Source organism: Sparus aurata, chromosome 21, assembly GCF_900880675.1.
Source record: "Sparus aurata chromosome 21, fSpaAur1.1, whole genome shotgun sequence".
Classification (NCBI taxonomy): domain Eukaryota; kingdom Metazoa; phylum Chordata; class Actinopteri; order Spariformes; family Sparidae; genus Sparus; species Sparus aurata.
The window spans coordinates 16265705-16392147 of NC_044207.1; the positions used below are offsets into that span (position 1 = coordinate 16265705).

Below are 126443 nucleotides of genomic sequence, written 5' to 3' on the forward strand. Positions count from 1 at the left end.
GCTTAACATATTGTTTTATTCTAGTCCTTTTTTCATTGCAAAGCTGGACTGACAGCTACAATCATCCACACTGTTGTTCAGCAGACATTAATGTTTATACTGTAATAATGATAAATAGGAGCTTCCTGTGGTTGTTCATATAAAGACCAGAGTAATTATGTTTCTCATTTGGGTGATGGCTAATGTCTCACAAAGTAGAAGTGTGTGTTAAGTACAACTTCTGAGTCATTTCTGTATTCCACATTGAACTTTTCTAAATTGGTCTGGGTTTATTTCCTGCACCTTGTATTTGTTCATTTCAACAGCTGACAGGAAATACATTTCAACCTATGAAACACAGTCCCAGTGAACGAGAATAGGCTGTTAACACCACATCACGGCAGTGGTGGAAGAAGTATTTGGTCATTTATTTTAGTGAAAGCATAAATACTGCAATGGGAAAGTACTCCACTACAAGTAAAAGTCCTGTATTCCAAACCTAATCAAAAGTACTATATCTTCGGATGCTGTACGATGTATGTTGCATTGTACTGCTGTAGATGTTAAAGGGATGAGCTCATTTGAACTACTTTAAATACCGTAGTTTCAGCGATGCTTCATATTCTGTCATCATATGTTTGTAGCATTGCTGTCCATTGAAAACAACATATCTCTAAAATGTAAAACTTTCATGTGCTGCCCTGTTTTCAGTGACGTATTTTACACTTATCCAATTTTAGAATTGTTTATTTGTCTTAAGAAGTACGAGGATGTTCTCAACTCATAAAGACACACTTAATCCTTCAGTTTATCGCAAACATTAAAAATTTAAGAACCACAAAATTCAACCAATGGTAACCAAAGCCGTCACGCAAATGTGCGCTAATGGAATAAGGGATACTAATTCTCTCAAGACATCTGAGGCATATCATGTTGTGTCAGCTGAAACCTAGTAAACCCTCTGCTTATCTAATTCCACTGATTTCTCTATTTAAAAGCAATTACTCACACTCTTCTGTCACCACTATTAACTATTCACCCTCGCCCCCACTTGATTTTCTACTGCATTTATGTGCATGCTGGGTTGTCTTTTTTTATGAATCAGTTCCTGCTGCATGTGGTTTAGTGTGTTGCTTTATATTTCATACTGTTATGTTGTATTTCTCCTGTAGGGACTGTCCCCCGAGGTAGTGGTAGAGTTTGTTTATATTTTCAGTCAAATTTCGTATGACGCTCACAGAATCCAACTGATATTAAAACTGCTAAAGCTCAAGAAGCAATACGATATAGTTTACAGAGCAGCATGTACTCCAGGTGATACGAGGTGTGAAAGCTGTTAAATAATTCAGAATAACTCAAACACATTAAATGTCTTGCTTCTTCACTTTAAAGCCCCAAGAAACTCAGTTTCATACTGAATCCTTAAATATTTCAGGGCTAAATAAGGAAGTTAGGGGGAAAAATATGAAAGATACAAGTTTAAAACTGAACACAAACTCCTCAATCTGTTGTTTAAATGACTTAGTGGCAGATTTATTCACTAAAACGTATGGATATTGTATTTAGCATATCTTTTCATCAAAAATAGAGTTAAACAGCTGGCATCAATGACAAATAATGTGCTACATTAAATGTGTCCACTGTGGCGCATCAGTGGTAAGTAAACCAGGCTGATGATTGTCTCAGTGTGCTGAAAGATAAGCATCTTGTGCTTATCAACCCTGATTTAAAATGATTTTAATTATGAGCACCTACTCACTGCAGGTACATGCTGTTTGATGCAGTCTTACGATTTAGCTTTCATTACATTAGCGGTCCAGTTTTGGGTCGCTGCTCTACGGGGCTGTTGGACAGGAAAGATGATGATGGCACACTCTCTGGTCGAGAGATGCTCCACATAAAAAATCGCTAATTGTTTGTCTGAGAGAGGTCTACAAGCACATAATAACTGAACAGGAGTGTTGCGCTAAAGCAAGCACACTAATAGAGAAGGAATACATGAGCGAACAAGAGTTTGGGTCAGTGAATCAAGAACACTAATGACAAGAAAAGAGAATTTTTGGCTGGTTGCAGCGTTTGTGGGTTGGCAGGGTCGTGGTTCATTGAGCTCTAGTCCGAGGAAGCCCTCCGTAGGTGGTGGTGCTGGAACATGTCGGATGTACAGTATTTGTTTAATCGCCGCTGGGCCAGGGACTTTCTGTTCAGTTTGTACTCTCTCTTCTCCTACCATTAGAGTCATGACTGTGAGGTGTCCTGAACTGGATTTGTTTCCTAGGTGCTGCTCAATGGCGGCTTCTAATACTTCATTTACTTAACAGTAATGAAGCCTAGAGGGCACTTCATCACATTTTCTCCAGTGGAAGGGCACCTTGGAGGGCACTATTCGTTTTCTCTACTGGAAGAGCACCATAAAGGGGAACCCTACGCATTCTTTAGACGGGAAGTATGCCATAGGGCACTTTATGACATTTTCTCCTCTGGAGGGGGACCTTTTGAAGGCACTTGATCATTTTCTTCTGCACAGGAAGGGAACTTCTGATAGCGTTACAATTCTTTTTTTTTTCCTCCACTGCAAGGGCTTCTTATGGGCCATTTTCTTATTTTTATTAGTTTTCTTTATACCTGTCATTCTGTACAAAACTTGCAGTAAAAGTACTTCCAGAATTTTAGAATCCAGATTCTCAGTGCCTAAAGAAGTGTCTCAGTAAATACATGGAGAAGTCTTTGACACCAGTGCACTCTAGGGATCAATATCTCAAGAGATCCATACTGTATTACCCAAGGCATGAAGTTGCTGTTGCTACTTCTCTGCCTTTAGGATGCTTGCATTGATCTGACCTGGAGGGGAGTTTCATCCTTGAGCCTATCAGAGATGGAGCTGTGGGCGGTCGGTAGTCTCATAGTGGATATCCAAAAAGTATTGCGTCCATATACTGTACGTTTTGTATATTCAAGCATACTTGTGTTTGCTGCATGTGCATATAGTGCAGGGACACTTAGCCCAACACTGATGGTTACCTTTGGGCATGCAGCAGTGCGTGGTTAAAAAAAAAGTCTCCAAGGTCATGACACACAGTGTGCAATCACACCTCTGTGCCACCTAAAAGGCTCCAGAATAAGTCAACATCAACACGAGTAAACAGACTGCAAAAGGTGTGAGTCTGTATTAAACAGCAAAATCCCGTGATCATTACTCCAATGTAGTGGGAGGATTTCACTGGTTTACATTAATTAGTGTGTTATAAGCCACTCACCTCTAGGCATAGTTTACAATATTTTGACCGTGGAAGATGTACTGTCAGACTAATGGCTACGTTAAGTTGCTTGGAAACAAATGTTTTATGTATCAAAACATTTAACTCCCTCATAAGACTCAGAGCAGACGCATGCTTTGGTTAAATCCGGCTACTTGAGAATTTGTTTGCTCCATAATTAACTTCTATTCTTGGATTTCAGTGCATCTACAAATGGTGTTTGAGAATCTCATTGTTCACAGAAATTCTTATCCAGTTCCCATCTTACCCTCTCTTCATTGTGCATAAATAATCCTATTTTTAGCACAAGTACATTCTGATAAGGCGTGAGATGATTTAACTTGTTAACACAGCGCAAAAGCTTGTTTGATTTGACTTGAACATTTCCGGCATCAAGTGAGAAGCATATGTCGTGTTTTCTTGTTGGGTTTTATTCACAGATATTTATTATATTATACTTATTATATTATCACATTATTATACTAGCACTTCACTGATCTCCTCCAGGGCATTTGTTAAGAGAATCATTTGTATTCACTGCAAAGCTGATGCATTCAAAATAGCAATAGATAAATACGAAAACAGTTTAGTTAAGGAATATCACATCAATTTGAAAGTTATTGTAATCTGCTCCCAGAAAAAAATGGTCATAACTTTATTTGAAGGGCTGTGTGTTAGACTGAAGTGACACCCGTCCTTGTGAATGTTGTTAGTCAGTGTCATTCTGTAAGTTATGTTGCTATTAATGCCAAGTTAACTTCATTTTATTTACCCAAAACAACATAACTTGTCATAAACAGGTTTGCCAGTGACATAACAGCCAATGCCAAAACCAACCACGTATGGCAGTCGCACTAAATAGTTTCTTGAAGTTTGATAATTAGGTATAATAATTGTTATTCCGTGTTTAAGACGAGTTAGTCTTGGTTCATGTCAAGCTCTCATGACAAAGGCAACCCAAACATTGTCAACATCTGACTACATGACAGTTAATAACATCGATCATAGGCGTGCATAGAGACTCCCTCATGCTCTTTCATGACAGGTGCCATGTCTGTCTGATGCAACATCCCTGCAAGTATATGAATGATATTTCTTGTTTTAGTTTTTTCCTCTTAGTGTATTTAAGTTTCGGAAGGATGCAGTAGATAGTTTTGGGTTAGGGTTAGCAATAAACATATCTCCAAACCACTGATTCATTCAGATGTGAAGGGCTATTAACTAAACTGAAATTTCTACAAAACATGACTCATTACGTTTGACATTACATCTCTATGGCTTTGCTTTTATATGGTGAGATGGAAGTAACGGTGTGTGGAGTTACAGCTCAGAGGGCCTCCAAGCCAGTGACCACAGTTCAGGACTTTGATTCAACATTTGTGTGACACTACGTGTATGTAACGGGACTTTGGGACATCTCCAGCATATTTGTGGTAACAAATAGAAGTATTTTACCAAAGCATAAGCACAGGGCTGTCACAAGGTAAAATTGAAAATGTAACCAAAATACCAAAAGCACTGCAAATCTTCTCTGCCTTTCTTTGTTGGTATTTTACTTGTGATGATATTCTTAGGTAATAAAATATATACAGTATATATATATATATATATATATATATATATATATATATATATATATATATATATATATATATATATATATATATATATATATATATATATATAGTTTTACCTACAGATAAACTGTAGTGGTGTTAAGAGCTGCATATGTACTGATGTGCTTAGACATGCCCTGTGTTATTTCTAACACAATTCTAATATACATTAATTTATTGTGTAACGGCTGCCAACAAAGTCCACCGTCAAAATTGGTACTAATGCTTTCAAGCCTTATTAGACAGTACGGCATTGTGACGCAGGCCAGTATGCTCTAATATTTTTCAACTGAATCCAGTCAAACCAAAGCCTGAAGCTTTTACGAGCTGTTGTCATCGAGTACAAAGTGATATTTATGGCTCAAAGATGCTGTCCTCTTCCTTATTGAAAGTTACCATAAGATATCTGTTAATGTGATAAAAGTTCTGACACTGATGGAAAACAAGTTAAAGGTAGTGCAGGGAATGTGGAGAAACCTTGGTCCCTTTGTCCTTTTGAGGACAATGAAATAAGTCTTTTTTTGGCAGGAAAACATTGTTGTCCTCAGTTCTATGGATTTAAAGTGACTCCACAATAAATCAAATCATGCAGTGCTTCTTCACATTCAAGGTATGTGTGTTTCTTTTTTAGTTTTTTGCGGAACTCGAAAACACGGAGGACACTGGCTTAATGAAAACAATACTTTTATTTTGGTTATGTATAACTTCTTATTTACACAAATGAATGTTTAATAAATTAATCTACTGCTGTCTGTATAAATGGATCTTTACCACTGATATAGCTAGAGAGGAGGGGGCATGGGATGTTGTGCAGATACAAAATACACAGATATACAGTTACAGTAAAAATGCTATTAGGATAGCCAACATTCATGCACATGAGCTGTTATCCAGGGCTTACAGAACGTACTGCACTGTATAAGGCATACAAACTGTTGATGAAGTTACAAAAATGCTAAGATCTCAAAGTACTAAGTAAAAGGCAAGCAGATGCTTAGTACTCGAAGACATTCCCATGGACCTGGATGACTGAGAATCTTCATAGACACAGAAAAGCCAAGTACAGTAACTACACAGGTGCATTATGGTTCACCACATTTCTCATTGTCTTGTACAAGGTCAAGTGCAAAAACTTTTTGAAAGGAAAAGTACAGAGACAAATTGAAAAGCTAAATGGAGGCAGTGAAGAGCAGGAATAAATTAGCAGATGATGATGAATAAGTGACGAGGAAAAGAATAGAAACAAAATGAACAATTAGTGAATACGGTCAAAATATGAATACATTACGGGGGCATGAATAAATGCAGCTCTGAATGAGAAAACCATTACAAATGTGAGGACTTCATCTCGGGAAAAGCTTTTTTTCTCCGAGAGAAGAAGGAGCTGCAGAAATTACTGGAGGTTCATTGTTCAGTGTTTCTAAAAGTTGCTTGGTAAAAGTGCCATTATTTAACGGAATGTGTTACCTGCAATCTGCTCTTAAAGCACCAAATTCGTTTTAACATTGTGCTGTCGTTCCTTTTTCTTTTACGGAGAAGGTGTCATGTTTCCATATGGACAGTATCTTAATTAAAACTCTTGTGAAAAGAGGGGAAATAATGATTGAATGTATATAACATGGCCAAAACTAATCAGATAAATTACTTTAATAAATGGTAACACTTAAGATTAAGGTAAAAATACTACCCATTAATTAGTTGCTTACTAGCATGCACATTAGTACCATACTGGCTTAAGGGTAGACTGATTATCGGCACTGCCTAAACATCAGCCAGGGTCGTGAGTAGAGTGGTGGAAACAATTACAGTGTGACACATCGCATGCCTGGTGACAGCTAGTGTGAATAAGGACAGCAGGGGGAGGAATTTACATTCATTTTAATGTGTAATATTGTTGTTTTGTCAAATTGTATTTGCCATCGTGGACAAAAACAAACACATACAGAGTGATTGGATAACACCTATTTTAGAGGCTATTTTGCATGAATATGAATACATGTGGACACAACATTTTAGGAATAGACTGTATTTGTTGAGTATCATTAAGGAAGAATGTGTGTTCTTGTGGCACTTCCACCTTTTAAGGCCCACACCGAGCAAATAATATTCAGACAGTTATTCATGTTCTTCCTCAGTTACTATCATAAAGCTTTAATTAAGACATTACTGAGGGAAAACTCTTTATGGCCTGTTGGTTGTAGAACATGATAACAGAGAATGAGCCAATATGCATGCTTATAAGCAACTAGTTAATGATTAATGTATTCCCTAATGAATAAGAAGTGTTACCAAATAAATAAATAAATAGATAGATAAATAAGTAAATACAATTCATGAGAACATTCAAGCGCAACGATCCATTTATCATGTTTTCGCAATTACCTTCACGTGTACAGTATGACCGTCTGCTTAAGAATCGTCCTCAGTTTTAATGATGTGGAAAAGTGTGACATTGAACAGCACCTGGTGGCCGTTGTTCCAGCCGTAGAGGGCGCGGTCCCTGGCGTTGTAGTCCAACATAGACATGTGGAAGTACTGGTTATGAAAGGGAATGTCTGTGTACTCGTACGTGGAGGTTTTCGTGGAGTAAGCATAGTACACCTTTGCGCCGGTCAGGTGGGAGTTGGTGATGTAGAGCGTCCCACAGATCATAAAAGACTCGCCGGCATTCCTCTTTGAGTATTCCGTGTTCCATGTGTTCAGGATCTGGAGCGTGTCGGGGTTCAGCTGGCTGACGACGATGTTCCCGGCGTTCTGGTTGGTGGCATACACCGCCCACAGGCCCAACTCGTCCGCCATCAGGTCGATGTCAGAGAAGCCCCCCCAGGTGTAGGGGTAAACGTTGTGGAAGCCGGCCGACTCCAGAGCCCTCTGGGTGACCACGCGGCCCGTCTCGAAGCTGTACCTCACTATGATGTTGCTCTGCATCTTGTTATAGTATAGAGAGCCGTTGTACACCACATGGTTGGTTCCAGCCCATTTGAAGGGCAGATTGTAGGTTCTCGATTCGACCCCTGCCACAAAGTCAGCGATGGATTTGAACTCTTTCACTATCTTGTTGTTGGTGTAGCTGTCCATGTACCACACCTGAGGAGAAATAAACACATGCCTGTGATGTTTAGTCACAAGAACCTCACCAGCTGTTAAACCAACATGTTTACTCATTCTGTGCTCTGAGATTTAAAAAAAATGCCCAGTACAACAAAACGTATGAGAAGACCTACATGATAATATATTCCTGAGAACAGTATCGAAAACATGACATTCAAAGGGGATGTAAAAACAACCAGTGGCCAGACATTTGTTCGAGGTCAAACTTTCACCGAAGGACTTTTGTTCTCCTTTTATTGGTACTGAAAAGGTCAAACCTTATAACAGAGCGGGCGACTTTAACTATCCTCAGGATCAAGAAGAGGCTTTTTGGATTTAATAATCACAGAAGACTGAGCGGGATGAAAAGTTGTCTGTTTTTATAGTTATTCAACTTTAAACCATGTAACAGAAATGGCAGCTAGTGCCAGAACTGGTATTCTTAAATGCTTCATATCCTGTTATGCAAGCCAATAAATAAGTATTGAAATTGTGTAAAAAAACAAAACAATACTACCAAAATAAAGAAATAAACAAACAGGAAACATTGATCCAACAGTCCATAAGTTTTTTGAACTTTGTACATTTTTCCACTGCGCCACCACATTTAACACCGCCCATAACAATACAGAAGCCTTTCGGTGGTAAAAAATAATGAATGCTCCAGCTTTTGTGGTTTTATTTTAGATCCATCAAACAGCAAATCTCCTGCAGCTATTTTGGTGCTACTGGCACAGGGTCAAATTTCATAGGGTTTGAAATAACTAAAAGAGAAAAAGGGGTTTAAGTATTTCTGAGTTTGTGTAGGTCCCGTATGGTACAAAGTAAGATGTCCTGTCTTTGATTATAAAGCAGGTGTGGGTGCAAGATAAACACTGTCAGACACTCAACCCTAGCAGGAATACACACATATTTAGAAACTGTGTCTTCAAACAAGTTGTCAGGACTTCTTTAAGGTTGTGATATCACTGCTATACAGTCACTGCCTTCAGCCACAGCCCCAGCATGGCTGTGGTAGCAAAAACACAGCAGAGCTGACCAATGAGAGTGGACTGGGCCTTTTTTAAAGACACAGGCACTTAAAGGGATATTCCGGTGTAAGTTAAATCCATGGTCTAACACACCGTGACACCGAGTAGTTTTAGCAACCTCAGAAAAGACCGCACGATAACAATACATTGCAGAATATGCCTCCGAGATGAAACCGCCATCAAAAAGCCACTCATAGCCACAAATAATGCTAGCTAGCTAGCTTTGCCAGATTTCTATTGTAAAGTGAACACAACTCACCACTCCAGCAGCTTCCTCTTGTGGGGAAGCCCGACGAGTGCAGTAGAGTTCCGCAGCTCAAGGATGAAAATGTATGATTATTACTCCATGGAAATGCAATCAAAGTTCATATGTGTCTTGATTACCAGTTTGTAACAGTTATTATCGAGAGCTGTCAGGGAAAAAACGGAATTGAGCATTTCTAACTTTAGGTATTTGGAGGAGACTGCGGTACTCTACTGCACTCGGTAATCGACTCGTCGGGCTTCCCCACAAGAGGAAGCTGCTGGAGTGGTGAGTTGTGTTCACTTTTCAGTAGAAATCCAGCTAAGACAGCAGATGTTTGATGCCACGAACTATGTGCTGGGACCCTATTTGTACTGTTGCTGATGTTTGGTGCTGTTCTGAGCATTATTTGTGGCTATGAGTGGCTTTTTGATGGCAGTTCTTGGAGGCATATACTGCAATGTATTGTTATCGTGCAGTCGTGCGAGTTTTCGACCGCTGCTCAACAGCTGCTATGAAAGGCAGTGTTTTGTGATTAGTAGGCTAGGTGTCTTTTTTGAACGTATTTTTATCAGTTCACATACAAGCAGTCGGCTGACAAAATGCAAGCTCCTGCTTCATGCTGATACACTGAATGACAGCTGATAACACAGCAAAGTGTCAGCATAAGGCAAAGGGAAAAAAGAGGATTGCTACTTAGACTTAAGATAGCACCCATGGATGTAGACAAAGGAGTTTTGAAAACAAAAAGTTTTGTATGTAAAGGCTATACCTAAAATAATGAAACTGCCTCATGTGCATCAGAATGTTCAGCAAGCAACATCAATCCCAGCAGTCAGGGGTACAAAATAAAGTCTTTAGTGTGTTGGATATTGACACCATCTATCCATCCGGAACTGTGGGAGAGGAGCAGTTGCATGTACCTCATTAAACCACTTGCTGTCGCTTCAAAGGCTCGAAACATACAGCAAAGCAAATTAGCTAGGCTCACCCTGTTGTTTTTGGGAGACGCCTGCGGGTCGGTCATCCAGGCTCCGAATCTGGTCCCTGAAGTTTTCACTGTTAGCGGCCCAGTGATCTTCATTAGCTTGCCACATGCTGCGAAACACATTACACAGCTCCGGTCACACACAGCACAGAGTCGACATGATAAAGCTAAAGCAAATGTTTTGATGGAAGGAAAAAAAACCCTCAAGAAATGGATACAGTTCAATATTTGGACTGTTCTGTTCTGACCACACGCTATTTTTGAAATACAGGAGGATAACTGAAGGAATTGCCACAATCAGAGCTGGGTTAACATTTATCCCACATGGTTTAATATTTGAAGTACTTGAGCTGCACTTAATTCATCTTGCCAGACACTTTAATTGTGCCAAATGACAGCAGGCTATCACTTGCACGCAAGCTTGCAAGTTCCCTATCAAGTATTTAACTGCTATTTTACCAAATCAATCAAAGCTCGCGCACAATGAATGCTCAAGTAATCATCTCCAAGCTCAGACGGATTTCCAGCCACATCCCATTAGCATTCGCATGTTAGCTATTTACGTTGACACTTTGACAGGCGCCTTCTGTGTTGATAACCTGGCAGTCGGCAAATTGGAGTTTAGCCATGCAAACCTTATAGGAGGCGAAGCTGCTCTGGAGGCAGAATTGATTTTTATTAGATGAGTTAAATCACAGTGGGTGGAGCAAAGAAAATTGTTCTTTGACTCTGCAAATAGAATTAAGCCACAACATAATTCCTGCCTCCTGAAGCAGTTCCACTCCGTCTTCCTGCTCTGTATCTAAAATGCCAATCTGCTGGTAGCTGCAACAATTGTGCCCATGATCCCTGTGCCGCTGCATAATCTAGGGTCACCATGCCCGGATCAGCTTTTTTCTGCCGGTGGACTTACTGAGCTTGTTCATACAGTTGTGGAGCCGATTTTCCAGGTTTAAGACCCTCTGCTGCAGCTCCTCGTAGTCGTAGGCTCCCATTTCTTCCTGGATGCCCATCAGCACCCCAGACAGGTTCCTGATCTCCTCTTTGAACTGGGAGATGAGCTTGGCGTCTGTCTTGTATTGCTCCAGGACGGGGATCAGAGGCTGCAGGGACTCCATTTTTCCTTTCAGCTCCTGGAAAACACAGAGAATACACTACTGCAAAGATGGCGGTCTTAACAAACCTCTAAATCTGGCAAGAAGAGATCAGTTTTTTTTCGAATATAGCTGTTTCTGGGTTTTTCCTCCATGGCACAAAGGTATATTGCAGCATATTACCTCCTCCCTTTGGCACTTAGTCTTCACCTGTGTAAGAAAATAATGATTCTAAGACTCAATAGAGATGGGCACGGTGGTGGAAGAAGCTTAGATTGTTTGCTTAAAGGTAAAGTTCACCCAAAAGTGAATGTTTTGAATGCAGAACTTTTACTTGAGATGGAGTATTTTCACAGTGCTATATTGCTACTTTTTATTTAAAGGAAAAAGTTCACCCAAAAAATGAAATTGTAGTCGAGTACAGATTTCTTGGGGTGACAGAATAAGCTGGGAAACTCACATAAATCATGTACAAGCCAAACTTGTTCTGAATCACAAATCTCTCCACTTTCTCTACTGTTCACTGGTTTTGACAAAATAAATCAATATATAAGCTATAATACATTACATAATCATTACAATTACAATACAATCACATATTTATTTTTTCATGTATTCATAAGTTATGATGAAATAAGGTAGCTTATGCTAAATTATTAGCTAAATTTTAATAGAGAGGGGCTGGAATTATATAAATTCAGACTCAGACTCCTTTTCGAACATGACCAGAATTGCCTGTTTCGTATGCACTATTCTTTTGTCGTTTTGTTTGTTTTCGGTCTGTTTCCTTGTTGCCGTTGAGCGTCACAGCAAAACAGCGTTGCAGCGTTCATTAAACTAAGCAGCCACTGTGAAAAAAGGTTGTAAATAGTGTCCTTTGGCTGGGAAGCTCCATAAATGTTTTGTGGACTATATAAACTTCACCCTACTTTACATCGACTACCTTTCTATTTTTTGGTCAACTTATTCTTTAAATCAAAGCAGCAATGTTGGTGACGATACTTCAAAAGTCCTTCATCCAAAACCTTCGACTGAGTTTGCAGAATCAGCAACATTTACTGTCAAATGTGTCAAAAGTGAAAGTACTCAATGTGCAGTAAAATTCTCCCTGTCAGTATTTTACCATCATACACGTTTTTGTAATATTATTACTTGTAATGTTATTGATGTGTGATGTGCATTTACTGCAATTAACATCATAATTGAGCTAATTTGAACTCATTTATACACTTCTCAGTCGTGCATCATGTTCCATAATATCATATTTGTTTTCTGTCTGGTAAGAACAATGGATCTCTTGGATTTCTTTTAAATAATGAAATGTAAGAATAAAATCTCAAATTAAATAAATCAAAATAACCAAATTTGGAGATTAATGGTTTTGATAGCGTAAGAATGATTGTGATCTTAAAAATAAATAGTGACTGAAGTTCCCAGATAAATGTAGTGCAGTCAAAAAAATGCAATATTAACCTGTACCTAAGTACAGTACTCCGATAAAGGTACTTAGTTACATTACACCACTGGATGGGCAGAAAGATGTCAAAAATCTAAATTCTGCTATAAATCATCTTCTTGTAATCTATGGTGGCCACTGTTCCTCTCTTGTATACAAAATGTAGATTCCTTCACATATGGCTGTGTTTATTTTGTTTTTCTTTTTAATATAGGAAAGATTGTCTGTGTAAAAGTCTTAGTGATGAGGAAGAGCAGAGCCGCTATAAAAGGAGGAGGGACACACTCTCATAAGACCCAAACTAATCCCACTGATGGATGATAATAGCAATGATTATTATAGTGATTGCTCTTGTTATTATTGTCGTGCAAAGTCAGTGTCATTATGTGGAAATCTCTCTTCTCCTCTGAGTTCTCCTCCATGAATAACAATACTGAGGATACCTGCCAGGGTATTACTTTGTGTCGTTCTGTTTACTGTGGATCCAATTCTAATGTCAGAATCTGTTTCTGTCAACCTAAAGAATCAGGTTGTCGACAAGAAGAGGCAGCCATAACTTCACATAACAGCTGAGATAATGGAAATGCTTCATGTAACTATCGGATCCCCTCACTCTTACTAGACTCCATGTCAGACAGTTCCGTCCTCGGCCGGGTGGCGATAGACCCGAATCAATCTCATCCTGGAGTGAAAGTTTATCAATTCAGATGCTTCTCAGGTATCTTTAGAGGGAGATAATTCCGCAGCCTTTTCCCTGTGAAGTTCCTTCCATAGTTCAACATCAAACAAAAAACTGTACCTGAAAGTTTTTGTTGACGAGCGTCTTCCTGTCCGATTCGATCTGTCGGAACTTTGACCGCAGCCCTTTGATCTGGCTCTCCATCCTCATGATGTACTGAAAGTCCCTCTGCGTCCGCAGGTTCAGCACCTCGATTGACTGCGACATGTTCTGCACCTTTTGAAAAGAATGAAACAGCGCAGCATTGATTTTTCCGTCCACCGACAGATTAAAATGTCCTCCGTGTTCAGCCGTTCGGTAGGCCCGCCATGCTCCAAACTTCCCCGGGAAACAAATCAACACTCTGACCTCCAATGTGATTGTCTTTTAACCATCCACGTGTGAGCTGAATAGAGCCCTGAATGGATTTGACACGGACAGGGGACTTATATTTTATCGGTTATTTGCTTTTTTTTTTTTTTAAATGTCACGAATTTGCTCGGTTTGAAGACACGTTTCAGAGTCCACGTTTGACACAGAAACATTACAGTGTCTCAACAAAAGCTCACTGGGTTTATGGGGCATGTGGACAAGAAGTAATGTGCTCCTTTCTCTCTCTCTCTTCTGTTTGGGCTCTAATTGTAACTAACCAACACTGGCGAGGCACATCGCTAGCAAAGTGGCATAACACTCACACATTGTGTTCTGCATACTTCTCTGGCTTGGGTAGAGGGATCCTGAAATGGCCTCATTGCAGCCCTGCGGCAGCTTAGTACATTAGTGTCAAAGGCCTCAATAACTGACAGAGAGCACCCTTTGGCATATAGCATTAAAATGTAGGCTAGAGAAAATGTTCCCTTATATGGCATACTAGTTGAGGAAAGGCACTCCAGCGCTGTTTTATTTGTTTGTTGAGAGTGCATTAAATCACTTCTGTCATGGGAGAAAAAAACCTATATTTCATGTGGAATTAGTAGTCATGTTTCTACTTTAACCCACAATGTTGGCTCTTTTTGTATCAGCTCAACTCAAAATGCAAACGAGATGCTGAAAGTCCTTGCAAGAGATGATAATCTGGTAATCGTCCACTTTTCAAGCAGAAACAAGATTCTTAATCAAATCCTTAAAGTGCTTGAAACCTTAACAACGGCCTTGAATGAGAAAAACAAGCAGCAACGCAGTTAATAATAACAGTTCTGTTGGGGTGACAAGGAGAGCATTCTCATCTTTTACCGGCAAACCTCTCCGCTGATGTCATCCATGTAACAAATGCAGAAGTGAAAAAAAACAGGGTCGTGGAACCCGGCTGGTGCAATCTCTCAAGGGATTTGGGCGACAAAGAAGCATGAATAATGATAGAAATCAATGATGTCTGTATAAATTTAGGTGTGCTTACAGTAAAAACGTGTGTGTTGAGGAGGGCATGTCCATGTGCTGTCACATAAACAGAAATGTGTACGCGTACCTTCTCCAGGAGCTGACGGAGCTGTCTGCCTTTGGCGTCCCTGGAGCACAGGTTCTGTTCAGGTGCCACCACTGTGCAGATGCAACGCCCATCTGCATCCTGAGCTGAGCTGTACACCTGCCACCCCTCCTTTGGCCGGATGGTCTGCATACAGAAACAACAGGCGCGGCGGTGAATAACACAGCTCACACACCTCCAGACAGACGCACTAAATAAATTCAGCTCTGATGATATCGCTGCCATGAAACTGCGGCACACAGCGGTTATGTCTTCCTATTTTTTCCCTCGCGGGTCGCCCATTCTTCTGCCTCATGCCCCCAATGCTTTGACACCAACCAATTCCACTGACTTATAAAAAAGTCTGGCCTTTTGAAAGTGCTTTTGCTGTAAGATATTCCTCCACATGGTCTCCAGTGAATTTTCTCCCCCACAATAAATAGCGTTTCCTGGCCTTGATGAATAACCCGAGTGCTGAAATTCCTCTGTTTCTCTTCGCCAACGCCTTAACTGAAAGTCCTGCTGGGAGACGCAGATAAACCTGATTTGTGGGAGCCTTTCCCGCTCTTTATTACATTCAATATGCTCCACAGCTCCTGAGTGTAAAGCTTAAAGAATATAAAGTTGTACATCATAAGCCAATGCGGCATATTTTAATGTAGGGCCTTGAACTAATGTCAGAGTGTACACTGTAAAAACTTGCTCCGCACTAAATGTTGATAAAATTGTCCTGAAGTGCCGGGAAAGTTGATAGCCATCAGACAGGCAAATAGCATCCGTATTTGAACAACAGTGGTGTTCACTGTCAGCACGGGAAATGAACACAAGCCTCCAGCCAAACACCGACCACCTCTGACTGCCAATGGTTAATCTGTCCGCACTACCAGCGTCTTTGGCCGGGGACCAGCCATTATTTGGATTGTGTTTTACATTCTAAAACTCAATCTGGCTGCAGAATAACACGTGAAACGTGAACTTTGGCGTACGCCAGCTTTTTAACGCTTGTCTATTTAAAAGTTAAGAGCGATCTGCTTTTAAAGTGCAGGCATCCTCTCCTTTTCTCCCATCCATCCTCCCTTGAACAGTTTGAAGTTTTGTTTTGAATCAGCCATGAAAGATCACATCCCCTCTGAGCAGGAGAGGACGTCACGCCAAGGAGGGAGCTCAGTGTTTGACTCACCATTTTGTACATACTGAGAGACTGCTTTTTAATCTCAAACCTGAACATACCAGTTTCTGCTGTGTTACTGCCGTAAAAAAGCCCTATCTTGAGATTGAAAAGGATGCTTAGACATTCACATTTCTGAATCTAATCACCGACTGTTTTGATAATTAATTAACTGATCCTAGTAATTTTTATTAGACTGATATATACACATTTTTTGTGATCATCCCTAACATATTGTTATGAAATGCTTGTAGCAATTATATGTAATGGAGGCAGGATGTCTTTAAGTTAAACAATACACTTTATCGTCAGAACAACATCAGTGCAAAGTAAATTTAATTGGAAAGGGGGCGCCATTTAGCTCAGTTGGTAGCGCAGGTGTCCCACGTACAGAGGTTTTGTCCTCGCTGCAGCGGACCTGGGTTCGACTCCCGGCCTGGGGCCCTTTGCTGCGTGTCACTCTCTCTCTCTCTCACCCTGTTTCCTGTCACCTCTTCCACTAATCTATCAATTAAGCCATAAAAGGCAAAAAAAAAACTTAAAAAAAAAAAAAAAATTTACTGAAAATGTTATAACTCTTAGAACCTGACCAATATATCTGTTGGCCGATATTATTAGATATATCGGGTTTGGGGTCAGGCCCTAATTTTTCAATCATTCAAGAAAAAAATTGGCAGATCAATCGTTAGTCGAGGCCCAAATTTAATTAGTGTTTGGCGATTCAGAATGTGTGTTACTTACGTCTAGGCCTGGGCGACATAACCTCAAAATAATACCACAATATTTTTAGGCCATATTGCGATACACGTTATCAACCTCGATATTTTGAAATCTCCTCAAAAGCTTTTCGTAAATGTTCGGACTGGGCGACAAAATCACAACATCGCAATATATTGGACCAAATAGGCCCCACTGTAATATCGATGTTGCAACCATATCGTAAGGAAGACTGTTGGCGCCTTCACAAGCTACTAACACAATGAGATTTGTGAAAAAATAATCATCAGTAACGTGGATATCATGAGTAAGTGCGCAAGTAGAACAGTCTATGTTCATAAAATGACATCAGTTTACTGTGATGCAGCCTTTAAAACCAGGAAAAGACAATACTTGTGCCATATCATGTGAGACATATATTTAAGAAGATACATAGTCTTATGTCACGATAACGATATATATGGTGTATACTGCCCAGCCCTACTTACGACTCTTACTTTTTTAGTTTTTGAACATCTTACACCCCTGCCAAATCAGCTCGTCTTATCTTGAAGTAAAAAAAAATAAAAAATAAAAATGTGCTGTGCTATCAATCTCCTGAGCTTTCATTCTTTCCTCCCAGCACAACTCTCTTATGTTGCCGTTATCAGATTGTCTGAAAATTGTTTCAGGTATTATCAAAGCTTGGCAGCCCCGATCTTTGTCCACTTGCTATTGGTTGCTGGTAAAGTTTGTGATCTTGAAATGAAAGCTGATTCTACTGATGCCCCCGACGCTCAGACAAAAGCCACAAAAGTAGCAGATGATGTCGATCCGATCTTAATTATGTGCCACCTCTGAACTTGGAACGCTGAAGAGCAGCAGGAGAAAAAAGTGCTTTTGCATTGAAATGTCTTGAGGTCATGTGTGGTGCGTCCTAGTAGAAATGATTAGAGATACTGGAGTGACTGTCGCTGGAATGTGCCTCTCTCTCATGGCATCGTAGCTGAAGGGGGATAAAAGACTCCCTAAAAAGAAGCAACTTTCACTAATCTGGTAAAACGCTCTTTCTCCTCCGTCTCTTGAGTGACGCACATCCTCTCCCCTCTTCTCACTCTCACATTTCCTCATATTAAAATGAATCTGTAGCTCAGCCAAGCCAGATGCACTCTCCAACTAGGCTTTTTTTTTTCTACTTCCTGCGAGGAACTCTACACAAAGAGTTTTTTCTCTCATTAAATAATCCAGACAGCTGCTTCCCCCTTTGTTCTCGTCGTTCATTTAGACGTTTCTGACAGATCTCTCTACACTTTCCCCAGAACTGACTTAGCCTGTAAACACTTCCTGCCTCTGTGGGTAAATGAGAAAAAGATTCATTCCGCAACACAATTTTCAATCGTGGCAAGGTGATCGTATGTGAGGACACTGCTTTGCAATCAAGACACTGGCGCGAGGGGGATTGTACCCCTACACGGGTGGGATGGACCTAATCGACCATTGTTCTTGTCCAAATGGGCTCGGTGATCTGCAAGCTGCTCCTCCTAATTTCCGATAATGCTCCCAGATGCATTCCCACTTTCGTTTTAAAAACAAAAGCCTTAAAAAAACCAGGCAGGGACGAATCATGTCACATTCTTTCACAAACACACATGGAATAGCGCAGGTACACCAACAGAGGGAAGAAGAAGCAAATTATTTGACAGGACGGCATGAAACATTAATGAATCCTTTCAGTTAAAGTCAGCTGAGCAGAGTGAGAGAGAGAGAACATGCCTGTATGAAGATGTCCGAGGCAGCTTCTCTCTGTCTGGGAGGGGATTCGGACATAAGTCACAGCAGCACTGTTCTTATTTATTTATGTATAAATGAATATATATATATATATATATATATACACATACATACATACATACATACACATACATATTTACATATATATATATATATATATACATACATACACATACATATTTACATATATATATATATATATTTACAATGATTGAACTCTCTCTTAGTTAGTTATATGCATGGCAATCCTCCAGGATCAATATCAGTGCCATAAGGTTGATGTAGGCAATAAACATGAGTGCTGCGAGGGGTTCCTCTTCCTCCACCCACACTTTGAATACAGTATTTAAACGCAAATGTTACAGATACTTTTTGCATATTCCGAGCTGCTGGAAACAAGCCTGGAAACTGAAATGACTAATTGTCTTTGGTGCCGGTCACTCGCCCAGCAACCATTGTGCAGTGCTCCACCCAAATTAAACACAACCCCCCCCCCCAAAAAAAAAAAAAAAAATTCTAACTGAACTTTACAACAATGACACTGAACGCAACACTCTGCTCAAGTTTATCTCTATTCTTTTTTTTTTTCCTTTGAGAGGTGAGACGTGAGGGCAGTGAACTCACCACTGAAGGGCAGTGTCCGAACAGCAGCAGGAACAGCAGCGGGTTCAGGACCACGGACAGAGACCACATTCTGTTCCGTTCTGCTGCTTCGTAGCTTCTTCTTCTTTTTTTTGTTCTCCTCCTCCTCCTCCTCCGCCTCGGGAAGAAAACAACAAATTCTCACGCAAGTTTTTTTTCTTTTTTCTTGTTCCTCTGCCCCGCGGGATCACGCCACCTCGTCCACTACGCGCTGGTGAAGAACCGCGGCTTCCTGGGAGGGAGGAGGGGGGCACATCCATCCACTCGACCCCGTTACGCGCGCCATGTGGGCAGCGGGGAGAAACCTCGTCACTGCGAAGAGGGAGGAAAAAAGTTTGCGGGCACGCATGCGGCGAAAAATCCACGCCGCCGTCAAGGATTTGGGGAGCCTTGTCCTCCTTCTTCCCCTTCTTTCTTCACGGATGTGACATCACCCAGCTGCCCCCCTCATCCACTTGTAATGAATCCAGCTTGTTGTGAGTGCGGGCTGGAGGAGGAACCACCGGCAGCTGTGCGGGGACAAAAGTTGCAGCTGGCAGTATTCAGCAGGAAACAGCAGACAGAGGCGCGCGAGAGCAGAGCTGCCACCGCGGCTGCGTTTTTTTTTTTTTTTTTGGTGCGGGTGTGCACGCGCACAGAGAGAGTGAGAGAGAGAGAGAGAGAGAGAGATCTTATAAAACATTAACCTCAGGAGGATTATCACTGTTTCATCAATTAAAGGTCCACCAAAACATTTGCAGCTCACCTCTAAATGTCATATGGAAGTTCATTTATGCCAAGAAAACAAGAAAAGTTTGATCTGAAAATATATTTTAAAATTAATTTTGCAATTAAAAATAAACAAATTCATCATTTGACCATTTCGATTTGCAAATGTGTGGTATGAAACTTAACGTGGCTCCAGAGGAAGCTGCATGTGAGCTGCTGACAAGCTGCCTCAAGTGATGTCACTTCATGGCTATGTGGCAATGTGGATAATGTAGGCTACAGTTTTTGAAAGGCTAAAGAATATGTGGAATCAGGACCAGTGTCCACATAGCATCTTTTTCGGTCAGAAAAGTGCTGGCTGTGCGGTCAGGAGGGCTGAGACGAAGCGTTTGTGGATTTTGGGTGCAGGACATGACCATCACCAGCGCTTTTCTGAAGTTTAACACATTTTTGTCATTTCTAACATTCCACATTCCTTTTTTTTCTTGAGAATCAGGGGTCATTCATCACTCTGAAAACTTCTGGAATATCTGTAGTAATAGAAGTGTTTTTTCTGTCCCTGGCTAAACTGTTTTCATGTATCTGACCATTCAAACAGCCTGCCTTGGTGTGGATTCTTTTACTTAATTTTCCAGAAGACACAGTCCTTATGAAAATTGCTCACAGTAAAGTCTTTGGGTAATCCAGAGTAAGAAGGGGAACCACGTCTGGAGAGAGAGCTTGCAAAATACATTTTTCAGTGCTGTGACCACTACAAACAAAATCCCATCGGGGTGGTGGCAGATGCACGTCTCAAAACCTTGACAGATAAAACCACAGCTCAGTGCACTTTTATAGCTTGTGATACTTCAGTGTTATGAGTGAACCGGCCCTTTAAACGGGACGAAACACGGCTGTTTACCAAAGACCTCATTACCATATAAGAATTTAAAATCTGTCATATTACTGAAACAAATGACACAAAGCTTTCTGTGCTGTTATAACATTCCTCTCTGGACGAAGCCATTACTCACACACTCTCGTATGACACAGTATTTTCTCCGCGTAAAATAATTGATACGAGAGGTATTAAATAATGTGCGGAGCGCTCATTTCGAATACGAATAGGGCTCGCAGCTTGTGCAGGGGTTCAATACACAAGGCTGTTTATTCAGCTTTTGTGCTCGAGCTGTTTTTTTACTTCAGCTGAGGTTTATTAGAGACCGTTTAGTCCGCCAATCAACCTTCAGACTTTGTTGTTATGAAGTAAGACTGGAAATATGTTTTGTCAGGGGATAATGCACCAGGTTCCTTTTTGTCTGACAGTTATCAATTTCTCCTTACCATTTTGTTTTTCTTCACAGTCCTGACAGACATGAAACTACACAACAAAGAAGCAGTAAAACGTTATCTGTGAGTATGAGAGTCTTAAAAACATTTGTCATTTTAGATATTGTGCTTTACATTACAGGTGTCACCTCTTTCAAATGTATATCTGTCCTGCTAACAAAGTTCTTGGTTGGTCTGGAATATATTCCTTCCTTCACCTTGACTTGGAACTCAAGCCCAGCTCCTGTACTTTGTCCGCCGATCAGACCTCGGCCCCCCCCCCCCGGGCTCATGATCTGCAACAAGAGCATGTCCTTGACTGCAGGAGTCACCTTCAACGCAGTGGGAAGCCTTTTCAATGTGGTATGTCAATCAGTTTTTCCCATTTTCTATGAAAAAAGGACAGACAGAAAAGCAGCGAAGGCGACAAGAGGATGCAGAGTGCTGTCAGGTTAGGTGGGCCAGGTCACGCACTCGGTCTCAGTCGTGGTTTGGGTGAGGCGGCCAGCCTTTTTCCCTTCTCGGGCTTCTTCAGGCGATGCTAATGTAAGAGCACAGCTTGTACAAACCTGAGGAGACCTGAGAGGCAGGGGTGTCTCCAGGCCCTCGCCAGATCAGCAGTCTGCAGCAGGCTGGGATGAGGTGATGGGCCGGGCAACGAAACACTGTGCCGCTGGAGTGTTTCCCAGTGAAACTGTTTGAACAGGGAATACTTAAACTCGAGGAGTGCCTTTGACAGCAGAAGGAGACGGAAGTTTCTTGGCGCACTTGAACAAAGGGTTTCACGTACACCATGCCCTGCATTCCTGATGAGATTCTCTCCAGCAATAACAGCGACTGCCGCCTGCTTTGTGGCTCGAGCCAGTTCAAATCGGTTATGACGCGTGATGAGCGCGGGGTATCTTTTGCAGTTCAGTTGCACGTTCATAATTGCTACAAAAAATGACTTTAGTGGTAGCAGGGAGGAGAATCGATTGGAAAATGTTGATTCTGAGAACACAGCAGGTGTTGTGGCTGTAGGAATTTCTGTCCGTCAAGAAAACATCAACCGAGAGAACAAGCAATTATCTTGCTACAAAAGAGACAGCAGTCAATACGGGCTGCTTCTAGTGTTCCTCTCCAAAGAGCTGAAAATTACATGGTGTTTGGCTTTTTAAATGAAGTCAGCTCTATCCGCCTTTTATCCAGAAGCCTCGGTCTACACTCGGTCTTGGTCGCCATTTGACTTTCCAACACAACAGAAATGTTCTACACTTGTCACTGTGCAGTTCTGCTGATGTAGTTGGAGAGTTTAAGATGTTACTCCCATCTGTCTAGATTTCAGAAAACCAACAGCTCTCACAGTCAGATTGTTAGTGTTTAAGAGGGTAGAAGTTGTTGTGTGTTGTACACAGATTGTAGATCTCTGCGAGGGGAGTTTGTTACTTGTGAGTGGGCTCGTCAAATGAAATAAACTCGACCGGAATAGTGGGAAGAGTTACCCTGTTTTGCAACATCAAATAGCTGCCTTATTCTTACTGGTAACTGTGGGATCATTTGTTAATACGTTGCTAATGCTACTTCCATGCATCCTGTATCTTATCATACCTTACCTTTTTTCCTTTGTGCCACTGGTTTTTAATCCATATTGCGTTGGTAATCAATAGATTCACAATATTTTCGCTATTCTTAAAAATTGGAATGGCCATGAATTTACGTTAAAGGTGCAGCCGGAAGTTCAGCAGAAAGGTGGCGGATTGTTGAGTCTCATTGTCAGATTGTAAAATGCTGATGCCTTGCATTGGTTTATGATTGGTTGTTGGTGTTCAGACCTAACTAATAACAAACTGCTGAGTCTCATTCCCACGTTGCACATGCATTGTACAACGACATGATGGTATTTGACGACCTGCAAATGATGCTCAACAATCAACAATCTTTCTCCAGAATTGCACCTTTGATAGACCAAAGAAAACTACATAGGAAAATCCTTATGTATAAAGGTGAAATGTGTGAGAGTTTTGGTTTAAAACATTCAAAAATAAGCTAAAATTATTACCGAATGATTGTATTAGAATACCACTTTGTATGTAGGCACCACGATTTCCCTGTGCTCCAAGCTCCAGGTCTGGACAGAGTCATGCAGGACCGCAAGCTGCACAGCTAACGGTAACTCGCTAACAATTAGCAGCGGCTTGCTTTTACTCCGGTGAGGGACTGTCACTTTTTTGTTTCGAGTATGAATTCGACAGGTGGACAATTCTTACAAAATCAGATCCATCAAATAGTGAACTTTCTTAAGTAGCTGTAATACCATGCTAATAAACTTAGCTAGCTACATCGCATTGTTAACGTAATAGGACTGCCTGTGCACCCTGCCATAGCCACACCAATGGTGAGGTCCAGACATATGCCATCTTAGCTCTTTTACTAAATTCTGGGTGTTACAAGGGTAGTAAATAACACGTTTTCAATTTTGATTTAGTTCTGAAATGCTATGTACAGTTAAAAGGGAAGACGTGTGCTGAGATGGCTCAGTCTATCTTTTTTTTGCTTGTTTTTTTAGCGTTTGGGCTTTTGGCTTTTGCAGGGTTTTTTTTCCCCGTTTTTTTTTTCCCCATTTAAAACTGCCCAAATCAGACAAAACTCTGAGTTGTCTTATTGCCTTAAAATGAGATTGTCTGTCTCTCCATGTTAGTCCTCAGACACGCTGGAAACTTTCCAGGGTGCTTTCTTGTCCTCTGGCTTAATTCATGCTGTGGCAGGGTCCGGCTCTTCATGACCCTGGAAAGGATTAAACGGGGAGAGAATGAAAAATTGTGAAGAGGAGAATTGAACAGTTCCAGCCCAAAAAAAGGAAAACAACCCCTCCCCTCTCCTCTACCTCCTTGGACACTGGCTGTCATTAGATGTGACTGCAGCCTACGGCAGCTCTGGACTTTTGACAGAAAATATTTAGGCACTTCGACCAGAGTGGGCGTCCCGACAGATCGGCTGTGACCGGTTAAGGATTTAGGCGTCGGTTTAGAGTAAACAAGCGGCCCCTTACCCCTGCCACCTCCTCTTGTTGGACTGCAGCCTTATTTTCCTTGTTTTGATTCTGCTGCAGCCATTTTCACCTAACAGCACAAACATGTTGTTCTGCCTTCAAAGATGAGCAACAGGTGGCCCCATATTAGTTTCTTTAAAAAAAAGAACGAGGGGTGAGAAAAAGAAGACTGGCCATCAGCGCGAGGAAAATTGTCAGGCACACAAAGTTAATGATTACTCATCACCATATGTGCTTCTACCGACCAAAACATGATGACAGCATTCAGGTTTAAGAAGTGCACAGACACACACAGTACTAACACAGGCAATGAATCACCAAACAGAAGGAAAAACAGTTTTGGAATTTGTGCAGAAAGCCAATAACCAACCTCACGAAAGTCAGATAGATTTTGTCTGTGCTGCTGAACGGGGAATGACAAGGCTTTGAAAATACAGGTTTATAATGCAGTAATGGAATGTAACTGAGTACATTTACTATAGTATTGTCCTTGAATACAAATTTGAGTTTATTCTTCACTTGAATATTTCTATTTTGTGCCACTCTCTGCTTCTACTCCATTGTGGATGCAAATATTGCCCTTTTTACTCCACTACACTTATTCCATAGCTTTAGTTACTAGTTACTTGGCAGATTGCCTGCTGCATCAGAGCCAAGGTAACACATTGTAAAACTGATTCCTTTTTTATCGGCAAAAGATTTTTTAAAAAGTACTGATCCGGATATTGTATACACAGTATAATATGACATGTAGGAAAATATATGTATAATTCACTTTTACTTGTAATTTTCAACGATGCTTACCGGTCCAAAATGTGGAAATGTCTTGAACCTGCATTCTTTCTAATGACCAGCAGGGGGCGGTGGCCTTGGTTTCTAAGGAAGTCAGTTTTTTATGTAAGCTTATAAGAAAATATACTTGACTTATTACCTCAGTAAAAACATTCCTAATGAATTTATGGTCTTTCAAGTCTTATTCACTATAGCACGATGTTCATATGTTCCCATCTAGAGTAAAACAGACGATGAAGTAAGGTTTGTTTTGGGGGTGACAACCTTGTGATCAGAAGGTTGCTACCCCGCAGTGTCTTCAGGGTCTGGCCAGATCCAATCAGTATCCCCTTCAGCTTCTGGCTCAAAAGAAAACAGATGATGACGACTGAAACCAGCAGACCTAGTTTTTTCTTAAAACATGTTGAGCACAATTTAAACCTTGTTTATTGATGTTGACAATATCCTTTCTTTGATTCCAAATCCCTTTCTTTGAAAAAGAAAGGCATTCTCCTGTAAGGAACCCTATCCAGGCAACTTGACTTTAGCCAAGACAATATAAATATTATATGGCAGCCAACAGTATGTTGTTACGTTTGATGCTGTACTAACACTTTATTGCCGTATATAAAGCCTGCTATGATATGTTTATTGAGTGGTCATGACCAGATTTTACAGGGGAGTGTTAATTGAACGATGATCATAATCTTTTAGAAATTGTTAAAACATGGGAACAAGTCATTTATAGGCTGAGGTATTCATGTTGTTGTAGTTGCATCATCGTTGTCATAGACGAGTCAGACACGAGTACTGAAGGCAAAAACCCTCCGCTGCCGGAAAAATTATCGGTAGGAATGAAAAATGAAAGCTCACTCTGGCTTTATCTCATATTTAATTGTAAGAAAGCTTAATTGAGACCGATTTTAGTATTTTCCTTTTTTTTGCCATCGCCAAAACTTGTACATATATCGCATTCATCACCACCACAGGAAGTGATGCATAACGAATCCTCCAGCTTTCTTGTTGTTACCGCTTTTGGACGTGATCTAAAGTCATATTCGCTGCTGCCAGAACGTCTATTTTGTAAAGTCTGTCCCACAATTTACATCCTTCATTATCATAAATGTAATCCAATTTCCACACTCCCCACTGCTAAAATAACAAACCCCCTGGAGAGAAAAGATAATTACTGTCAATTTGCATTTGCTTCATTCTTCAGCAGCACAAATGCTCTGAGAGCTAGTATTATGTGTGATTCTGTAGCAGATTACACTTGTGATACCTGAAAGGAATTAATTAAAGGAAGAATGGACAAACACTTATACGTACGTATATCTGTATGTGGATATATGGTACTGAAGTGATGAATGCGGCATGTTGTTTGATCAATGCCATCATGTGGTCTGACTATTCCTGACCAAAGCCAGCGGTGCTGTTGGGAAGCCGGATCAGCCTGGGGAGTGGTGTCGTCATTCAGCGATCGGCCTGTCAGATGTCGGCATGCACTGTGTAATCACGCATTTTCGGCTCAGCTCACCGGTTCTATGGACTCAATTATGCTATAATTACATATACTTATAATCTGTAAGTGAATGCAAACGATTGCAGTGTGCATTTGGCAAAGCACCAAACATTTATTTCAGTTGTACATAGGTTGTAAACATACTGTAATTACACAGGTTTGAAAGCGACTCTGAAGTCGATTGCTATCATAGCTTTAAGCTAAAGAGACGGAGATGCAAACAGATCTTGATCAAAATCAAATCTGAGTCAGAGAAATAAAAGTGGAAGAGATCACAGCGCCTGGGCTCGGCAGAATCAATCACATGAGCCCAAACACTTGGAACCACTAATCCTCCTAATCTTAAATTATCATGGCGAAAGGAAGGTAAAAACGTATAAGGCAGCGCAGAATCACAAAGAGAACTAATCATTTCAACAGCCAACAATACAGACGTTCAACCCAACATTTTTCAGAATCCAGTTTTAATATTTTTTAATGAACAATTCAAGGCACATGAAAACATTTTGTCCATTGTTACAAAGAAGAAAAATCGACAGGGCTTTTTTTTCCGACAAACACAAAAAATGTTTGTTTTTTTTCTACCACAAATGATTCAAAACTTGATTGAGTCGTAAAGATTAAAACATGGTTGAAGAGCCAAATGTGTCGACATTTTAAGGAAGTGAGGTACAGTACAACATCTGGGTGAATAAAGTTTGGAAGAATAAGCCCTTTCTTACAGTATTTATATTACTATCTATATTTATTATGGCTTAATATCCTGATGGGCACACCAAATGGCGTGTCGTGAAAAAAGACAAAATGCTTTTTGAGTTAGGTGTTCTGTTCCAGTTTGGCTTGCTCTCATAAAAATCCAATATTGAAAGTTATATTATTTACAAAAATGATTATTTTATACTTACAAATTGGAATGTTTCAAAGGACATTACATTTCTTAACAAATTTGTTTTTTTTAAACACAAGTCAAATATATTCATTGGATTTAATTCTATATCGTTTATCAAATGTTTATTTAGACTTTAAGAGCTGGGGCACATGCAAGTTTTTTTTAATAGTGGATTCGGAAAAGGAACAATATTGTACAAAATAATAATAATAATTACAGTTTTATCAAAAAGCACTTTTTGTAGCACCTTTGAGTGTTTTGTGATTCTGCACAAAAGCACCTCTGTGGTTGTATTCAGAGCAGCACCTGGAGCACCCAGAGAGGGAGGCGTGGTGGGAGGGGGAAGGACAAGGGAGGATGGGGCTTGGGGTGAGTGGATCCTCTCTCTGTTGCTGAAAGTGCGCCACTGTCCGCCACGGCATCAAATGTCCTTTTCCTGATGTCACTCCCATCACTACATGTAAGTTAAAGTCATGTGATTCTGGCCCTACAAGGGCGAGGAGTAGTTTCCCCTGGTCAGCGCTTTCATGACAGGGCCAGGGGGCACTCTTCTTCTCCGGGCTTGAGTGGATCTTCTCGGCAACATAAGAAAACACAGGTTTTTTTTTTTGCTTCGCGGGGAGAGAAGGTAAAGGTTGTCGGATCTCAGCGTGTGGGTGTTAATGTGTACCCTCTGACCCTGTCCTTCAGCGGGGAGTCGGGGCGCGTTTAGCCGAGGAAACAGACGGGGCCGACCTCGAAGCCAAACCTCTGGTTGGATTCCCCAAAGTCATTCAGCATGACGTCGATGATGGGCAACTGGTCGATGCGGGGAGTGTTGATCTCCATCACCGTCTTTGAATAGCCCTGCTTCAGCTGCGAACACAAAGGGCAGACAAGAAGATGACTTCAGTGAGGTGGTGGATGTTTGGTTCACTGTGTGTTTTAGGAAGAGATGATCAATATGCTCAGCTAGAAGGAGCAGAAATCTGATTGTATCTTTGCTACAAATCAGTGCTTAGTCACTGTCACTGTGTGATCGACAGCAATTTTGATGAGAGCTGCAGCATTCTACCGATTGAAAGAAAATGAATCACCAGCAATTTTGTTCGATTAATCGTTTCAGTCATTTATCAGGCAGAAATGTCAAATATTTGTGAGTTTTGGATGCTTAAATGTGAAGATTTGCTGCTTTTCTTTGGTGGTTAGACAAAGGAAGCTATTTGAAGACATCACTTTGGACCCATTTTTCACAATTTTTTCACATTTTATAGACTAATTGTGAGATGAGGTTTTTCTCTTCTCTACATCATCCAAATTATATATGCTGATGTTCAGAAAAGTTGATCTTACAAACATAGAATCTGAAGATGTTACTTCCACCAAACAATTAATTAGTTGAAATAATTTAAATCTGTTGTAGTCTAAAGGAAGAAAGTCCCAACTGCCCTTAAATCAGTCAAAACTGTCCTCCATAGACTTACCATTTATCCTGCAACTACTTGTTGTATTCACTAGGGATTCATTTGCTGATTAATTTCTTCATTAATCAGTTAATCATTTGATCCATAAAGTAAAAACTGCCCAACAAAGTGTCCTAAAGCGCAAGGTACTGTTCTCACTTTTCTGGTCTTACCAAGTGTCAAAAAAAAATATATATATTCCTTTTAATATTATAAATAACTAAGAAATCCAGCAAATATTCACATTTGAGAAGCTGCAACCAGAATCTTTGGCATTTTAAACAACCAATTATCAAAAAAAAAGAAAGATTTACTTTCTCTCCATCAGCTTATCATGGAATCATTTTATCTCTTTTACTTTCTACTAATGTTAAATAATGTAAATCTAGTGAACACCTGCTTTCTCAACCAAAATCAGATTCTACATTTGATCCCTTGATTCTCCTCCTCTGCACCTGTACAAACATGACTCACACTTCTCTACAACAATCTACATATTTGTGAGGATTAGTGGGATTTAGAAAAATTGCAAACTGGAAGTTAGAAAATAAGTGTTTACCGAGCAGCCGTCCGTCAGCGGCTTAATGAAGGGATTATTGTCGTAAGACATCTCCTCATCGTTGGAGCCCAGGAAGCGCAGCGCCTTGTCGTAGCCGTCAGCCTTGGCGTCGTACCAGGCCACAGACTGGTGGCAAATGTAGGTGAAGTTCTGCCGTGCCGAGGAGCTCAGCAGCTTCAGGAAGGTCATCTGCACTGTGTTGATGGTGCTTTCTCCCATGTCGACGTAGCTCAACTGCGGACGGACAGATGGAGAGAATGACGCAGGGAAGGAGACTAGGATAATGGTTAAAGAAGACGAACAGGGAAGGTGAGTTAAAAGGTTGGAGTGAAAGAAATGAAGGGAAGGAAAGATGGGGGGTAAAAAGGAAATAAGAAAAAGAAGGGAGGGGAGGTAACGGAGGATCAGAACATATCTAAAAAGAATGTGAATGCATGCTGGGAGGTAATAGGAAAAGAAAATAGGTAAATAAAAAGTCATTCGAGTCGACTTACAATTTTGCCACGTTTAAATTCACTGAACCATGAACCCGGAGCCTCCTTGGGCCAGTTGGATATTCTAACCTATGACGATAAAACAAGCACACAGTTAAGAGATTCATCAGAGAACATGTCACAGTTGCAGTCGCTGTGCACAGATCAGCAAAACAGCTCCATCTGTTTTTTAGCGAAAATGAATCATTATTGTGGATTCAGCTGTCTTTAAATTACCATCACAATAAAACACTGTTTGATTCAGGTGTTAACATTTGCTCATTACTTACTCCTGTGGATTTCTTATCAGGGAAGATGCAAGTTTCTCCGCCCGCTGTGAAGTTGCAGAACACTTTGATTGCGTCTCCTATGCAGCCCTGGTTTGGATCAATCCAGTATTCACCTGAGAGACGAACACAGTCATGACACAGGGACAAAGCAGTGGTGGTGTGAAGCACAGCGTTGGCCTTCTGGAGAGTGAATACTACTGCTGTTATTTAACTTTCACAAATAAACAGAACTGCCGCACTCGTCTACAGGGAGGTTAGAAACTGTTGTTTGTTGCTTCAGAGCTGCAGCGTTTAGCCAATTTGTTGTGTTTCTATAATGTTTTAATGATTCTGAGCACTGTTTCTGTTTTATTCTTTGGCTTTTAACTCACAGTGAGAATTGCCTTTCTTTGTTTTATTGTCCTTTTATTGTTTTAAACCACTCTTTTATTTTTGATTGCACTGCAACTGTTTTTGTTTTTAAATGTGTCTTAGAATAACATTTGGATTGGAGTATTTCATTTAAAATGAAAGCACTTTTTCAGAAAATCTAGGAAATGTAACATCCTTTTAACCAAAAATGCCCCCCAAAATGTATTGTTTCAGGTTTTAACATGTGAGAATCAGCTTCTTTTCATCATTTGACAATGTAGTAAATTGATTATTTCGAGGTTTTCAACATTTTGATGATGTCAGGTTGTTACCAACTTTTTTATTTCTTTTGTTTTTACATACTTCTGTTGGTTTTATGACTCTAGAAAATAATCTGTAGATTAACGATAATTAAAATAATCTCAAAAAAGGAGAATTTATATACATTAATTAAAATTTACCATACAACGAGATGAAATTAATATCCATAAGAAAAGAATAATAATTGCCAGGATGCCATTACCTCATAATCCTATTTAACTTCCCACAAAGAGCTCTGTCCTTTACTGCCTTGTAGATTGATACTCATGTGTTTCAAGAGGAGAGTAAATGTAAATAAACATGTAAATTCAATCATTTTCAAACAAATTCCTGCACGAGGTGTTTTAATCCCGAGTAGCGCCTGCAGTCGCTCTTTCATGCAGCCCCATCAACCTCCAGAATTATGAGAGGGCAGCTCGTAAGTACGGTCGCCTTGTAAAGCTCGCTGTGAGCTCATGGTCACACTTGAAGGTGACTCAAATGAGTTTGTCAACATTTCTGTCAACTCCTCTCTCTCTCTTTCAGCAGGATTTTGGCAGCCTGACAGTCGGACGACACCGCTTATAGAGATCCTAGTGAGTAAATCAAACTAATCTTTAAAGTTGGTGCAGAAATTATACCCTTGGAAATGACACTTTTTGGTTCCAACTGAAGCAAAGTGAGAAATAATGTGCCGAAGCGACACTTGACATATACTGTGTGTTTCTGCAGACCAAATTCCACTGCTGATCTATTCTGTGTCCTTGTTATTACTACGATATGCACTGTCTCCGTCCTACCGTCAGGGTAGTCAGGCTGGCTGAGGTGCAGGTCGTTGCAGGTCCTGGCAGGGTTGTCCTGGGTGCCCATGGGGAACTTCATGCGCTCGATGTCCTGTTTGAGGTTGTTGAGGGATCCGAAGACGTCCTCCATTCCCTCCATGCCCACGCCATCGACGCCGTAGTCCGCCATCGCCGCGTCGCCCTGCATCTCAGCCTGCCGCCTGGTCTTTCTGCCAGACTGCTGGATGGGGAGTGGCTGGATGATGTCACCGGGTGGTCCCTGAAACACAGATGTCAAGGTAAAGCAAATTTTATTGTTTTACAATTAAATTCGTTCAGATTGCACCTTCAAAGAACCACGTGTATAAAAAAAAATGCTTGAGTGAAAATAAACTTACAGGTGGTCCAGGTGGTCCAATCATTCCACTGTCTCCCTTCTGACCTTGTGAACCCTGTCGGAAAACAAGGAATTGTGAACTTAATTAAGAATGAACTAAGAATAAAACTGAAAGGAACTGTACAAAGGATGAAAACACAACTTACAGTGGATCCCTTGGAACCCTTCTGTCCTGCAGGGCCCTGTTGAAAAGGAAATATTAAGAGATGAGCAACAGTCGTGATGTAATAAAGTGTAAAAAGTGCATTTTTTATCATGAAGACTGAGACTGAACTTACAGAAATACCCGGGGGACCAGGAGGGCCAAGAGGACCTTGGAGACCAACGGTACCCTTATAACAGACAATAGATGACATCAGTCAGAATGCATTTCAATAGATGTCTCATTTAAATACGACATTTGATGGATGTATTTGTCTAAAATGTCTTGCAGTTAGAGTTGGGAGATAAAGTAGAAATATTGGCTGATATGCAAGTCATTTTTCAAAAGTGATATGTGGCACTATGTAGACAATATATGCAAAACTAGATGTAAAATAAGAAAATGTGTAAAAAGAACTTAATCAGTCTTAGTTTATGTTTAAATGATACCAGAATCATTAATTAGACTCCAGAAAGTTATAGAATTTAAATTAATTTCAATAAACAACAATACCCAGAAGCCCCTCTTACCATAATATGAGTATAAGTTAGATAAAATAATCTATCCCTGTTTCTATATGGAAGTCTTTTGGGAATTTAGGCTATAGGTCTGGAAAAATCGCATTTTACACATACATTTATGCAGCACTGTGACTTTATAAGATTCACATTCCTATGGAGACATATTTTAAGACACAGAGACTGACTTACAGCATCACCCTTGCCACCTCCAGTGCCCTGAGGTCCAGGCAAGCCTCTGTCTCCCTTCTCTCCGGGCTCACCAGGAGGCCCGATCAGACCAATCAGACCTGGATGACCCTGGAACAGGAAGAGAAGAAGACAAATAACAAAAACTGAGACAAACCCAGAGAGCAAAACAACATTTGTACTAATTATCTGTTCGACAAACAGTAATTTTTGTATCTGCTGAAGTTTTAATTTCTGTTCATTCATCATCTGCAGAAAATTAAGGTGGTTTTTCAAAGTGAAGTAAAAATGCAAATTCACCAGCAGGTTTATGCACCATGCCTGGCCAGCAGACCTCAGTACTGTCTTATTTCTGCCTATAAATAATTAGTGTGTTTATAGTGGTCGTCATATTTAACAATGGAGCTGTGTCTAGGCACCTGCTGCCGGGCAGAGTTATGACCATCTGCTTCTGACTGCTGCATGCTGGCATTAAACCAATGACCATTAGAAAGATGATATTATTGAACTTATACATATTCATCCAGTGCTTTAAATCACCATGAAAGCTCCTCGCAAGGCAGAAACTTTCTTCGCTCACTGGGGGAGTGTGAACAAAGAGATAGGAGGCAATAGGACCTAGATGTTTGCTCACTGTGGAAGCTTCAGATAAGGCGTGTACGCAGATATGAGAAATACACAGTGAAGCCATTTGAGATTAGCATCATAATAATGTCTTGCCTTCTCTCCCTTGGATCCAGAGTCACCCTTCATACCAGGAAGTCCAGGGGGTCCCTGTGGAGAGAAAGAATCAGATTGTCAAGCATATTGTGAGTAAAATTCACAGTATATTACAGTGAGAGCCTTCGCAGATCTCTGCATTCATGGTGACTACTCAGTGTTTATCCTGTAGAGATACGTCAATGACTGCTTTCAGCAAGTGTGCAACAAATGATGAGTCTCACCATCAATAAATCGTTTTCTCCATAAAATATCCCTAAAATTAAAAATACGGAGGACACACCTTCAAATGTCATGTTTTATCTAACAATTAGTCAAAAAATCCGAAGCTATTCAGTGACTATCATGTATGATAAAGAAAAGTATTGAATTCGCACATTTATGGAGCTTGGACCAGCAAAAGTTAAATTATCAGATTATTTTCTACTACTAATCACACCAAAACTAAGAAACTATCCTTTTTTTCAATGGGGAGGTGAGGGGACATGTCTTACAAGAGGTCCAGGAGGGCCGTCTTGGCCAGAAGCACCAGGAAGTCCTTGCTCACCCTGAAAATAATAAAGAGAAAATAGTAACACAGTTTGGTTAATACACTAGAATAATAATATTTCAGTTTAGAGACTCTGAACTGTGTATTTAAGAAGCAATACATGTTCAGAAAGTATTCATGTTACTTGAATAGTAGTTAAAATGCAATCATAGTTGAACTAACACAAATTTGCAATCATGTAATTTACTCCATAGGAATTGGTCAGGTTATAATATCAGGTTATAATGTGGCATATAAAAGAAGTATTTATGAACAACATGTACTCACAACAGGGCCAGGGATTCCACGCAGTCCCTCAGGACCAGACTTTCCAGCAAGCCCCTGAGGTCCAACAGGTCCAGTTTTGCCAACAGGCCCCTCTGCTCCAGCTTCTCCCTGTAAAACGTTAGCACAGTTACTACCTCTGCATCATGATCTATATGGCTCTGTTTCGAACCAAAGCATGTTGTATGTTTCCTTCAGTATTAACAAAAAACGTATTCATTTATTTCCTCAAAATAACACTGGAGAAGCAGATTTTTTTTTGCTTCGTTTCGCCGTATGCAGCTTACACAAAACACTTGGGATTCGTTCTTCAAAACATTGCTCCACGGTGCTATTCTTGGTCTGAAGTTCAACACAGGATCTTTAAAAGCTGTAACTAAAAACCGACAACGAGACATTTATCTAACTTCATAATTAAAGCAATCTTGTGTCTGGAAGTCACATTGTTTGATGATTTGTGATGTTTTTCCTTCCAACAAACCTCAGATTGGAAAGACTCAAGGATTTGCAACATCCAAACAGATCAAATGTTACCAGATCTTATCTGTTGTCTCTGAGCATGAACAGCGAGTTTCTATGTATTGAAGTTGCAGAGATGTCATATCGACTAGGCTCATCGGAGGAGGGAATTAAATTGTTCTGACAACCAATTAGGCCTGGATTTGACACTCTAGGATCAACATGCAGGCTTTGTCTTGTCTCCATCAAATCAACTCTAATCCTTTACCTCAATGTGAATAGAATGTGCACTTTGTGTGTGTTTGTGTGTGTTAGTTGAAGAGATAGAGAACGACAAAGAACAAAGGGAAGAGCGAGGCTATGTCTGAGATTTGTCAGGTTTTTGTGCCCGTGCATTTCTTTGAACTAAATGATTTGTAGACAAAAAAAATCTCTTTAAGGCTTGCAAAGACTTGTCAACTGTGCAAACAGTCACATGTTGTTGATTTTAACAAAGCAATTAAACCCGCTGATAGGCTCAAGAAACCTCACTGCTTCACCTTTGAGACTTATTCGTTCAATTTTTTACAAATTCACATGATCTGAGGTGAACATGTGAATGAACTCCTGGACAGAACATTCGAGGAGAGGGTTTTTAATCAGTGTTGACCTCGCCCTTCAGAACATCTGCTGGACAAACATCATCATAGACTTTTGATTCAGCTTTGTTGACCATTTGCATGTGTGCATAAGTTGTAACACTATTTCAATGATCTACAGGTGGTGGTAAGACGCCAAAACATGCTGAAAAGTGCCAACAATGTAGAGTAGAAGACTGCAAGCTGGTAAACATGGCTGTACACAATGCTGGATTTTGATAATGTAATATCTTAGCAAATGTTTGATGATTAATTAAATGTACTTAAATGTACTACTGCAATCTGGTGAGTAACACTAAAGTTAAAGTAAACTCAAATGGGCACTTCTAATCGCTAAATGAAATTTCACCACTAGTGGATTTACAAATGAATTTATAGCATTGGAATATCTTTTTTACACCTTATAATTATGGGACGAGTAACCCTTTAGCAGGGTCTATTAGCTGGAGATGGGGAACAAGTATCAAACCCAATTTCTCAGGTGTAATACTGAGAAAGGAGTGGAGAAAACTCTAAAGTATGGTTTTAACTTAAAAGGCCTCTGAAACTTGAGAATACTTTTGGTATTTGTGTATTAAGAAAGATAAAATTGGCTTGTATACAGCACATCTCCTTTACATACTGTGTGTAACATTTATGAAGCAGTTCAAGGACATGGACAGAGCTGAAATTATGAATGATGTAACACCTTTTGGGCATGGAAAAAAATACTTTTAGATATAATCTATAATAAAGTATTACATTTTCTTTGTAATCTTCGTAATTTTCTTTGTAAAGGGGCTCTGTAAAATAAGTTTTTGGAAAATGCACTTATTTTTGATATAATACCAAAATCCTTAAAGGCGCAGCTCCATTTAAATTAATTTATAATTGGAAAGTTTAGTCTCCATACTCTGCATGTGTTATTGCATGCTGCCTTTGGACAAATATCACATTTTGGCAAGTTCAGCCAACCTGCTGAGCACTGACTCTCAAGGGTAAGCTAGCACATAGAGTTCATTAAATAAGTGGACATGTGCCAATTGAAGACTCCCTGTAATAAGTACTAAATTACAGTTCTCCTGAGGGAACTTCATAAAAAATTTTACTAACCTGTAAAATGAAGCGTATTTAACTGTGAAAATTAGCTATTTGAATTAATGTGGTTTGCGATTTCAACATCAATTGGGTAAATTCATGTGTCCTGTGTTTCACTCATCAGAACTTCTCTCTGTCGGGAGCCTAAATTTGTGAATTTTACATTTGAGTGTCTGAATTTTAACAATCCAACTTGAGTTACTGAATATTTTTGACTTGGATCTAAAAATGACCCACTGAATAACATCCGTGAACCAAAATTAATATAACAACATGAACTCATACATGGTTTTCCATGTAAATTCTGTTGTGTTTATAATTTATATTAAGTATTCAGTTGCTTATAACATTTTAACTAAGACCCCTCTTTGCTTATTTAACCCTGATCCCCGTGAAAATAAATATATACAACTTTAATAGTTGATGCTAATGTTTGAAGTCAGATGGATGACAACTCACCTTGGATCCCTTTTCTCCTTGTCTGCCCTCCTGACCGGCTCGGCCGACAGGTCCCTGAGAACAACAACACATTTGCAATCGTTGTTTAGTACATGAATACTTCAATTATACAAATGAATCATTGTAGTTAACAAACTACGTGTCAAAACCTTTCACATAAACCTTTTCAAAAGGCTGCAGAATAGGTAATTATTTGAAAGGGGAATTAATCAACATTTGCTGACGAGCTGTAGTTTCGTGTATGTACTTATTGTTCAGCTGATTCACACTCTGACCTTGAATCTTTTTGAAGAGAGAGGGTTATGCACAGCCAGACAACATCAGCACGAGTAAATTGCCCTACATTCCAAACATACTGGGCTAAAAGCACATCAGCATTTTCACCGGACAGCCTCTGGTCAGAACCTTGTAAGTGGGCTGTCGTTTGCTATTAGAAACCATAATCAAATAGACCAAACAAAAGCCACCGGTCTTCAATGTAGGTTATGAGCCCTGGCGACTGTGTATGTGCATTAGTGATTGTGCGTTTGTGTGTGGATACGGGCATGTGTGTGTGTGCACCCGTGCATCCATGTGTGCTAATGTAGTCAAGCAGCCACATGCATCAATGAGCACCAAACCTGAGTCAATTTCCAAGAGATATTGGGAGAGAGACTAACCCAGAATTACCTTGGTGAGGGATGAAAAATCATATCGCAAAGTCCATTAATATGGACATGGAACTGGGGTCTAATTTGTTCTGTAGCCTCTGTCACCTGGATGCTGTCCCGAGGAATACAGATTGTGGGTGGAAAAAGTGCTTACCATACCAATGTTTTTAAAATATGATCAGCTGCATTTTAATTCAAGCAGCAGCATTTCAGGAAAACTTGCAAACCAGTGTGCTGGATGCTTAACGGGGATGATTTCTGGCAGTGAAGTGAGTGATAACCACAGGTAGATATATCTTCTTTTTTTTATTTGTTAGGCATTTCTGCTAAAGCTTCTGTGTCTACCACAATAGTCATCTTCTGGCATGCAATGTGCAGGACTGTATGGTCTCGAAAAAAAATTAAGTCAAATAAATTCTGCAAACAGATCCCAGATCCCTTACTCATAATAACCTATATTTCTTAAACCAAATCATTTGATTGCAAAAGGCTAAAAAGTAGTATAAAGCCTTTTGTGGCTCTCAAAAAAGCTGCATGTAATGATGTTACTCAGTGGCTAGGTTATATTATGGGTAATGTAGGTGACATTTTTTGAAAAGGAAGAAGAAGGTGTGGAATTAAAAAGATGATATGTGTATCTGTCTGTTGTATCGATTTTGTTCATTTGTTTTTAAAGTGTCCAAGTTGACTCCAACACTGTTGTTGGACCAGTGGGTTGCTTTTTAAAGCCTGGCACCTACATTACCCACAATGCAACTTAATCAATGGGTGACATCACTGGAGGAATTTTTAAGACAAAATGCTCTACACTACTTTGTTTCACATGTGCAGGAGTACTCTGCAAGACCTGTAAACCCTTTATTGTGTCAAATGGTAAGATTTAACTGTTATAGTTGTTCAAGGCAAAGCAAGTCTATCTCAAGTCTTATTTACAGTTATTAGGTAGACAGTGGTTGCTAACCGGAGGAGAGCACAATCCAGTGGGTCACAATAAGAATCTGAGGGGTCTTGAGATGATTAATGAGTAAGGGCAGAAGAAAAAAAAAGTTCTCCTACACAAATTTGTTTTGAAAGTTTGGACTTCTCGCTACTCTTCACTTTTGTTTGGTGAAATGTACCTCTTTTGGCCCCGTTCGGGGGTTAAGAATCAGAGGGACATAGTGACGTTTTGCGTGAATATCAGTAGACACTGTTTTAAGTAGTTCATAAACCAAAAAGGTTAAGAACCACAGGTTTAACATTCATCAATAAATCTAATATAATAATAATAATATAATAATCTTATATGCCTGTACTGTTTCTTCCATGTTAAACCTTACAAGTGACTGCTAACTATAGCTGTCAAATAAATGTATGGAGCAAAGCAAGTTAAATATTTCCTCCTGAAATGTTGTGAAGTAGAAGTAGACAGTAACTCTGTTTGCCTCAATACACAGAGATGTCTGCAGAGCTTGTTGATACTGATACTCTGGAGGGAAAGTTAATTGAGCATCAACTCTGCTGAAGTAAACAGAACAAAATTAATTCACTCCAAATATGAAAGTTTCTATTCTCTCTTGCCATATTGTGCCAGCCTTTCGTACCCAACATTAACGGCATGCTTTATTGCTAACCGTAAAACATTATTACAGTAAATGGAAGGCATCATAAAAATTGCTACGCTAGTGAAATGAAATAATATCAGCTCAAGACTGGTGTGACAGAAAGGCCATGGAGTGCCAGAAATTAAAGTGACAAGTTAATTCCCTGACATTAGCAGCAGCAGCAGTCCTACTGCTTTCACATTACTGCTAGTCAAACTCACTATATGTCATTATTCTCTTACAGGATGATCTTTATCTGCAATTACTGCCTGCTGTAGAAACTCGGTTAACTAATGGGCACCACTTTCTGTCAAATACATATAAATTAATTAAAAAATTCAAACATATAATGCCATCATAAATGTGCTTCAATCCCCAGTAGGAGCCGGTAAGAGCATTGTGGATCTATAAATAGAGGGCAGCTCGAGAGCTTAGCAGAAGTATCATCTCATGCCTCATTTTGGAAATGTGCTCACCCTTTTGCCAGGAGGTCCTGGTACTCCAGCTTCACCAGATGGACCTGAAGGGCCCTAAATCAGAGTAGAAAGTATGCTTAACCCCACTGCACAAAAACTGAAGCGTTTTGTTACATAATGAGACAACTCTACTTTTGCAAAATATGATATCCATGTTCACTGAACAGACAGAATAGTTAGCATAGACGTCAAAGAATCAATGTTGCTGTATCCCTGCACATCAACATATACATTATAGGAATACTTTTTAGCTGCAGAATGTGAGTGGTTGATATCTGATTTGTTTACTACAGATCATATAAGACTTACAGGCTGTCCAGCTTCTCCGTCATCTCCTTTGTCACCTGGTAAACCATCAATACCCTAAACAAATTACAAAAATGACAACATTAGTCAGCCATCATTCTGAACTGCAAAGCTATTTCATGCTCATAGTTAGGTATACATTATATCAAATGAAAAAATATGTACAAACAATGACAAAATCATTCCAAACAAAATTGGAAAATCAAGAACTACACAATTGTTATTGTTTTTGGTTTAATTCCCACAGTTATTCGTATTTATTAAAATTAGCTTGACTCAAGGATAAACGATCAAGCTATTGTGTGAAAGTTTTATGCATTTTAAAACATTTTTGAAAAGTTTGAACATTTGGGATAATGTATGTAGACACTCAACAACATAAATAACACAGGTCTGATTGTTTTAGGTGTTTCATTATTTATTAGATGCTAAACTGTGGGATAATTAATGTAACACAGTCAGTGAATGGTATTATCTCCTAAAAGTAAGCATAAGATCGATTGAGGGATAAATTGTAGCACTTACAGCTGCACCAGGCTCACCGGGGGGACCAGGGTCTCCTGGGAAGCCGACAGGACCCTGCAGAGAGACCGAGACAAGAAGACTGAGCCCGACAGATATTTGACATCGTGTCCACAACAACTTTGGCAGGCAGACAGCTCTACTGTGAAATGTGACACGGTGATTCTGTTGCTGACAGCTCTAATAATGAATCAGTCATTACTGTGTGTGCGGCAGTGGAGCTGACATACAGGGTTACCCTTGGGACCGTCATCTCCAGGGGGTCCGCGGGCACCGGCGGGTCCAGCAGCTCCGGGTGGGCCAGATTCTCCCTTCTCACCAGTCTCTCCTCTGGGGCCCTGAGGAGAAATACATCACACTTGTCATCGTGACGACCACATGAGTGCCATCCACGCCACTTTGATGACAGAATGCTAAATGAGCCACAAGACATATGTGCCATCAAATCTGTCACTACAACTGGCTTCAAAACATGCACCAAACTGTCTCAAAGTTAAGCTCGTACAGCCTCATAAAAACACTGAGATGAAACCTTTAAGTGTACTTTTTGGATCATTTGCTTCAGAGTTTCTTTTTAAAATCCTACTAAATGATCACACTAATTAGTTTTATCATTACAATACCATTTCTTGCTCTTGTAATAGCAGCATCAGTGTCTTCAAGTGTTGGCTATGAGTCAGAGCAGCAGTTGGAGCATAATTACGAGCTCAGAATCGTTATTTGGCCCATTAGAGCAGAGCGTTTCTCTAGTCGATGCCAGTGTGGCACCTTTAAAATTGACCTTGATGCGACGTGCAACACTGCCTCTATCTGTCACTGTAAACAGATACGTGGCAGCAGATGGATACGTCAATACGACCTGATGGACTCAAGGAGGGTGACTGGCCAGTACCCATTACTCAGGTGAGGCCACGCTGGTCCCCGCAACCAATGTCTACCACTTACCCTGCTCTCAATGGCACTTTATCATGATTCAGACCACCGGAAAGTAAAAATGAGACGTCTTTGTTTGCTGCATCATGATGTCATTTTGTAGACATTAAACAACAAAGTGTTTTTGTGAAAAACCCAGCTATTGTGATGCTGCTGTCGGACTGAATAGTTCCTGAGATATTTTGTCTTTTGCCTCTAATAGCAGACTCGTACAGGAGGTTAGATTAATGACACCACCAACAGAGGAGGTGTTGAAATGTTGCTGAGCTAATTATCTGCTGAAAAGCCCTCAGGTTGATGGCATTGCTTGCACATCAGCCTACAGTAATATGGAGGTGAAACACTAAGAGTGTAACAGCCCCCACAGCTGAAGTGTCAAATAGTAAACATCATTTAATTAGCTTCACTCTTACATATTCACAGGTGGACACTTTACATATAGGATGAGTTATATGACTGGATTGTGTGAAGCCAGGCATTCTGAGTCCTCTTAACAGTGAAACAATGCTTTCTGAAATAAGATGAGGGGTACTTCAGCATGATACTGTACTTACCCCAATACCAGGCTCTCCAGGTGATCCCGGGTTGCCAGCTTCACCAGTTTCTCCCTGTTGGAACACAGTGAAAGTGAGCATGAATGTGTGAAAACAATCCAGTGAGTGTTATCAGTCGACTAAGGTTGCCAGCTCAGTGCTGTTTTTTTTTCCATATTCAACTTCAAACACTCAACATGTTTTATGCTTTACACATTAGTATAATCAAAATAGCAGTTTCCTGCCGGAGCAGAAAGAAACTTTGGACTTTTGTGCACGTTCTTACCTTCTCACCAACACCTCCCATTGAACCAATACTACCAGGAGGACCTTGTGCACCCTGTGGATGAAGCAGAATAAGGACAGATAGGGATTATCCAAAGAATGTAAGAATTATGTAAGAAAATGTGCAAAAAGAAAAAAAAACAAAGACATAAAAGCAATCAAACTTACGTTGGCTCCACTGGAACCCTGAGGACCTCTGGGGCCTGGAGGACCAGGTGGACCCTGTCAGCAAAGATGGTGGCAATCTTCAGTATACAGTTGTATAATATAGCTCTTTTCTGATGCTGCAGATACCAAAGTTAAGGCATGCTCGACCAGAATAATCACATGTTGCTATAATATTTGCTTTTAGTAGTTATCAGAGTCTGAATCAATATAAGAGACATTAACCAACCATGTGCAGGGCTGCAACTAATAATTATTTTCATTATTGAATGATCTGCTGATGTCATGGTCCTGTCATTTCAATTTCATTTTATTCGTGTTTCATATGTTTTATGTGTTTTTGCGGTGTTCCCTCCTGTTTCCTTATGCTCCTCACCAGCTTGATTTTCTCTCCACACTTATAAGATGATATACAAATTACACAAAAACAGTATATACAACTAAATAAACCATGGAAGTAAGTAAGAAAAAAGTGCAGAATACAAATGTGTGTCTTCAGTACAGTACACTGCAGTCTGGACGGACCGCTGCAGTCATTTGTCACATACTGCCTGCTATTATATTTTCCTTTTGTAATAGTGTTTTGGTAAAACACAGCAGCCGTGCAATGGAAAGCAGCAATAGTAATCTTATTAGAGAAATGCAGATTTGATTGTCTTCAGAAACATTGCTCTGACTTCCCACTTTTGTTCTGTTTGGTGGCAACTTCCATATTGTGAAATGGGGTCGTGACTGACCGTTGAGCCTGTGTATTACTCTTTGATACTCAAGCTAAGTACGTATAAAACTCAGATATCTGCTCCGTGCTCCGTGTACCAAAGCCATGATCTCAAAAGTTCACAATGCGATCAGTTGTTCACAGACAAGCTCGGGTCGTTTTCTCTTGCACTAATTTGCTAGTGAGACTGTATGCCAGAAAATCAATCCCCCATACGGTATTTGCACACGATACTACTGAGCTTTCCCTTTTAGAGCTCTACTGACATCACTGTTACAGTCTATCTATATTGAAAAATGTATAAATGTTAGCAGATAAAAACTGCATGGGAACAGAGCATACAAAGCTCTCACCAGCAGGAGTGTTTGTGTCAATACATCTTCCACAGACTTCAAAAGCATCTGTCAAGTGGCTTGTGGGGTTGCCAAACTCAGCCACCAGCCAAGACTTCAGAGCCATCAGCACAATTTCCCACCTCACTGGGTTGTACGTGAAAACAATGTGAATCGCAGCAACGGGGAAAAAGAGACGCAGAAAAGAGCGAAAACTCACCATCGCGCCGACGTCTCCGTTCTCTCCCTTCTCACCAGGAGGGCCGGGCAGACCCTGTGAAGAAGACAAACATCCTTCAGAACAAAGCAAAAAAGGTCATGTGAGGCAGCACCTGAGACAATGCTGCACATTAAAAAAGGAATCCACAGACAGGTGCATAAATGCATTTTTCGCTGCTCATTAACAGGCAATTTCAGACGATGTGTATTGAATAGTGAGCTTGAGGAGGCAATGTGATGGAGCGTGCACTAATACAAGCAGAAACCCTGAGTGTAAACACACAATTAGTCAAAAAGGACACCTATTGTAATTAAAGGGTATAGGAGGCTTGGGTATAATCAGGCTGTGTAAATTACAGGGTGGGAGCTCCATCCATATACGTCCAAGGGAAGGTGGAAACAATGGGGGAAGCGCAGGCGGTGTGTATTATCCAGCTTTGGGATTCAATCATGTTCGACCAAAACAGTTACCACACAACTCGGGACGGTGTACTGAATCTGCAGCTGAAATGAAGGAGCTCTCACTTTCTATTGTAGCTTATTGTGCATCTGCATAATTGCGGTTATCATTTGTTGTGCTAGTTAGGCTCCGATGATGGAGCGTGCATAATCAATAGGTGGGTGGAAAGCAGCGGTAATGATAAGTTGCTGTAAAATCAGAGTGACGTGGATATCAATCACTGTGATCATATATGTGTAGTTTCAGCCCATTTTGTTGATTTACTGTACCTTTGCGACGGCAGAGAGGGCTAATTCATAACAGATCCTGACTGGGACTTTAGTCACAGTAATAAAGCATGAGGGTAGTGAGAATGGAAAAATAAATAAAGTATCAATTTATTTCATATATAATGTTTGGAAGTGACGGGCATCGTGATTAATGCTGGACTTGCTCGGCTTCTTTGTAAAATATATGTTGGAACGCAGTAGAAGGCAGGAGAGGGGAGTCGTATTGTAAGTAAAATTACACACACACACACAAACACACACACACACACACACACACACACACACACACACACACACAAACAAATCATCACACAACACAAATCAGAGCAAATCAATAATGTTTACTCATGATTTTCCATTTCAGCTTCAAACCATTAGGACGGTATCACATCTGATATTTACAGTCCTCTGGGTCCACATCTTGACCTCTTAATCTGAAAAAATCAGATTCTGCATGCGGACTCCGATAACTCCACAGCAAACACAGCCCCGAAACGATGGAAGCCTTTCAAACTGAAAGCCATTCATTCCCCACAGTCAAAAATCATTAATGCTACAGATAATTGCATTGAAGAGCTGAGCTCGCAGTGGCGGCTGCCATCTATTGAAGGCCAGCTTAGCCAAACATAATTAAAAGAGTGGAGATGGAGTGCATTATTCCCAATTAAAAGCCAATTGCACTTAATAACAACGTTATCTGGCCCTATTGACCAGCAGGGCTTCGCTCTAATTTCATCCTCAGTTAGTCCTTGGATAATTGACTTTGAGATTTTCTAAAATGTCCCAATTTCTTTATTTATTGCTGCCAAAGCAAGTTTCTTCAACTTCAGCTCACTGGCTTAAATGAGCCAGTCCTTTGCCCTTCTGTTCCTCTTTCACTCTGGTGTTTTAATGGAAAGAGAGCTGAATACTGCAGCATAGAATGAGGTCTTGATTCGAGTTTTACTCCCTTACGCGAGAATTTTGTTTACTCCAAAGATCTGGCAAAAGCAAAGACAACGTACCTTTTGCTGAACAGTAACCACATGTGGGAGTTACAAGAATGCGAAAACATTACATTTCTTCATCATTCACAGATTTATTTTTGTATGTCCGTCCATGTCAGTATGTAAATGCAATTGTATGCACATTTATACAGCATATGTTACTACCCTCATGAATAGATATACAGTGTGTTATGCACTGTCAACACAATAATTCAGTTCAGTTGATGTTACATGTATTATAATGTCCAAATGATAATTTGGTCAATAACACTTTGTAATAACCAATATTAATAAATGGTAAATGTATAGGTAATTAAACCTTAGTTAATAGTTATTTCACTGTTAGCAAACTTTATTAAGCATTTATAATCAACTGTTTGTTATAAAGTTGCAAGAATTGTTTATAATATCTTGTGAATGGTTAATAAGGTTTATAAAGCATTTAATTGTTTAATTGTAAAATAACTAACCTAAAGTTTAATGAACTATAAATGTAACATCTATTAATGATGGTTGTTATACATCTGGCATAAAACAGTTGCAGAAGAAGAAGTCACTGATAACAGCGATGACTCAGCAATATCTACCAAAAGGTTGCCAACAGTAGCCACTGCATTAAAGAAGGGAGCAATGTATTAGTTATTGTTTTATCTTTTCTTTTGGAACAGAAAGAATGTGTAATTTCCTCTCTCAAAAGGTAGCATCAGTTTAATACGGACACTGGTTGCTACACTCCGTGCATAATTCCAAGAAAATCGATTTCGATTGATCCACTTCCATTAAAAATAAGATAAATAGCAGCAGATCAATGTGTGTTGAACTGGAAAATAAAACTGCAGGTCATTTATTGGTAAAAGCCTTCAAACACAACTCTTCCCTGTAGACTTTAATATGCATAGTCCATGTCTGTGTAGGCAGGATACCGGTGGTCAGACCATTTTTAAAGTCCCAGGTTCGTTACCAGACACAGAAAATGTTTCCATCCTTGAACAGAACCCCTCACTGCACATGTTTTAGACATGAAACCCATTTTCTATAAATCCTCTGGGAAATGAATACTGTTTGTGTATTATGTCTGTAATAAGGCATATTTGCAATAGATAAATGATTTTATGCCGCGAATTGATAAAAATATCCGGTCAAATACAGGCTGCCAGCTCTCTTATTTGGGCCTGGGAGCACTGCAGGGAAGAGTTTTCCTGCATGATAATGATGGAGTCTGAGTAGAAAACCAACGGCGGTCCCCCCCTCCACCATTAACGCAGCGGCAAAATGCCAAATGCAAAATGTTAGCGATGGTGATGGATTTTTCGCACTGTCTATTCTAAGAAAAGTCCTTGAGGGGGGCGGGGGGGAAAGCATTATTTGCCTCGGAGCAATACAAAGTGTTATTAGGAGCCGAGGCTGCATTAATAAATTATGTTCTGTTTTGATGTAATGTAAATGATGTAAGGAGAGATGAAATGTTGTCGGTTTAAGGGGTGTGGAGGAACCCATTCAGCCAGGGTTGGCTTTGACAGAAGGGAGAGCGATGTGCATACCTACTAGGCTGCATACAATGTGATTTCGTTGTCATGTGTTAAAGAATGAGTGAGAGGATCAACGTGTGTGTGTGTGTGTGTGTGTGTGTGTGTGTGTGTATATAAAAGATGCACATTTCGTGTGTCCTTACCTGCAGTCCGATAGGTCCTGGCAAACCTGGGAATCCTCTGGGTCCTTCGTCTCCTTTCTGGCCAAACATACCCTGCTGTCCTCTCGGTCCAGACTCACCATCGCTGCCCTGCAGGAGGTCAAAGTTCATGAGTTTCAAACATCTTTATTCTGATCCCAATTAGCCGAAGCTTCAAGTCCACAAACACGAGTATCTATGAGGAATATCTCTTAAGGGATTTTTTTTGCCCTCTTAATCCCTGTCAAGGTTATAGAGTGTATCTAAGCTCACATGGTAGAAGGTGGGTCGATGCCAATATTCAACCACAGATTAGGACAGACAGTTACAGCAATGCCTTTTCTACAGGTCATTTTATGGCGATTTCAACCATCCATTCATTCTCTACAGACACATATTCTCACTCATGGTCACTGGGGGGCTGGTGCTTTTCCCAGCATGAACCATGGATGGGTCAACAATCTGTCTCAGGGCTAACGTATAACCAGTCATTTGCACTCAGATGCCATTTAGACCTGAAAATCTTGTGACCTGGTAAAGCCTATTTGAGCATTTTGACGTAAATGCAAACACAAAAGTAATCAGTACAAAAGTAAGATAACCGGTCAAGCCACTGATCCACCGTGCTGCTGGGCTACCTTGGGAGACAGCAGCCACATTACCAAAGCTCCTCACCAGGGAGGATACAGTACAGTTTAGCCACAGGGATAAGGTACAGAGAGTATGCGAAAGATGCTGACTTCATCTGTGAAGTCAGAGGTGCACAGGGCTACAGAGGATGGAAAGGGGAGACTACAGGAGAAGGAGTGAAGTGCTGACAAACTGGGAGTTTTCAGTTCAAACGCATGTCAGCACTTGAAAGTGCTTGTGGAGCTCTCACTGAGCCCTGGGACATGTACGCAGCCTCAGGCGCTGCTACTGAATGCAGAGCAGTTAAGGAGGAAATGTTAGGTGATTACAGGTAGCCTGAGTACAGCTTTGAACTGAAGAGCCAGAGACAATGTGGACTAAAGTTAACTTTCACCAAAACAAGTCAGAAATCTGACTGAACCCAGCAGCTCCTCAAGGATAGTGGAATCAGAGATGTGTGTGACTGTGGAGCGTTTGAATTTTTAAATACTGCGTAATTTGTCATTCATCGTAACACAATCACAATCAGCGCCCCTGGAACAGCACAGTGGAGCTCTTTTTGCGCGATGATATTGGATATAACCAGAAAAACATGGAGGGACGTCTGGAACAGTCATCATGACCAAAATGCATAACGTATTTTTCCAACTTGTTTGGTTAGGTTGATTCTTATAATTCATGCATTTGTCCAACAATGGTGAGTGTCATTGGCCGATTTTTTGTTTGCTGTTTGTTTACTGAGAATCTTATTGGTTATTCTTCTTACATTATTTATGCTTAACATGTTGGAGATAAAAATCTAATCTAAACATCCCCTCATAGTGCCTTGCTTTCATACCAAGTGCATGACCTAGGTTGCATCTTGAAGACAAAACTGGCGACTGAGCTGTTGTGAGCCTCATTAAGCCGTAGCTAAAAAAAAAAAAAAAAAAAAAGATTGTTCACTTTCCCTACAAACCCCTACATTTTTTCTGGATTGAGAGGTGTAGTAGATAATATAGTCAAAATAATAGTATTAGGACTTGCAAAAATACAAAGGGCATATCATGTTGGAACTACCCAGCACGAGTCAGGTCTCAGTTGTGAAGATATGAATACACATGAGCAGACTGGCTCACCAGGATAAACAACTGTTAAATAATTTGTTATTCAGCTTGGGTGCACTACCTGCTCGCGGCAATCCGTCTCTCCCGGTCTATCATAGCCCCCACAGAGCCCTGCAGATGCTGAATTTTTGCTAGAATGGTTGTTAAGGCCTGATAATTTACAGCAATGAGCTGTTAGTTGCCCTCGGGCCATCAGCTATTGTAGAAACGGGACCATTCCTGTTGTGTTAATGAGATGGATGAGTGGAGGATGTTCTGCAGCATACCAGGCAGTATTTTCAGCTAAACTTACTGCCACGAGAGGTTTTACATGTTAATGATTGATGGGCTGGTGTATTGTTATGGTTTGTGGGACTGCTTTCAGGCTGGAAGGTCACTAGTTTAATTCAATATAAGAATTGCCAGAAAATACAAATTCGAAATGCGTATTTGCAGAGTAATTGATTAATAGCTGCTTAAAAGTTGTTTTTTTTACCAAAGCCAAAGCTGTTAACAAATGTGATGAATAAACTTTTTGTGGGTTACCCTGGTATGAATACGCTGCCTCAAGTAAAAGTCATGATGATGAAATTTGTGTAATGTTAGAAGATAAAAACACAGGGATTCTGAGATGAATGGGGATTACAGCCAAAGTTTTTTGGACAGCAGAGGTGAAGGTAAAATAGTAATATGGCTTTCATAATGTATCCCTGTTGTGGCTGGATCTGCTGATTTCTGCCCATCCAGGGATCATAGTTTTCTTTTGTGTAATTTACATGTATCAGAAATGTTGTCATGGTAATCTATATATTTGGAGATTTTGTTGGTCTGTTCTATACGTGCAATATCTATTGCATATCTGACCATCCTGGGAGAGGGATCCCTCTTTTGCTGTTATTGAGTTGTTCTCCATTGTCTTTCCCTGCTAAAAAGGGCTTTTTGCAAGGAAGAAGATTTTCCTCACTCCTATAAAGAGGCTCAGTACAAAGAGTGTTGTACAGCTTGTAAATCCACCAGAGGCAATAGCATTTTTGACTTTTGGCCATATAAATAAAACTGATGTGACTTCCAATCAGGCTATCTTGTTGTAACACCAATCTCCAACTTTGCAATTAGGAACAGTCCATCCATGCTGATGGAAAGTCAGGTGAAGTTTTGCAGTCCACAAAACATTTGCAGAGCTTCACAGGAAGCACTGCAGAATTCTCCTAAACAACTGAAGTGGCAGGGGACCTCATGTTTTAAAGCATTAAAATAACAAACGAAAAAAACAAAACAAAAATAGAACAAAAAAGAAAAAGGCTCCATACAACTCGTCCAGTGTTATCCCATTCTCTGGAAGCCCCGAGATCCCAAATTGGAGTTTTTTACACCCTAGACGTGCGGTCAATCTTCAGATGGGGTTTTGTATGTACTAACATGTTTAGCTTATCAACTTCAAACTTCCGAGCCTTGAATTATGCTGTATTTCCTGGTTGATTTAAAACAAATCCCTGTCTATGTCAGTTGTGTAGTAGAATGCTGCAATGCTGTTTACTGTACTTTCCATCTGCATACATATGAGTATGAGTATACTCATACGTTTGCTGACGAGTATGACTGAAATGTTCATTTTTGGGTGAACTAGTCCTTTAAGATTCATGCGTTCGATTTTCCAATGTATCCAAACACTGTCACTAGTCATTTAACTGACTGGCATGGCAACCGTGTGGTTTACATATAATACAATTTAAACACAAACTACTAACTGCAAAATAACTGCAGTATTGTCATACATATACTCATGAAAGTGCAGTGAGTGCATTGTGATACATTATGGGGGAAAAGTTGATATTAGATGGACAGAGAAAGTGATACTCACAGCTGGACCAGGAGCTCCAACCACACCCTGAAGACCGCTTGGACCTGGTGGACCCTAAAACCACAAGTGACAATAAGATATTGATAAATGTTTGCTGGGATCCAAATTAATTATTGCAAGATAAAATACAAACAGTAAACAATATCTGGACTTCTACTTCACATAGTAAGCAATAAAGATACAACATTAACTTTAACATTAACAATATTAACTAGTACACACAATATGGACCTGACATTGACCAACAGATCCACAGATCAATGGAAATGAAACGAAAACAATTGCATGCTTAGGCTGCTTATCCTCCAACACACTGATAAACTTGAAAGAAGAAAAATATATCACTATATTTAATTCATTCTAAGTGATGCTTGTGATGACTGAAACCAAACTCACTTGTAAAATACAAAGGCTTCATATGAGAACAAGGCACACCGTATTTTTCATTGGAAGCTAACTAAGCGTTTAGGAAACACAGCAGCACTTCAGCTAATATTTAACATGCTGCAGACTGTTTGGGGCAAGATAACCTCCGATGAGTCATTGCCAAGTAACCTGCGTTCTTTGATTTATTCAGCTCATAGGAGAATTTCAGCAGCAGCCATGATTAGTATTCCTTGCTCAATTAGCATGGATTATCATTCAAAACCGTAATACAAAAAGAGTTAAATAAAAAGGTTATATAGGGGGGAAAAAAAGACTCACAAGTTCACCCTTGTCTCCTTTGCTTCCCTTCTGTCCAGGTCCACCGACTTCTCCCTGCAGTGTGACACAAACACCAGAGCTCACATCTCTCCTCTCCATCTTAAAAGGCTCTTGACTCCCATGTTTTGTTAGTTCAATATCTTTGAGTGTCACCTTTACCACGATCGAGCAGTAAATATTTCTCGGGAGATTCTAATTTGATTGGCCCGCAAAGACCTTGGGCGAGTGTTTGCAATTAATTGATTGGCTCCCTGTCTAACCCCATTGGCACCATGATTGACAAAATGGTACGATGGGCGACGTGACTTGGATCCGAGAGGCATGATGTTTACAAATGTAAAGAAGCATCTCTGTGGTGATGTGTTGGCCTAAGGGTAAACAGTGTGGCTACTTCACTACATGTGTTTGCTTATCTGTTTGTGTTCAGAAATTATTTTAATGCTTCCAGTTTATGAATGCTTTGTGTGCTGAATGCAACATTCTCATGATAGTTGTTGTCATCGTAGGCTTTGGGCCAAACAGAGCGACTGAAAAACATTCTGTTTATGTGCGGTTTGTGTATTAAGTGCTGTATTTTCTATGTACAGTATATATATACATATATATATATATATATATATATATATATATATATATATATATATATATATATATATATATATATATATATATATACATACATGGATGTGTGTATGACATTAACTGTAGATGTGTATTGTAGCAGCAGTGCAGCAGTCTATGTATAACAGCCATTGTGTGTCACAGGTTATTACAACAACAGACAGGAATATAAAAGAAACAAAGTGAGTAGATGAGGAAAAAAATGCAAATAACATCCTCATCCTTCTAGAGACATTTCGAAGAAACTGATAGTTTAAGACATGCGTCATATTTTTTTTATGCCATCATTGTACTTCTTTGTGTCACAGAAAGACTTTGCAGGTGAACTTCATCATTCTGATCTCATAACGAAAGAGCTGATGCTTACAGATGTTGAAGTAGAACTCTGGGGACGTCTCCATCTGTTTTACCTTTCACCAGAGTGCAGAGTGTTCTTTTGTTTTAAACAAAGCCAAGTCCCTGAGGTTGATATTTAAATCCAGGATGACTAACAGCAGCATTTCAGTGTATAAAGTCTTTACTCCACCTTGTCACCGTCCTCTCCAGGGGGACCCTGTGGACCAGCCGGGCCTGGAAGACCAACAGGACCTTGAATGCCGTCACGACCAGCAGGACCCATGGGACCTTTCTCTCCCTTAACATTCAAAACAAATAAGTGTTGCAGCAGTCAAGTCAATGTTTTTTCTTGAAGAAATGTTTGATTGAGAAAGTGAGATTTGGACAGAAGTACTCACAGGACCTCCTTTCTCTCCAGCAGGGCCGGGGCCTCCTTGGGGACCGTTGCGTCCCGTCAGACCAATGGGACCACCAGGGCCGGCAGCACCTCTCTCACCAGGAGAACCCTGTCGCCACAGACCAAAGACACATCAGTCATTGCTGCATCATGTTTTTTGCTCACGAGTGAAGCACATTTCCTGCAGAAAATGTGTGTAACAACTGAAAGCTGCAAACAAGTTTGCTTGGTTCAACTGGAAGCACCTCATTGTACCGGCTGTCCTTATTAAAATTCCCTTGTACACAGATCATGGCCACTGAAAATACAAAGTTTCCTAAGTACATTTAAATGAATAAGCTTGAATAGGTTTGTTTTCACAGAAAAATACCCACATTCTTTAAAAATATGTTTTATGTGCGCACAAATCCACACAAAGACACTATTCACTGAAGACACGATAGAATACATAAAATGTAACCTTCTTATTTGATAAAATTTTCATTGTATTGCTGCAAGAAGCTGTACAGTGACTAACAACAACAACAACAACAACAATAACATACCTGGGAACAATAAAAAAGTGTATATTGACCCCACTTTCAGCCTCAAAGCTTCACTAGGATGAGCTGATGAACCAACTCTTATCTCACTAAAAGGATTCAGCTACTTCCCTCTGCCAAGGCCTTATGGGAGGTCTCACCATTCTCTCCCGCACCGGCTTGTCTTATTACCCCGCTCTTCACTACTCCCAGGTGGAGGCTCATTACTGTGTAGGTGGCCCAAATCACATAAACAGCAAATACGTCTTTGATCAGCAGGTCATTACTGCATCCTCCTACCCAGGAGAGGTCTGCGCTCAAATAAAACACGTTCATTTGTGTAAGCCAAAGATTCTCCCTGAGTCACACACACACACACACGCACACACATGCACAGAATCTGCTGCTGATGTGAGCTGCCACCTGGCACTCACATGCTTGGCCCATCTCGTAACAGACAGACACACACACACACACACACACACACACACACACAAACACACACAGATCCAAACTGTCATCCCTAGTCTGCCAACATGCCTGCCAGGACACACATACTGTTGCCCAAACAATCACACACACACGCCCACAAGTTTCTCTGACTCACATAACTTCATGTTTTCTTTCTACTTCCCTCATTTCAACATGTTTGCCGACAGTTTTAAATTGATATAATATGTTTACTGGTGCGGGATGTAAATCATCCATATTTTCCTCTACAATTTAAAACAAACAAACCACCAAGAAACAACAGAAATATACTTCTTTAAAATCACAACAAAAGTTTATGACTCAACTTGTTGCAGTCATGCTATCTGTTTTTGCACCTTCCTCGGTCTGCGTCAGACAACACACCCAACCCATCTAAAAAGAGGATGAAATAGCAACACACACATACCACTCGCAGACTTTCCCACAGCAGCTCAATCTCTGGCAGAAAATCGATGGAGGAAAATATCACATCTCTTGTGTGCGTGGGCACTGCACACCGGCCCCTCTTTTTTTCAAGCAGTTTTTCAAACACCACCGAAAACAGTCTATCACATGTTTTCAGCCAATGGCTCACTTTCAAGCCAATTTAAGAAAACTATCTCATTCCGCAGTGGAAATGGCTTCACTCATTCAGAGAACACCCTCCTCCTCGCTTTCATCATCTTTTCATCCGTGCTCTGCATATCCGCTGTCATCTAATCTGGTGTTGCTCTGTCGCTGGCGAACAGGGGCAATTATCGGGAGCCTGCGTTTAACGCTTGAACAAAATGTCAGACAGTTCAAAGCTGCCTGTCAGTCAGCTCTCTGTACAGATTCACCACCGGAGCTCCCGGGGCTTTTCATTGCATATATCGTTAACTGAGGCGCTCAGAGACAAGGCAGAGAAAAAAAGACCCCACTAATTTATGGATTAGCCTGTCATTCCTTCTCCTTTACAGGGTCCTAAACTAAACGCACAGTATTTATATACATTCACAGCAGTATTTAAAAAGGATATCCTTTAACTGAGATTAAAGGTGAATCAATTATGCAGGACATGCACTGTAAATACACATAACACAGAGAAACATCCTAAGTGTATTAAGACGGTTAATGCATTCAGTGAAAAGTTTCTCTTAAAGTAGTTAAAAGGGTGCAAACAAGACTTCCTCTATATTTGCCTCAACAGTTGCTATAGTAACAAATAAACATGAGAGAAAAACATCTCAGAAGAATCACATTACTGGGATTAAACTGTTGTTCAATTTGGGCACTTCAGAAATGATAAGGCTGTGCTTTAAAGTGATAACTTTGGGTACTAGTTAGCTTTATGCCTAAGAGTCTTCTAGTTGTTTTAAAAACACTATAAATCAAGCAGCAAAACAGCTTTTTATAAAACAGTAGTACACAAATTCGCGTTTTCATTTTTGTTTTGAAATGCTTATAATGAATCTTTCTGAAACAGTTATTAGGTTGATGAATGCCAATTTTAATGAGTAGGGTTGTGCTTGTCGTTATTTATTTATTTATTTATTTACTTGCATATTTGCACAGGTACATGACATCGCCGTTGGGAACCAAGAGTCAAACTGATTTACTGAAAACTGAGAGTTGAATGTCAGAGTTGTATGTCTAATGAATTATTGTTGTATGTGTTGTGTTTTTTTCTTTTCTAACTTAATTGAACTGGGAGCTGTAAACTGAATTGCCCGTATGGGATAAATAAAGTTTTCTGAACTGAACTGAACTGAAACTGATAACAGAAGAAAATGGCAATTGCAATTGCATTACCATGGATGTGAACACTGTGTATCTCACAAGGCTTCACATAGTTTAATATTCAACCTGTTTATCATCTGTTTTAATCATTAACAAAAGGTGTTATAAAGGGTTTCTACAGGTTTCAACAAGAACATGTAAAGACCTACTTCATTACAAATGAATGTGACCATTTTCACAACCATACTGGCAAAAGAACTACAAAGGATATGAATGAAGAATTTATCAACACATATATAGTCTTATAAGTATTAATAAGCATCTGATAAGGACTTAAAAGTCTTATACCTAATAACTGAGGCAGTTTAAATTACACAGGAGAACGGAGCTCCGCACTGCATGCACAGCTTCATTCTCCACAAGTCACTTTTCACTGCAATCTCTGTGACAGGAGATGAGGTAACCATAGTAACGGGCTACTTACGATGGGGCCGGGGGGACCCTGAGGCCCTTCTCCTCCCTTTAAGCCACCTGGACCCTGAAAGCAGAGGACAGGAGAGGGTTAGATATTGTTCACCCTAAGCTAGCACTCAATGCCATTCAAAGAGCAGTAATCACAGCTGTCAAATGGGCCTTTAAATGTTACCGTGTGCGTGTATGTGTGCACGTGTGTGTGAGTGTAAGTATGTGTGTATCGAGGGCTTAAATCCGTAAAGGCATACAGTAACTAGCAATTTGTGATTGCAATACAGTTTTAGAAAAGGGAGGAAATCTTTTAAGTAGTAAGGTATCTCTTTTTTCAAAGGTATGTCCACTTTCTCTTCAGTACACTTTTGTAACGTCTACCTACAGTACGCCTTCCAGATCAATGCACTGTACAATCAAAAGGGAAAATATTAACAAATATGAAATTTCTTTGAATTTGCGCTCACGGTTGCCATGTTGATTAAACTTGTTAAAAGGGTTGGTCTAACTAAAATTAAGAATAATATTGGTGATAAACATTGGTGCAGAACATTGCAGATAAGTTTGGTTTGATTTTTCCAAGTTTAGCAACGTAAGTTAAGAAGATTTCTTCTGTTATCCCAATAAAACTGAAGTGATTTTTTTTTTTATTATGGTTCTCTTATAAGAGAGGCACATACTGTATTTCTTTAAAATTACTTTCTAGCAAAGAAATCCATATGAAGCCTGTTCAGAGTGAGGTCTATGGATTATCCAAAAAGGAAGTGGCTGCTGTTCCTGGAGAGAACGGACCACAAACAAAATGCTATTGAGATCCTTTCTATTGGGGTGGAGGGAAAAGTCGATGAAAGAATAATGAAAAATAAACAGCTTGCACTAGTCCAAAACGTAAACGATATACAGTCTATGTGTCAGCGCCTGACTTTTGGTTCTTTGTGGTGACAGAAGTCCCAGAAACTTCTGAAACTTGAGCACAACTAGATGAGTAACAAAATAGGGAGAAATTTGGTGAGAAATCCGGCAATAAGATGCGGTCCTTGAGGTCCCTTAAATAAAAAGAAAATGAACTGAGTGAATAGAGCAAATGGTAAGACGCACAACTTCTAGATGGTCATTGGTATCTCAGTTGATTTTAGCTGCCAAATCCAGCTTTCTGACTGTGATTCTGTTAATGAGCTCAGCAGGCGGGAGTTTAGGTGTTGGATTTGTCTAAAAATCAACAAACCCAGAAAATAAACAATGTTATAATGATGATAATTTAATGGTGCGGCTCAGAAATATTCATGAATAAATGTAAAAGATTTCAAAATATTTAGTTTGGCTGCAGTTCAACTTCTCCACAGAAAAAAATGGTGTTTCTTTAATAAATAATGTTATAGCCTAATCAGTAGGCGTATCTATATTACTAATGCAAAAGGAGTCAAATAAATGAGCCCTGAAGCGACTGGGATAATGTTCTGGAGCCTGCAGTGAGCCACAAGTTCAGGTCTAGGTAATCTATCTCTGGACCCCCTTCATCTCCTCAAGATCCAAGTCCCTGAATGCCAATGCCTGTGCTGCTGAATCATAGCAACCAGGAGGCTGAGATTGCATATGGAAAACACAGTTCACCAGCGGCAGTAAAGACTTTCATTATAATAACTAATTTACAGGCTCCGACTGAGCCAGCAGGCACAGACGTTGCCAAGCAGGCTCTCCAGCTCTTGAGCTTCCACATTTCACCACGGCTGGAAGGATCTTTCTTTGCCGGACACACAAAAAGTTATTTATTGGCTCATATATTGCCACTGTGCCTTTCCTCAAGACTGAAAGATTGGATGGCGAGCGCACGTGAGCGTGTGTGTGCATATGTGCATATCGGAAAAAGAGAAGAATAAACATTTGTGTTCGTGTGTCAGTAAACAGAATGAGATTAACTTTTATGTTCCTGCTCACACAACAGGTGCATGTATGTTTGTATCCTTGTCTTATTGGATGCCATCACTTTGAGAGACAGTGGGAGGCTGTATTTGCTTGTGTAGTGAGTGCGCTGCGGTTATGAAGAGAAAGCTGTCCCACTGCACACATGGGACAAACATAACGGTGGTAATAAGTCTGGGCACTGCTGTCGTGTGCTGTCTTAATGGTCAGCCTTGAAATGAGCCTCAGCATCAGTCCCTCAAGCTGATCCTCTAACAGCCTACAACTTTCACCTTGAACTTTTTCTCACACCCGCACCCACTTCTTTTGAGAATTAATTTAGGTTACTCAGGAGGCTCAGAGTGTATGTGATATACTCACACATTCGTGGGTTTGAATCACAATTAGAGGGCTTTGACTCATTGCCCAATCAAAAGCAAAATAGGAATTCCTTTTGGAAAAAAGAATCTTCCAGCTCAGCTAAAAATTAGGAAATATTGCACAAATTACAGCTGACTAAAGATATATTTTACAAGTTAAAATACTTTGTCAAAGCTGCATTGACAACAGACTACAACCTACTTCAACCTTGCTGAGATAAATGATGATAAACAAAAGTCAATATTGGGCCTGGCTCACTCCTCTCTGTTACTTCTGAGTAAGCCGGTTCTGCACCTTTCAGTCTGGTCCACCGCCAAGCCTGACATTTGGTTTAACAGCAGGTAGTTAGCCTGGTAATTGGGGTTTGGAGTTAAATCCAACCGGGTGTTTGCTCGGGATGTGGGCTAAGAATACTTCTGTGTTCACACATGTGCATGTTTGCATGAGTGTTTCAATGTGTGGGTGGTCTGTGTGTTACCATAGCCCCTGGAAGACCTCTTGCCCCCTGGAAGCCCCTCAGGCCAGCAGGTCCTGACTTTCCACCAATGCCTTGAGGACCTGGATCACCCTACAGATGGAAGAAAAAATAACATCCACTTAACTGACATCTGATATACCCTGAGGTATTTGTTAAACACAGAATTGCTTTGGGTGAAAACAAAGAGCAGAGCAGAATCTGGGCAGAGGATAACAGAGAATCAAATTGATCTTTTGACAAAAGCTGGAATTATGGCTTATTATGTGGAAACAACAGCAAGTGATTAAGAAGTAAAGGCACAAAAGGAGAGATGTGCCGAGTTTTAACAAACGACATCGAAGGACAATGAAGTCTAGAATGCACCAGATATCAAACAAAGCCATCACATCTATTTTTTAAATTGCACTTCAATTATCCTAAACACAAAATTACTTGAGATTGTGAAACTGCTAAACTAGTACGGCATCCTGTCAGTTTCTCTAAAGAGATGTTCAATATTTAATCTTTTGAACACATTTATTTTTCAACGATGAGTGTTTTTTTTGTTACAGTGGAAATGCACGGTATGAAATCTTAAGGAGCTTCAAAAAGCATTTTAAAGACCACTACTTATTCCGATGTGAAACAAGACGAAGACCAAATGTCAATAAACAGAAAAAGACTTCTACATCACGACATAAACACTGCGTGACTTCAGATGTTGTGAAAGTTTGATCTTCAACTACAAGATAACTGTGCAAAGTTGGCCACAACTTAAAGTAGTTTGTGTTCCTCTTTACTATACTTTGTCATATTAAAAATGGAATGGGTAGCTCAAGCGTAGGAATAAAGAGGTGGTCAGAAACACCAAGCTTCAGACATGTAGCTACTTTTGACTGGCGCATTTTGCATTTACAGTTGTACAACACATGCTCATTTACCTTTCCACCCTCTTTTCCAGCAGCTCCAGGAAGACCTTGCTCACCAGGTGGACCTGGAGAGCCCGGGTGTCCTCGCTCTCCGCTGGGTCCTGTCTCTCCAGTTGGGCCCTGTCAGACACAATGGAGAGAAATTAAAATCAATGTGAAATAAAACCTTATTCCTAAAGGACATATGATATTGATATAGTAGTGGTGCATCAGATGTTAAGAATATGTCATATTTGGCACTGCTTAACAAATAAAACTTTATTTTTCACATTCTTTTTTTAAGTGTAAATTGAAGTCTTAATGAGGTGGAACAGTTAGCCCCCGCTTCATTACTTTCCGAAAGACAAGCAAGCTCACTGAAAATTCTTTATAAAACCATTTGAGGCAACTTGTGTACATTCTGTTGTACAGCTGCTGTTTAAGGTACATATTTAAATTTCAATGCCTCATAGTTCTCTAAAAAACAGAAACAGGATCAGTGAGGAGGTGGAATGTAGTGTAACTGTGGCGGTGTACTGTGCTGTTTATCTACCTGTGGTCCAACCACCCCTCCGGGTCCTGGAGGTCCTGTCTTTCCTTGGAAGCCCTGGAGGGAGAAACAGAGATAAAGTTGACTGTACCCAGGGATTTGTATATAGTAAGTAGTACCTACTTTGTGCTATACAGTATGTAAATACTTTTTTTTATTTTCCTCTTCTTAAGAACAGTAAAAGTATCTGTATAACTCATTTGTCCTCATCAGTCTGTAACATCAACTTTTTAAGCAGGAAAGATAATTTCCCATCTAAAACACCTCCCTTATATCAGGTATTTTCCTCCCAGCAGTGGAAGAAGTGCTCACGACCGTTACTTTAATAAAAGTAGCAATACTACAATGAAATGCCACATTTTTATTATTAGCTCTGCAAAAATGTACTTACAAGTAAAAGTAGAAAGGTATTATTAGAAAAAGTGCTCATTATGCTGATGATTAATGATGAACTGATGTGGAAGCAGCATTTTATTGTAGCAGAATAGCAGCGTTATAACAATGCATCACATTTTATTGTTTGTTTATATATGATGTATACATATAGTTCATGTGTAAAATGTGAATGTACAAATAATTGGGAATTAAAGTAATAATATTAATTGTAGGGAAGTAAACTGAACAATATTTCCCTATAAAGATATTTAAATGCAAATACTTAATTGTACTATGTACCTCAAATGTACTTGGTCACTTTCCATTCTGGTTTTTACAAAAACTTGAAAATAACAAACTATTTACATTCTGAACTAACCATCTGATTTTAACCGTGAAATTTTCCTAACCTATTTGCTCCTTTTTCATCTAGAGGTTAAACAACAGAATTCATTTCTTGGATGGACATTTTTGCCGCAAGATTAGTAAACTTGTAGAGCATTACTTACATCTAAGCTCAGCTGTGCTCAATTAAATTCACTCCAACTTTGCTGTCGTTGAAATAAAGAAGTACGACTGTATAACAGAACTGTTTGCTCAAAAACCAGCATAAAAGTGTTGTATGCTACTGTATCCTCTACTATGGCATCTAAAACTAATCTGTATACAACAAAGAGTGGATGTCGTCATGATGACCGGTGGCATCAGAATCTGTGATCAAACAATCAATGATAAACATTGAGAGTGACCATCAACTCCTGTGACGATGCACTAACTGTGTTGCAGTTCCCATATTCCATTTTCTGTTACTGGAGCTTCGCTTTTACCCTAAGAACGCAATTTGTATGCTATTTCAGTTATCCTCCTCCTTGCCTCAGTTTTATTCTACAACCTATCTAGGAGACTGAGTGAGGAGTGGGCGCTGATGCATGATGTTCAGGGTCACATGGCATGACATATTGCATTCACAGACAAAACTACCCACTCACCGTCTCTCCTCTCTGTCCGGGATGACCGGGCAGGCCATCTTTTCCTGGTGGGCCCTGGGGGGAGAGGGTGAACAGGTAGAGACATTTCATAAAAGACATCAGGTCCTAAATGTGTATTAATATTTGAGAAGCTTATATGAAAAGTGTCAGTGTGGACTTGTTTTTGATGGTGCTTAATTCCAGACACTTTGACAGCAGCTACTTACATTGGGTCCTTTTGGTCCAGGGAAACCGACAGGTCCCTGCGGTCCTTGAGGTCCCTTAAATAAAAAGAAAATGAACAGAGTGAATAGAGCAAATGGTAAGACGCACAACTTCTAGATGGTCATTGGTATCTCAGTTGATTTTAGTTGCCAAATCCAGCTTTCTGACTATGATTAGTGGGAAATCATTCAGCCACCTTTCTATAAAGAATTTAGTGATTTTATGTCAGTTTCAGCTTGATATAAAGTAAACAGAACTGGGATTCTTCAGGTTAATTAAACTTTAAAATCAATAGTTAATTAATGAGGTAATCAACAGCTACTGGAAGGCATTTACACACTTTGATTTATATCTGGTTTGAAAATAGCCACAGTTCACTTTGAGTTAGGATTCAATGCATCTGAAGTACTTTTCTGTCACTGACTCAGTGCACAAACTTCAAAGGTTTAAGAGGCACTAATCAAAAAAATATGTGATACTCACCCTCTCTCCTGGCGGTCCTGGAGGTCCATCATTTCCTGAGGTGCCCTGAGGAGAAAGAGAAGAGGTACAGGGAAAAGTTGTCATTTTTGGACAAAACTGTCAAAAAGTATTAAGTGTGAATAAAATGTATGCAAACCACTGGCAGTGCGCTTATATAGCAAGCCTGCACATTTCTTTTTCATACATGATTTGGCACCTAAGAATTGTTTTAAATATGACTGATGTATGACTGTTTTGTTTTTGTGCATCTTTTTTTGTGATATACAGAACAGGTGACCAGCATGAGCAGAGTAACCTGCTTTGGTTTGTTGCAAAGCGATCAAACTGAATTTGTTCATTTTCACTTTCATGGTTCCAAACATCAATTATCATTGGCCAATAAATACCTTCTAAAATGGCCCTGTCTCTCACCTTTGCACCTGGCTTCCCTGTTGGTCCTCTAGCACCACGTCCACCACGTGGACCCTATAGATATGGTATACAAAAACAATACCGTTATCTTGAGGGAAAGACAGAGGGTTTTGTGTTTGTTGGTTCAATATAAGAAAACATAATGCAACCAAAATAGTAATTGTATAAAGAGCAGGTAATCATCTGTGAAATTCAGTGCATATTCTCTTCAAAAGACGAGATGATGAAGCCCGAACACGACTACACAAAGGAAGGGATTTTCATCCGAGCACAATAAATCATTGATGTGGAGGGCTCGGGCTGAGTCGGCAGACAGATGAAATGCCTACCGTTGGGCCACGTTGTCCTCGTGGGCCTGCTTTGCCGGCGATTCCCTGAGAAGAGAAGAACATTAGCTTTAATTTGGCACGTAATCATTCCTTGTGGTACCGTTTCCTCTCTTTTTAGAAGTTTAAGCCAAAGGAATTCTAAAATAACAAATACACTCAGACATAAGACAGGCACACATGCTGAAGGTGGTTTGAGAGAGGGACAAAACAGAACCATCTGAGCATCTTTGGACAAAAATAAATAATCAAATTGCTGCGGTAAGTGGTTACCCACAGGCACTTGACAGCTCGAACTACCTGTCAGTTGTTGCATGCTGGGGCCAGGGGTGTCTGCCTCTCAGTGTCTATCTGAGAGCAAAGACGAGCACGTCTAGTCAACAACAACCCGCCACTCTATAGCCCTCATTCCTTCATGTGTAACCATCCACAACCCGACCAATCAACGGTCACAAGTCTTGTTTACAGTTTCTCCCTCATTTTTGTCGATTGTACTACAGGCCAAAAGTATGTGAACACCTGTGTATCTCATGCCATTTGGGTTTTCTTTTCATGATTTAGGCTCAGCTCCTTAGTCTATATTTCAAGCAATTGTGTGCCTCAAACTTGGTGGTGAACAATCAGGGGAAGTCAGAGATTGATGTTGAAGAACTAGACTCTCCTGTACAGACTCCTGACCTCTGCCCCATCTTTAGGGTGAACTGGAATGACCTCATTGCCTGATATTAGTGGCCGACCTCATTAGTACTCTTACTATGACATTTTAGGGATTCATTAACAAACTTTAATGCTGACACAGTTGATTCCCAAACGGTAAACATGACATCTATTACATGCTGGTCCATCCCTGGAATCCCTCCTCTGTTGCTCTTCCTGAGTTTCCTCCACTTTTTCCCCATTAAGGGTTTTTTGGGGGAGTTTTTCCTTGAACAGAGGGTCAAGGGATAGAGGGTGTCATAGACTGTAAAGCCCCTTGAGGCAAATTTGGAATTTTTGGTGTGTGGCTATATAAACAAAATTGATTTACTTGACTTAAATAGTGTACAATCACAGCCAAAATGATACAGCATACTTTTTACTGTTATGTGGAACTTTCAATGAATGACTCTCAAAAATTCTTAGATTGAAACTGAATGATATTTCTAGCCTTCCTCAGTCAGGTCTTGCAGGAAATTATCCTGGGAAGCAGACAAATATGCAGAGCCCATTTGCTCTGGCAGATGCGTCTGGTCCTTCTCCCATTCAGACAGATTTCCATCCAATCAGGTCCTTATTGGGCCAATCACAACTGTTTGTCTAATATCAAGCTGGTTTGATACAATGACTGATGGATGAGCAACACCGCTCAACATTAAAAAAAAAAGTCACGTGTCACACTGTTCTGATTGGTTGTAGGTCTATGCAATAGCGTCCGGTCTGCAGGACGGAAGACACTCAAAATGCTCATCGTCATGTGATTCACGGTGACTTCAGATAGTTCCAGGAAGATCTAAGCAGGCACATTTTCAATGCATGAATACATAAAGACAAAACTACGATGATTGACAGCCCATAGTTAATACATGATTGCCTTACGTGACGGTAACTATTAAGAGACTCTGCGATCCGCCTTTGCTATTGTCTATTGGAGTAAACAGGGATGAAGTGACTCTTCACTCAAGGACTCATGTTAGTGCTTGGTTTAGCTGTAATTTAAGAGTTTGGTTTTGCCATTAACTTCCAACTTGAAATTGGACCAAGAACTGAGCCAACTTGCAGGTGTGACGCAACTATACACCACTTGTTTCATTGTTCAGATTACTTGAAGGTCTAACCAGATTTCCTCGAGAGGCATTTTGGTCTCCACCTGTTGATTAAGCCCCTTCAAATTCAAAAGGGAATGGGGAGTGACCAGACTAATATGCATTTGCAAATTAGGGTACACTCGCTAATCTGTGTTACAGTATTCTAACTTAATCCTTCCATCAATCCACCATCAAATCAAATCTACATTTCATTAATAGCACAGAGAATAATGAAAATTGTGACTCACCCTTGCCCCCTTCTCGCCATTTGCTCCGGCAAATCCAGGGAAGCCAGTGGAACCCTGTGAGACAAGTAAAAAAAAAAAAAAAGGGAGTGAAAAAAAGGGGGAATATATCCCGTAGTTGAAGAGATAAAATAAGAGATGTCTGCCATAGTCCAGTAACAATGTGACATGTGAGGATGAAGACAAAACAGCACCATTCCTTTTGGGCTCTACTGACCAGGGCTCATTAATAGAGAGACTGTGAAGACCTAACAGGAATACGGCAAAGCTAGCCAGCCTATGGCTGAAGTTTGCAGTTTGAGTTCCCCTAGATTGATGAAACCCTTATTTCAATAGTTAACAGGAGCCCAAAGATGAAGTTTCTCCCTTGCCACTTAAAGGCTTTCTGACACAAACACACACACACACACACACACACGCGGAGGTGCTGTTGGGCTGTTAGCACAGTTAGAAAGCAAAACAGGAAGATAAAAAAGGCGGTGGGAGCAAATAAAGACAAAGGAAGGGGAGACGGCAGATCCCCCTTGATACCCATCAGCAATTTAGTTATTGGACTTTCGCAGGCTGTGCCCTCTGATAGTGGCGATGGTGCCTGTCAAACAAATACTGCGAGGGGGGAAATCACTGTTGGATGAATAAAACTGAGCAGCGTACCAACACAGCCTCGCTTTATGCAGCATTAGGTAGCCGAATATATAATAAACTAATTTCGGTTCAATATTTTTTTGTCTGAGCTGCTTGACAAGGTCATGTGCATGTCTAGAGAACTTCCTCTGATGCAATGCACATCAGGAGTGCTCATTACCGCTCACATGCATATGTATACCAGGCATTATACTGTTCAGTATAAGCAAGGGCACCACAACAAGGCAGTGTGGGCAGAATTGCAAGAGGTAAACAGCCCGACAGTATGGAGACAGCAGGAAGGGAGATCTATGCTGCTTAATTTGTTTTTCACAGAGGTGCAGTTACGGTAAACTGAAAGGAGAGCTGGTACTGGACAAGCCTGACTTGCGCCACGGAGATAAGACAGCCCACTGAAGCCTTTGCAAATGGCATCCAGAATTAACGGTGTGGGAAAGCTGTTAACAGAGAGTGATGGGGTGCAGCAGCCAAAAACACAGCCAGTGGAGGGATTCGTGCACAGGCTGATTGAAGGGGATAAAAGCTGCAAACGAGCCAGGGCTTTGACCCTGAACCTGCTCATGAAGACAGTGTGACATTTTATAATGCTGATGTTACTGTGCAATGTGTCAATCTCAAACAGTTAACAGAAGTGTATCTCTTGAATCGTATGAATCACTATCTTTTAAATGATTTGGTTCATTGAAGCATCCTCATTATAAGTTACTTATATAGTAGCTTCATACTTAATTTTAACTTAGTTAGTGGGCACATTTTAAGTAATGGATATCTCCATTTTCTTTTTGGAAAAAAAAAGAACCTCTACAAATGCAGGCTATAGAGATGCCCTTGCCTTTGTACCATGCATTTATTTTCTCTCCCTAAATGTTTTTGAAAAGTATTCAAAGAAGATCTGAACCTGAGCTCCAGCGGGAACCGTTGTGGGCAGCCTTTGCGCAAAATGATTTATGGATACAAACGACGGAATACCCTTTGTGTTTCTGCACTGTTTTCACTCGTAAGATGTTTTATTGGAGAGAAAGATATCCAGTAAATAAAAAAGTAAGACAATTGCTTGCAAATTACTGGAAAGAATATTGTACGTTATTGTACCTATTATTTCTTCCCTCTCTCCCACTTTGTTTAATTTGTCCAGGCTTCTTATTAATCTGCGTGCACTGCTCGGCTCAGATCCTGCTGACATTAACAGACAGAACTGGAGACTTGCCTATGTGGATGTTGTGAGAGTCGATGTATCTGACCCATCATATCAGTGCCAAGCTGTCGGTGCTGACAGCAGCCTGGAGGAAGCAGCTGCAGCAGCACATCTTGATTGTGGAGCTGTGGCCAAGACTGTTAGATAATGCCGGGAAGAGTTTAAGGAGAAAGGACAGCTGATGACTCCGGCAGGTGACCGTGCTACTTAGGCTTCTCGTGGTGAGGGGTACAGTGAATGTCTGATTGGGTTTGTGTTTGTGTGAGTAAGGGTCAGTCAGCAGGTTAGTAGATTTTAGATGAGTGGATGTTGATTGGACAGACATCGATAGAAGATTTTGTAGAGTGTACAGGCATACATAAACAAAAGCGTAACAGCGTCACAGAGAGGCAGTTTGTCCTTCAACTGTTCACATTACTGAGTAGGCAAACGTCTCCTCGGCTGACCTGGTCTCGACCAAGAGGGCGAACACCTACAGCTTGCTGTAAACTCTGACCTCCCAGTGGAGTTGGGGGCTTACACAGGAAGAATTGCTCTACATTGATCAGCAGAGTAAGTTATTACTCTCATCACATACCTTCGAGCCTTGTCTGCCAGGGTACCCAGGCAATCCAGGGACTCCAAGTTTGCCCTTAAAAGAGGGAAAAAGAGAAACAAAACAGACGGTGACTTCTCATTGTGCCACCAGAGACGTCACCGGAGACTCTGCAGTAAAGTTCACAGAAGCATGGCAAAAAGCAATAAACTTATGACCATAAAGTTTTACATGTAGTTGGGGAAGTTTTTGTTAATACCATGTTTATGAACATTACATCATCCATGGAGAGGCCTTTTCTGCTTTTAATCCCAAATGTGAAGTCACTCCGGTCCATTTTGCCCATTTTAGACAGTGGTTGGTCATTAGGAAGCACACAGAATCTGATGTAACCACTTTGAAACTAAGGTCAAGTCGTGTAGTCTTATCTACATTTCTTTATTATGAATTCAATACTTGTAACTCAGGTAATGGTAATTTGTAGTTCTACTGTGCTGTTGCACTAATATTAAGCAAATCGGGATAGGGAAAGAGTAGCATTCAAAGGGGAATAAAACTGCAGATTTATTTGTGGCAGGTGGGATCAGTTCATTAGTGTGGCAAATTATGACTTTCAGCTTAGCAAAATAACTGAAAAACTTTTCAGTTCAGTTTCCAGGCTCTTTTTACATAGTTTCTAATTAGTCTAAGCATTCCCCATCCATGGTCTCATACATCACATTTTTGCTGAGATCGTTACTGTGTTTTTATGATGTCATTTTACCTACAGAATGAATCGATCCAAGCCTATTTACTTACAAAATACAGTTCATTGACCAAAGTTTTGCTAAAGCATCATTTCTTCTCAGAGGCATCCCTTATATGTTAATCCTTTAATCCAAATGGAGAAGATCTCGTTGTAACCTTCAATACCTATTTGTCGGGGTGTTCGAGTGCTGAGTGTACTGCAGCACCATGAAGCAAGAAACACTGTGGCGAGATCAAAGCTCTGTGGAGAAGTGTTGGCAACACAAAGCCAATTAAATGGGACTGTTGTAGAGCTGAAGAGGGGTGGAGAAAATCTTATCAGGGCAGCTGTAAATCTATAGTGAACTACTCTCCTCAGTCTGCTCTCTCTCCAGTTCATTAAAGGCATCAAAAAAGAAATCTTGACCACGTAACAGCATGGAAACACAACACATATATTTATTTACTTATGTATGTTGTTTTTTTTAAAGCATTTTAATAGCCTCAACTTGAGCCTTCAGCATGTCAATAAAACACATCAATCAAACACGATACAGCACTTAGGCATCAATCAAATTGAGAATCCAGTTTTATGAATGCAGGTATTGATTATTTACCTTCTCTCCAGCTAATCCCAGGGGACCAGCTTCTCCGTTGGGTCCTGACTTGCCCTTGGGGCCCTCAGGGCCGTCCTCTCCTCTGGGTCCTAGTACACCAGACTCGCCCTTAATGCAAAGAGCACAAATGTAAACAGATTGATTATTTCATCACTGTAACACCCCATCTCTTTCTGCAACTGCAAACATCAGTAGTCTCTTCGGAGATGATGATTCACCTTGTCACCCTTGAGACCCATGTCACCTTTGAAGCCGGGGAATCCATCCTCTCCCTGAAGATGAAAGAGATGAAAAAGAGAGAATTGAGTGTATTATTGAGTATCAAAGAGACGAAAGTGATGCGTTCCAGTGAAATGGTTCATATCTGAGATCCTCTGAAAAGGTCAACAGAGGAATAAGTGACAAAAACATGGTGAAAGTTTATCATGACAGTCTTATTTTACTAATGGCAATCAAAAGTTAAGGGCTCATTGCGATAGTTTAACAGTGACACCTAGTGGCACTTCGTTTAAGCATTCACACAAGATGTTCAGAAGTTATTCCTCACTGTGTCTCTTTCTCTCTCTGTTCTTCTACTGACATCTGGTGGTTAAAATTCAGAATGCAGCTCTCAATCAGTTCCCACTGCTTCATTACAGCTGTTTTCTCTTCAGAATATATGTAAACGCCAATGTTCTGACATGTTTTTGTCACACATGAAACTACAAAGAAACTAAGTCATAACACAATAAAATATGGTGAACGTATAACCGAATGTTTCACTTGGGATTTAATGTAAGACAGAAGAATCAGAAGTAGAAGAGCTTTCAACAACTTCAGTAATTTCAGGTCATCTCTGAAGAGCTCACTGAAAATTGAGAGGAAAATCGATTCCAGTGGCACTGTGGTGGCAACAGGCTGAGTTCAACCAGGGCCGTCCAAGAAAACAATCGCAACAGATCGGTCTCCACTGAAACCGCCCTACAAACAGCCTCATTCCCGTCTAATGTTCCACACTCCATTACAACTCAGTGGCATGAGGACTTAACTGCCAGCCTGATGGGCCTTTAACAGTTTTTTCCCCTTGCTGGATTCCAAGGATTTGCGAGGGAATTAAACAACTCAACAACATTTTCATAGAGATGACAACTGTCAATCATGGAGAGAAAGGAGAAGAGGAGACTGTTTACCTTTTCTCCTTTGCCACCTTTAAGACCTCTGATTCCCTCAGCACCCTGAGGAGAGAGGAAAATAGGATGAAATTCAGAGAAATCAGGAAATTCATTATGTTAGGGTGGTATTGTATGACTAGGTTAGTGCTTACTTTGACACCACGAGGCCCGGGGTACCCGATAGATCCCATAGGACCAGGATGACCCTGAAAGATTGAAAAAAAAAAAGTGTTATATCCATTATTATATTGGGCTTTTTTCGGCACTCATTGCAGACACATTTACACCATAGAACAATAAGGTGGCAATCAAAGAAAATAGCAGGATTATCCAGTCACAGGAAGGAATGAGTGGGCCGATTTAGTGCGCTCTATTTTTGAGACAGTTTAGCAGATATTATCTAAATTATGTGGTTATATTCAACCTCACTCTACTGGCACACTAAGCGGGCTAAACAAATGCTTAATCTAATCATTTGCCTGACCCGGCCTTTTCCCTGCGCAGTGACACATTTATTGAATCTCTGGGAACAACTGCAATTACATACTTTGCTCGAAAAATCCAAATTAACAACTAAACCACATCATACTTACAGCTGCTCCTTTCTCGCCTGCAGGACCTTCTTTTCCTGGGTGACCCTGTAAAAAAATATTATTAGTTTGGGATTTTGAGTGAATGAAGGAAAAATTTAAAATGAATCCGGCGTGCTACTCACAGGGGGGCCATCAGCACCAGCAAGGCCGGCCAGACCTTGTTTACCTTGAGGTCCCTACAAAAAGAAAGCAATAAATAAGTTAAATAGTCAGACAGACAGATGGATGGTAGACAGATGAGTGCACACCCCCCCACTGATAACAGTACCATGAAGACTGATAGAAGTTCAACTACTTGAAATATTATCAAAAAATCCACAAAACCACAAGCAAACTGCTTTCATTTGGATAAGTATTTATCAAGGAGTAGTGCTATCGTCATATGCATGCTATGTATGCGAGTGCATGTCAGTGTGTGTCAGTCCTTGTGTGCGTATGTTTAAGCCTTTAGAGAAGCCAATAAAGGCCTATAGCCTCAACCAGCAGTGGATCTGCAGAATCACTTATGAGGTCTTAGCTGAAAGTTATCGGTGCAGCAGAGCAGAGTTGTGGTAGGAGGACTGAAGGGGCTGAGTGGGCTCCCTCTTTACTTACTTTTTCACCAGGAGGCCCGATCGGACCTTGAGGACCAATGAGACCCTGAAAGACAATCGAGATTGGTCTGTTATTTTTTTTTAAAGTTATTTTTTCAGTCCATTTGGGGGAGAAGAACATGTGTTTTGTATGTTTTGGAAAGTCTATACCTGTTTCTTATGATGTGCTGTGTTTGTAATTTGCTTATTTTGTAATGCGTTTATCTTCTTTCCTCTACAATTCCAGCCTTTTGCCACTTCATGTTGCTCATACAGATGTGTTCAGTCAGCTGTGCAAACCGAGGTTCATTCTTTTTCTACTATTATTTTTTGAGTAACACATCTTGCAGACCCAATGAGGAATTAAAAAAAAAAGTTATTAACAGTTAAAATAAGCGAGCTGTGTTATTTTTCTACGGGCCAATGCCTTTGCTGGAAGGCATCAATCCGCCCCTGGCCAGGTGTAACTAAAATGAAGTTATTTATCCAACCTGTATACCACGAGGACAGGTCCGCACTAATACTTTCCAGGGGAATGACGCCATCCTGTCCATGCTGTGAGTGTCAGCAGGGCTGAAAATCTCACCTGGCAGTGGTCATTTAGACCTGGCTACAACATTGGGTGTACTGTTTTGTATTAAAGATGACTCCAAAGTGGAACATTTTTTACTGTGCCACCAACTAGACAACGTAATCGGGTTATAAGTGCTATCAAATCAGTACAATATGTCTAATCTCAGCAGGTCACAGAGGATGTTTTTCTTCTTCGTGGACACAGAGAACCACATCTAATGATTGTTTACAAAGTTCTCTGCTCTATTTCAGTTGTGTGGAATGAAGCATGGAGAGAAAGAAGTAAGAGGAATAAGAGCAAGAAAAAGAAATATGCGTGTGAATGTTTGATTAAGAAACCAGGAGTTCTTCCCATCGCACAATGGATAAGGCAATGAGGATTGAGCATGAAAAGGACAGCGAGCCAGAGAGCATGGGGAGGACTAGAGATGACAAGAAAGGGATGAAGAGACTGGTGGACACAATAGGAGAGACAGAGTGATCAAACAGGGGACAGAGAAAAGGAGATACAAAGAGGAAAGATAAGAAACTTACATGAGGACCAGGCAAACCCTGCTGCCCAGGAGGCCCTGGCTCCCCTTGTACACCCTGTACAACACAAAGAAAAAGAAGAGGATGCAATCAGGACTTCGAGTTGTTGTGAATTCCATTTTATTTTTTTCAATTTAATTTAATTTTTCTTTAATCTTCAAACCCAAATTGAAATGGAAAATTTCAAATGATCTCCAAAGAATCCAGAGTATTTTGGATGAACAAAGCCAAAGACTGTATTGACTGTGAGTCGCGTGGCTCTGGGTTAGTTCAAAACTTTGCTTGGCCTTGCTTGGATATATTGATTGAATTGTTTTATCTGTGTCAAGAATGTGAAACAAAAAGGTGAACATTTGGGGGAGTAATGTGATACACCGACTCGTGAAGCAGAGCTGTCTGTGTTCTCCGAAATTATGTTAGGTTCCTATGAAAGCCAACCCAAAAATCTGATGGCTGGTCGGAATCTAAGTTTGGCCATGAATACAGTTCTTTTCTCCAAATACATGCTGTGGGGCTGCACAACCATCTGGGTATTGATTAAGGCTAATAACACTGACTGGAATGGTGGGTTGTTTGGTATCCCTGCAGAGATTCAGTGTGTCACAAACCAAACATATACAAAAACAGACAAGACCCTTGTGATGCAATCTGCGCCAGCTGTTACAACAAACACTAAATACAAATGCTGGATTCTGTGAAGTTTAGGTTGCCTGACTGTGATTGTTAGCAGGACCTCGAGTGAAAAATGCAACATTGGGCACTCGTCGAAGATCCAAATGCTGCCAGTGACAACACTTGGGTTCTTCACTCGTAAAGGATGTCTTAAAAAACATCCATATGTTAGGGGCCATGTGTGAGCGCCAGAAGGTTTCATAAACCCTTAACCCTACTACTGTGAATACTTTCAAGTGTTCTGCTTTGATTTTAATAATATGCCGAGATCAACTACATACTGGAGAAAGTAATGAAAAGCATGACATTTTCTTCTTGTTCCGTGTCCCTTTAACAGTTTCTTCTTTCATGAGCTCAGTGACTAAGTGACCACAGACAACGTGTGGGCTTGTCCAGCTGTCCTAACCAATGATCTGTTACCCTCATTGAGACATCCCGCTGAGACCCTCCAGGAAGCTGATTGTGCAATGAGACCACGCACAGACAGCCCTTTCAGTTTTCATCCCTCTTCATGGTGGCATTTTTCAGTCAGCAACCTTTGTAGTTAACAGCTAACAGCTTAACAGCTATTATAAGACTATCCCACATCTACTATCTCTAATCAGCAGATGACCTACGACACCCATTCTTGTGTTCATGTTACACAGGGAGGGAAGGTCACCAACCTTCAATCAGCCTAAGGCAGGCTAAATTATGTAATGATTGCTTAGGTGGTCTTGTGTACAGGAACACTCCTTTTCTGACATTCTGATTTAATCCACTCGCTGTCTGAAATCTCAGCTATGAGCAAAAACCTAAATATTCCTCACCATGTTTCCTTTGGGACCAGCTTGGCCATCAAGTCCAGGAAGACCCTGAAGAGATCAAATTGTTATAATGAATCATATTTGTGTACATTCTCGTCAAAATATCTCAATATTTTACAATCACTTTTCAAATGTTGTTAATTCATTGTTTTTCTTTTGACTTAATTTTGAAGCAGCATTTTTTTTCCAGTGTGAAAATAAAGCGATAAAGAAGGTCTGCTTACACGCTGTCCACCGGGACCTGGAGACCCTCTGGGACCAAGCAAACCTCGGGGACCCTGCGTGTCAATACAGGATAAAAATCAGGTTTAACTGCTGAGTAGGTTTTCACATACATTGATTTTTCTTGGTATATTTGTACATAACAATAAACAGTATAGGAAAATAGAGTACAGTATACGTTTAAAAAAGATAAAAGCAAGGACTGTAGATAAAGCTGCAAAAATAGAAAGTTGACCAAATGAAAAAATGAAAAAATAGTATAAAAACAATCAAAACAATCTGTACAATGAGACATTTTTTAAAATAAGCATGCATAAGTTGTATAGTCAAACACATTCTGTCATTCATGTTACTTTCTAAAAATGTTTTTTAAAAAGGGCAGGAGTTAAAAAAAAACACCCTACTGTAGTGAACCACTTGTGCACTAAAAATCTTTAAAACTGGTTTGACTTAAGTATGTAAAATACTGACCCACTGTGGTCACATGTGGTAACTGCAGGTGCATTTGAGGGAATGAGCGTGGACGTGTTTTCTTATCTTAACGGCTTAAATTGTGCACTTAAAATCGTTGCACTTACACATGCTCTTTCATCATATGGATGGTGCACGTGATGCAACAGTCTGCAACTACTTCTTTAAAAGGGGAAATGTTGGTTTGGGTATGACAGGGAGCAGCCATTTCTCATGCAACTCTATGGTCCATTAGAACTGAACTGGGCCGACTATGGCAATTCCTCATGGGTAATGACAAAACAACACGTTTTACCAGTTCTATTTTCTGATCTATTATTCAGAGCCATTCTGTCTTGGCAAGGTCAAGAATACAAACGGCCCTTGCAGACAGGAATGTCGCTACAGTTGGAAGAAGAGAGGAGGGCAAGGCCGTGTGTCGAAAAATAATTGCCAAAATGAATGTAGCGGAAGGAATGAGGGGATGGGGCCTGAAGTAGCACAGGAAATGGCCAAAAGCGTAGTCATATTCATCATATTCTTATCTTTGTCCTCTTTATCTTCGAAGAATTAAGACACAGTTTAACAATCCTGTCCAACTGTATCATCGTATAATAATAATTACACTTACACTCTCTCCAGCCACACCTCTCTGTCCAACCTGGCCATCTTCTCCCTATGGACAGAATGACAAAGAGAGCAGTATTAAGGAATGCAGGGTAATTTTGAAGACCGATGAAAAGGTGACTGATGCACCACTTACTCTTGGGCCATCCTCTCCTGGAGGTCCTGGAGCACCTGTAGAACCCTGTTCTCCCTGGAGAGAAAAGATCACAGGAAATAAGGATCAATAAAGAGAGAGATGACCAGACGCCTGGTTGTGTTCACTCTGTCTTCAAAGAGAGAACGAAAAAGAATCTGACTTATTATAATGCAAGAAATATGAACATTGAGGGAAGTTTTGTATTTCAAAATCAAATAAAACAGCACTTATCCAGATGTATCCTCTACCCTGAGAAAAGCTTATTTGAATTTGAAGAAGAAAGTCCACAAGCTTGATCCCTGCAGCTAAGGGTGAAAACAAAAGCTCCTAATTTTTACATTGAAAAACTACGATATGGGTCAAAAATTCAGAAAATACAGAGAAACGATGCCTTTAATCTACAGTAGGCATGGGTCACCGCAATTGGCATGTACCTATATAGTTGCTCTCTATAAGGACTAGCCTACCTCTGCTGGCCCTGTAATTACTCAGTATAGGATAAGGCACGAGAGCCTGCCTAGAAATACCCTCTGTGATCTCTGTCCTCTCTACAAGGGCACAAATTCCGCAAGCACTAGCCTCAGCCCACCTCATTCGCCTCCAGGCCTGGTTAAACACAGCCCAAGTGGTTCTGGAGTCGCTCCCTCCTTTCATAAGTGGGTCACACACCCTAATGAGTTCAGCTGGTTTAGAGCTCATGTCTGTCAACACCAGAGTGCACATGAGACGGCTAGGACGTGGCCTTTGAACTACCAGTGCTGCTGTAAGGACAGGGCACGGTGCGGCAGTGACTGTGATCAATGGGGATCTGGGTCCACAAATAAAAGACTGTAATATCATATTTTTGGAGACAGATAGAAGTCCCTAACGATGTATGTTCTCTGAACTTGTTCAGGCACCAAAACCAAAACTCTCTCTCCTCGTACTTACTCTGTGTCCTTTTTCTCCAGGGAGACCAGGCAGGCCGTCGAAACCCCTGTCACCCTGCAAGGGCACAGTGACAGATGGTTAGTGTATCAATCACTTTAGCGGAGCAACAGACGCTCATTGGTTTATTGGGCAACCTGGTGTGTGCTTTACCTTGGCCCCAGCCTCTCCGGGCATTCCTCGAGCACCATCAGCTCCGTTACGACCCTGGAAGAGACACAAATATCATTGAAAACACTTAAAAATATTAAATTATCATGAAAGGCTCTGATGAATAAACACCGGGACAATGTGATAATTTATCGGACTAGTTCAAAGTGAAATAAACACGGCTTTATGAATTTACACAGCACGCAGAGAAGATTGGGTGCAGCTGACTTATTTGAAATGAGGCCATGTCTGAAACTAGACAGGCTCTTCTCTTTGGGCACTGTAGCTTTGATCCCTGCACACTTGTTGGCGTGAAATATTAGAAATTTGGCAATTGAAACTTAATCCTCCGCTGCAACACAATAATGTTCTGGTGGAGATGAATCAGTAAAGCAATAAGCTGGTCGAACATGGTTGGAAAGAACACTTACCCTCTTTCCTGATTTCCCTGGTGGACCGGTTCCACCCTGGAGACCTCTGGGTCCCTTTAGAGAAAACATGATTTTTTAAAATTAAATTAAAACAACACACACTGAAGACAATTTTAGTTAGAAATTCTTGATGTTGACATACAAGTGAAACGGATGCTTATTGTTCAAATCAAGTAGTTAAACAAAATGAAATTAGTTAAGTTACTCTTCTCACCTGTGGTCCAGGATCACCACCGTCACCTTTAAGTCCAGGGGCACCAGGACCTCCCTATCAAGAAGTATAAACACAGATGAAGAAACATGTCTGTAGCAAAGCAAAAATAATTGGTAATGCCTTCACTTGGCTAGAAAACCATTATAATCTACACTCATAGTATAAAAATTAAAATCTAGATTGTAAATATGCAACAGTGAGACTTTCAAGAGTATCCTACTACTTGTATAAAATCATGCTTGAAGGCAATGAATTAGTGAAATATGCTCTCAACTGTATCTATATGAGGAAATAATGTCAAATCTGCTCACAGACAGACAGGAAGGATGGTGGTGTATGTATGAATCTGTGCATATGCATGTACTGAATAGGTATGTGTTTGGAAATGATAAATGCTCGAAGTTGATGCCTTCACAGGAAGCAAACACTGATCACCAAATGTGTTTTTCATAAACTGTAAAACGAGCGGATGATACAGTAAGCAGATCAATGCTGTGTACGAGTCTGCGTGTCGAAGGTCTTCAAAATCTACTCACGACAGGACCAGATCTTCCCGTCATGCCTGCTGGCCCGGGTGGACCTCGCATGGCCAGCTGTGGATCAAACGGAAAAGGACCAACAAAAACAATTGGTCAGCTCACAATGTTGACACTCTTTCAGCTATACATGTTAAAACTCAATGAAAAACTTGTTTTTCTCCTGCAAGTGCAGCCATGTTCTCTTTGTGGTCAGTTTATTAGCCTCAAGTGAAGTGACTCTTAATTCTGGAACTGACTCTTGTATTAAACATTAATAATAATATTCTAATACTGCAAAACTAATGTTGAAAGCCTACATTTAGTCCCTATGATAAAGCAGGAATTTGTGATGTTGAAGTCGACACAGAATCCACTCAGCTAACTGGGCTCTACACCAAGAGAAAAATAGGATAAAGAAAAAAAAATACTAATAATAAGCCACTCTTTTAGCCGCTGTATAGCATGGAACCTTACAAAGTGCAAAACTGACTTTGTTCTTGTTCAGAGTTTACCACTCTGGTCTTTGTTCCTGTTCATGGTTGACCACAGGCTTGCACTGCCAAAAAAGTTGTCTGGGATTTATTTGGAGCTTGATTACTGAATAAGTGAATTTGCTAATTTAAAAAGGACACCAACTCAGAACTTTCACTTCTCTTAAAACCAAATCACACGCATTAGTTAATGCATTTGTGGCTGCATGCAAATAGGTCAAAGAGAATTTGACAACTGCTCCCTTCAATTCCCTTTACATTGTGAAGAACTTGCAACTCCTGCCATGTTTTTTTTGTTTTTTTTTCTTTTTCCTGCCTCGGGCCAAACCTCTGGCATAAAACACAAATATAGAAAGGTGACAAGTGCTTTCAAGACATTACTAAACACCACTTCACCGGTTTTGACAGCCCTCCAGCTCCATGAGGCGTTGTGAATTTGTGAATATTCAGTGTTTGTGGAACGCTTAATGACTACCATGTGTTCCACTATAGATCACACCTTACTTGTAGCCGCATAATTCAACCTTTTTTCAACACTGCTATGGTTATCAGGACCCCTGAGTGAGTGTGAACATCTGGCGAGGCCTTATATACTACCTAACCCAACACAGGTCCATATTTTGGAGTTGAGACAGTTTATAGGATGAGTGGGACTCGTGAATAGTGATTCCCCCTTTGATTGTTTACTACACTTTCTGGGTCATTTCACCTTAATCCTACAGACTGGGATACCTGCTGACCCCAGACGTCTACTTTTTGTTATATTTCACATGTGCTTTATTCATTCCAACCTTTCATGACTGTTGTTTTTTCCACCTCCTGCTTTGTATCATTATTTTCTGTTTCTGTTTTAATTTGCCCTTTTTAAAAATACAAATGAATTGAGGACCCCAATCAAAAGCATCAATTCCAATTCTGTCTTTGCAGTTTTAATAGCAAATGGAATATACATAATATAATATTATTTACTTAAAAATGATGATTGACAAGCTTTTAAGTACAAACGTGGATTGTGCTTGGTAGAATTATAATCTGGTTACTTTTGGATGACATTGATTTTCTTACCAACATTGTTCAGAAATCAAGTAACATGTTATGATGATTGTTTCTTCAAGTCGTTGATTCAGCAGAATTTTGAATATGTTGGCAGAATGAGGGTAAATTGGTTTCTTTTAAAACTTGGACCACAGTACTTATTTAATTAAAACCTCAGTTTTGGATCTGAACTTCAGAACATTCAGTTTAGGTTAACTAGAAGCACATGGCACACACAGGGACACAGAACATCAGTGTTCTCTTTACTGGGAAAGATGGTCATATTAAGACCTGACACTTACCCTGGCCTGAGACAGAATGGCCTGAGCCTGAGCTTCCTGGGCTGAAACCACAGGTCCTTTGTGTGCCTCACCGCCTGCACGGAACTGTCAACCACGAAACAACAAAAAAACACAATTAAAAACAAATCGACTTGTCTTTTTTTACAGAGTGGGACATCTTATGGTCTCCCCTGGTGTGTGTGTGTGTTCAAATATTTTTTTTGTGAAACCTGTAAAGCTGTCATGATGCCACACACACACACATTTACACGTTCATATGCTGGCATACGAGCAGAGGCAGCTCACACACGCACACACACACAAATATGTGTCGCCATGCATTTCAAAGGCTCAGTCACTGGTTCCAGTCCATTGCACTGGTTGACATTTACAAGGTAAGTGATTTGTAACCCAAAGAAAATAAGGTTGCGATCCCTTGGCCTACTGGTGATGCTATGAGGTAAATGTACTAAATGAAGCAAGTTCACGGGCCAGTGCCTGAGATGAAGAGGGTACAGTATGTGAGGGGAATAAGACAGACAGCCCAGTGGGTGCGTGGAAAGCAGGCAGGACTTACTGGAAGCATCAGAATGGTACCTGGAGGCCCAGGGACACCGTCGGAACCAGGAATACCAGGACGCCCTGGAGGACCCTAAAGAATCAGAGGAGGGAGACAGAGTTGGCTCTTCTCTATATTAAAAAAACCCTTGTATATAATATCCATATTGACTATAACAATGCTATTCAGAGCTTTGTATTGTATTCAAATCGACGGCTATTATTGAGTTATGTTGTACACCCATGTGAAACATTGTTAGGAAAAATTAATTGCTTGTGGTTAATAAGCGAGTCAAATATTTTCCCAGGGGATAACATGATTATTTGTCTTTTTCTCTATAATCCCCTGGAGGTGTTCTGCAAATTGAAAAGAAAAGAAAACAGTACTAACAAACAGCAACTGCAGCAGTGCAGAAAATGAACAACTCATCTGTTCACAGAAAACTAGAAAAAGATCAATGGGAAGGTACTTTGCTACACTGATGCTGCTTATTATGAATAGACAATCAACTAATACCACTGAGAGGTATATCACAGGGGATTCAATCACAAGTAAAAAAAAAAGAATGGATTTTCATTAAGCTGGCTTAGGGATATTGTCTGCAGGAGAGCACCAACTTTATAAGAACAGAAATCCACAACCATGGCCATATTAGACCACAATGCTCATTAGATTCCAGAGAAAAAAATTGTTCACTTGATGAAAAATGGATAAAGTTCTGCTATTCTTAGATGCTTACCACCACTGGGTCAAAAAAAAGCTTGGCTATGGGTGGCTCCAAAGAAGAGGCAACCTAAATTGCTGTAACATAAATTAAAAAGGACGTATTTCTTTGCGGTGACTATTTCTGGACAGCTCAGACTAAGCTCGCCAGGCTAAGCTTAACTTTCATCACTCTAAGGGGCCCAGACTCACCAGACCTACATCAGAGAATTAGTGGCGACGAAGGCTGACTGTTGCATTGTCTCATATTGCCTGTGTCTTGGCCAAAAGGCTGCATTTGAACACACCACAGAGACTACAGCTGACAGCCAACTACGTGAGAGGAAATACCTCCGTGTTCCCACAGGTAGCAGTAGCTAAATAACAAACCTTATGTTACAGCACCATTTTCTGACACCACTCTCACTGATATACCCGCTTCTAATCAAGAACATATCTGATAAAAGCCATCAACAAGGGCCGACTAGTGCCAACGCTGCAGGATATACCGCAACAACGAGGGCCAGTCCTAACATGCGATCTTTAACATAGCATGCTTGCATGCCTACTTTTGCATTTTTACAGGCTCAAGACTTTAAGAATGAAAAGCAGAGGGGTGTGGGAATCCTATCTAAGCACTGATGTCAAAGCACAACTAAAGCTGAGGCTTAGTCTTGGCATGAACAAAAGTTTTGGACGGGTCAAAAAGCATCTTTGGGAACAGATTAAGTCAGTGAGGAATTAAAGTCTCTAGGATTCATTGTCTGGGGACCATGGAAGTCTGTACTCAGTGTCATGGCAATCTATCCAAAACTCGAGATAATTCACCAGTGGGCCATCTGAAATGCTTGAAGCGCATGGCTTAAAACTACTAAAAGGCACTTGCATAAACGTTGCTCATACTGAATAATATGAATAGACAGTTGACTAACAATAGAGAATATACTTTGTTTTATATATAGACAAGAACTTATCTTTAAAAAAATCAATAGTAAGAAGGACCAAGTGTTTCAGGAGAAACCAGACTCTATTTAGCAGTCTTGTCATGTGCAGCAATCTCAGAATACTGGCTCAAATTGATGCCATGTGTTCCCATCTGTCTTTTCCCAGAAGTGGTAAATACTCTCCATCCATTGCTGTTATGGTAAGCGCAGCGACATCTAGTGTAAATGACTCGATGTCATGGTTGGGAAAGTGGTGTTTGGGTGAAAAGGAGGGAGACGGTGATTATGAGAGAAATGAGCCGATCAAACGTTGAGTCCAGGCGGATACTGCGCAACGGAAAACCACAAGATGACAGAAACGAGTCGCTTTTAATGCTGCTGTCAGTGCTCTACAAAGCTGTTTCTCATGGGAGGAAATAAAGGGAGGGGGGATGACTTTTGGACCAACAAAATATTTTCTGATCACCCTGTGGAACAATAAGGCTTTTGTATAGGCAACGTCTGCTGGTCATAGCGGAGGAGGCGAGTTAGGGTTTTTTTTTTCCTTGGCAATTAAAGGGTTAACCTCCAGAGACAGAAACGTAGATGTGTTAAAGGGGTGATGAAAGAGGGGTGCGGGGCAAACACCACATTTTGGAAAAGAAACAGGCTGAGATCCAGCTTTCTAGAAGGGGACAGGCACTTATTCTGAATCATCGCAATCAATCACATAAATGGGTGGAATCCCACGGTGCTGGGAGAATTAAGGCCTCTACATATTTAAGAGCAAACTCCTTGAACTTCTCACAAGTCCCATCGCATACCATACCAACACAGCTGTTTCTCAGCACTTTGTTGGTAAATTGACAGTTTACGGGCATCTAATTTCCCTCTACCACTTCTTGCTAATTCCCCTACTGCTGCAGTGGCAGGCTGCGTCCAATTATATCATTCATTCCATGGCATCCAGACTGTACTTCAGAACACAGATGTATTGTAAGGGTATTTATGTTGACTCACATAATTCCACAAGTAAAATCAAAGGCTAAAGTTAAATCTCCATTTTAGTATCAATTATAACCGGAAAAAAAATGTTTTTTTTGGTCGATATCCAGCTTGAATTGATGGGTCGAAATATGTCTCATTGTTCTCTTAGCCATATAAAACTAGTTGCTTAATCCAAATGTTCACAATGAGCAGAGAATGAGTGACAGAGTTTCCCGGAAACATCTGCAAACTGCTGTGAAATGAGGCCAGCTTTTTACTCACCCTCTCACCAGGATCTCCATGGGGACCTGGGGGACCCTGCAATCCTGGGGTACCAGGAACACCCTGAGATCACACACAGAGAAACGAATACACTTAGCATATTATATCCCACACTGCTGCTAACCAGCATTCCCACCACAGTCAGTCCAGTAATTCACATGCACAGGCCAACAAAGACAGAAGCAAAGACACGGGTTCAAAAAGAAATAAGCCTCAAAATAAAATACCCCCCCAACCCCCCTTCTTTCCCCATCTCGCTCTCGCACACACGCAGAGACACAGATGTACACACATTCATGCACAAATTCACATTTTGACTGTCTCTCCCAACTCAAGCTTCACTGGCGATGAGGGCTGATGCTCTTTCCATAAAGACATTTTTTCCCTCCTTAGCTGTTCTCCATCTGTGAAAGCCGGCAGACAGGAGTGAGGGAGAACGTGATACTCACTGCTTGGCCGGGGGCTCCTTGGGGTCCTTCAATAAGCATCCCCTGAAAAAAGGAAAAGTGGATACAGTAGCATTATAGGGCAGCGTGTAAATCCACAGGCAGAGGAGAATGGGGAGAAAATGAGAGACAGAGGTTTGCTTTGGTTTTGAGGTTGAGGAGTTTACTTATAGCTACAAGCTCAAGACTGACTGTTCTGCTCCATAATGCATATGTGTGCGTGTGGTCAAAGATTTGGACGGGCGCCCTTTGGTGGTACAGAGGGTATGGGAGGAGGACGTTAAGTGCATGCTATTTCAGTCAGTGTTTCGCCTGTAGTGGTAAAATGTATAGGATGGCTAAAAAAAACATATGTACTGCGGCATTTTGTTTACGCAGCGTTTTGTCTGTAGTTCTGAGAACAAAGTTGTTTGTTAAATCTCATCAGGAGGGAAGAAAGTCTTGCTGGTATTACTCACTGCTTAGCAAAATAAAGACATGGCCTTAAGTTCCAGTGGAAACCAAAATAAATCAACATATATAAACATGGATATAAATCAGATATGAAAGACATTTTCCAAAGCACAGATGAAAGAAAACCTACATTTCCTCGAAATATTCAGAAAATGCGATTCAGGACTTATAAATCTTTAAGGAAAGTCTCAGTTGATAAGAGAGATGTCAACGCTAATTCTGAAATATGACACGTACAGATAATACAATAACAGACCAACAAGTCAAATTCTGGCAAGATAGACCAGACAGCTAAACAGCTAACAAGGTACATGGCTACTCAGCTAGCTAGCTTGTTAGCTAACTAGACAGACAGACAGACATATGGATAGATAGAAGCAACATTAAAGTACTAACTAATTATCATTTACCTTAGAACCCACCACTCAAATTAGCTGTAGCTCAGCTCTAGTATTAATGAAGTATTAGTCTGCTAGCTACTTAGCAACTAGCTACACAGATAATAGCTAACATTTTGTAGCTTTACATATGTATGCATTAGTGTTGTCATAGCTATTCATTTAGCTGTCGTTTCCAGGATAAACAACAGTCAGTCGAGTCTGTTCGCTAGCTAGCTTCTTAGTACCTAGCTAGTAGTATATTATCTTAAAGTGTGAACATATTCTTTTATACTCTTTCTTTCCCTAGTATATCTATTTCCTTTGGGTAATTTGTGAATGTGACTTTGAACATTTGAATGTTAGCCATTTAACTTGTTGACTGAGTTAACCTAGCTTGGACGAAGCTGACTTTGCCTCTTCCTGATATGATAATGTGAGTTTTATTTTATTTTTTATTTCTCTATTGGAATTAAAACACAGCAGTGTCAAACTTTACTTACTGGCTCAATGACAGCGGGTTCGCCCTTCTCTCCTTTCTCTCCCAGGTAACTTTGACCTTCGCTAACCTACAGACATGACACAAACCACGTGAGTCTTTCACACAGTAACAGGTCAGACATTGTATGTAAAGGCAGAGCAGCAATGGGACCAAAAATGGGCAAATTAAAGCCAGTGAAGAGCAGATGTCCTGTGCCGTTGGGTGTTTTCTCTTTTATAGAGTTTGCCTAAAACACCAATGAAGCACAGCAAAATGCTGACTCGTCAGCTGCGTGCTTTAAAGGGTTTAGGTAGTTCGAAAGATGAAGAGCAGATTTTTTTATTTTTTTTTCATGCCTGCTGGAAAAATAAACCACAAGAATAATTTTGCAAGAGGCTATAATTTATACTTTGGTCTGACTCGTATTTATTAAGCTTCCTTAAAGCCAGGAACTGCAACAAAAAAAAAAAAAAAGCCCCCAACTGTGCGCAAATGCAAAGGTCGTTACCTGACACTATCCATACAATGACTTCACATGAGAGGAATTCACAAACCACCTACATCAGTGTGTCCAGAAACCACTCGATTGTACAGTTTAGCCTGAGGAGGAAACTCTTTTTGAGAAAGTCATGAAACAGGGCTGTGGTGTCCTGAGACTGTAGAATGGATAGGACTTATAGAGCGCTTCAGATTAACCCAAGGCAGACAGATCTAGAGCCAACAACCAGACTGGGACAGTGTCACTTCCTGCCTCTGAAATCTGGATCCTGAGGCTAGGAAGGAGGCTGGAAACTAGCCATGAAAGACACTGGCTCAGCAGAAATGTCTGTCTGCTTTTAGATATCGATCTAGATGGATTTAAAGGGAAAACATTTAGTAAAGATTTAGTTTGTCATCAGGTAATCCAAACAGATCATTGGTGGGATAACCAGTCGAGGAGCATGCCAATAAACAGCAAAGGTCACTGAGGCCAAGAGGTTATGGAGGGTGTGTCTGTAATGACAGCTGGGTCGACATCTGTTTATCTGTAGGAGACTCAGATGGACAAGGTGTGTGTGTTTGTGCTCGCTTGTGTATTTGTGTTTGGTGCATGTGCATGCAGAATGCTCTAAACTATAACCCGATACCATTAGAAACAATAAACAAGAAGGGCACCGCAAACAAGCCATTGAAACGAAATGCCACCAGCATCTTCTCCATCTTTCCACATTCCTGACCACCATTTCATACCCCTCCCCCAACCATCCCTCCTAACCACTACGGCACTTACACTGATGTCGGTCTCCGCTGGAACACCAGGGCCGAACTCGTCATCATACGTTGCAGATGTGGGCTTGGTGTCAGTGGTGCCATAATCGCCATAATCGCCATATTCGTATGGCTTCTCTACAAACTCTTTGTGGTCATATTCCTTCAGGTCGTATTCTTTAAACTCATACACGTCAGTGGCCGGATCCACTTTCTCTTTGGGGTCCACTGGGGCAGCGGTTTCCACAGCAATAGTGGGGTCTACCCCGACCTGTTCCACACCGGTGATGTAATCATCCACTATTTCCCCATCATAGCTCTGCGATCAATCCAGGCATCGCATAGAGGCGGCAGGGGTTTGTTAAGATAGGAGGGAACATGGAGGTTTGGTTAGTTAAATGCAACCATGTGAACAGTTTCAATGATTCACATGTATTTATAAAGCATGAATCAAAGTAAAGACATTAGTATTTATCACTTAAACACACTGAAATTATTGGAGACCAACTAAGTGAAAATTAAACTTAGTTGCGCACACAATCATGTATCATATTTGGGACAGCATCCAAAACTCAACATATGTGAACCTCCACATATGTTTTGACAACAGCCACTGTTATTAATATCTACATATATAATGATATATATCTATAGAAAGTTTGTCTTTGCAGGGCAGTATGAGATGTCCCAAACTATTGACACATTGATGTTTTATATGTAAACAGTAAAATATGTCACAAGGAAAAACATATGGAGATAAGGTGTGTGTAAAAAAAACTATACAGTGAGGAGGTGGAATGCATGTGTTAACACAAACAAGAATGTTCAAGCACTATTAAAAACCAGATGAAGTGAAACTCAAGTGCTGAACTTGTAAAAAGCAACAAAAGAAATACTAGCAAGGCTTTCACACATCTGTGTTTGCACAGAGTCTTAGGCCCTGAGGAAACAGGATTGTACAGGAACAGTTGCATCACTAGCCATTCAATCGATGGTGTCTTGAGAGAGAATGTTGAGAAAATATCCAGGCCTCACATGCAAATTTACTCCTGGTATGCAACCTTTTATTAGGAAAAAGTTTTCAACTTGAGTAATCTCTGTGAAACTACTTTCATATGATTAAAAAAACTCATAAAAGTGATTCACTTCATGGGATTTTTTTCATAGTCCGAGGTTTCTTGTGCATAAATTAGAGAGTAAATGTTCTGTAAGAGTGCTTCCATGTTCTAAACAGTCAGTCAGTTAATCAGGTATCTTTCTAACATACACAAGGCTCAAACCCTCGGACTTCAGGTCACCAATCCATTTTGTTACATTGTGATTATCTGGTAAAATCACTCACTAAAGAATCTTTAATCTTATTCCACAACTAGGCATCTAGGAAAACCAAAATCCATGGCTAAATCTAGGTTTTTGTGATATTTCGAGTGAGATGCTGAATCAGTGGAAAAATACAGTGCCTTCTAGCAGTGAAAGAGAAAGGGTTATATGCTTGTTAAAAGCATCTATCAGTAGTAGCGTGTCAGATCTAATGACAATATGACCTCATGGCATTGTCTAAAAGTTGTCCAATCCATCACAGTCCTCAGTAATCAGACAAGTGTTCCAGCATGGGACGGTGTATGTTCAGTTTCCGTGGTTAGCCTTCTGGTCTGTCATTTCAAATAAATGTGAAGCATCAGACCGACTGAAGCTTCGGTATCCACCTTAAGATACATCACGATGCAATCGAGAGACATTTGGCTGGCGGAGTGCACAGCCGTATTGTTTTAGTTTAACCCCCGAATGTTCCTCATTAAGTTGTGTTTTATGTGATGGTTTAGCACAAATTAAGACGGGATCTGCCAAATACAGGATAAGGCATAAACGTAGGGGATGCGTCTGTCTACTGATTTTCCATTGGTCACGGTTCATTAAATGACAAAGTTTTCCTGCCGAGGTCTTGATCCGGACTCTGTTTGATGGGGGCGGTTTCTCATGGAAATCAAGGAGCAGAGCGAGCAGTTTTTTCTTTTCTCCGTGAGGCCTCACTGAGGTTGTTGGGTTTTAACCTCTAAAGGCGATCGTAAAATATGTTTTGTTGTTTGTGATGCCCAAGCATTTTTGGAAATTTCATTTCAAACCAGATGTAATTTAAACAGGAATGTAGATGTTAATTGGATGGATGATTGTTAAAAGTCAGTGATGCACAAAGAATATTACACCATAATAAAAAGTGGATCCCTCAGGGTTTCAACCAATCTTTCTGTGGTCAGAACCTTTCAGATTGTACAAAAAATTTAATTTTAAGTCTATAGAGTAATACGACTATATACCAAATGACGTTGTCAGCTTACTACAAACTATTTACAGTTGTTACTATATTATAAAAGACTTTCAGGCACAGTTGAAAAGAAGTTACCTGGCCTTGCCCAGCAGTGTCAGTTGGAGTCTCAGGCTGATTTCCATCCACTATGCTGTAGTCATACTCACCCGTGTAGTAGTCTCCACCCACATTTGTCTGAAATCATGCAAGAACAGCACACAAGAAAAGCGTTAAATACTGTATCTGTGACGAGTAAATTCAAGTTCAGGTTACATTCGAGAGTGTTTTGTATTTGAACATGTTGAATGTAAGGGTGATATGTTACCCTCTATACATTCAGGGATCTTTAAAACACGTGTTATAATAGTTATGATATGATTATTTGTGTAATATATGTTTAGCTACAAGTAAGATATGAAAAGAAGCGAAATAATCAACTAAAGCTTTGGGAGGATGTCAAGATATGCTGATAAAGCAGGTAGTGGGGGATAAAAAAGGACAGCGAGATGAGAAGAGAAAATTTCAGATGAAAATGAGTGACTAGAGATGGACAACAAGAGATGAAGTGCTTGTATATGCGTCAATCATGGCAACAGTCATGAGAACTGTATTAGTAAGGCGTTACCTCGGTCTTGGCTCCTTCAGTTGGGGGACTGTCAGTGGTTAACTCGCCTTCAATGTAGTCATATATCTCACCATAATCATAGTTATTGTACTGTAAGGAAAAAGGATGGTGGGAGGGATTAATTAGTATAATCATGTAAATAAGGCAGCAGGATGCCTGAAAGACACACTGTACATTATTTACATGGCATGTGAGTCAACTATTTTTAAACCATTAAAGATGCAATACGCGAGATAGTGAGATAGCCATCTGCGATCTCTCAACAATCAACAATCTTTCTCCAGATTTGCTTATTGCACCTTTAATGTATTTTGTGTTGTCATGCTATTTTAAGAATAACATGGTCAAATGGTGAAAACATCACATCCATATCATAAAACTGAACAACTTTACATATGGATGACAGCAACAACCCCCGCTTCCCTTCAATCCAAACCTCATGAGCCTTATTGAAAGGTTCATGTGTGTAACCAAGAAAACAGCAATTAAGACCCTTGTTTGCTTCCAACAGGATGTCTGGTGGTTAATGTACTGCCAGTAAAATGTATCTGCCTCTGCCACTTAATTCTGTAAGCCAACAATGGCCCTGGGCTTTCATTAATGGGCTCTTTAAAACAGAAACCTTAAGCTGGGCTGACTCATCGCAGGTTAGTAAATTATGGGGAACATGCAGAATACAGTAGCAGGGGGCAAAACCTTAATAGAAGAATATGGTGGGTGGTTAAATAAGTCTGTGACTACAACATGTGTCGTCTTACTAATCTTTTAAACAGAATATTTCTTTTAGGATCTCCAAAGCATTCCACTCGGTCATAATGTGGTCTGCTTTGTCTATCATGTTGCAGCTTATTTACATGTGAGGATTAATTTAATGTTACCCGCCAAAGCGGAAACGTCATAATAAACACCATGCAATGACATTAGACTGAAGTTATGTTACTTAAAAAAACGTGGTTCGCCCAGCTTTTTCTGGCATGCCTCCCTTCAGAAGCTGAAAAAAGTTCGCCCCATCAAACAGGGAAACAACTTATAAAAAAAGGATCCAAGCTGGGATTGAATGAAATAAAGATCCGCAAGATGGCATCAGCACACTATGGTTTGTTCCTCCATCAATCATATTCTTTCAACTTATATTTTTCCCTGTGTCATCCACAACAGTTGACCAACACTTAGACAACTGAGGAAATACGCTGATTTAGTTTCTTCATATTAAGTTAGAGCCTGGACACAGTTCGCTTAGCTTAGCACAGAGACTGAAATCTGAGTGAAACCACCGGGCTGGCTCCAATTAAAGGGAACCAACAAGCATCTCTAAAGCTCACTTATGTGTTGTCTTTTTAATCCGTCCAAAAGCTGCAGTGTAAAAATGTCAATTTGTGGCTTGACAGTTAGCTGTTCCCCCTGCTTGCAGTCTTAATGCTAAGCTAAGCTAATTGCCTCCTGGCTTCAGCCTCACAATAACCACACACATGAAAGTGGCGTCGACCCAGTCATCTAACTCCTTTTTAAGAAAGCAAATAAGATTAATCCCCAAAATAAACTAAACTATTCCCTTAAGACATTTATGTCAGACAGACATTTATTGGTGTGCCAAGCCGATATAATACTCAGCAATTCAGCCACCTTAGCTCTTTGTCAAAACCCTAAGATTCCTGCTGATCTGCCCTTTTCTTTTAGTTTGCTGTCACGAAAAAGCGAGGTAGATTAAGTTAACAGACCAGCCCCTGATATACATCGCTCTATCAGCAGCAGGGATAAATATTATTCCCTGGACGGCTGCTGAGCTCATAAAAATAATACAAGAACCACGAGCTGCTGCAATGCTGGCCAGGCGTCCGCTCAGCGGCCCAGAGAGAGCGAGAGGTCACACAAGAGTGATGCTCTGGCCAGACCGACTTAGAGGAGAGAGGAGAAGGCGAAGGTCAGAGAAAAATAAGAAAAAAGATTGAGAATGAAGGAGGGATTTATGGTGTTGAAGTGCTTGGCTGAGCCGAAGACCTTCACCACAACCCTCGGATGAAAGGCGTAAATACTGAAGAGTGCTCATAAAAAAAAAAAAAAAAAACACCCCCTTCATCCTCTAGCATCACTCTTCCTCTTTTAACCCAGCTGCAGACATGTGGCTGACAACTGCAAAGGCTTCAGGTCAAGGAGCATCTTCACAGGTTAAGGTTACAGCCACACTCAGCGCCTTTGTAGAGTTGTCGAAGTTTGGTTGAAAAAGAATTCTCGGGGATAGAAGCTCAGACCTCAACATACACAAACACTGTTTTAGGTCTACTTGTACAGCAGTGTTTTGTCCTTGTACAGCACTGTTTTGTCCTTTGGAGGAAGTATTTCTCAGTTCCACAGAGGGAAACCGGTTCCTGATAATACCGAGTTGGAATGCAGGAAAAACATTCCTGTTACAACTGTACAGAACCCGACGATGAATAAACCAGATTTACAGCACTCCTCTTGTATCCAAACTGCTCCCTGCTGTCTATTTAGAATTGACAAGCTCCTTGACTTGGAGCTGAAGATTAACTTGATGATGAAGCAACATTTTCCAGGACATGGTACCCACTGTACAGCCAATATTTTTCAAATAGAACCGGCTTCTGATTTTTTCTTGAACCAGGGATCTCAAGTCTACTTTTCCAGGTACTAGGAGTCTAGCTGGGGAAGGAACAGCTTATATTTCCCTGGGAGTCTGGGCAGAGCCTGCAGAACTCGTTAGTGATATAAATCACGGGGCCACTCCAAAGTGGGCTCAGACTTCGTGGCAGGGAAAAAGGAAAAGTTTCCAGTGTGAGCTCATCATTTATTTAGTAAAATACTGAAGGAAAATGTCAGCCGACAAAAAAGGCTTGAACTAGCAAAATAACACAGAATGAAGACAAGGAGGGAAAAATGAGGCCCCGACACAAAGCGCTGTATTTTAATTAGGATTTTTGGCTGAAGAGGCTACAAGTGATGTTGTGGAGCCAAGGGCAATAAAATAAAAAAAATCAAAAGATGGACTCCAAGTCAGCCATATATTTTGATATGTCAGCATGTTTCCAAGAGTGAAAAAAAAAAAAAACACGAATCTAAGGCAGTGACAGATAAGAGTTGACATGGAAAGTCGTACAAGCCAGTCTCTGTCAAACTTTTGCCATGAGGAATGTTTGTAAAATGTTTTCACCCAATTTGTGGAAAATATGTTCAGCTTTTTGTGTTTCTCTGGCAGACAAACGCTGTACTGGCTTCAACCAGGCCAAATGTTTTCTACTGCTACTATTAGCTGTCTCAGACCATTGTTTATATTACAGAAGTGTTGGGGGTGGGGAAACAGAAGGCCGCTGCTTAGTCCCATCTGTGATTTGAGCATTCCCTGTGTTACGCTTCATGTCCTTATTTGAATGACGTGGTAAAGTGCAGAGTGCTGAGGTTACAGGGATACCACTTGCTGTGAGTTTTTAACAGTTTTGTCTTTGTAATGATCACATCTGGACCCTTGAAAGACAGATAGCTACCGCTAGCTACACACCCTACTTTGTTCATGATGGACTAACAAAACACAAGTGTGCTGGCGCTGCTGATCACTCAGCATTAACATAAACAAAAAGTAGAATCTGGTGGGACTCAGTGTTAACGTTACCAAAGGTTGGCTAACTAGTGTGTACTTTATGAGAAAGGGGCTATAGCCTAATTTGCTAGCATCCATGTTCCAAATGGAATTGACCTTATTAGTATGACGGGTCACCCCGAACGTTCCCTGTTATAGAGAGACAAACAGCTGAAATGCTAACGGTACATAACCAATTACCGTGCATCAGCCAGTCTTTCATATTGATCTACTTGAAGGTAAAATATGTATGAATGGCACCTGTTGAATTTATATTCTACACAAATGGGGGCATAACTGCTTACTCAATTCTATGCATTCATGACTGTAGCTGCCATTAGCTTGTTAGCTCAATTAGCCATGCAGCTAGAGGTTTTCAGACCCAGGGCTAGCTGGTTTACATGCTAACTTTATTACATATCTCTGCAAGACAGAACATAGATGTCTTTGACCTAACATTAGACTTTTATTTCTTTACATTCTGTTGATAATTTTAATACATTTTTGAATTAATCCAATCTAAAACTCTTACATGTTGCGCACTTAATTTTCACTCCTCCACGCATCCTCACTTATTCTCTTCCTTCGTCTTCTTTCTCAAACAACACCCAAGTCTGAAGGCCTCTTTCCAAATTCCTGCTATCATCTTTACTAAATCTCAAACTCCAGCCCCCAAACTACTTTCCCTCCCTGCTCCCCCCTCCTTTCATCGTGACAACTATCCCTCCCTCCTTCAAATCCAACTATCTCTCAAGCCCTCCCAACATCCCCCTCCTCTCTCCCAACTCTCTTGTCCTCCCTCCCTCCAGTCAACAACTCCTCTCACCCAATCTCTAATCCTAAATCCATCTCGCCCAACCTTCTCCCCACCCCTCCCTTCCAGATACTGACCTCGCCCTCAGGTTCCTGAGCCTGGGGGGTGTCGTGGTGGTTGGGGGTTTCACAGTCAGGGCTGTAGTGTTCACAGTAGTCGAAGGCTGCCCTGGGGTCTGCCACTATCAGCAGCTGCTGGACGTCACCCTGGAAGAAGTGAAGAAGGAGAAGAAAAGCAGACTGTCAGCAGAAACCACAAAAAATTTCACAGTCACGAATTGCGAAGTAAGGAGTTTTCTTTTATCCTCACTGTTTGTGAACATAACAAGCCTACTGGATAATTAACTACACTATAGGTTTATGTTATGGCCATCAGTTTTATTTATTTCAACTTAGTTTCTGAGAAATTTTCCCAGTTTGGTTTGGCACAAGGCACCAAATAATGCTTTACCAGGGAGTCTTAGCCACTGTTGCTATTGAGGGGAAGCCAGTAAGAAATACAATCTGTAGCAAATGCAGAACATTCATTATTGCATTTGGGAACAAAACAAGTCACCAGTGACATCCAAAATTGATCCAGCATAAAAAATTGGATGGATTTACACTTCTGAACAGTGTATAAGGTTTCCTGAACACATGGTTTGACTTTTGACTTTCTGATCGAGCATTTTCCGACACAGTTACTAATCTTTTATACTGATGATTAACCAGAAATGTCATGGCCATTCAAGCCTTGGAAGTGCTCCAACTGCCAATCAGCTGACACTGTATGTGCGGAGAATGAACGTGACTTTTGTTTCCAGAGCCCCGAGGCCCAAAATAACTCCAAAGACCTCTCACGTTGTCTATTTCTTTGTTTCTTTTATGATTCCAAATGGAAACCAAATGTTGATGCCTGCACCTATTCCTCCACGCTTGATTGCCCAAGCTTTGCACCAATGTGGTGATAATAAAATGTGACAATAAAACAACAAAGCAGATGTTGTGCAGTACCAGAGGCAGTAATCTCTTGACTATTAATTACATATAACTGTATGGAGTAAATCAAGACTTGAGGGGAGTCTGAAAGCTCTTAAAAAAGGAGCTATTGTACAGTCCCCTCACTCAGCCATCAGAGATGGCAAGTCCCCTTACACAGCAGATAAATAACCAAGGTCTGTACTTATCTGAGGCCGTCTGTTTTTCATGAGCTTTTGGAAAAGGAAATTAGATCCCCGCTCCCTACCCTTCCATCAGCCAGAGGCTCTTTTTCCATGATCGTCGCCTTAGGAATTTCTAAACCAGGAACTGCTATGCCACTGATGTGGAGAATGTTATCTATACCAAATCTAACGTATGGGCACCTCAGCTGACCGCTTTATCCGAATCCACCTGGCACAAGCAGCACGAGGACAAATAAATAGGGAAAATTACTTGGAGAAAATAAGTGGCTGTGCTGAGGTGAAAAAAGACATGGTCAGGGTGGCCACTGTGAGAGGAAGCACATACATGCAGATTGCATTAAGTTACAGGAGGCAACATCTGTACAAGCTTAGACCTCTGGAATAGATTAGATATTCACCGCCCCCATGCTCCTATGATATGTCGCCATTAAATCTCAACAGGGTGTTGAGCAACCCAAACAACCAGAAGATACACACACATGCTTATCTTTTATATATGGACTGATGCATGAGCACTGAGTGAGCTTCAATCACTTGCAGATCCCATGAGAAAACATAAACAATGGATTTTATGAATATGGATCATTTTAAGGAGAAGGTACTTGATAAGAAGGAGCTTGATACTCTTTGCACAGACAAACGGACACAGCTAGACACATGCTTATGTTTTATGTTTTTAAAAAATATTATGATGATGATGCGTTAAAACAGCTGTTAAAACAAGTTACAACTGAACTGCTGGAACAAAGTGATGTTAGTAGCATGTACTGTTAAGTTGGCAATATAATCTAAATAAAGTTGTCAACAACAGGGGAGATGTAGTTGAATGAATTTGAACAAAAAGTCTGTGTCATCTCAAATTCATTTGAACTTTATTTTCTGAAAAAGTAACCAGTTTTTCTGTGAGGTATTAACTAGAGAATCTCTACAGATTGGATCTTAGAGTTAAATGTAGCTCAGGTGTCAATAGGGAACAAAAGTTCCTGGAACACTTGTTTCAAATTGTAACACAGCTGATCGGTGTCAGTGGGCTCTATCTTAACGATCTGAAACACAAGTATCAAACGCAAAGCGCATGTAGCTTTGTGGGCGGATCTCAGGCGCTGTTGCTATTATGCCGGCGGGATAAATGACTCTTGCGCCCGACGCAAATCTAAAATGGGTTGGTCTGAAGTAGCTACATTAGTCATAGGTGTGGTTTGGGCGTAACGTGCAATAAACCAATCAGAGCGTCATCTCACATTCCCTTTAAGAGCAGGCGCGCTTGTTCCATGGTGCATTGCTATTATAATGGCGAATTTGCCAGGCGCACGCCAGGAGTGGTTCACAGCCGAGGAGACCGACGTTCTCGTCAGGGCTGTAAAAGACCGAGAAGTGGCATTGTATGGGGATGGGAGAAATCCATCCAAATTAGCTTTTGTTAAACGGGCGTGTGAGGAAATTGCCACAATTGTTTCTACGACTGGCATCCCCAGGACGTCGCACCTGGCCTCGGGCGCAGTGCGCACGGCCGAGCAGTGCGCAACGGCCAGCTGATGAGGGAGCAGCGCAAACACCAAGGTGCAGAGGATCCAGACCCACTACACGCCGTGGCAGCATTGTCAGACCGGACCGCACTGTGTGGGTTGCGGCAAGGTATTAATGCCCGTCTTGATGTTGCTGCGGCCTCTCAGGCGCATCGCCTCAAGTCTCCAAACGCACCACCTGCTCCTGTTGTGCCCCTTCCTCCTCCTCCCCCCACTAAAAGAATTAGTTCTTCTGTTGAAATCTTTTCAACTTTTTTTTGTATGGTTTGCAAAAATGGGAAATGCTTCCTTGTAGATGAGAGAAGCAAAGTGTATGCACGTTAAGCACACACTACATTATGGCCAAGCATGCGCCCTTAAAATAGCTTCTGTATGAGCGCCACTGACTTTAGACTAGGTTTTTTCTGGTCTGTTGTGGAAGTGTTTTCTGAAACAGCAAAATAGCACCAGTTAACGTTTGCGCCGGAACACGCCTCTTCTTTGCGCTGAACCGCCCCCGGAGCGCAAAGTCATTCCCTAATTTAAGGACGTGCGTCTGCGGAGGGAAAATTCCAATGTGCGCCGAATGCAAAATAGGAATTACACAAGCGCCAGTGTACAAAGTCAATTGCGCTGAGTGCAAGATAGAGCCCAGTGTGTGTATCAGGTTTGTAGATGGCAAGCAATCCAGAATAACCGCCAAAGTAAGAAAAAATGGAAATATTTGAATAAAAAGTACTGTACATTTAATGAAATTGTTTCTGTTTCTGTCCTCAGCATCCACAGCACCATAATGAAAGCAACAGTCACTTTTACAGAACATGTGTGACAAGAGGTTTGCCAGCTCGATTCTGAGACTGCAGAATAAATCTGGGTGGGGAGAGTGAAAACAGCTCTTGAGCCAGGCATTTCATGCCCAACTGTGGACAACAGATCAAACTGTTGTTGCACTGGGCAGCTTCCAGGTGTGAAGGCGTGTGGAGCAGGGTGTTTCTACAGGAGAGTACTAGAGTTTATTGAACCTACACTCACACATTCACCCTGAACCCTTTGAACCTTTTATCATACTAAAAACAACAATGACCGACAGAGGGTCTCAGATAATGTGTTATCCAGTCCTCAGTTATAATCCACAAATGGAGAAAGTCAAAGCCAGGGACACAGAAGAAACAAAGACATATTGCGTTTGGCAAGATCTCTGTCTGCTTTCTCCTCTCTGGGTGTATGGACAGTACTGCCTTTTATGTTCATTCAGTCTCACTTAATTGTACTTCAAAGCTCTGTTTATATGTAAATTTAGGAAGAAAATAAGGTGTATGAAGCAAGAATGTAGTGGCTACAACAAGAAAACAAGCAGGAGATTCCAAAAATGTCATGACAAGAGACCACACACATTTAACTCATTTTTAAAGCCGGTCAGTGATTCAATCACTCCCATACTCCCCGATCGGCTTTTCCCTCGCCATTCCCCCTCTCTACTTTTACCCCGTCTGTCCTTCGTCTGCATCTCGGTGCTTTTGTTGATGTTATTGTCTGGATTGTCTTGCACATCTCTCTGGCATCTGTTGAGGTTCCTCCTCAGAATTCAAGGAATGATCTACAGTAATACCCTGGCTCCATTCAGAGCTGGCACAGACACAATGCTGGAATGGATCATCTATCTCGGCAACACTACAGCGGATACAATAATGGGTCTGTGTACAAATGATGTGCCTCTGCACACGTTAACCTTCATCTCACACAGTAACAATGACCATCCTAAGAAGAAAAATCCATATGAGGACCAAAGGAGTGATCAAAGACAAGAGAAGAGTCTTCTCCTCGCCTACATTTCCCCCATGGGCAAACCATCTTGAGAAAATGGCTGTTTTTTTGGTCTTGGACATAAATGCACCACTGTTTTTTTCCTCAACCACACATTTCACGTCTTTTCAAGCAAAGAAATCTGAAACAGCAGACAGACAACAATGGATTCTCCCTTCTCTGGACAAGATAACCTCCTGCTGCCGCTTCCAACGAACAACCCATTCAGCCTAGTCACCGAAGGGAAACAACTGGCAGATTGATGATCATCTAATAGTGGGCAGTATTACAATTATTACTCAGCAGACCATAAAATCTATCCTCGGCATCGTGTTGCTAATAGGACGTCAAATCTGAGCTTCTGAATGCCACTCAGACAGAAGGGGGGGAGGATATGATTAGGTGAGTAGTTGACATCGGATTATGAGGAAAGATTACCTCATCAGCGTGCAACAAAACACATGACCCGCCTCAGAAATCGAGACTCAAAGCTTTGATTGGATGCAGATACTGTAGCTCCTGCTGGCACCAGATCAGACGTGACAGGAGACGCGGGGGTTTTTCCCATCCTGTATTTGTGAGACTAATTTGGAGGCATAAACAAAGCTGTAGTTTGTGTTTGGCTCCGGAAAATTAAGTCTATACTTGATTTAGAAACTTAATCAACATCAGAGTGTCAATTCCTGGAGGGTTACCAACCTCAATTTTGGCTTTCTTCTTTCAGGCCCAGAACACATTCCTGCTCTAAAATCTGCACTCAAATCCTCCTTTTGCTTGAGATGGCAAATCTTTAAACCATCCATGCTTTTACTTTAATCGTGGTTCCAACACGTGTTCCTTTGACCTAAAGCATTTGACTGGTAAGCCTTTAATTTGGCAGAACAAACCCTGGGATCTATGGAGGACTGAAACTGCCAAAATCAGAACTAAATAAAGAAATGAAAAGATACAAAAAAAATGGTTCAAATTAATGCCATTAAATACACCAAAGGTAATATTGACAATACATGTAGGTATTCATTTGTTATAATGTGACATACATTGACATATCTGCTTTAATTTACCTCTGTATTTAATGACATTTTACCATTACATTTATTTATCTATGTATCTATTTGGTAGCTGCTTAAGCTCACTATGGGTCAATGCAATTTTTGGTGCATTTAATGGTATATAATCATAATTTATTCACTCATTCATTCATTCATTAATGATTTTGGATGGTATAATCCTTTATAAAGACCAAGTGCTGCTTCAAAGCCTCATCAAAAACTTTGTACAAATTTGGGGGACACATGTAATGACACACACAAGTGGAACTACAGAAACTATAATATGTGCACCTGAAGTGTAGACATTCAAATCAGGAAATTGAGAACAATTTTTTTTTTTAAGGTAATGGCGTAATTAAAAAACTGCAATAAATTTGAATTCGGTTTTGCCAAATAAGGTGATTTTACCAATCTTTTAAGAATATAACCTCCAGTTGGTTTATTAAGACATTTTTTGTTGAAATTATCTTTCGAACAAAAATGACACGTTGTCTGGTTACAGTTTTACATATGTGAGGATTTGCTTAATTTGTCTGTTTGAAACATATTTGGGTTTTGGAATGTTGGTTGGACCAAACAAACACATCTGAATAAATCATCTCTCTGGGAGGTTATATTAGGCAAAACAATCAGTCAGAAAAATAACTGGCATATTATTCAATAACAAAAATAATATGCTTGGCAGCCCTACTCTACACTAATAGTTTCCACTAAGTCACAGAACGATATGCAAGTACATCACTAGGTGGTTGAAAGGTTATTTTCTGTGGCTAGGTGCAGCAGGGGCAGCTGGATGATATTAATACACCTGGAAAACACATTTGGAAATACATCTGAAGCATCTGCAGTTTGACCCAGAAACACAAATGCATACATGAAGGGGCTAGAGAACAAAAGGGTGCCATGGTCACCAATTATATGTTTGTGTTAAAAAGTTTTACTTGGCTTGCTACTATATGTGAAAACGCAGCTACACCAGGATTCTATCATGTCTTGAAGCGTAACTGTACGGGCTCTCAACAGGGAATGGAAAAACTCCAACCTGGTGTTAGATCTAAGATGACAATATGGGTGCATATTTTAGCTCTTATTTTATTCCGGATTTTATGTCCACACTCAGGATGATCCCCAGACTTTGCAGTAAAAACTTTTTCACCATAACGAGAAACAGTTCAAACGAAACCTTTAATGGTGCCATTGTGACCTTCGTGACACACTGAACTTCCAGAGGCATCATCAGCCAGATGTGGTCGTGCAGACTGGATGTTCAAATCAACTTCTGCAGATGTGTTCGCTCACAAATGCATGCATACTGTGCAAAGTTGCAGTATCTGTCTGAGCCGTAAGTCACTTTCGTATTGTCTTGATTTTTATCTCTTTTAACCTCTGCACAAACTTGACACACGTTTAATAAAAAAAAGCCTCCTTTCCAAACTGTGGGAGGGCACCACATCTTGAAAGAACAAATAGAGGGGATGGAATTTCAAAACTGTACAAGGACAACAATTAACCGAGAAGCAGAAGAGAGGAAAAATGTGTAATACTCTCCAGATTTCTCCCACTGTTTTATCAAATGCAGCCTTTGTGGTCAGCGGAGGGATAACGTTTCTTTTCAAGCACTGGGGGCACACAAAAGTCTTGCACCCTTCGAATATTAAAACATTTCGCCTGCCAGTAGCTCACAAAACTGTTGAACTGTTTGAACCATCTGCTTGCTTGTCCTCACTCTCTCTCTTTCCCTCTCTATCTCTCTCTCTTTTTTCCTACTGGTCTTTTCCATCAGCAAAGGTTTTTTGAGAAGCACCTTGGGTCCGTTACTTCCTGACTGTGCTGGTGCCAGTTAGTCAGGGGTCACAACTCAAGGGACTTGAAGATAACAAACAAATACAGTTTGACCAAATAAGACAGAACTATCGTGAAGAAAAGCTAAAGAAGTGACGGATGAACCTCTCAGTCACAGTAAGACTCATACAAATATGAATTAATTACTGGATTCCTGTTACACAACCTTAACCAAATTAATTTTGTGACGAGTACTGGAGGGTGAGGGGGGACTGAGACAGATGAGAAACAGTCAGACTTCTTCGCTTGCCAGCTCTATCATAAACAATGATTCACTTTAGGGCTTAGAGCCCATCAGAGTCTTGTTAGATTTCTCTGCCAAAGACTGTCCGGAATGAGGGACAGCGTTCTGGAACAATCTACTATGCAGTAATGACAGACATATAAACAAAGCGTCGTCGCCTCTCTTCTCCCCGATCGATCTCAAAGACACACATTTTTATGCATGCATGCACAGAACAACACAAACGTAAAACAAACTCAGACATACTGCGCAAACAAAAAAAATCTGTGGAAAGGCTGAGGAAAGGATTTGCATAAGAATGAGAGAGGATTCAAATATCTTGTGGCTTTTATTTAAAAAAAGAAAAAAAGGAAGAAAAAAAACCCCAGAAGAAAGTGGAAAAAGGGCATTTTGGAGGCCCAGTCAGAGAGCATATCTTTTAAACAGCTGTGCAATCTGAGCCAAGACTAAGAACAAACTGATCATATTTTCCTCTAGCCCTCACTCTTCCCTGTGCTTCCAGCTTTGACACCTGCTTATGCAATCTACTGAAGTAATGTAGCCATGTGCGCACTGCTCAAAGGAGTTTTAGTGATAAAGCTCACAGCCAACCTCAGTAATTAAACTGGAGAACGGCTCAAAAGCTGTGTAACTCAAGGTAGGTATGCTAAACAGCCACAATTTCTGAACCTGCTCAGTTGTGGATGTGTTCTCATAGCTGTGAATCTTTAATTATTCAAAAACAAACAAACACCGGAGGTCAATATTTTCCTCTTGTTTGATCCATTTATGGAGGTTAGTTTAGTGTACCGGGCCTTGAGATGGGTATTTTTATAGGAGTAAACTGGAATGCTTGGAGTTGGAGATGATCAGTGTAAGGTAGAGTCCTTCATGGTTATGGTAAGAGTCTGGATGGACTCCCATCTTTCCCTACAGCTACAGTGGGATCCAGTCAGGAGGTCATCAGAAACTCATCCTCTGGGCATCATGAATAATCATAACACATTTCATGGAAATCCAGCCATTAAAACTGAATTTTAAGACATGTTATCATTCAAAGGAAAGGTTTGACCTGAAGACGATGGAAAATGAAGGTTAAGGAATTAAAAAAATATCTCTGGGATCAATCCTCTGGAAAGTTTTGTCTTGTTTCGACATTTGATCAGTGGACTCATCACAAACCTTGTTTTTTGTGTTGTTTTTCGGATGTTTTTGAAAAAAAGTGCTGGTTGTTGGTCACAAAGCACATAACTTCCCCTAAAACTAGAGCCGGAACCTATTGACTCGTTTTTTGGGACCAATGCCGATATGCTGATATCAAATTGTTGATGTATGGACTAAACAAAGGAGAGGCAACACAATAGATTGTGAGCTGTAGGGGTATAAACAAGGTTACTTCTAATTAGGCTAATTGGTTCACAGATAAAGCTCCATACTTGACGCCCAGACATAGTGGTATCAATCCTTTTACCCACCACTGAGTGTTTTCCAAAATATTTTAGTATTCTTTACAGTAAGCTGCCCAGTAGTCATCTAAATGTTTTACTTCCACCAGCTGGAAACTACTACATTCACCAAAAAAAATAACATTTTAGATTCAAGCCATGCCTTTGGTGCATCTTTGTAAGATTTAAACATACATTATTTTAAATAAAAGACCTCGGATTGTCTGTACTCAGTAACCTGACTGTGTACAGGAGATGTTTCACATTTTCACGCTGTTTTTAGTAGATAATACAGCCTGCAGTGTTCCAAAAAGTTTGCATAGCCTCCAAGGTATACTGATTGTAGTATACCTTCAACAGCTGTACAATGTACGCCAAACTTTAATCCCATAAGAAACAATCCAATCTAAGCCATGGCTTCTATCTACATTACAAACCTGTTTTGATCCACTGGAATTAATAGTATTCAGCCAAAAACCCTTGTGGACAGTTATAATTATCCCATTAACAATGCAGTGTGCCTACAAGCAGTCAGTTTGCAATCAACAAATCTGGTATTATTAAACCTGAAGTGGAAATAATTACAGTTTAAGATATGGCTTCATTTCTAGCTCAGCCACCACAGCGTTTCTATTGTGTGATACACTAATTAAAACCACCTTGCGACGTGCAAAGAGTCTCAACCCCTGGAACAGAAAGGACTAATTTTCTCTTCTCCAGGAGAACAAAACAAATTGCTCTGCAATTCAACACCATTTAGCGTAATACGAGTTCAAACAAAGAGCCCTCACAAAAGCCAGAGAGCTGGCTATAAATCAGCATCAAAAATAGAAAAAGGCTTGGTGAATGCGCAAGGCTACTTTTATACTCTCCACTCAACTCTTAATTACCTTAATTACAATACCAACTCTAATCACTGTGGCTTTCACTCATACATTCTTAACTGTTGGTAATGTTATTACACTAATCTACTATGATTGTGCACATTGAAACAGCAATGTCAAATGTGCATAAAGTATTGCTGTGAATTGGACTGACTCTTCTTATCGCCTAAACTTGTCTATACGTTTAATCTCAATATCTAGCAATGCGATCCGCTTGCCAAAAACCCCATCATTGGAGAAAGTGTGGGATCCCATTTTCTGTGGAAACTCGTCTCTGACCTGAAGGCAAACATTTTGCAGGCTGTTCTACTTAGCAAGCATTCCTCATACAGACATCAAAGAGAGGCTATTGTCTTTGGAGCGAGAATTCAGCTCACATTTTCCACTCAGCTCACAGCTACCTGTGCTTAACCTGGTAGCTTGGACCTCCATCTTGTAATCACCGCCTCGGTCACCATAAACTGAGGTGTAAATTTTGATTTTGAGCTCACAGTTATTGAGGGAACAATGCAAGATAACTTCACAGGTAGCTCTAAAACACACTGTCCAATATGAACAACTGAGTCATACTAGACCTCAGGCTTCCTTTTATTATGTAAACTATTCCCACAAATGAAACCAGTGTTGGGAGGAAAAAAACACTTTAAACAACACACTGTGCAAATAGCCTTTCCACAGACATCGCTCATGGCTCTTGCCAAGCGCACAAAGCCAATATTGTTGTTCTGGCCAATAAAATTCACCATTTACTCTATGCAGAAGTTAATGAAAGACAATGTCTGGCCTTAAAGCATTTGGACTTAAAGTCTTAGATACTTAAATTGTACCCTTTCACAATGGTACCTAAGATTAACAATATGCTTTCAATTACATTCATTCTTAAACAGTATAGACAAATCACCGGCATCTATGTAAGCTTTCAAAACTGCCTGAAAACACAATTTCTTCAATCTAGTAGTGAATTTCTCCATTTTATTTGTAAAAGACACTCCATTGCAGATTATGGAAAACACTGGATGGAAATCTTAAACCAAATTCTTACACGGATTTGAACGCCAGAGGTGTGTACAAAGACTAGATAATAATAATGATAAATTAGTCATTGGCACATACTTAAGTCCTCTTCACCAGAGGAGGAGGAACAACTTAGGGGAACAATTACATAATAGTTCAAGATAAAGTAGGTGGGAACCGGTGCCTGGAGGCAATGAGTTGGGGTTAGCATAAAGACGGGACACAAAGGCAAACAATGAGTTGACTCTCTTTCAAAGTTCAAAAATATGCCAAGCAACATATTTAATGTGCACTGCTCATCAAGTTGCATCTCATTTGTTCAATCTCTATATAAACAGAAATGTAAAAATGGTTTTACAACTAATTTAGGCAAGCTAGCTGTTTATGGTAGTGCTAATCGCCTCCTGGCGCTGTTTGTTTTCTTTCAACCAATTGATCCCATAATAAACAACACAGCTAGCTTAATCCAGTCGAATAGTGATTCAACATGGCCACCTTACCTCAAAGACTTCCTCATCCAGGATTCTGGTGCCAAAGACAGTAATGCCCTCTGTGTTGATGACAGCCTGGTCGCTTCTGGCGAGCGGCCTGGTCAGCTTCTTCTTACAGTCCACAATGATGGTGACAGCCTTCTTCTCCACGCTGATAGCCACGCGATGCCATCTGTGCAATGAGGGATCAAAAAAGGAGGTCAGAAATGATGACACACAGAATGACGCTTCTTACCTTTGCAAGAAACCCACCACAACCTATGTTAAAAGGAACAGTCAGATGAGATGTATAAGATTGATACTACTCATGTATTTGTACGCTAAATATAAAGCTTCAACCAGCAGCTGATTGGCCTAACTAAGCATTAGCTATGTTAGTGTAAGCAAAGTTAGTGTTGGTTAACATTAGCAATGTTAGCCTTAACGAGTGTTATCAACATAAATGTTTTCTAGCTAGCATCAGCAATGTAAGCTAATGCAGTAACTGGCAACCACTTGAGGGGGCAGATGATTGGAACAACAATGGTTTTGTGGCATGAATGCAAATGTGCGGAGAAGACATGGAATGCCACAATTAGTGGCTAAAATATCAATAACACCTTCAAGACTGAATGCAGGGAAAAACACAAGATCCAAGAAGTGCACCAGACTTCGACGCATCTGTTGTAGTGGCCAAGCCCTGTAATTACAATGTGACTTTTTCCCATAAGCTTACATTGTGACGGAAGTGGTTGTAAAATTGTGCAAAATTTTTTTGAGTGCCGCAAGCAAAAATTGGGAATGTCTAGAAGAGCCACACGGTCATTGGTCTTGCATACTGTAAATACAGAGGGAGCTTTGCTTCATTTAGAATTTAGAGGCTGTGTCAAAATGTATACATTTCTCATTACCGCAAGCTACCTATATAGCAAAATGATGAAAGCAATGATTGTACTGTATATTTACGCTGTATTTTTTTCCCCCTTTTTTCTGATATAATTCACTACAGACAAACAGCGGCACATGAAATCATTTCAAGGCATTTCTGTTAGCATTTGTGCAAATGATTGATGACAACTTATAACAATGATTTGTATTGGCGTCATTGAACAGCTATGGAATTCATGAAGACCCCGCTCATTACTGCATATCAGTATACCACTGCTGTAAATAATCAGGAAAAGAAAAGGCTGTCATCAAATTGCTGCTAGCAATTTATTTGTCATTACTGTCTGACTTGTTCCATATGGCTCTAAAGACTTTGCAAACATAAGAAGATAAATCTTCAGAGCTGTGCGTCAGTTTATCATGCTAGACGAGTTAACTATGCCACGAGAGCTTGAGAAAATAAAGTTTAGCAGATTGGTCTTGTTTAGCATAAATATAATCTATAAATCTAGATAACAGGCTTTTCTTTTCAAGCCAAGAGCAAGTCACACAAGCTTCACAATGGATTTGAAATCAACACTCCAAATGGGACGCAGTCAAGGGAAGAACCAGGGGACCCAAAAAATCTACCACCCACATCTGACCTCCAACGTGTTCAGGCCCTCTAAAGAAGCAGTCATTCACTTACTTGCCGTCAGCAAGGTTGATGGAGCGGAACAGGGGGTACTCCTCCGGGGCAGGCTTGCCATGCTGGTCTTCATACAGGAAGACGGGGCCACGGCCCACCTCCACGCCGAGCTGCTGGATGCCTTGCTGGTTGTACACGGACAGCAGGAAGGACTGGAGGCCAGCCTTGGGCTTGATGGTGAACAGGATGGAGAAATCTTCTGGGAAGACCCCCCCTGAAGGTGGAATATGCAGCAGACATATGTAAGTTGGTATGTAAGTTGAGACCAACGGATACGTAGTAAGACTATCTGGTAAACGCCAGTTTTTCGTCAGAGGTTTTTACAGCATAGTTCGGCTTCAGACTCATGTAATTACACACAGGGGAACTTCCCAGTACAACCACAGTATTTCAATTAAATAACTCTTGTGGGAATGTTGGGCCAGACCAGTTTTCTTCATTTCTGAGGATGTTGAGAGAAGGTTTATTGCTTACCTTCCCTTTTTAAGTTATAGTTGACAATTTGGTAAAAATGCTTATTCTGGCTGAGAACTGGATGAAAAGGCTGGAACCACTTTCTTGTGTGTGCAGTGAACATCAGGCCACAACCAGTACATTTAGTCCAACACATAACCAATGTAAAACCACAATTCTTCCTTTTTACACTTTGTCTTTTCTACAGATTAAACAAACAATATGTAATGTGTTAATTAGTGAGCCGGCCAGCTGGTGGATAGCTGTTGTTACCTCTTGAGCTCCCTATGCTAAAAAAATCTTACCGGCTGCTGGCAGTAGCTTCATATTTACCATAATGTCAAGAGAAGAGAGGTATTGACCTTTTGATCTGACCCTCCAAAAAAAAAAAAAAAAAAAAAAGCAACGTCTCCTTCCTCTCCAAAACAAAAGGAAAACGATTTTGACATCAATTACCACGGCAAAGCCTTCACAGTGTTGAAGCGTTTGGTTCAGCAGTAGTTTCAACATTTAGTTTGGAGAGATTATGAAGTCATTTACTTGTCTTTGAGGAAAAATCTGCATTAAATGGAAAGCGGAAATGGAAAGCAGACTCCGTTTCACCTTATACCCCATCCTTTATAAGTCTTTCTTCTGAGGATCTCTTTACTGTATTGTGGAGACGAAAATTGAATAATGGCGAGTTTATTAGCAATCTTACTTTCTCTCCTCACATTAAACCCCAGCGTCTAGACAACTGGACCAGGAGCAGTGTTTATGAAGGAAGCTGAAAGAGACCTTGGCATCCCCTGAAAGGACTCGACAGCGGTGATGTAGCCACTTTAATTTTACAAGGGCTGTAAATACTCAAACAAATGTCATATTTTTAAAACCATAATAGCTCGGTTCAATGAAAAAATAACTAATCCCAATCACATAAAAGTCCAATTATTCTGACTGAGGACATTCTGACACTCTGCTTCCAACATCTCACCTCTCAAGCTTCATTATGTTCTTCAAATTTCCGTTTCTAAAAGTGTAAGGTGTGCTCGCAGTTTGAGCCAAAAATCACAGAAGTTACTTTCTTATACCTCACACTATTTTGAACCTTTTGAACCTTTGTTTTTTTCATTCTATGAAATCAGGCCAAATTGAAAACAACCCAACACGTACTGCACAGACTGGGATAATTCATTTTAACAGTACTCAGTCACTAATCCATGTCTATACATTCACTTGCCAAGTTAGTTATGACTAAGCAAGCAACTGGGCTCTCTTTCTACACTTTTGCCAGAGTAACAAAGAATTAACAGGCCTCAAATGGATGTGAATTTTATAATGCATTGTATTTGTGATTAATTTCTTACTTTAGGTTTTATATTTCAGTTCGGAAGACTGGAAATTGGGAAATATCAGATTTACATATATCAATGGCTCATTGGTTTTCTATAACCCATCAGTAATGATGCAAGTCTCGCCATCTACTGTTCATTATTCAATCTTCAGATTAGCCGATGCTTAGCAGTTAGCGTAAGAAAGTAGCAAGCCAAATAGTTTTACAGCTAAATGGCAATGAGTGTTTCTCTGAACGGACTCCTTCGTAATAAAATAAATATGGCTCTATTACAGACAAACAGCCGGGCAGCAGACTTTTGAGTCAGGCAAAGTGCATTCACTATGAAAACCTTGCTAGATTTCACTAGATGAGCCAAACACAGCAAATGCCAGCAATCAAACCTGAGAGCTTTATTGACAAGATCAGTCTACACGACATCAAAAGAAATATTTCTCTCATTGATTTGCTGTGATAAATTGTGGGTTTCCCCAAAAAATATCAAATATCATACACCATGTGCTGAGTGACTCTCATCCCCTATGGGCTCTTGTGGCCAACTCGAACGCCAACATTCATGGGCATCTTGTTAAAAACAATTGCTAAAAGTCTGCATTGCATTGTTAGAAGACAGGTGTTTGTAGTGAAGGGATGTTATTACATTACATTACTGAATCATTTTTGCTATTTCATTGTGAAATCGAAGAAGTTTCCATTTGGCGATTTTAAGTGGTTCAGGTCAGTAAACAAAGGCATCAAATTCATTTTCATCCAAACAATCGTTTTGTTTGAGTGGGCAAAACATTTTAAGCAATGTTAGTGGCATTGTTGTACGGATGATGAAGCGGATCCGTCAGTTTATGACCAAATATCTGCTGAACTTATGACATTCCCATCAGCCTCAGTTTTACTTTGTTTTTACATTTGTTTAGCATTGATTAGCAATTGACAACATGCTCAAACGCTAAACTAAGATGGTGAACATTAAACCTGCTTAACAACAGCATGGCAACCTTGTCACTGTGAGCATGTTAGCATGCTAACATTAGCATTTATCTAAAAGCAGGCTCAAATCTGCTAGCATGACTGTAGGATGAGCCCCATTTAGAGGCTGGGTAGCTTGTTTTACAGTGAGATTGTGTAAATGTTCCTGTGTAAAAGCTGCCTTTGCAATATTCAGTTTCCTTTAATTTAATGAACTTTCATGAAATTTGCCAAAAAAAAATTCAGATGTCAGATAAAAGTGTTTTATTCAGAGTTTTCAGGAAATGACAGCGGCAATAAATCTGCCGAACTGCAGTAGGCAAGTGATCCTAACAAAATCATTGCACTCACCAATATTGCAATTTTAGCTTTTTTTTATATCTCTCTTTTTAATTTCAAAGCCTATCAAACCCGGAGGAGCTTATGCAGTTCTGTCACATCCAGTTCTATTTTTGATTTTTGTTACATCAACTACAATTTGAGAGACCAGATGCTGATAATCTGTAAGAGATAAAAGTGAGATTACCTGGGAAGAGCTGTTTGGTCGGAGCGCTGATCTGAGCCGTTTTTCCCACTCTGTAAGCAGTGTCAGGTTGGGATCCTCTCCGGACTGAGCAGAAGCCTGTTGTTTTCCGTACTCCTTCAGGAGAGCTCTGGAAGTCTAGAGCCTTCAGAACATCTACTGGCTCAGCTGTGGGGCAGAATGAAGAATTGATTATCGTAGCCAGCAACATTTCCAAAGCCCCAAGATGCTCAGTCTATGTTCCCCCAATGTTGTTGTACCCTCAAACTGCTTGGTTCCCATCTGAAAAGATGTTATTATGGGTTTTGTCCTTGTATTTTTGAATTAATATTACTTTCAAAAGCAGATTTAAAGACGTGTTTGTATTTATGTGCAGACATATAACTAAGAAGACTTTCCTAAACATAGAACAGCTTGTAAATGTGATGTTGTTTCACACTCGTCTCTGAAATCTCTAAGAAAAAATGATCCGTCTGCTGAAAACACAGGCAGGAATTTAATTCACTGCTTTAATTAAACTTTACATACAATATTATATAAAAATAATGAATACTTGTTATTTATACATATAAATAAATGTGAAACAATTAACATGATGTATGAGATTAGAACATGGTCTTTATTGAGATGTATTATGAATGTACATGTTGTAAAAAACTGCATTTAAGTTTACAGTACACTGTAAGCATATTTCACCAGTTAACAGAGAACCTAATAGAGGCTGGCATTTTGATGATAAGTCAACATTACGCCCCCCTTGCCTGTGCAGTAAATGTTGGCCAAATCTGTCAGTTCGAGCAGTTGTTCGTTTACGAGCTACCTTGGCAGAGGAGCAGTAAAAATGTTAGGGAACCATTCAGAAGACATAATTGGGCCCCCTCGACTGTTACCCCCACAGCCAAAAGCCACAGCATCTATGGGCTGATAAAACTCATTGCTGTTGATCACTGGGGTCTTTGGAATAAGGAGAGCGCAGAGGGGGGGCGCCTTTACGGGCTTCTCGACACTACAAGAGTCTTTTCTATCAATGGACTTGGAGCTCAGAGTCAAAGTGCTGTGCGGTGCATCCATAAACACCACTCCTCATTTCTTCTACCTTCTGCAACTCTCTGACTCGACCTACATTCCTGAGACTTTTACTCTCTACTCTCAGTGTCTTTCTTTGTCCTGTTTTGTATCTGCTTTTCTCTTAAACCCCGGCCTTGCCATTCTCCAAGGCCCCCTCATCAGTTACAGTGTGATTATTAGGAAGCCTAATAGGGCATGTTTTTAGGGGATGTATAAACAGGAGCGTTGACGCACGGCAATGTGTCATTCCTGATTTAACGCACGACTGCCTGAGGCCGCATTGGCTCCAGAATATATGCAGTAAGAGGCTGATAATTTAAGGTCATGTTGGATGTTTCATTGGGTAAAAGTAAATGTAAATATAAAATTGAGAAAAGTATTTGTTGTAACACTCTGTGACTGTGGCACTGTAGCTTTAACAGTTAGTACCTGTCTGTACTTAGCAGCATCAACTTAAAGGTTAAGTCCACCAATGTGACTTGTTAAGTGCGTTTACAAGTTTTGGGCAGTTCTACTGCATGTGTGAGAAAAGTCGTATAAAGCCTTTTGAGAAGGCTGCATTTAATCTGATAAATTGCCTCCAGTAATGTCACTCAGTAGTCCTGGTGCATTGTGGGTAATGTAGGCGGTAGGCACGAGGTACATGACATTAAAAATGACGATGTCTCTTGTTCTCCTGTATTGATTTGTTTTCAATCTGTCCAGTGTGGCAGCAGTTTATAAGATTAGATGGCACATCCTCTGCGTATTTTTAGAATGTTAAAAAATAAAATAACAGTGTATCCGCCAATAATTTTTTAGCGTGAAACACATCCAGTTGCATATGATACAGCACCACGTGTCGCTGATGGTACTGTATTCCTGACGCTGGTATTCCACATGGTCAAATACGATAGGCTAGATTATTTTGCCATCAGTGACATATATGTCCTTTTGGGGGTCAATAGCAATTAGAGCTGTTCTGCCATTTAGGCCTGTTGACATACTGTACATACTAACAGGACAGAAAATATCTTGTCAGTGCTCTCTGGTGGTCAACTATTTTGAATGATCTTGAAGCAAGTTTAGCATTTCTGTACAGCTAAGTTCACATGACAGCTCAAATGTATCTATCCAATATATTCAGTAAGCTAATATCAGCCAGTATATCAGCCTTGCCAATCCATCGGTCTAGCTCCAGTGTGTAAAAGGCAAACCCCGACCCAAAGAGTTTGTGTAACTTTCGCTGAACACCAGCCACTGTGGCCAGAAGTCACGACCACACGATAATCGAGTAGAGAACAAATACGATGACAGAGGTGACTCATTAATGACACAGCACCTCTGTGTTAAGGTTGGAAACATTAGCCACTATAATGCTACTGTCATACCAGATCAAATGAGGCTACAGCAGCAGAACCCTTGAGTTAGAGAAACAAGCAGGGGGCTTTATCACTGCTTATGAATTCCCCACGACCATGCAAAGGATAAGCGGTTACGGATAATATGAGGATGGATTTGTGAGAGGAAGAACGGGGTTGTGTCTTCTTTCAAAAGTGACCTACACTCACTTTTAATGAGCAGTCATAAATAAAACTATGATTAATCACCTCTTATCCATGGATGTCTTAAATTAAAGTTGATATTTCGATTGCTAACAATGCTGCCATTAACTCTAAAAAAAAAAAAAGAAGAAAATACTGATCAAACACTTTCTCACGATAACTACTGGAACATTCGCTGCCTTGTAGTTTAATGACATTCACCACATGGAATAACATCTCCGTACTTTCGTACAGTTAATGCAGCAAAGTAAAAACAAAGACTTTAAGCCGCACATTAATACTACCGATGTATTGGCTTGAAGAAAAATGTATTACAACAAAAAAGGGGAATATTAATAGCTAACAGAGGTCCAGTGCAGAAAAAAAAGGAATAAAAGTAACATCTCCTCGCCAAACCAAACTCGGTGCAACCCAGCCAATAAAACGCTACTTGTTTAACTGTTACCAAAAACCACAGCAGAAGAAAAAGCGGCCCAATCGTGTCCAGACATCACATGACTCATTTGTCTTGTGTCTTTGCGAGTCAAGAGACAGGATGTGTCCTCTTCGAAAGGCCCAGTGATGATAAACAAAAGTCTAAATGGTCAGCTGGTGGATAAAGCCTTTAAGGAATGGCAGATAACAGGCTTAATGTGAAATCTCCCTTCCCTGACAAAACCCCCCCCAAAAAAACTGAGATCCATGTGTTTGATACTGGTTTGAAAACACTGTGGGAAAATGATTTCAAGGGATCAGACAGACAGCTTCTGTGAAATTCACATCACAGGAAATCTCATCTGCCTTATAATACTGCATAAAACTGCGCGAAGCAGGAAGAGGATTTGATGCAGAGAGACGGGTGCTGAGAATATGATTTAAAGGAATAAGATGTAAAGGGAGTGTGTCAAAACCCTTGATCCTGATCAATGGAAGCATCAAATGTTCCTTCTTTTGAGCACTTTCACGGTTCATTTTAACATCAATCTATTGTGAAAGCTGAAGTAATTGTATTAAAAAAACACGCGGCTGTTTACACTTTCTCCCAGTCATGTGGCACGTGAAGCCGGGAAGCGCTGATTGTGCAGTTCCTGTTCGGTTTTAGTGACATGCTGAACCCATTATGGCACCGGCACCACTCCCTGTACCCCCCTAACTAAAACATACATGAGACTAAAAATGAGAAGGCCCCATCCCCTTAGCTACTTCTCCTGTGACCAGAAAAATAACAGCTTGAGTGGTGAATCCAACCCTCTTGATTTGAGCACAAGCTTGGGGATCGCGTCTCGAGTTTTAGCTCGTCTGAGATTGTGCAGATCTGCTCCTTACGTGATGGAAAGGACTGGAGTTGTTTATGCCAACATGGGTCCAGATCACCTGAGGTTCACGACTTGAAACTCTTAAGAGTGTAGGCGGCAAGCAAGCAGCACTTCTTGGAAACAAAAACTGATTTAAAAAAAAAGAAAAGAAAAAAAAGACTTCTATTAAATCCAGTCCTCCAGTGATCAACTGAGGGAGAGATGGAGAAGAAGATGCTTTTTGACCGACTCTGCACAAAAGCATTTTAACAGACACAGGGTTCGTTACTTGCTTAAAGCTACCAGACTGACTCCTGACTCGCTCACAGACAGAATAAAATACAAATGTGAGGTACCCAACGCCAAGTTTTAAACCTCACACCAAATGCCTCATAAAAAAGAAAATAGTCTGTGGCTCTTCTGAATATTGTCCCAAGTACAGAGCTACTGGTCTTTGAAAAAAAGAAAAAAAAAAAAGGGGAAAAAAGAAAGCTTGGACTAAAGGTCTCTTTGTGAGTTTCAGAATGCCTTTCTGCGTTACTGCATACCTCAAGGCCTCATATATTCCAGATGTGCTGAACTGGCCAGGAACCCCCACCTCCCCACACCCGCACCCCGACTCTTCAGCCCTTCTCCCTCCACAACCATCGCTTCACAGAAGCCCTGAAAAACAGGCAGGATCCCAAAACCATTAAAGACCTCAAATGAATAGGCATGGCGTCTTGAAAGCGTTTCAGCGCTACATAAATTTGAGACGCCGTGCTATACCCTCAACGCATCTTTTAAAAAAAAAAGAAAAAAAGAAAAAGACTCCCATCCTTTTAAAAAGGAATAAACCATATTCTAATGATAAGGATGAAAACCACAAGAGAGAGAAGACAGCTCTCTCGTGTTGAAGGTACCAGACTAGCCACAGTCTCAGTCGGAGGGGTAATTTGTCAGTCTCTGATTTTTAATGACACATCTTTCTGGCTGCTGTCGGGGACTTGCTATACTATCTGCCATGTTAACAAGCTACAAACATGACAAAGGAGTGCTATTTCCCCCGAGGCGGTGAGGCATGTAGTGACAGGAGAAACCTGTTAAAATCATTACAGCAATTTCTCCGGCAGACCCTCACGCATTAAAATACCATTTTCAGCCATATAGGAAAACTTTCCGACGCTCGAAGTCTCGTCACTCATCAGAGCCATACAGCCTGATGTTTAAGTTTAGACTTATGATTAACTTTTAAGTCCGTGACATTCTGGCTTAATGTCTCTGTGGCCCCGCGGTCGCGCAGCAGCATCTTTTCTGTGTCACTGCCATCTACTGAGAGCTGGCAGCATAGGCAGCAATTAAAGTACATTGGAGAGCCTGTAAATGTTTGCTAGCAGATCGTGCAATTATGGTTAGCTTAAATATCAGTCAGAGTGAAGAAAGATGGCAATGGGCAAGTCGTGCCACTGTGGTATTTGCTTTCATGATGGTCAGATTTTCTCTGCAATTTGGCCCTCCGCTGAGAGATTTCTGTACGTATGATTGGGCTTGTACAGTCATAATAATGGATGGCGATGGTTCGAACTGGGTGGGACTTAAGATAGGAAATGTCTAGACAGGAAGCAATATATTACTCAAATGACCAACTACTGTATATCAGCCTTTGATTCAAATGTTGATAAAGTCATAAAAACGTTAACTTTTTCAGTAACTTCATTCCTGTCATTATCATGAGTCTGATACAATAAGGCAAGCATTTAAAGGGTTGCAAAATAACTGATCTGATGTCAAAACCACAAGTATTAAAAAGAAACATGCATCCAAGCAGACGCACAACTTCTACAAACTGATGGTTGAAGCTGCAGTACAGTACTGTTGTCTCTGTGACTTCAGAGAAAAAGGAGATATACAGAAGTGGTTGATGTGACCCACATATGTGCTTTTAAAGCAAAGAGAAATATTCCAGATTCTTTTTTTTTTTTTTTTTTCCATCGACGCCCCTTCTTGGACTTAGAGGGAGCCCAGATAATGTGGAAAGATGGTGACCCTTCAGGCCAGAATATGAATTTCACTTCCAGAATTCCACAATGTTGTGCCCAGTGAAATATATAAACTCCCTGAATATTTGTAACAAAACCTTAAAAAGTTAAAGTTACATTGTGCTCCCTGTGTTACAGTAAACTCTGCTGACAGCTGTCAGATTGTGACATGGGTCAGGCAAATGAGGGCTCATTAGTCAGACTAAGGAACATTTTGAGCTAATTTTATGCCTTTTGTGAATTTTATTTAGCCACTGGGCTCTTACTGAAGGTTTAAATCAATGTTTTATATGGGGGCTGCTAGTTAGATCACCAAATGTCGTGCGTAAAAGTTGTACGTAAAACCAAAGTGTGTCTAAAATTAAACAGTGTAAGTTCAAATTAGAGCTGTATATGCACCGCTAATAAGCGGCATAATTGCTCACTGGTAATTTTGGGGGCACACCTTTTACCACCCAGGTGTTAGTGCCAAGAATAAATCAACACAGTCAGCCTCTCCTCGCTGACCGCACGTGGATGGCAGACTTTGCCTAGAGGAAACACACACACACACACACACACACAGAGAGAGAGAGAGAGAGAGAGAGAGAGAGAGAGAGAGAGAGAGAGATGGAGAGAGAGAGATAGAGAGAGAGAGAGAGGAGCATCTCCGTCGGGTTGAGCCAAGAATAATTTCATATCGAGATGAGTCCGACGCGAAAGTGGACGCGTTGAAACTTTGAAAGGTAACAATTTCAAAGTCATCAACACAACTTGGATACACCGCTGCGATGACACACTTAAGCCCTTTAAAAGTTAGTGGGATCATGGATGCAGGTACAGTCCTATGGTAATTGGTTTAATTGGGGAGTCACTCAACAATAAACTTTGAAAGAAATCATCGTGAGATAAATTACCTGGAATATAAACACAAGCATACACAGTCATCATCATCTGTTCTGCTGGATAAGTTGGGTAGCAATTAAAAAGTTTGGCGGACTAATGGTGATGGTTACTATTCTATGGCCGGGCTCTGGTCACCACCTCAGCCTACTGCCGCTCTGTGCTGCTCTCCAGCCTACAGGACGCTCTGGACTTGGCACAGTGACCGCGTCGTCTAGGAACGGCTTCTTACCTGCTCTGACACTGGCAGCTTGTAGAAGTAAAATTAATGTGGCCGCGGCGGTTAGCGTCGAATCCCATAGCCACCTTTTCGTTTTCCACCTGGTGGTCCACCTTTGCATCTCCATGGTGAGCGCCCGCGGCTGTACTGAAAAACGGGCGACTTAAAAAATAAATAAATAAATCAAACTCGGTCCCTTCCACAGTCCAACAAAAATGTGCTTATACTACAGCGCCATGTGTGTGAGTATAAGGATGCCTTTCACAGCCAGACTGGGCCCTTCAGGTCCGCTCCACCTCAAGCCCAGCACTCAGACTGATGGTAAAGGGGCTCTCATGAAAAAAAGGAAAGCGCAAGGCTCTCTGTTCCCCGGGAGTTGCGCACCGCCAGGAGGCTGGACCAACGCCGGAAAACTGAACCTGAACCGACTGTGAGATACTGACACTGGAAAATCTTCCGTTCATCAAATCACCAGCCGGGAAAGTTGTCTCGGGACCCGCCCCCTTTGGGGAGCTTTGGAAGACGTCTGAGCAGCATCAAGCGGAGCATCACTGCACCCCGGTGCAGCCTAATGACAGGGCACACCGCCGTCTCCCTGACAGATACTAGAAGCGCTCTTAAAAACACTTTTCTTTCACTTCAGGTCAAAGATTTAAAAGGAAAATAACACACCAGATGCAGGATATTAGCTGAAGTTTCCCATAAAGGTGTAAGATTGCGAGGAAGAGCACGGAGCAGCAGGAGTGAAGGCATCACAGTAAATGCAAATGAAGCGGTGGGGTGGAGCTGTTATTTCAGACGTTTCCTGAAAGAATGTGAAAAGAGCTTGAATAGCATCTGCACTGGCCAACGGCTAATATAAAAGCCTCAGTGGCCAAGATTAAATGTTTTCCAGACTTTAGGAGTTTCCTCAAGGAGGCCTTGGACTATTTTTCTTTTTTTTTTTTTTTTTTTGGACAGCAGCGCTCCTGAGGCCTGAAATTAATTAATGGTTAAAGATGGCTGGAACAATGAATGGAAGCACAGGTGGTAGCTATAGAGTCCTTCCCCTCGATTTTGTTTTTTCTTCATGCGCCGATGAGAAGACCTCTCTCGCACAAACACAGACCACATTTCGGGAAAAATGTGTCAGTGTTTATGCGTTTTTATCGCAAGACAGAAATTGGGACCACAGGTTTAGCAGATAATAAGTATGCTGACGTCAGGATTCGGTTGAGCGCAGCGCAGGTGTGGCGAACTAAAAACCAATTGTTTGGATAATGTAGCTACAATAGGGATTAAGGATTCAGGATGCCGACGAATGGATACTTGGACTCCCTTTCAAAATAAGGTCAAACCCTGTTGTGCGAGTAGGCGACGCGTGCCTTTGATTAGTCGTTCGACTCCAGGGTACACACAGCTAGCGGTCTGATTTATAAGGGTCATTCAAATTTTTAAACATTTATTTAACCAGGGTAATTTGCTGAGCATTTTTATGTTGCGACTCATCTGGTTGTTGTAAAACACACAGTTCTTCTACTCTGCTGGATAAGAGAAGCTAACATGCCAATGGGCACTTTAGCGGCATGAATTTCCCATCTGATCGGGGGTGTGTTTTCAGTTTTATAGCCAACAGCTCTCTCTCTGAAGCTGACGCTAACGAAAGTAAAAACTGCATGATGAAGACAATTGCACAATATCAGTGGGTTAAACAAGAGTCTAGAGCCACTCTATCAACTCTGTGAGGCTGCACCATGGATATATAATGAGAAACGGATACAGGCTCTGAGGTTAGACCCCTTCAAGTCGCTCTGTGGCGCATTAAGCCAAAAAAAAGTTTGCCTCCACAGGTAAAATTACCAAATTCTTCCACACAGCTTCCGCCTTGTGGGGCTGATAGAGTGTACACATCAGAGACTTCAGCCGGCTTCTGAACAGGCTACTGCTCTTCGAGACTTCCCAAAATGTTATCGGACCAAATGTATGAAATTCTGATAGCTGAAAATGTCATTTCTTAGGGGGTTAAGACGCTACCAAAAGTACTCAGGGCCTCTGTGCATCACCTGATGTTGTAACTACATCGTTAGGCCACCGAGTCAATTTGACTTTAAAGCCTGGCACTCTTCGGTTCTGATACCCAGTGGTGCCTCATCACACTTACAATGCTAACAAGCTGATCACGTGGCGCTAGAGGCTTCACCTTCTGAGGAACCTGAAAGACTACGCAAAATCTAATCATTGAGATATTAAGAGCCCGGACCAAAATGTTGGACATACTGACAGAACATCATTTCCTCTCTAGAGTGTCAGTAAAAATGCAGAACAAGACAAACATATGGCACCAGTTGATTTAAAATTTGACAGGTAGTGTTCAGAATACTGTGGATAGTATCAAAAAGTAGTGCTGAATAGAACCGCCAGACATGACAACAACGTCCTCTATGTTAGCCTAATTGGATGCACCTACAGTCTGTCCCTGGATACATCCAGGGAAAAACCCTTAACTGTGAACAGGTTACATCAGAGGAAGTGAGTGGGCTCCTCTTGCTACTGTGTCCTTTAACAGATTATTCATCTTCACAAATGTCTTCCAACACACAGTGTGAGGAGATGAATCAGGCTCCCACTATACCTCTGAATGACTTCTCAACTGTTCACGCTATTGATTGTACAACAGAGCCAAGTGAAAAATCCTCATCGTACATCACCAGAAAATGTGTATTTTAAAGAAAAAAGAACATGTCTGAAACTAACTTTGGCCCCACTTGCTGATAGCTGTTTGAATATGGCATCATACTTTGTGAGTTTTCAGCCCATTTCCTGTTTTTACCACCAATCTCTTTTGTTTAATACAGTATTTGTGCTCCTAAGACCCGCACTAACACCGTCACTGTGGTCAATTAATTTATCTTTCTGTAGTTAATGGGTTAAATATGCGAAACTATCAGTCTTTTAAACTGTTTACAAGCATCTCTGATCCCCTCTCACTGAAACCATCCTGTTTAAACACGAACCAGCTGAAAAAATAGTAACACTTGAAATGTAAATGTGTGTCAGAGGCCTGTCTGCCGGTGGATCCATTTATTTGAAGTTTTTGTTTGTTTTCAGGAATGTTGTTTTGATGGATGACTTTGGCCACATATTCACGCCACACACACAAGGGATGGATTAAAACAACTTGCTCTTTGAATTAAAGCACTTATACATGTAGAGCGACATTTATACACGCAAAAACTGTTTGACCTGAGAAACTCTGAGATGTTGAAGTTGTGTTGTGTTGAGCGTTGTTGCCACGTCTGACACTGATTATTGATCAAGTGTCAGAAGGTAAATCAGCCCATTTGGACAGAGATTTTGCTGTTAGCATCCTACAGCCACGTGTAGGTTAATTGTCTCCTGTTCAGGTTGTGTTAGCTTGGCCCGATATTACTTCTCTGAATTGCACTTCCACATGGCAAATAAATGCATGAGCGTGCATGCTTACTGGTTTTCAAGGCATAACATTGAGAGTGTCTTATGGGGAAGCTAAAAAAAAGTATTGGTATTTGCTAATATACGCAAGGCTTGTGTTTAAACATGCAATATTTAGGAGTTTTACTTAAAAATATTCAAACTTTAACTCAAAATTATCTACAGAATGTGAAGAAATAAAAGTTTTGATGTTATGTGTAGCATCAACATCTCCTGAAGTTAGCATGCTAACCACCTAGCCCCTCCCCCAGTCTGGGCAGACTAGATAGCTTCACTTGCCATATTGGGTCCATACTTTAGGTGGGATAAAATGAGCCCTGTGACTTATTTTGTGTTGTTGAGCAGTCTGAACTGTTTACATTATTTCTCTATGACTCCCTGCGATGACCTTGTGCTCACTCAGCAGTAAGAACACAACTCTTGAAAGCAGCCTAGCTGTGCACATTGGTTTTCTGGCAGATGGTTGGCCTTTTTTTTCTTTGTCGTTTTGTTTCAAGTTCTTTGGCAGAAAATGTTAGAACCTCTTGTTCGTGTTGCCTCCAAGGACTGTGGCGCAAAATGTTTGGTTTAGCTTGTCGAGCCCGCATCTGCTGGCAGAAGGAATCTGTACAAGTGAAACTAAAGTCCGCAGTTTTTCTTTCAAACACGACTCGGACAGCCTAAAAGATTTGCTTACAGCCGTCCAGTGGCTCCTTATAGATTCTTGTTTCTGGGACAGTCTACAATTTTCAAGAAGACTTGTCTTTAAAAGCTGCCCTCTTTGTAGTTGAAAGCGTATGATTACAACCGATGCATTTACTGCCAATGTGTACCAAGAAGACATTGTATAATTATTCTATAATAAGTCCTTACTCCTTACATGGTTCAGCCCAGAGCAGCTATAAAAACAAAAATGTCTTGAAAATGTTGCCCAGAGGCCGTTTTTTTTCTATTGGAAGCAGCTTTTAATCTAAATGCTTTCAAGTTTCAGAATAAAATTCTTCTGCTGCTTTCCAGAAACAGTAGACAGACACGCCTCTGCAGAATTACAGTTGCTTGAGTTTTGGCATTTTGCTTTCAGAATAAATGTTCCCTCTAGACTGTATTTATGTAAGTCTGTACATTTATTGTGGTTTGTGATGCGTATGAAACACGGTGTATAGAAAATGCCTTCTAACTGAATGTACAGCAGCATTTTCTCATGACACTCATTCTAAAAACATCACAATGACTTTCTCCATTAGGCTTCACCTAGATAACAAGGATTTCTTGAACACATTCTCTAGTTGTATGATTGTTCCCTTCATCAGCAAACTGCTGCAGTGAGACCAGATTTTCAATCAGTTCCTCAGAATTCAGACGTCCTCCACCAGATCACAAGTACATATAACCTCAAGAGATCCTCGCTACTATAAATTATCCAAATAGAGGGCCGTGTGTGGCTGGCTGGGGGTGCCGAGAGATGGATACTAGACGCTGCAGACCACATAACTACTGAGTGGAATGTGTGTTTGTCTGGGCATGATTATAATAGGGGCATGTGGTACCCAGACAGCCTCACCTAGAAGGAGATTGCTAGAACGTGGGAAGGTGTGCTTTCGCTTTCCAAATTCTGTTAGGTCACCTAGTGTATCCTGCAAAGTCATTGCTTGCCATACTCTCCACACCGACAGAGTGCACAGAGGAGGAAAGAAACCGCCGACACAACAACAGAGGAGTTATTGGCACCTTTGTTAATCACAAAATGAACAGATGGAGAACACACAAATTCATTGAACAGTCAGCCAAATCTGACCTGTACATTCGATATAATTCCCCCACTAAGCAAGTCAGACATATTTACAACAGAATTTTCAAATGCAGGTTTCTTTTCTACACAGTATGCACATTTTCTTTGTTTGAGTTTTTTATGCTTACAGTAATAGAAGTTTGTAAGTGTAAGTGTAAATGATTGTAACTTAAGGTATGAGTCTGTTGAACAATTAAAGAAATAATAACAAGACTAAGATGTTATAGTCCTGCTAGTTGTGACTCCAGGTTAGGCTGTACGTACCTAAATGATTGAATAGGTCAGCTGCCAGTGACTCGATAAGGTTTATGCACTGAAAGTACTTGGTTAGCAAAATATCATGATTTGGGCATGATGTGACATAAGCGAAGTACGCAACGTAAGTAAAAGTCAAGTTGATTTCGGACATAAACAGTGGTTTCCGGGGTGAAAATCCTCGGAGTGGATTCCTCCTTTTCTCCCATCAGCACTAGGGTCACTTCAGATATAACTTAACTCTCGTTGTGTAAGTGATGTAGTAACACCATTTCCTTTACAGGACGTGAGTTACGTCATTGAACTGAATGTTGAATGATGGTCTCCTAACCTTAACCAAGTAGTTGTTGTGACTAAACCTAACTAAACCGCAACCATGACAATGTTGTCAACAGTCCAACAGTGACAATTTGTACTGATACCTGAACTGTTTGTCATTAGGCTTTATTTTTAAAGTCTAACCGGACCTTGTATATTATGTATTATTCCCGCTTTGACCATAAGCTTTTATTTTGAAAGTTGATACGGACATTGCACAGTATGTATTATTGCTAACTTGAGCCCATTATATGCATAACCTTCACTATTGGGTTAGGCAGAGAATCATCGTTTAAAACTTAAATTCACGGACCCAACGTCTTTATTTTAGGAGTGAAAACGTTTTGTACTTTTTGGAACTATAGTTAACGTGTTCACCATCTTTGGCAAATATGTGCGTATACCCTCAGGCTGACAGTAGTAATCAGTCAGGGCAGTCTGACAGGGTGTAAATGCTTTTATCAAATTTCATCACAATCCATCCAATAGCTTTTGAGTCCTTTCACTAAAACCCAAATGTCAACCTCATGGTTTCACAAGGGGAAAAAAGTCAGGGGACAAACAAAGTCAGCAGGATTCATCCTCTGGGAACCATGAAAATTGGTTGTAAATGTCAAGACTGTATGGATGCAATAGCTGTTGAGATATTGCAATTGGATCAAAAGAGGTGGACCATTGCCATTCCTGGATCCACGCCACCAGCGTTAGAAACATAAACAGATTAAGAGTTACTACACTAGATCTGGGTGTTACAAACAGCTAAAGAAAAGAACAAACGCTGTACACATTAGCTGAAATAATAAACTGAGCGCTGAGAATATATAAACCAAACTTGACAAGAGCAAGCTGCATGGTGAAAGGTGCAATTTCTCGACAGCTGGAAAGGGGTTGGTCTTTAAAGGTAAAAAGAGAGAGATCAGATATCACCTCGCTCAACCTCCAACTCTACCAGGAGGAGGGACGTGGATAATAAGAGGCCATCCTATTTTCATGTTTCTTGTCAGGTCTGTGTGATGAATGCTTTTCCTCTCAGCGGTGAACTGAGTGTTATGGTGAGTTAAGTGGAGAGGTCTGTGATAATCCAAACATGCCCCAAGCATCTCGTATTTCATGAGCCAAAGTCTCCCTGAGCCCTGTCTCCAGCCGTCAGCAGTAAAAACTGATAGCGGAGAGAGAGACTGACTGACACTGAAAGAGGAGGCTTGCAAACACAGCTAGGCACAGACAGAACACATCGCTAAATTGTGCTCTGTTATCATACTTTTTGGGGGTGGGTAAACCCAGTTTACATACTAACTCTGGGTGAGCCTGAAAAACAAACAAGTGAGATAAAGTTGAAAAGAGACCGGAAAGACACAACAAAAGATGAGAGAGGAGAGAAAAGACAAAGCAGAGAACTTGGCAGATGAAGACACATGGCTTGTGCACTGAAGACTTGAACTCGTGAACCTTACTGGAGTTACAGGCAATGAATGTTCCTCATTACTTGGGTTTGTTGTGGTCTGCATAAATCTCTGAGTCATCTTTGATGCTCGGCATAAAAACTTGTACATTTTTTGGATTCTGTTTCACTCTGACATTTGTACAACAGCAAGGAGACTGCGAGACTATTGTCACAAACAATTGTGTGTGTGCAGATGACGATCAATCTTTAAAGGGTGATGGCGTCTGGGAATTGAGCAACATTTGAGTTAGTAAACAGTAAATCATAAATTCTGCTAAATCATCACGTGTGAATGCAGCTCAGCAGTGTTCCATAAAGCTGAAATTGATGTGTAATTCTTATAGTCAATCAAATACCTATATGTCATAACTAATAATAATTATCAACAACTTTATCGATCAGTTTTTGTTTTGGGTTTTATGAACTGCAGGTTTTTTGTATGGATAATCTCACAGTTCTCAGCAACTCAGCAATACACATAGACTGCAACTATAGTTAGCAGCTAACTTATCAAGGTTAACAGGTAGCTGGTGACGTTACCTGCTTACTGAATAACTGATAACTAAAGTGAAGTCAAACACTTAAGAGACTCTGATCATTTTCCGGTTGTTTGTCTCAGACTGCATTCATGTGCTACTCTTAAGCTTCCACTTCCCGAGTTCGAAAGTCTTTCTTCCGACTTCAGTGTGTTCATGTGCGTCAAGTCGTAATGTGGGAACAACATGGACGATGTTTTGCATTTTAACTCTCAGAGCATTTAAAAAAATAAAGAGCTGTTTCTGGTATTTGATTGAAGATTGAAGAGCAAAGGAAACAGATCATGCAAGCCATTAAATATATTTCACAAATATCTATGTTACCATCAACCTGCTGTTTACTTTGATCTGCCTTGTTCGACCCGTGCACCAAAATTTTCTTCACATTTCCGAGTTGTTGCTTCAATTCAAGGGGGCGTTTCAATGAATTTTTCCCAGTCGTTGATACATTTTTCCGATTATTCCGACAACAGTCATTGACTTTTGTATAAAGATGGAGCACATGACAGCGCCCCTCTTGATTGCCCCCTGGTGGCTGGCTGGAGTTTAAGTCATAAATCCCACCCTCTCCTTTTTAGCTGTACACGTCCAATATATATATATTTTTGTACAAGATAGCTTCTGCCATTTCATTTCATCATAACTACGCTTATGTATTTGTTAAAAAAATGACTGACTGCATTCAATCGAGTCAGGTTGTTGTATGGTTGAGACCTGGATACTGTGGCTCCATCGCTCAATCAATACTGCGCAGACTTTTGCTCAAAACAACGATTACAGAAACTGTCCTGTAAAGTTGTTCAAGGTTGGTGGGAATGTTTTAACATTCAGGGATAAGGTTTTTCTTTCCACTGTTTTTCTGAGAACTGTCCAGATACTTCAGGCAGGGGTGAGAGTTTATGCCTGAGTTAAAGCCTTTTTTCTTACAATTTAGTGACTAAGCAAATGTCTGCTGGCTAACTTTTTATTGCAACAGGTATATTCCTTCTGACATCTTAATGAGTGGGTACGCAAGCAGGGTTTCCAGTCATAAAAATAGTCACTGAAGAAAATCCTTTTCCAACCAGCCATACCCTTATAAGATAACAGGTTCACACAAATGCATATAGGCATATTTACTGAGCTCAGCTGTGTGCTGTGCTGCTTTTCAGTATTTGGCTAATTTGAGCTTGTTTTAAGCCGTCCTGGAAGCTGTTTGAACACATACTGTTATGAGCCAGTAACAATTTGAGTTCCAGGTTTCCTCTGAAATCAGGCTGAAAACCTGCCTTGGCTTGTCATTCTCATGAATGGATGGCCTTGATTTTTATTGTGTGAATAAATAAGGGGAAGGTATGATGCAAGTGAATGAAACCAAAAGTACAAACGCAGCTTTAACTCATAAATCAAGCATCTGAATATCAGCTAACATCAGCTCAACTGGCCCAATGTGGACCATTTATCAAGCAGTTGGAGGATTTTTAAACTGTAAGTCAAGACATTGTTTGCTCCAAATGAAGACAAGAGATAAAGCACTAATTAAAACTAGATGACAAGTTGTTGAGAAATTATTAATAGAGGCTTTGTTGTAATTGTTAACTCACTCATCCTGCTGGCACTGAAAACCCAACCGAGCAGTTACTCGGTTCACCACTTGGTTCCAGACTGATCAAACTTAAAAACTACCGGATGGATTGCCAATGATGTTTGCATAGATGTCCTTTGTAACCAGAGAACATACCAACTTACTCATCCTGATGCTATCAACAGGTATAAACTGTTACTCATCCAGTAAAATGTCTCAACATCTCCTGGATGGATTGCCATAACATTTTTTTTTTTACAAACATTCATGGTTCCCAGATGTTGAACCCTGACCTTGGTGATCCCCTGACTTGTCAGCCTTTGCCACCATGAGATTGGCATGTGGTTTGTTGTCATTGTGGATTGAAAAGGCTCAACAACTATGAAATAGCTAGCCAATAAAATAGACGCAGACTTTCATGTTCTCCCTGGGATTAATTGTAAAAACTGTATAACTGGCATGGCTGTAGACTTTTAGTCATGTTCATTTACTTAACCCATTGCTGCACATTGAGGTCTGTTGTTTGAAAGATGAGTGTGGCCTACTCTGAGGATAAACAAAGGTTGACCTGGCAGATCAAGTGTAAAGCCACCATTACTTCACCCACTGATTTGTGGACTATGATTCTGAAGCCTTTAGTTTGGCATTATGGCCGTGGAAATCTTTTTTTCTTTTTCGAGCAAGAATTTATCATATTTGGACAAGAGGGTGGACCATGGGGGTATATACTAATTGGATCAGACTGAGAACTTGTGGACACACCTTGGTAATGACTTGTCATACCACAAGGTAGCCACACCCTAAAGCATGCCCTTACCTTATTTACTCTAACTGGGACCATAATTTACTAAATAATCATCATGCTGACTTGAAAAAGAATTGAAACTAAAGATTGTGACCATAAATTCTGACTGGAAACTGTTCAACGAGTTAATAAATCAAGTGTGAAATGGGGTCATGGAATCGGACAT

General features: G+C 40.5%; 2 protein-coding genes and 1 long non-coding RNA gene across 6 annotated transcripts; 1 reads left to right on the forward strand and 2 right to left on the reverse strand.

Moving 5' to 3' along the window:
* Positions 1-5516: 5516 nt before the first annotated feature.
* LOC115572382 (noelin-3-like) lies at positions 5517-19821 on the reverse strand. The gene is made up of 6 exons (XM_030402394.1): positions 19212-19821; positions 14936-15079; positions 13552-13707; positions 11116-11335; positions 10206-10312; positions 5517-7936 (listed from the first exon to the last, which is right to left on the reverse strand). The coding sequence occupies exons 1-6, from the start codon at positions 19278-19280 to the stop codon at positions 7259-7261; spliced, it is 1374 nt and encodes a 457-aa protein (XP_030258254.1). The 5' UTR covers positions 19281-19821; the 3' UTR covers positions 5517-7258.
* LOC115572383 (uncharacterized) lies at positions 14974-31688 on the forward strand. Its single transcript, XR_003982080.1, has 3 exons — positions 14974-15106; positions 21281-21329; positions 31417-31688. It is a non-coding gene; the product is annotated as an uncharacterized LOC115572383 (long non-coding RNA).
* LOC115572380 (collagen alpha-1(XI) chain-like) lies at positions 26650-116570 on the reverse strand. Of its 4 annotated transcripts, XM_030402390.1 has the most exons (67): positions 116150-116570; positions 109135-109299; positions 105860-106073; positions 104314-104476; positions 92961-93089; positions 88481-88570; positions 87952-88050; positions 85573-85869; positions 84325-84390; positions 82995-83036; positions 82546-82608; positions 79670-79744; positions 79114-79197; positions 77304-77360; positions 76768-76821; positions 76554-76607; positions 76126-76179; positions 75976-76029; positions 75046-75099; positions 74914-74958; positions 73835-73888; positions 73614-73658; positions 72136-72189; positions 71051-71095; positions 70579-70632; positions 70457-70501; positions 70016-70069; positions 69882-69926; positions 68931-68984; positions 68713-68820; positions 67412-67465; positions 64998-65051; positions 62969-63013; positions 62640-62693; positions 62229-62273; positions 61748-61801; positions 61542-61595; positions 60181-60234; positions 59661-59768; positions 58741-58830; positions 56002-56055; positions 52808-52915; positions 52600-52707; positions 51453-51506; positions 50748-50801; positions 47175-47282; positions 43789-43842; positions 42522-42575; positions 42355-42408; positions 42090-42143; positions 40833-40940; positions 40606-40659; positions 40084-40137; positions 39775-39828; positions 37066-37119; positions 34436-34543; positions 34113-34166; positions 33619-33672; positions 32902-33009; positions 32328-32381; positions 32196-32231; positions 32051-32104; positions 31671-31932; positions 30220-30332; positions 29951-30019; positions 29457-29690; positions 26650-28310 (listed from the first exon to the last, which is right to left on the reverse strand). In XM_030402390.1, exons 1-67 carry the CDS (start codon positions 116262-116264, stop codon positions 28164-28166), a joined length of 5463 nt encoding a protein of 1820 aa, XP_030258250.1. In that variant the 5' UTR covers positions 116265-116570; the 3' UTR covers positions 26650-28163. The 4 variants fall into 4 exon arrangements, with proteins under 4 accessions (XP_030258250.1, XP_030258251.1, XP_030258252.1 ...); XM_030402391.1 differs by lacking the exon at positions 88481-88570; XM_030402392.1 differs by lacking the exon at positions 85573-85869.
* Between the last annotated feature and the right edge of the window lie 9873 nt (positions 116571-126443).

Excerpts from the sequence above, each read along its gene's own strand:
- LOC115572382 (XM_030402394.1), bottom strand. The coding sequence starts at position 19,280 with ATGTGGTCTCTGTCCGTGGTCCTGAACCCGCTGCTGTTCCTGCTGCTG. Across the intron at positions 15,080-19,211 it reads TCGGACACTGCCCTTCAGTG|ACCATCCGGCCAAAGGAGGG; the intron begins GTGAGTTCACTG and ends TTCTGTATGCAG. Across the intron at positions 13,708-14,935 it reads TCCGTCAGCTCCTGGAGAAG|GTGCAGAACATGTCGCAGTC; the intron begins GTACGCGTACAC and ends TCTTTTCAAAAG.
- LOC115572380 (XM_030402390.1), bottom strand. The coding sequence starts at position 116,264 with ATGGAGATGCAAAGGTGGACCACCAGGTGGAAAACGAAAAGGTGGCTA. Across the intron at positions 62,694-62,968 it reads GAGGACAACGTGGCCCAACG|GGTCCACGTGGTGGACGTGG; the intron begins GTAGGCATTTCA and ends CCATATCTATAG. Across the intron at positions 61,596-61,747 it reads CTGGACCAAAAGGACCCAAT|GGCCCACCAGGAAAAGATGG; the intron begins GTAAGTAGCTGC and ends CTCTCCCCCCAG.